Source organism: Pseudophryne corroboree, chromosome 12, assembly GCF_028390025.1.
Source record: "Pseudophryne corroboree isolate aPseCor3 chromosome 12, aPseCor3.hap2, whole genome shotgun sequence".
Taxonomy (NCBI): domain Eukaryota; kingdom Metazoa; phylum Chordata; class Amphibia; order Anura; family Myobatrachidae; genus Pseudophryne; species Pseudophryne corroboree.
The window spans coordinates 13,238,446-13,372,522 of NC_086455.1; the positions used below are offsets into that span (position 1 = coordinate 13,238,446).

Genomic DNA, 134,077 nt, shown 5'->3' on the forward strand with positions numbered 1-134,077 from the left:
CTCCCCCTGGCTGGTTAAGCACAGTGCTGGTCTTTGTCAAATATGGGGTACCCCATTTTTCTATAATATTGGGAGGGGGGGGGGGGGGAGGTGCTAGTGAATCATCCAATGCCTTCCCAGCCACAGACCTCACCGCACGTCACTGGTCATTAGTGGTTACAATAATACAAAAAAGATAGTTATAACACATATTCCTTAAATAATGGAGCACACGCCAGCTCCAATATTTACTAGTGTACTATAAATATATTATTATTGAAATTACCATAGTTACCTTGGATGGAGATAAACGTCTCATCCTTTCTATCATCACCGCCTACTTTCCCTGTACATCCGTATATCCCAGTCATAGTTGTGGTTACGTTTGGAATATCTAATATATTCTGTTCAGATTTTATATCTTTACTTCCTATATGGAAAACGGCCTCTTTTTCAGCTTTGTACAAAGGCCGACTGTGACATCTCAGCGTCAGCGTGTCTCCTTCATATACATTGGGTGGCGCTTGCAGAATGAGAGAGCCTGAAAATAGAAATAATGACACATGTATTATGTTATACTGCAACATCAGAAATTCAGCCTAATCCAGCTGCTAAATCTGCCTGTCAGACACAGAAGCAGAAAGTTTTCCCACAGCACTTTAACAGTGTCAGGGGAGATATATCAAAGTTTGGAGAGTTATAAAGCAGAGCGAGATAAAGTACCAGTCAATCAGCTCCTAACTACTGTGGGGGACATGTACTAAAGCAGTGATAAAAGTAGAGAAGTTGCCCATGGCAACCAATCAGCATTGACGTAACATTTATAATTTGCATACTATAAACATATACAGTGCAGATGATTGGTTGGCATGGGCAACTTCTTCACTGGCTCGCTTCTCCACGTTTATCACTGCTCAGGGGCGGATTGGGAACAAAAAGCGGCCCTGGAAAAATTTGTACTAGTGGCCCCACATGGGCAGCACCAGAGGTGTAAGGTCTAGCCATGGGCCATGGCAGCAGCACCCTCCCCCCAAGACTTTTCCGGATAGTGGGCATGTCCAACATCAAGGGGGAAGTTAAAAAGAAATAAAATTAAAGATTATGAGCACATTATATGATACACCTTCAGAATTTAGGAAACTATATCATTCTTTAGAAAGATATATTTTCTTGCTTATTACACCAACCGTATCCTAATCACTATTCACAAAATCTTATATGTCAGCCAAGCAGGCAGACAGAGCATACACTAGATCATCTGCAATCATAGGCTAAGTGGCAAAGTAATTTTCATATATGCAAATTATTTTGCATCTTATTCATTATGTCTATCAAAAGGACCACATGTCCTCAAACAAAACAGGCCCCACTTGTGCGGCGGCCTACCGGGAATCTTCCCTGTTAGCCCTATGGCCAATCCGCCTCTGTCACTGCTTAGTAGTACATGTCCCCCTAAGTTACAGGCTGTATTTGAAAAATGACAGTTAGGAGCTGATTGATTAGGCTGCGGGTAGATAATAATGTTAAATACACACTGTCGTCATGCATAATATGGACATATTGAACATGCTGACACTATGACAGTGTCAACCTTGAAACCCTGTGGACATTCACAGTGTTGATTATGACAAGACATAAATATCGATACGATGAATGTCAATCTTATATACCACACCCATTACTAGGCCTGATAGAGATCAGCAAACATGTCATCACTCCCATATATATGACAGAATATATAGGAACCTTTTATATTCTACTGCATTAATACTGATTCTGGAAAACACAGATGTTCATTACACCTTTGTAATATATGTAACAGTGCCCCTTCTGCGGGATGTCACTGAGATTTGTGAGTGTAGTGTACCATTAAGGGGTATATTCAATTCCTGTCACATCCTTTCGGACGGAAAGGATCCAACAGGTCAGTATTCAATGCCACGGCCAAACCAGACAGGTTTGACCCGTTCCCGACAATGCCAATCCAACTTTTTTTTAAAGTCGGATGGACATTGTCGGAAATGGGGCTAAAACTTGTCGGGGATGGCCGCACTTCTGACAGAACACGTGGATTCCAACAATCCACGTGTTTTCGACAAGTCGGGAATTTGAGGGGCAGTGATATAGATGGTGGGGGTGATACAGCTGGCATTGAATAGATCGGAGCCCCTTCCGACCTAAACCTGTCAGAAACTGACGTCTTTCAGACAAGATGGCAGTTTCCGACAAGAATTGAATACCCCCCTAAGAGAGTCTTCCCCTTCCCACACTCCCTTACTTCATGTTCTACTTTTAATTCTAATAGTGTTTTGCACAATTCCTGACACGTGCACATTATTTCCACAGAATTATGTTTTTATATTTTGCTGTATTTTTAAAACTTTATGTAAAATATCAAAAATAACAAATAATATAGTTACATTAGGAATCTCTGGCAGTGGCCCGAAAAATTAATGTAAGTCTTAAATGAAAAAAAGAAGAAGAAATAATGTGGATTTTAAAAATGTATTACACAGTTTTCATCAATAGCTGTGTGTCTGTCTGTATCTGCATACAAAATAGCATGTTACAGGGTTTTCCTAGAAAACACTATAGCGTACCATTTCGTATGCAGATACAAGTGTGGTCACAGTTACACAAAGGGGGCGACCCGGCACCGGTCTGAAAATAGTTTTTGATTACAGAAAAACCAAATTTGGACAATTTTCAAGTAAAATCTTTAATATAATGTCCAGTTTGGGGGTGCGCCCAGAGCCAGTGACATATGCATAAACAAAAGGGAGAAAGAAGAAGGCTCTTGTGTGGGCGCACTCATTAATGGTAGTTAAATAACTAGAATGAATAACACTAGGTTGATTAGTCAGCAGATAAAACAAAATTTATTTGGAAATATTAAGAATATAATTGCCCCTGGTTGAGGAGATGTGAATGATCCCAGATAAAAATGTTCTGGTCCTGCCTCAGGAAATGAGATGGAGAGGGGTAGAGACACTGCAAGTCATAAACCCTTTCTCACCCGGCCAGTACAGATGATCTGTATTAATGAGATCAATTAAGTCAATTGATTTTAGATTCTGTCATAATCCTAATGAAGGAATAACAGCTGTTATGGCAATAAGTAATAATAGAAACAAATCAAAGGATATACCAGGGTAAAGAAAGAAAAGGATAGGAACAAATGGTGATGCTGCTGTTGGAGTCACATACCACACATCATATGCAATGATTGATGTTCTACAACACTGAGTATTCCCTGTGAGTCTCCACCTCAGGTACTAACTCAGCCCACACTGTTTCGCTTCCAAGATCGGACGAGATCGGGCATTAGCAGTGTGGTTTGATAGTAGAAGGATTTGGTCAGACGTCCAATGAGAGTGCACCTATATAGGGGGGGATAATTAGCTGGGTCTTATAGATATAGTGTGGATCTGCTTTTTGTGTTAGGCAGGAGACATCAAGTCCCACACCGGTGGTATTGTGTCCCTGGATCACAAATGAGAGTCCACGAAAAAGGAAGATATATAGATTTATGAAAAAAACGAAGATATATAGATTTATGAAAAAAACCCTAAAAAGGATAATGGAGATCAATTAGGCTGTAGTTATTAGGAACGGGTGATAAAAATTACCCGTCCGTATAGATACAAATGGATAAAGAAACACGGATCAAGAAATTTTTTTATATATATGTGTACATTGGTACTGGTGTAAGGAACAGAAAATATGTCAAAGATAATTGTAGATACAAATAAAAAATAGTACTGGTATATGCAATGAAATAATCACTAGTGACATGGGTGTCATTAGAAACACTTTGTGTGAATTGGAGCTGTTATAATCATTAGGATATAGGGAAATAGACATGAAATTCTCATATAACCCATGCAGCAATATGACAACAGGATCTGCAGGAGGAAAGTCAAAGAAGAATGCAGTATTTCTTTCCTAAAAATGCAGTTTTTAATCCTGATGCAATAAACTAAGATGCATAAGCCTGGAAAAAGGCATAAATGAAGCTGCACGGATATAGATACAATTTCTATGACAGCTGGGCAAAAATTAGCCCAAAATGGCAGGATGGAATGATCTGACCTGAGGCTAGGAGTGAATCACTTGCAGTTGGACAAAACAGGACCCATTGGAATGGAAAACATGTTTCACCCCTGTGGGGCTTGCTCACTTCCTGGGTAGAACATCAATCATTGCATATGATGTGTGGTATGTGACTCCAACAGCAGCATCACCATTTGTTCCTATCCTTTTCTTTCTTTACCCTGGTATATCCTTTGATTTGTTTCTATTATTACTTATTGCCATAACAGCTGTTATTCCTTCATTAGGATTATGACAGAATCTAAAATCAATTGACTTAATTGATCTCATTAATACAGATCATCTGTACTGGCCGGGTGAGAAAGGGTTTATGACTTGCAGTGTCTCTACCCCTCTCCATCTCATTTCCTGAGGCAGGACCAGAACATTTTTATCTGGGATCATTCACATCTCCTCAACCAGGGGCAATTATATTCTTAATATTTCCAAATAAATTTTGTTTTATCTGCTGACTAATCAACCTAGTGTTATTCATTCTAGTTATTTAACTACCATTAATGAGTGCGCCCACACAAGAGCCTTCTTCTTTCTCCCTTTTGTTTATACAAGTGTGGTCACACACAGAATATAGGCATGCCGCATATCATTTTAATCAGAGTCTGCTTGTGTGCCCTATATGCATAGTGATGTGAATAAGAAGCATGTATCAGCAAAAAGAAAGATTTGCTGGTCCTAATGGAGTTGCAAGAAACCTGTCAGCTCACTCACGCAAGGCATCTCCTTCTATGTGGCATATTGAGGGAAGATGTATAAGGACATTAGTTAATATATTGATGGCAGCACACCTGTGATTTCTGGTCAAACAATGTGGTCACATACCGTGTGGCACATCCAATCTAGGAATAGGAGAGTGCCATGGATTAGTGCTTTTTGTAATATATATATATATATATATATATATATATATATATATATATATATATATATATATATATATATATATATATATACACACACACACACACACACACACACACACCATCGGATTGGCACTCACCCTTCCCTGTAAATGGAGCCCCGGTGCCTTCTGGAAACTGTGGTACATGCAGCGGCACTCAGGGACAGACTCATGGATATTCCAAACAAGCGGTGTTTATTCCATAATAGTGCAAAAAAAGACCATCCAACGTTTCGGGGTGCTAACACCCCTATGTCAAGGTGAACAAGTAAGAAGTCAGCACCCCGAAACGTTGGATGGTCTTTTTTTGCACTATTATGGAATAAACACTGCTTGTTTGGAATATCCATGAGTCTGTCCCTGAGTGCCGCTGCATGCTAGGATTTGCTATATATATATATATATATATATATATATATATATATATATATATATATATATATATATATATACACAGTGGTGGGATTCAGCCGGTTCGCACCGGTTCTTCAGAACCGATACCTAATGTTAGGTATAGTTCTGAGAACCGTTTGCTAATGAGCGCTGCCAGCATAGGCGCCGATACCGTTACCCCAGTAGAGCTTGCCGCCGCTGCCCCCGTAGTAGATTGAGATGCGCTGGGGGCTGCAGAGGCGCTTCTGTACCATAGCAATAAAAAGAAGACAACCAAAAATGGACGCGCCAAGGAGGAGACAGACGCTAGAGGTCACATTTGACCTCTAGCGCCGTCTCCTCGGCGGCGGGCATTTTAAGAGGGTTGTTTTTTTACACTGCTGTGGTACAGAAGCGCTTCCGCCGCCCCCAGCCTGTCTCAATCTACTGCGGAGGCTAGCAGTAACCACTGAAGTCCGCACCCACCCTCCCTACTTTACTGATGCAGCGGCCAGGAGACACCTGACAATACACAGGAAAGCCCTGACAATGCACAGGAGACCCCCTAGCAACACGTATGAAACCCCTGGCAATGCACAGGAGACCCCCTAGCAACACGTATGAAACCCCTGGCAACGCACAGGAGACCCCTAGCAACACGAATGAAAACCCTGGCAACGCACAGGAGACCCCTAGCAATGTTAGTGGCATTATTGTGTGTGGGCATAAAATGGTGTCAGGGCCATAACTGTGTGTATCATAATATGTAATTGGCGTTACAGTGTGTGGCATAACACATAATGGGTGTTATTTGAGTATTAAATGCATGAATTATTAAACTACCTTTCGGTATACTTAAAATGGTCATTAGGACATAGAACCGGCTGTTGATTTATTTGAATCCCACCACTGTGTGTGTGTGTATATATATATATATCTCCTATATATTTGCCTTAATCTGTGACTCTGTGCCCGTAACGCTGGGCGGAGTCACAGAGCTGGGCGGAGTCAACTGCATCTGCTGCAGGGAGCTACCCCATACCCAGTGCCAGCAGCAGTCAGGTACAAGACCCTACCTTACAGTATAGGAGGTGAGGATGGCCACTAGCTGCCGGCTGCTGTGCCTGTCCTCCCCCCCCCAATCACCTGTGACAGCGGGCTGTGTGCTGTGCAGTGCGGGTCCCGAAAAGGGGGCGGAGCTACGGCGGCACGAGGGGGCGGAGCTACACGGAATAGAGGGGCGGGGCTACACGGGACCAGACAGCTGAACAGTGGTGGAATCAGCATTGCAGTGACGGCCAGCCAGACTTGGTAAGTGGAGGGTGAGAGAGAAATGTGTGCGTGTGTGTGTATGGTGGGGTGTGTGTGTTTGTATATATGTGTGAATTGTGTGTGTGTGAGGTATGTCTGTGTGTGCGCACTTTATGGACGCCACTGCTGGGGGGGCCATTACATGCAAGGATGCTACTAATATAGGGGGGGCATTACGTGTAAGGACGCTACTACTATAGGGGGGGGCATTACGTATAAGGACGCTACTACTATAGGGGGCTCATTACGTATAAGGACGCTACTACTATAGGGGGGCATTACGTATAAGGACGCTACTACTATAGGGGGGGCATTACGTATAAGGACGCTACTACTATAGGGGGGGCATTACGTATAAGGACGCTACTACTATGGGGGGCATTACGTATAAGGACGCTACTACTATGGGGGGGCATTACGTATAAGGACGCTACTACTATAGGGGGGCATTACGTATAAGGACGCTACTACTATGGGGGAGCATTACGTATAAGGACGCTACTACTATAGGGGGGCATTACGTATAAGGAGGCTACTAATACTGGGGGGCATTACATATAAGGACGCTACTACTGGGGGGGCATTATGTATAAGGACTCTATTACTTCTGGGGGGGCATTATGTATAAGGACGGTGCTACTACTACTGGGAGGGCATTACATGTAAGGATGCTACTACTACTGGGGGCACATTATGTATAAGGATGCTACTACTACAGGGGTGGCATTACGTATAAGGACGCTACTATTACTGTTGGGGGGCATTACATATAACTGCTACCTCTACTGGGGGGCATTACGTATAAGGACGCTACTACTACGGGTGGGGCATTACGTATAAGGACGCTACTACTACGGGTGGGGCATTACGTATAAGGATGCTACTATAACATTGCTGCTGGGCCGAAGCTCCCTACGTCTGCAGCCTAAGGACGCGCGCCGCACCTCTCCAGGGAAACACCATGCCTGCCCGCCCACAGGGCTCCGGACGCTTACCTATGCTCCGCGATCACAGCAGCTGACGCTGCCAGGCAGGATGGAGGAATGACGCCCGTCAGACGGGGCGGACAGTGTGCGGCGGAACGGGGCCAGGAAGGAATGCTGACCACGACCCATTGCTGCTGGGTATGAGCTCCCTCCCTCTGCAGTCACCATCTCACAGCAGCAGCCTGGAGGTTAGTGGCCACCACGACCCGCACATCCTTACCTCACACATACCTCACACATACCTCACATATACCTCACATACCTCACACATGAGAGCAAAGGTACACACACTGTGACATCACACCTGTAGCCCACCCCTATATCTGCTAAGTACTCCCCGTCACTATGCCCTGCCACCCTCATCCTGCTCTCTAACTGCCTGTCTGTGTACTGGCCTTCACCCCTCTCACACCATCACCAACCCTCACTAACTACCACAGAGACTATGTGCACTGATATCTGCCCCTCCACCACCCGCACCTGCCCCTCCACCACCCGTGGCACCCCCACCCACTGCGCCTTCGGACCCCCTACCCCACCCGCAGTGTCTTCCAAACCCCTCCCCCACCTGCAGCAGCCCATCCCCTGCACCCCCGGACCCATCCCCTGCACCCCCACCCCTCCAGCAACCGCAACACTTTCGGTCCCACTACCCCACCCACAGCACTCACCCCACCACCATCCACTCCACCTGCGGACCCCCTACACCACCTGCTCCTCCACCACCTACAGCCCCTCCCAATCCACCGCACCCTCACCCCCCTCAACCCCCACCCGCAGAGCCTCCAGGCCCCCTACCTCACCCGCAACACCTGCACCCTTCTCCACCAGCAGCGCCTCCGGAACCCCTCCCCCATTCGCAACAGCCCCTCCCCCGCCTCCCCCACCCACAGCACCCCCACCCCTCCCGCATCCCCTGACCCCCTCCCCATCCGCTGAACCCACGCACTCACCCCTCCCCCATCCGCTGCACCCACTGACCCATCCCCTACACCCCCACCTCTCCAGCAACAGCAACACCTTCGGACCCACTACCCCACCCTCAGCACCCACCCCTCCACCACCCACTGCACCTCCGGACCTCCTACACCACCCGCTCCTCCACCACCTGCAGCCCCTCCCCATCCACCGCACCCTCACCCGCAGCGCCTCCAGGCCCCCTACCTCACCCGCAACACCTGCACCCTTCCACCCTGCAGCGCTTCCGGAACCCCTCCCTCATCCGCAACAGCCCCTCACCCGCCTCTCCCCCACCCACAGCACCTCAGCTCTCCCACACTCCCGGATCACCTCCACCATCCGCTGCACCACCGCACCCTCCCCCTATCCCACCCGCACACACACCCCTCCACCACCTGCAGCACCTCCAGACCCCATCCACCGCAAATCCACACACCTGTCCCTCCACCACCCGTGGCACCCCCACCCACAGCGCCTACGGACCCCACACCTCAACACACATGGACCCTCCCTCTTCCGGACCCCTAACCCCATTCACTGCACCCCCCCCCTCTCCCACCCGCAACGCCTCCACACCTCCTACCCATCCGCCACACCCTTTCCCACCCGCAGTACCTCTGGAACCCCTCCCCTATCCAGCCCAGCATCTGCCCCTCCCCCACCTGCCCCTCCCCCACACACAACGCCCCCCCGACCCCCTTCCCCGGTACCCACCCGCGGCGCCTCCAGACCCCCTATGCCACCCGCCCCTCCACCACCTACATCACCTCCGGACCCCCTCCCCCGTCCGCCACACCCCGCATCTGGCTCTCCCCCGCCCGCTGCACCTTTGGATCCCCTACCCCACCCACGCAGCAGGCCCTTCCCAATCCGCATCGCCTACACCATTCGCAACAGCACCGAACCCGCCACTCCCCCACCCACGTTACCCCCGCATCCACCCCTCCCCCACCCACCGCGCCCCCTGGACACCTCCCCCATCCACTGCACACCCGCACCCACCCCTTCCCCATCTGCAGCGCCTTCGGAACCCCTCCTCCATCCGCAACAGCCCTGCAGCTGCCATCCCCCACCTGCGACACCCCTGCTCCTACCCCACCCACAGCGCCTTCATACCCCCTCCCCCATCCGTGGTCCCCACTCCCCAAACCCCTTCCTGTTGCAAGGGACTACGCCCCCTTCACCATCGGACGCCCTTTCATTGTGCAATATTCAAACACTAACAAAACTAGGAATGCAGGTAATACTCCATATATTGAACCCCAGAAAGGCGTGCAGGGGTTATATATATATATATATATATATATATATACACATACACATATATATATATATATATATATATATATATATATATATATATATGTATATATATATATATATATATACACACACACACACACACACATATACACACAGTATCTGAATACCCGTGCTTCACTGCGGAATGTAAAGAATAATACCTATCTGTGTCAGGCCGCACCACTGGGCTTCCCCCGGATTGATGCTGTAAAACCGCAGGTGCTGAGGAGAATGATCCGCCTCCTTCTCTGCCCCGTCCTGCCTCTGATGCTGCCCTGCTCAGTGCTGTAACTGCTGGTGCTGAGGAGAATAATCCGCCTCCTTGTCTGCCCCGTCCCGCCTCTGATGCTGCCCTGCTCAGTGCTGTAACTACTGGTGCTGAGGAGAATAATCCGCCTCCTTCTCTGCCCCGTCCCGCCTCTGATGCTGCCCTGCTCAGTACTGTAACTGCTGGTGCTGAGGAGAATAATCCGCCTCCTTCTCTGCCCCGTCCCGCCTCTGATGCTGCCCTGCTCAGTGCTGTAACTGCTGGTGCTGAGGAGAATAATCCGCCTCCTTCTCTGCCCCGTCCGCCTCTGATGCTGCCCTGCTCAGTACTGTAACTGCTGGTGCTGAGGAGAATAATCCGCCTCCTTCTCTGCCCTGTCCCGCCTCTGATGCTGCCCTGCTCAGTGCTGTACATGCTGGTGCTGAGGAGAATAATCCGCCTCCTTCTCTGCCCTGTCCCGCCTCTGATGCTGCCCTGCTCAGTGCTGTACATGCTGGTGCTGAGGAGAATAATCCGCCTCCTTCTCTGCCCCGTCCGCCTCTGATGCTGCCCTGCTCAGTGCTGTAACTGCTGGTGCTGAGGAGAATAATCCGCCTCCTTCTCTGCCCCGTCCCGCCTCTGATGCTGCCCTGCTCAGTACTGTAACTGCTGGTGCTGAGGAGAATAATCCGCCTCCTTCTCTGCCCTGTCCTGCCTCTGATGCTGCCCTGCTCAGTACTGTAACTGCTGGTGCTGAGGAGAATAATCCGCCTCCTTCTCTGCCCCGTCCTGCCTCTGATGCTGCCCTGCTCAGTGCTGTAACTGCTGGTGCTGAGGAGAATAATCCGCCTCCTTCTCTGCCCCATCCCGCCTCTGATGCTGCCCTGCTCAGTGCTGTAACTGCTGGTGCTGAGGAGAATAATCCACCTCCTTCTCTGCCCCGTCCCGCCTCTGATGCTGCCCTGCTCAGTGCTGTAACTGCTGGTGCTGAGGAGAATAATCCGCCTCCTTCTCTGCCCCGTCCCGCCTCTGATGCTGCCCTGCTCAGTGCTGTAACTGCTGGTGCTGAGAAGAATAATCCGCCTCCTACTCTGCCCCGTCCTGCCTCTGATGCTGCCCTGCTCAGTGCTGTAACTGCTGGTGCTGAGGAGAATAATCCGCCTCCTTCTCTGCCCTGTCCTGCCTCTGATGCTGCCCTGCTCAGTGCTGTAACTGCTGTTGCTGAGGAGAATAATCCGCCTCCTTGTCTGCCCCGTCCCGCCTCTGATGCTGCCCTGCTCAGTGCTGTACATGCTGGTGCTTAGGAGAATAATCCGCCTCCTTCTCTACCCTGTCCCGCCTCTGCTGCTGCCCTGCTCAGTGCTGTAACTGCTGTTGCTGAGGAGAATAATCCGCCTCCTTCTCTGCCCCGTCCCGCCTCTGATGCTGCCCTGCTCAGTGCTGTAACTGCTGGTGCTGAGGAGAATAATCTGCCTCCTTCTCTGCCCCGTCCCGCCTCTGATGCTGCCCTGCTCAGTGCTGTAACTGCTGGTGCTGAGGAGAATAATCTGCCTCCTTCTCTGCCCCGTCCCGCCTCTGATGCTGCCCTGCTCAGTGCTGTAACTGCTGGTGCTGAGGAGAATAATCCGCCTCCTTCTCTGCCCTGTCCCACCTCTGATGCTGTCCTGCTCAGTGCTGTAACTGCTGGTGCTGAGGAGAATAATCCGCCTCCTTCTCTGCCCCGTCCCGCCTCTGATGCTGCCCTGCTCAGTGCTGTAACTGCTGGTGCTGAGGAGAATAATCTGCCTCCTTCTCTGCCCCGTCCCGACTCTGATGCTGCCCTGCTCAGTGCTGTAACTGCTGGTGCTGAGGAGAATAATCCGCCTCCTTCTCTGCCCCGTCCCGCCTCTGATGCTGCCCTGCTCAGTGCTGTAACTGCTGGTGCTGAGGAGAATAATCCACCTCATTCTCTGCCCCGTCCCGCCTCTGATGCTGCCCTGCTCAGTGCTGTACATGCTGGTGCTGAGGAGAATAATCCGCCTCCTTCTCTGCCCCGTCCCGCCTCTGCTGCTGCCCTGCTCAGTGCTGTAACTGCTGGTGCTAAAGAGAATAATCCGCCTCCTTCTCTGCCCCGTCCCGCCTCTGTGCTGCCCTGCTCAGTGTTGTAACTGCTGGTGCTGAGGAGAATAATCCACCTCCTTCTCTGCCCCATCCCGCCTCTGATGCTGCCCTGCTCAGTGCTGTAACTGCTGGTGCTGAGGAGAATAATCCACCTCCTTCTCTGCCCCGTCCCACCTCTGATGCTGCCCTGCTCAGTGCTGTAACTGCTGGTGCTGAGGAGAATAATCCGCCTCCTTCTCTGCCCCATCCCACCTCTGATGCTGCCCTGCTCAGTGCTGTACATGCTGGGACGACAGGCCAAGCTCCGTCCGTGGAAATCTTAACGCAATAAGACTATTGTCATTCCGCCCACTACCCCTTCTTAAACCCCCCCCCCCCCCCCTCCCCCACCTCATGCTGATGGGGGCTGAACTTGGACTGAAACGGCAACGGGAGTGTCACTATTCATCTCAGCAACCCCGAAAACTATGGATTTTTACATGTCACCCCCACTAGGGGTGCTAGGGGTGTCTTACCCCCACAGAATTTGTTTCCAGAGTGTAAGTCATATGTGTACCAACTTTGGTCTAAATTGCTCCAGGCATTCCCCAGTTATGGTGGAACACACTCACATACATAGATCTGATTATGTATATATATATATATATATATATATATATATATATATATATATCTTTGATACATATTTTAATTTATCAAGACCACCTACATTTATTATTAGCGTAAATATTTGTCACATGGACACTGTGTATCAGCCTTATAGGCACAGGACATGTTATTTATGCAACTGCAAGACATGTATGCATAAGCCTTACTTTTAGACTTTCTGTACTGTCACAGGCCTCCATTCTCTGGAGCAGACAGCAGATACAGGAAACTAGGGAGGCCGATCCCCAGCATCAGGATAGCAAGGGGGAGAGGGTGTCAGGGAGGTGGAACAAAAGAGAGAGAGAAAGAGGGTGTCAGAGAGAGAGGGGAGCAAGAGAGCGAGAATGTGTGTCAGGTAGAGACAAAGAGTGGGAGAGAGAGAGGGAGAGAAAGAGGGTGTCTGGGAGAGAGAGGGAGTGAGCAGGAGACGGGGGTGTCAGGGAGGAATAGAGCAGGAGAAACACTACCTGTTAGGCTACATCAGTATCAGGTCACTGAAGGGGGCAGACACTTCATGGCATTAGGCCCTGTCCCCTTCCCCATACACACAATTCATGGCTTTATGTCTGGGAGGGGGTGGGGCATACTTGCCTACTCTCCCGGAATGGCCGGGAGGCTCCCGAAAATCGGGTGACCCTCCCGGCCCCCCGGAAGAGCAGGCAAGTCTCCCGGAATTAGGGGTCCCCCCTGCCCGTCCGCCCACTTAGTGTGTAAAGTGGGCGGTCCGGGCAGTTGATGACGCGATTCTTGCTGAATCGCGTCATCATAGCCACGCCCCCTGCAGTGTAATGCCGGGGATCGCGGCATTACATAGCGGAGGGCGTGGCTTAAATGACGTCACATCGTAACTCCGCCCCTGCTCCGCCTCCGTCCCGCCTCCGGTCCGCCTCCTCCCACCTCCTCCCCACGTCACAGCCCTCCCCTGCCCCCCTGCAGAGAGCAGCCAGAATGTCGGCATGTATGGGGTGGGGCTCATTGTAGTGATGGATAGAAAGCGATCTCCATCTGTTAAAATCCTTCCTATGCTGCTGGGACATACAGCCGGCCAGGAAGGGTGCAGGGTAACCGGACCAGGACAGTATTTGTAGGTGTGTGGGGGCCTTCAATGTGCCCTAATTCTGAAATACTGTATGTGCTCATTACACTATACTAACCCGGGAACTCATAAGCTATGTATATATACAGTATGTTTGGTTGGCTCAGATATTTATGACGACATAGATTCACAATTTGTTTCAACTATAAAAGTGCTCCCAGAAAAGAGTGTACATTCTCTTGCCATAACAAGTCTGAGAAAGTGTCTGGACAAAGCACCGCATTCTCAATATGCATGATAGGCAGAGCCGGACTGGGACCAAAAATAGGCCCTGGCATTTTTGAAGCACACAGGCCCACCTTGGTGTCAGCATCTGACTCCTCCTACTTCTTAGTCTATGCTCTTACAAATATAATTAATATTATAACAACATACAAGTGTACATCATTCTGTATTAAAATACAGACAACCATTGGTTGAAGTGGAAATGTTGAAGTGGGGGGTATGGAAACATAAAGGTTGTAACTAAGCGCACGCGCTCCAGAAAAGGGCGTGGACGCGCACTCGCCCCATTCACTAGAATGAGAGTGTCTGTGCACTCCCGGCGGGGCTAAGAGGTGACCAATCAGACATGGCGCGTGCAGCAAAAATATGGGTGTGGCCAATTAAAATGGGACGTGATACACAGACATATGCCCCCAATAGTGCAGTGCCAGATCCACAATTGCCCCCACAGTGCCAGGTATACAAATGCCCCCACAGTTCCAGGTACACAAATGCCCCCACAGTGCCAGGTATACAAATGCCCCCACAGTTCCAGGTACACAAATGCCCCCACAGTGCCAGGTATACAAATGCCCCCACAGTGCCAGGTATACAAATGCCCCCACAGTGCCAGATCCACAAATGCCTCCACAGTGCCAGATCCTCAAATGCTCCCACAGTGCCAGGTATACAAATGCCCCCACAGTGCCAGGTATACAAATGCCCCCACAGTGCCAGGTATACAAATGCCCCCACAGTGCCAGGTATACAAATGCCCCCACAGTGCCAGCCATTTGCCCCCACAGTGCCAGATATACAAATGCCCCCACAGTGCCAGATCCACAAATGCCCCCACAGTGCCAGGTATATAAATGCCCCCACAGTGCCAGGTATACAAATGCCCCCACAGTGCCAGGTATACAAATGCCCCCCACAGTGCCAGCCATTTGCCCCCACAGTGCCAGGTATACAATTGCCCCCACACTGCTGCAGCTGCTTGCCGCTGCTCCTACGGCTGTGATGTGAGGGTGTCAGGAGCTCAGAGCGCGCCAGCGCAGCTAATGTCTGGCGGCGTGTAGTGGACTTCAAACCAGCTCGCGGACCGGCAGCGGCGGCTCCTGATTGGCTGCCGATCCGCGAGCTCTGATTGGCTCACGAACCGGCGGCTGGTTTGAAGTCCGCTACACGCCGCCAGACATAGCCGCACTGGCGCGCTCTCCTCTCCTGACAGCTGAGACTGAGCGGCAGCGTGTCTCAGTGACACAAGTCGGCTCGGAAGCAAACTGCTGCTCGGCTGGACCGGCCCATGTGGCCATCGGCCCTTCTGGCTTTTGCCAGAAGTGCCAGATGGCCAGTCCGGCCCTGATGATAGGGGTCACAGAGGATATCAGAGGTCCGCTAGAATGCTATGGGGCTTCAATGTGCCAGTGTACCCAAACTCCTTCCCCCCCACACTTCCCCTTTTGCAAATGTAGAAACTCACCAATTGAAACCTCCAGTCTGACAGGGAGACTTACATCCCCGGATCCAGCTCTGCATTGATACTCCCCACTGTGCTTCGGTGCTGCATATGTAATTGTTATGTTACGTTGTTTCTCTTCATATAATATAACCTTGTCTTTATACCAATAGTATCGCTGGTTTCCTCGTACTGTGGATCCGGTGTCACACGTTATAGTCACTGTTTCCCAGGTAAATATCTTCCTCCAGTTAGGAGTAAAAGTCACAACAGGTCTTTCTGCAGAACCTACAAATAACACATAGAATGGCAGATGCACAGACGTTACATCATTCCCAATAGCCGGAGAAGGACATTTATGATGTGTTATAAACAGTGGCGGATTTTACCTAGGGGCTGTAGGGCTGCAGAACCCCCAATAAAATCTGCCACCCCCAGTGAGTCCATGCACAGGCAGTGACTTCCACTCAAAAGCCCTAACTGCCAATCACACACAGGACAGGCAGCTCCAGACAGAATTGGGACTGTCAGTCCGGGCCACGATTAATAGAAAGAGGGTTTTTCATCAGGAAGCCTCTCCCTACCTACCATCAAGCCTACTGGGCTTCTAGGGGCTGTGTAACACCGCAGTGATGTGTATAAGGAGTATCACAGCTGCAGCTGATGCAGTTCCTAGAAACCGCATGTGCGGTCACGGCATAATGCAAGGGGAGCAAATACATTTAGATTGTTTCTCTGCAGGGTAAATACTGTCTGCTTCTGCATGTAGCTCACAAATGTTTGACAGCTTTATTTTTACACTGCAATTTAGATTTCACTTTGGACACATCCCTCCCAATTGTGTGTCGACAATTGTCATGTCAAAATTTTGACCCTGTCTACCTTTCATACCTGTCGACCTTACCCACTGTCTATCTTTCACCTCTCAACCTTTTAACCCTGTTGACGTAATGACTGTTAATCATATGGGGTTGATCTATTGAGTGTGTAACTAGACACTGTAGATCTTCTATATCACACCCTAAATATAAGTCTCTATTCTGCAGATATTAGAGAAACATAACTCACCCTTAGTGATAACGTGCAGCCTGGCAGGGAGACTGTAATCACCACCGGCCCTGCACATATAATCCCCGCCGTCCTTCTCTTCTGCAGATGTGATTGTATACTTCTGGACATACTGCCCTATATACTCAGAGTTCTTATACCAGGAGTAGTCAGTATGTTGTGTAGCTGCTTCCACGTCACATGACATAGTCACTGTATCACCTTCATATACGATCTTCCAGTGAGGAGTAAATGTCACAACGGGTCTGACCGCGTCACCTGGAACATAGATAATACATGTACAGTACATACGTGTAACACTGCAGAGAGGGAGACATTAGATACTTATTAATAAAAATGATTTCATCATGTTTTAGCGTCATTTATTTTAGTTACTCAGTTTTCATAAACCTTTCAGCATCTTATAGAACGCAGGGTTATAGATCATAAGGAGAGATATTATTATGTATATATGAGCGACTAATGAGGCAATAGAGCGGATATGGGTGCCAGCATGGAAGTAATTTTCATATATTCTTTGATCTATCAGTGATCACCTGGGGGCCATTACTTTCAGGAAGACGTCTTTTATACTGTATATGCTGGAAGCTGCATTATTAGGCGATGCATAAAGTCATATTAAAGATTAAGGGGTATATTCAATTAAAGTCGGATCCATTACGACATGTATTTCCCGTCGACCTGCCATCCAGCCCTACCGCAGCATGCTGCATTTGGAGCCGGCAGCGGCGGGACTGCCGCACGTGTGGGCGCCCATGTGCACTCTCCTTCCGGCCAAGCGGGCTCTGCTGAACGGGACCCGCTTGGCCGCTATGTGTGGCCGTAGCCTAATACATTTTTAATTCTACCAAGCAACAGTCTACGATCTGGAAACTGTAATAGGAATCTGATGTCTATGGTTTATGTACTGTAAGTTGTTAATGGGTACATTACATTACTACAGTATTTTCTCTCTCGAGTATTTCATGTAAAGTTTTTTTTATTTTTTTTAAATATTTGTTTATTAGGCAGATGAGATACAAAAAGGAACAGTAGCGGATCTTGCCACGGGCAAGCAGTACTTTTGCCCTCCGGAGGGCACCGCACCAGGGCAAGATCCGCTGCTGCTGTGTGCCCCCCGCTGCCCCCCTGCTGCCGCTGGCCGCTGCCGCTGGGAAGGGAAACTAGACGCGTACACGTCTAGTTTCCCTTCGTGGAGAGGTCCTTCACTGTGCGGTGCGCGATGACATCATCGCGCACCGCGCAGCAAAGGTCCTCTCCACGCGTCTAGTTCCCTTCGTGGAGAGGACCTTTGCTGTGCGGTGCGCGATGATGTCATCGCGCACCGCACATCAATTCAGTCTGTACAGGGGGCGTAAATGACCACGCCCCCTGTACGAAGCCATGCCCCCTAATGCCGCCCGGGGCACCAGAAGCCCTGGAGCCGGCCTTGAACAGGAACAAGCAATAATATTGTGTCAGAATATTCTTACAGAGTCATAAAGATACATTGAACATCCCCTTGGGGGTGATCAGAAACTGGAATAGACAAAGTATTGTGAACCTAATTTCTATCTTGACAAAACTTATACTCATCAATTTTTTAAGATATTATGAGACAGTATAGGAATAGAAAGAGCGGCAGAGGGAGAAAAAGAAGAGAGGAGAGACAGGGACACAAGATCAAAAGTCAGAGGAGGGGAAGAAAAGTAGTAATGTTCTTCATATAAAGTTTTTGTTTCTTTGAGTTGATTCATTTTTTCTATCTCTTATAAAAAAAAAATAAGAACGCTTGATTGTGATTTTCTTTCATAATAAAAGCACTATTATTTTGATCCATTTTCGCAGGGGCTCCTACAAGGCGCGGGGCCCATAGGCCGGTGCCTACTCTGCCTGTTCTGTTATCTGGCACTGCGTATGTGGGTTATTTGTTTGTAGTTGAAAGAGATTAGTACAGTGAAATAATGTATATTATTTATTGTAATCTTCTTTGTTTAGATTATTTCCAAGATTCTAGATCTAGTTCCGCTCCTGATTGTGACAATAGCAGCCACCTGATTCCTGTACCCAGCACGGACATCACATTAACAAGGAGAGAGCTTTATAAATGTGGACATATAAAGGACAAGAGGCGCAAATCAGCATTAACACGTGAGGTATTGTCTACATGACTTTCTGCTAATACACAACATCAGCTCATTGCCGGGTCACTGTGATATCATGTACTTACATGGATTCTTCACAACCGATACTGAAAGAAGAAGAAACATTAATGTGTTACTATGATTGTCATACACAAAGGCAAAACTTTCATCAGCACTACGCGTCTCATAATATATAATAATAATAATAATAATAATAATGTGGGGTGCCTAATTGGGGCCCTCTGCTGTACTGTCCTATAAATATACGTTTTTTAATATAGGCATGTGGAGCGTGATCTCAGCTGTTGGATATGAGGAGGAGATGACCCTGCGGCCCTTCCTCTCTGGCATTTGGCAGATGGCCAGTCCAGCCCTAATGGGGAATGTTGGGAGGTGTATGAGGCGTGTGGTGAAGGGTAAATGGCATATGTGGGTGTAGAAGCGCCATATGTGATTATTTTAGTGACATGTGAGAGATGTGAGGGGTGAAGTCAGAGTATTTGTAGGGTCTGAGGGCATATGGGGTATTTCAGACCCTCCAACATGACCCGCCCCACTAGGTACAAAATGCTCTGTTTCTGGACATCCCATTTAATTTATGATAGCCATCACCTGTGTTGAACTAGTTAAATGATAAGAAAGCTGTTTCATCACAGGTGATGGCAATCATAAATTAAGAGGGAAGTCCAGAAACAGAGCATTTTGTACCTAGTGGGGCGGGTCATGTTGGATGGTATGGTATTTGATGGCAAGTGGGGAATCTGAATATCAGCCCCATCGAGATCTCAGTCAGGCACCATTTGAAGAAGCTGTGCAGGGAACAGGGTGCGGCTGTACCATATTATGGGTGGGTTGGCCTCTAGAAGGGTCAGTCCCTGGGTACTTTGTGCCCACCCCATCTGATGCCCCTGGTGTAAAGTGAGGAGCATTTTGGGATAAGTGATATGGGGGTGCATACGTTGTTTTGGACCTGTTTTTAGTGTTGTTATTATTACTGGAGTAAAGGGTAATGTGTGACCCCTTTGAAGGCTGGAGGACCACGCATGGAGTGTATCAGGCTGCCCATTACTGGTTTAAATAATCACATGTAACTGAATATATTTGAAATTGGAAAGTGTATACATAAGACATTGGAAATAAATACAACACTAAGGCTGAAGGAGCTGTAATGTTACACAAAGCACAGACTAGTGCCGAGGATCCAGGTGTCAGAGTTTGTGTACAGGAAAAAGGAGGCAAGGTTTTCACTTCTGCAAAACGCACATTTGTGTCTCATTAAACATATGTAAAAATCGTTCAATGTCTCAGCACACGGAGCACAACATGACTCTCTCACGCCCTCATCAGTTTATGTGTAGTGTGGTACATAGGCATAATTACATAGATTTATATCCAGTAGGATAAAGACCACTATATGCTACCTGACACCATGGAGGACTATAAACGTGTCTGAAAATATATACTGTTAATTATGAACATGTGGAAGACATTGGGGGAGATGTATCAAAGCTTGGGGAGAGATAAAGTATTAACCATTCAGGTCATAACTGTCATTTTTCAAACACAGCCTGTAACATGGCAGTTAGGAGATGATTGGTTGCTACTTTATCTCTCCATGGCATAGTACATCTCTTTATCACTCTCTCTCTCCAGACTTTGATAACTCTCCCCCTGTATTCCTGTATACTGCGCTTTCATTACATGTTGAATCACATACACTGCAAATCCACACTGATATCTAACAATCTGTAACTGTATCACTGAGCCCCTGATTGTCACCTACTGTGTGTGTGTATATATATATATATATATATATATATATATATCTATCTGGTCCCTTAGAGAGAGTAAGAGAAAGTTTCTGCACTTACAGATGATGATGATGATGATGGATGCCAGGACGGACATGGTGACTCCTCCGTGTGCCACACACCAGCCTCAGCTCTGTATGCAGACACTGATCACTTCCTCTTCTCTATTCACATTTCCAGCTATGATTATAAAGAAACAAAGAACAGGAAATCGTGCGACACCCAATGTTACTGCCCCGCGCTGACACCCAATGTTACTGCCCCGCGCTGACACCCAATGTTACTGCCCCGCGCTGACACCCAATGTTACTGCCCCGCGCTGACACCCAATGTTACTGCCCCGCGCTGACACCCAATGTTACTGCCCCGCGCTGACACCCAATGTTACTGCCCCGCGCTGACACCCAATGTTACTGCCCCGCGCTGACACCCAATGTTACTGCCCCGCGCTGACACCCAATGTTACTGCCCCGCGCTGACACCCAATGTTACTGCCCCGCGCTGACACCCAATGTTACTGCCCCGCGCTGACACCCAATGTTACTGCCCCGCGCTGACACCCAATGTTACTGCTCCGCGCTGACACCCAATGTTACTGCCCCGCGCTGACACCCAATGTTACTGCCCCGCGCTGACACCCAATGTTACTGCCCCGCGCTGACACCCAGTGTTACTGCCCCGCGCTGACACCCAATGTTACTGCCCCGCGCTGACACCCAATGTTACTGCCCCGCGCTGACACCCAATGTTACTGCCCCGCGCTGACACCCAATGTTACTGCCCCGCGCTGACACCCAATGTTACTGCTCCGCGCTGACACCCAATGTTACTGCCCCGCGCTGACACCCAATGTTACTGCCCCGCGCTGACACCCAATGTTACTGCCCCGCGCTGACACCCAATGTTACTGCCCCGCGCTGACACCCAATGTTACTGCCCCGCGCTGACACCCAATGTTACTGCCCCGCGCTGACACCCAATGTTACTGCCCCGCGCTGACACCCAATGTTACTGCTCCGCGCTGACACCCAATGTTACTGCCCCGCGCTGACACCCAATGTTACTGCCCCGCGCTGACACCCAATGTTACTGCCCCGCGCTGACACCCAATGTTACTGCCCCGCGCTGACACCCAATGTTACTGCCCCGCGCTGATAAGTGCAGATCTTGCCCAGGGCTGTGGTGCAGGGTTTGGGGCAGATCACATCATCCCATACCCTCCAACTGTACCTTTTTAATAGGTACAGTACCTTTTTTTCATGGTCTGTACCGATTTTTGGCTCTCCAAACTTCCATTGAAAGTATAGGAAAAGGGGCGTGATCACGCCCCCTTTACACGCGACCACGCCCCTTTTTGGCTTTGTACCATACTTGCCTCCCTGACCCTCTCCATGAGGGAGAAAATACTCTGTTCCTGGCCTTTCCTGGTAATATATGATTGCCATCACCTGTGGTGAGCTAGGTAATTGATAAGAAAGGTGTTTCACCACAGGTGATGGCAATCATACATTACCAGGAAAGTCCAGGAACAGAACATTTTCTCCCTCATGCAGAGGGTCAGGTAGGCAAGTATGTTCCAGGTGCGCTCATCAGCTGCAGGACACAGACTGCAGCACAACCTGACCAGCAAAAACACCCAGCAGAGCAGCCACTAGTAAACCATTGGTGGGGCGATCAGTACAGACTGTGACAGGGGGAAGCATTAGCATACTTCCCAACATTCTGCAGGAGGGACAGAATGCTCTGCTCCTGGACTTCCCTCTTAATGTATGATTGCCATCACCTGTGGTGAAACAACTTTCTTATGCATTACCCTGTTCAGCACAGGTGCCGGCAATCATAAATTAAGAGAAAAGTCCAGAAGCAGAGCATTGTGTCCCTCCTGGAGAGGGCCATGTTGGGGGGATGATCATACCCTCCAACATTTTACACTGAAAAATCGGTACAAAGCATACTTGCCTACCTGCCCCTCTCCATGAGGGAGAAAATGCTCTGTTCCTGGACTTTCCTGGTAATGTATGATTGCCATCACCTGTGGTGAGCCAGGTAATTGATAAGAAAGGTGTTTCACCACAGGTGATGGCAATCATACATTACCAGGAAAGTCCAGGAACAGAGCATTTTCTCCCTCATGGAGAGGGTCAGGTAGGCAAGTATGACCTGGAACATCCTGATGAGCTGCACCTGTCTGGCATCAGTGTATTCCTGCTTTCCCAGCAATCCTGGACTGGTCATTGCTGTCTGAATTTGAGCTCTGTATACCCCTTTCACATCACAAACCCGGGTCCGACCCAGATCAGACCCTTTCACACTGCACCAGGCATTCCCAACCACGGTCCTTAAAGCACACCAAGAGTGCAGGTTTTAGTGATATCCAGGATGCAGTACAGGTGACTAATACCCCTTTTACACTCGCAAAAATATCCCAGGATATTGCACATGAACACGCATCATCCTGGGATTTTGCTCAGTGTGAAAGGGTACAGGGACAATTTCCCGGGACAAGCATCCCGGGATTTCATCCCAGGTCTCGACCTGAGTTGAATCCAGGACCATCCCGGGAAGCTGTGTAGTGTGAAAGGGCCCATCCCGGGATTCACTACCCGGGACTATTATAAGGCCTGGGATTGGAGCTTTCTTGGGCTCAGAGAAGATGATGTCATCTTTCAGAGCCCAGGGGAGCGTCCTGGAAGCGTGGGAGCAAGGCAGCATGGCTACTTGGACAGACAAGGAGGTAAGAGAGCTGCTCAGCATTAGGGGAGAGGAGAGAAAAGAATCAAGAGCTCCGGCATACACACTGGTACTCCGTCGGCCATGACTGCAGCAATGCTGTGAGCAGGCACCACCCCTCCCTTTGTTGAGTATTGTGTCCTCATCTATGTGAGCCAGAAAAAGGCCATTTCTAATGACATACATATGCATTTGCAGGGATATCCCGGGATCAGTGTAAATGGGGCTGTCCCAGGTCAATCCCAGGTCTTAGTGCAGTGTGAAAGGGGTCAGTCCCGGGAAGCATCCTGGGAGTGACCCGGCTGTGTGAGTGTAAAAGGGGTATTAATTATTACCTCAGTTATTTTGATTTAACCATCTGTGCTGCAGCCTGGGATATCACAAACCTGCCCTGTTGGTGTGCCTTGAGGACCGCGGTTGGGAATGGGTGGTCTTCAGGTTGCTAATGGCTGGGATCTCGGCGACCACCATACCTGCGCTGGGATCCCGACCGCCGGCATACCGACATCTTTTCTCCCGCTTGGGGGTCCACGACCCCATTGGAGGGAGAATAGATAACGTGGCACCGACCCCTGGCAAACCATACTACACCCATTGGGAATGCCTGCTCTAATTGTTAATGCTGTCTGTTGCTCTCTGTCTTAATGCTCTCCTGTGTAGCAGGGCTCAGGCTGCTGACATCAAGGCACACAAAGAACAGCCAATCAGCACTTTTACACAAAATCTTGTGTGTACCCGCTATGTCGCTTACAGTGCGCACTCACGCGGGTCATCAGCAACATCCTCCGTCGGCTCTGCAATCACTATCACTGCCTCTTTAACATGTAATCGGTAGCAGCAAAAGATTACACTGGGTTCACACATACTCCCCCACAGGAAGTAGCAGGGTTCCGCGGCTACCTGGCATCAGTTCCTGCAGTCAATCTCCTAGAACTTTAAGTTTTCGAGCTTTACAAACTTCCTGTAGGTCCCCATACATCTAAGTAGCGCCCAACGCCTCACATCATATGACTCAAAAATGCTACATGGATGAGGACACATCTGCATGTAATGAATGAGTCATTTTACAAAAGTAGGTGAAATATAATCTCTTCACCTGAAATCATGACTGATGACTAGACCCCAGGGGCCGGATGTAATGCCGCCCGAACTTGGACATTTTTTTAAAGGGGCAATCACTTACAAGCCATGGTTTTGCCTTGTAAGTAATTGCCCCTTTAAAAAATAAAGGTCAGCGTTCAGCCGGCATCCCGCACAGCCGTCTGACTCGGGCGGCATTACATTCATCCTCAGGTGTTAAAATGACAGGTTTGCAGTACTTCTGACGTTCTCAACAAAGTAATCATATTGCTGTAATACTCTGTACTGTATGTGAATCTGCATTTCTGTGTTGTGCAATGTATATTGTATGTGATACAAATGATCCCAGTAAGCCCTGCATTCATACACTGCTTCCCAATGCTGTATAATTAGAATTACCAGCATAACAATGGCTGCCAGGGCATGTTTATGCTTGTAGGACTACAAGTGCAAGCATGGTCTGGCATCCAGGTAGGGGTACCATCAGAAATTGTGGGCTGCGGGACTGGCAAAATAGGCACCCACCCTCCAAAAAATATTATTAATATAAAAAATATAAACACACACACACACACACACACACATATTATATATATATATATATACACATATATATATATACACACACACACACACACACACACATTTCTTAGATGAAAATCCAAATACAGGTGGTCATTCCGAGTTGTTCGCTCGCAAGGCGATTTTAGCAGAGTTGCTCACGCTAAGCCGCCGCCTACTGGGAGTGAATCTTAGCATCTTAAAATTGCGAACGATGTATTCGCAATATTGCGATTACAAACTTCTTAGCAGTTTCAGAGTAGCTTCAGACTTACTCGGCATCTGCGATCAGTTCAGTGCTTGTCGTTCCTGGTTTGACGTCACAAACACACCCAGCGTTCGCCCAGACACTCCCCCGTTTCTCCAGCCACTCCCGCGTTTTTTCCAGAAACGGTAGCGTTTTTTCCCACACGCCCATAAAACGGCCAGTTTCCGCCCAGAAACACCCATTTCCTGTCAATCACACTACGATCGCCTGAGCGATGAAAAAGCCGTGAGTAAAAATCCTAACTTCATAGCAACTTTACTTGGCACAGTCGCAGTGCGGACATTGCGCATGCGCATTAAGCGAAAAATCGCTGCGATGCGATGAAATTTACCGAGCGAACAACTCGGAATGACCACCACAGTGTATATTAAAAAAAACAACAACTAAAATTCCTATGCTCGTACAGAGCAACACCATATTGTCTCCCTTACACCATATTAAATCCCCACATTAATGCCCTTGTCACCATATTATGCCCACACAGTATTTATGCAAGTACCTGCTCGTTGTCATGGGATTTTCCCCCACCGGTCACCACTGTGGGTATGCTGTCCCAGCGGGGGCCTCTGCCTTCGCTGCTGCCTGCTTCAAACTATTGAAAAATGTCCCTCCTAAAATGTCCGCCGCCTCAGTGGAGACAGTTTTTAAAGATACGAGAGTCTCCTGTAGTATCTTTAATAACTCTCTCCTCTGAGGCAGTGGCCATTTTGAGAGGGAGATTTTCAATAGAGTGCTGTGGGGGCGGACAGCAGCAGACGGATGGGGAGGCGGCATGAGCGGACCAGGTCCTCCCCTCTCTGGCAGAGATGCCTAGTCTGGGACAGCTGTTCCCTCAGTACTCCCCTGATGGCTGCCCTGTTGGGACATGTAGGAACCAAGAAAACAAAAGGCTGTTTGTAGGATTTAGCTAATATGAACTACAGTATATTAATGCAAAGTAGTTCACAAGTAACATGTATCAATATCATTTTTTCCAATGAACCAAATGCTTACTCGTCCTTATGCTTATAGTTACTAAGTGCTTTGCATTATAATATCTTGCAAAAAAAAAAAATGACCTGATTTGAATGAAGATTGCTCACCTTATCTTTCCCTTCCCATTCCGCCTCTCTGAGTATACATGTGGGATGCGTCCATATCTGCATATAGACATATGCATGTACAATATGGAAATGGTTATGTTGAACTAAACAAATGGACTTCCCCATGTGTGGGTATCAGTAAAGGTTAGACCCTTCTCTATAAGGCTGCTGCATAATCCTGCAGCACTGCTTCTTTTTTAATTTGACTTTCCCTTTTTTTTAAAAAAAAAAGCAACACTCAGTTACAAAAGCAGAAGTGCAAGTAGCTGGGAGTCCCCATGATACAGTTACTGGTGCACTTGTTTTAGGAAGGAATTAAGGGCAGTAGAACACTGACCACATTGTCAGAGAAATAACCAAACTGACTCCTACAGTAAATAAGAGACATCTGCTGGTATCTAATAAACTCAGTATTTCTACAAAGGAGGTAAACTGATATTTATTTGTAATCAATATAAAAAACTAATCCTCTCTGCAGGAAATATAGATTTGTTTTTAAAATATTCAGGTCCTCCAAATATATATTGAAACTTATATTAATGCATAATTAAATTAGCATAGGATGGGGCCATATTTGACCCCATTGCAGTACCTTAGAGTTGCAAACAAAAAGGTATGTTCATACAACAGGTTTTTGGGGGGTCATTCCGAGTTGATCGCTCGTTGATTTTTTTTTGCAACGGAGCGATCAAACGCTAACGCGCATGCGCAATGTCCGCAGTGCAACTGCGCCAAGTAAATTTGCTATGCAGTTAGGTATTTTACTCACGGCATTACAAGGTTTTTTCTTGGTTCTGGCGATCGTATTGTGATTGACAGGAAGTGAGTGTTTCTGGGCGGAAACTGACCGTTTTATGGGTGTTTGTGAAAAAACGCTGACGTAATTTGGAAAAACGCGGGAGTGGCTGGAGAAACGGGGGAGTGCCTGAGCGAACGCTGGGCGTATTTGTGACGTCAAACAGGAACGATACTGACTGATCTGATCGCAATGGCAGAGTAAGTCTCGAGCTACTCAGAAACTGCTAAGAAGTGTGCTAATCGCAATATTGCGAATCCGTCGTTCGCAATTCTAAGAAGCTAAGATTCACTCCCAGTAGGCGGCAGCTTAGTGTGTGCAATGCTGCTAAAAGCAGCTTGCGAGCGATCAACTCGGAATGACCCCCTTGGGTTTTTTTTCAACTGCATAAATCACGAGCATCAGTTTTACAGGAAAAAAAAAAAAGAGTAGTACGGAGGGGGATGAAAGGGCTTTTACCCACACTAATACCACCATTGTGTAAAATGTTAGTATACATACAAAAACAACCAAAGTTACTAAAGAGCAATGTCTACGGACAGTTAATAGCCAAACAATAAAAAAAAATCTATAGTATTAAACGGATCAAAGATAAAATCGACATATTGTAAATTAAAGCAGAGTAAGAGATTTAAACAAAGTTTTTTTTAATGTATTTTAGGCAATATATATATACACACACATATATATATATATATATATATATATATATATATATATATATATACACACAGACACTGTAAATTCAGACTCCTAGAAGAATCTTGTGTCAAACATTAGGAGTAGTATCTCATATCAAATCATTGACCAAGCATCAGCTTCCTGTTTGTAAGACAAATGTCTATCAAATGACAGCATTATATAAAAAAGAGGTTTCACCCACAGCGCTATTTAGAACAGAAAATTACTGAGTATTTTACGATAGCAGTTCTCAGTATTTAATTATGTAAGATTAAAACATATAAAATATAATATAAAACGCAGTAAACAATAAAAACACAATTACTTTTTCTCTGTTTTTAAACACCTCACAATATTTTGGTGCCTGCTGGAAACTTTCAAAGACCTTTTGCTGCACAAGAAACTTTAAAGACACAATGGGCCAGATTCAAATAAATGTGTTCTTTCCCCTCCGGGCCGCGATCGTGCACGCCGGCAGTATTCTAATGTTACTGCCGATGGGCGCGACAAGTTCATTTTAACTCTCTCACACACTACACAAAATATAATGGATGCTGGGTGCAACCTACAATTCAGACCAATATTACTAAAGTAAACTAAGGGGTTTATTTACTAAAGGTCGATTTTCATTGATATCTCTCAATTTTAAATCGATGTAAAGCGATCTCATTTGAAGTTAGGTTTCAGGGGCTGAAACACAAATTTACTAACAGATGATGTTTAATATAAATTTTAAAATGTTAGTAAAAGTGTGTTCATGGGATCACGCTGAATGCGTTGTTAGTAGGCAGCACCCACCGCGTAGAAACCGGGAAACCGGCATGCCCTGCTGGAATGGAAATGACCACTACCAAACAGTGGGTAAAAAGAGTCCACACAGCGCCAACGAAGTATAAGTTGCTAGTTGGTATTCTTGTGCGGGTCCAGCCGATAGACAGAAGCGCATATCGTATGTTGCTTTATAAAGAATAAATAGTTTAGAGGTACAGCGATACCTTTGGTGCCACACTAGGTGGCAGTGCTGCACATAATATATTTCATGTCACTCAACCAACAGACTGTCTCCAGTGCCCCGGGGACTGTGGTTGCTCTGCTGTGGGTACTTTCAGCTATGCCTAGTGGTGCTGGAGTGCAGAGAAGTGCTGGGTGGTTGTGTGAAAAGGATAATATGGGATCCGGTCAGGATCCTGATGGTCAAGATACCGGCTGTTGAAAAACTGATGCCGGTATCCTAAAAACAGCTAAGAATGCCGGCGCCAGAATCTTGAATGGGATCACAATTCCGTTGCCGGCATACCAACACCAGGGATCCCAAACGGCACACTACAGGGCCACCTGAGACGTAAGCCACGGGTGGTGGTGGTGGAGATTAGGTTTAGGCTGCAGGGAGGGGAGGGCGGGCTAGGCTTAGGCACCCCCAGAGAGGGTTAGGCGGCAGGAAGAGGGGTTAGGGATAGGCACCCCCTGGGAGGGTCAGTTGTCAATTCCGATGCGTTTCTCTACCCAACCTCCTACAAAATGGATTCATCATACACACACACACACACACACACACACAATATCCTGTGTCTACCTCTGAATAGTCTGGCTGGACAGGCATTTATTAGCATTATAGTATTAGCAAATACAAAATATACAATGGGGGAGATTCAAATGTTTGAAAAGTCGGTTGGGTGTCTGTTTTTTCCTGTGTATTAGATAGGAAACAACAGACTCCCAACTGACTTTTCAAACATTTGAATCTCCACCTTTGTGTCAAGAGATTTAGGGGTATATGCAATTGCGGTCGAATTCCCGAAATTGTCGAATTTCGGGTCATTTTCGACCAAAAAAAAAAATCGCCTATGCAATTCAGTGCTTTCCGACCAAAAAACTGACTTTCAAAATTCGACTTTTTGAAATTCGAATTTTTGCAAATTCGACTTTTCTGCAATGATACAAGTGCTGCAATTCGACCAAAGCATATTCAATTCAAGTTTGGAAATTCGACAGCAGGGCTTTTAGACAGCAAATTCGTCATTTTCAATCCGCCACACTTTGGAGGGTGAAAACAAATAAAAAAATTTTAAACATGTTTTTTTTTGTGTTTTTTTTGGGGGGGAATAGCAGATCTATTTATATTAGAAGGGATTTTTTTTTGGAGGCACAAATATTATTTATATATTTTTTAAAATATTATTTTAAAAAAATTTTTTTTTTAATGCTGGAACGGTAAAATCATTAAAAAAAATGGCGTGGGGTCCCCCCTCCAAAGCATAACCAGCCTCGGGCTCATCGAGCTGGTCCTTGTTCTAAAAATGCGGGGGAAAAATTGACAGGGGATCCCCCGTATTTTTAAAACCAGCACCGGGCTCTGCGCCTGGTGCCAAAAATACGGGGGACAAAAAGAGTAGGGGTCCCCCGTATTTTTAACACCAGCATCGGGCTCCACTAGCTGGACAGATAATGCCACAGCCGGGGGTCACTTTTATGCCGTGCCCTGCGGCCGTGGCATCAAATATCCAACTAGTCACCCCTGGCCGGGGTACCCTGGGGGAGTGGGGACCCCTTCAATCAAGGGGTCCCCCCCCCCCAGCCACCCAAGGGCCAGGGGTGAAGCCCGAGGCTGTCCCCCCCCCATCCAATGGGCTGCGGATGGGGGGGCTGATAGCCTTTTGTGATAATAAAAAGATATTGTTTTTTCCAGTAGTACTACAAGTCCCAGCAAGCCTCCCCCGCAAGCTGGTACTTGGAGAACCACAAGTACCAGCATGCGGGAGAAAAACGGGCCCGCTGGTACCTGTAGTACTACTGGGAAAAAAATACCCAAATAAAAACAGGACACACACACCGTCGACAGTAAAACTTTATTTCATACGTCGACACACACATACTTACCTATGTTCGCACGCCGACATCGGTCCTCTTCTCCATGTAGAATCCAGGGGTACCTGAAAATAAAAGTTCAATATACTCACCTCAGCCATGGTCCAGAGATAAATCCACGTACTTGGCAAAATAACAAACCGGACACCCGCTCCATGCCGGACTGAAAGGGGTCCCATGCTGACACATGGGACACCTTTCCACGAATGAGACCTGTCAGTGACAGCTGTCACAGACAGGTCTCTAAGCCAATCAGGAAGCGCAACTTCGTTGCGCTCACCTGATTGGCTGAGCGCTGTCTGTACTGTGACAGCGCATCGCACAGCTCCCTCCATTATATTCAATGGTGGGAACTTAGCGGCTAGCGGTAAGGTCACCCGCCGGTCAGCGGCTGACCGGCGGGTGACCCCACCGCTACCCGCAAAGTTCCCACCATTGAAAGTAATGGAGCGGCTTTGCGAGGCGCTGTCACAGTACAGACAGCGCACAGCCAATCAGGTGAGCGCCACGGCAGTAGCGCTTCCTGATTGGCTGAAGGGACATCAGTGACAGGAGTCACGTGATGTCCCGGCATTCGGGGAAAGGGGTCTAATGTGAAAGCATTGGACCCCTTTCATTAGTCCGCTGGATCGGTGTTCGTTTTTTTTTTTTGCCAAGTACGTGGATTATCTCTCTGGACCTGGATGTACCTCTGGACGCTGGAAGGTGAGTATAATTTTTTTACAGGTACCTCGGATCGTCGGAGACCGTGGCAGTCGGCGTGTCAACATAGGTAAGTATGTGTGTGTCGGCGTATGAAATAAAGTTTTACTATCAAGGTGTGTGTCTCCTGTTTTTATTTGGGTATTTTTCCCCCAGTAGTACTACAGGTACCAGCGGGCCCGTTTTTCTCCCGCATGCTGGTACTTGTGGTTCTCCAAGTACCAGCTTGCGGGGGAGGCTTGCTGGGACTTGTAGTACTACTGGAAAAAACAATATCTTTTAATTTTCACAAAGGCTATCAGCCCCCCCATCCGCAGCCCATTGGATGGGGGGGGACAGCCTCGGGCTTCACCCCTGGCCCTTGGGTGGCTGGGGGGGGGGGACCCCTTGATTGAAGGGGTCCCCACTTCCCCAGGGTACCCCGGCCAGGGGTGACTAGTTGGATATTTGATGCCACGGCCGCAGGGCACGGCATAAAAGTGACCCCCGGCTGTGGCATTATCTGTCCAGCTAGTTGAGCCCGATGCTGGTGTTAAAAATACGGGGGACCCCTACTCTTTTTGTCCCCCGTATTTTTGGCACCAGCACCAGGCGCAGAGCCCGGTGCTGGTTTTAAAAATACGGGGGATCCCTGGCCAATTTTTCCCCGGATTTTTAGAACCAGGACCAGCTCGATGAGCCCGAGGCTGGTTATGCTTTGGAAAGGGGACCCCACGCCATTTTTTTTCCGGGTTTTTCACGATTTTTCCCGTTTTTTAAAATCGCGGCAAAATCCGCCAAATCGGCCGATTTTCGCCCGCGACCCTGGCGAATCCGTTTTTCATTGAATATGGTGAATTCCGGAAGCCACCTTCCGGAATTCACCTGGCGAATTTGGTCGAATTAAAAAACGGCGAAAATTGCCGCGAATTCGACCGCAATTGCATATACCCCTATATCCATGTGCAGAGCCGGCCACAGGCATAGGCAAACTAGGCAATTGCCTTGGGCATTTGATATGCCTAGGGGCATCAGCAGCTTCTGCTGATTAAAATTATATGCGGCATGCCTATATTCTGTGTGTAGCATTTCATATGCAGATACAGCCACAGTCCCACACAGTATATAGGCATGCTGAATATCATTTTAATCAGCAGAAGCTGCTTGTGCATCCTAGCCACATAGCAATGCAAATAAGATGCATTTTCATAAAAAAAAAAAAGGTGCCCAACATTAGTATTGATGCAAGATTTGTGAGGACACATCTGTATCCAAGCAGAGGCAGAGGTCACAGTGTTAGTGGCAGTGTGATTGCTGTGTGCATGTGAGTGGGTTGGTTGTGCAGTAGTGTTCAGAATATGTGTAAGGAGCATTGTGTGTCATGTAAAAATGCATTAATAATGTGCAACATATGTGTAGGTGGCACTATGTGTGTCATCATGTGTATAAGGGCATTAATAATGTGCAACATATGTGTAACAGGGTACTAATGTATGTGTGTCATTATGTGTATAGGGGCACTAATAATGTGCAGCAAATGTGTAGGGGACACTATGTGTGTCATTATGTGTATAAGGGCATTAATAATGTACGGCATATGTGTAAGGGACGTTATGTGTAAAATGGCATTAATAAAGGTTGGCATAATGTGTAAGGTGCATGATGTTTATAAGGACATTAATAATGTGTCTCATGTGTAAGGTGCATTACTGTGTGGAATTCTGTGTATAAATGCATGACTAATGTGTGTGGTTTTATGTGTGTGAGGTGCTCTACTATGTGGCATTACGTATAGAAAGGGCCCTACTGTGTCATCTAATGTGAATAAAGAGCAATATGGTGTGGTGTGGTGTAATGTGAATAAGGAGCAATTCAGTGTGATGTAATGTGAATAAGGGGCTCTACTGTGAGGTGTAACGTTTAAGGTAAAGTGATACTACTGTGGGATGTAATATGAATTATGGACACTATCACATGATCAAATGTGAATAAAGTTGTAGTATTGTGTGGCGTAATTGGAATTGGGGTTACTATTGTGTGGCCATGCCTCTTCCCAGCAAAAACACACCCCTTTTTGGTTTGGGCACCAAATGTGCGTACTGTTGCGATTTAAAATAAAGTATAGGGGGTACAAAAATGAAAATAAGGACTGCTATGGATGAGGGGTGATGGTGCTTGGAAAGAGCTGCAAGGTCAGAGGCGGAACCAGCGGTGGTGCTAGGGGGCACCAGCCAAAATCTTGCCTAGGGCATCATATTGGTTAGGGACGGCTCTGTCCATGTGATTTACATAACTATCACAGGAAGAAAAAAAAACAACAACAATGAAATAAATACTATTACAGTGGGGTGATTTTATTCATACTACATTAGAGGACATTTTATATGCTCTTTAAAGTCATTGTTTTTAATAATGTTTTACAATGCAAAAAATCTATTAAGTAAACATTTAATTAAGCTAATAAAAATAAATAAATAAAAGGTGATACATTATTATATATGGTCACAAGGTGCTAGTGACTGATGTGTCTGGTGACCTCTTGTGGTCTAAGCAGGTACTGTAGTATCATCTGTACTCATCCTCTGAATTTCCCGCTCAGGCACCGAAATGTTACGGAGTTGTTTTGCTGTTTCCATGTGGCAGAACAATATACATGAAAGAATAACAAGAACACAGGCAGACAGCGCCAGGCGGATTGTATTCCGGAGACTGTGATTTATAGATACATCTGCAGAAAACACAGAAAGTGCTTATTATGTAGTGAGGAAATCACAGTTGTATGTAGCTGTATTACACAGTGATTATGTTTCTATGTTAGTTGTACTGTACGTATACTATTTTATATTTCCATTGCAGGAGAACACAGCGTCAGGCCCATGATCCCAGAATCCCACACTCACCATCAATCTGTACAGATAACACTTCACTCCTCTTCCTCACTCCGCCGGTGGGATCTCTCACTTCACAGGTATATTTCCCAGAATGCACCGGCTGCGCTGACGGAACGCTGTATGTAGTGGACGCACTGAAGTCCTGCACAATCCGCTCATCTCTGTAGAAAGCAAACTGATGTTGTAAGGTGTATCCAGTCTTCATCACGGTGTTACATGTCAGGGTCATGCTGCCACCTTCCGTTATTATATCTGTAGGCACCAACTTTATTTCTGGATATGAGAACAGCTCTAGAAGAGAACAGGAATCAAATTAAATTTCCTTGGCTAGGGCTATGGAGGTTAAAAGTAAAACTAGAGATGTGCGGGTTTGGTTCTTAACGCCAGAAATAACGCAAGTTCGGATTTATCCGGATTTTCTTATTGGCTATCCAAAACACGTATCATCCGAGAGCCGTATGGGTTCGATATCCGGGTAAATCCAAACCCATACATCTCTAGTGAAAACACTTTCCCTGTGACATGTCCTATATCTTACAGCTGTACATAGGGGGGTGACTGAGACAGGGAATTATTGAAGACACAACTAATCAGGGGCGTTTTAAGACAGGAGGAGGCCTGTGTTCAGCCTCCTTTGTTTGGGCCCCCTCCTCTCTGCCCGGAGCACTGTAGAGTCGGAGCACTAGAGGGCTCAGACTCTACTGTGCATGTGCAGATCTCCGGGAAAATGGCGCGGCGGACATTTTCCATGAGATTTCTCTATTGCGCATGTGCAGAACTCCGGGAAAACGGCCTCTGATCCATTTTCACGGAGTTCTAATAGCGCTGCCGATGCCGGCGCTAGACTTCGGAGGGGTGAGTATTTTTCTCTGATGTCCTAGTGGATGCTGGGAACTCCGAAAGGACCATGGGGAATAGCGGGCTCCGAAGGAGGCTGGGCACTCTAGAAAGATTTATGACTACCTGGTGTGCACTGGCTCCTCCCACTATGACCCTCCTCCAAGCCTCAGTTAGATTTTGTGCCCGGCCGAGGTTGGATGCACACTAGGGGCTCTCCTGAGCTCTTAGAAGAAAGATAGACTTAGGTTTTTTATTTTCAGTGAGACCTGCTGGCAACAGGCTCACTGCAGCGAGGGACTAAGGGGAGAAGAAGCGAACCTGCCTGCTTGCAGCCGGATTGGGCTTCTTAGGCTACTGGACACCATTAGCTCCAGAGGGATCGACCGCAGGCCCAGCCATGGAGTCCGGTCCCAGAGCCGCGCCGCCGTCCCCCTTACAGAGCCAGAAGCAAGAAGAGGTCCAGGAAAATCGGCGGCATGAAGACTCTGTCTTCACCAAGGTAGCGCACAGCACTGCAGCTGTGCGCCATTGCTCCTCACACACACTTCACACTCCGGTCACTGAGGGTGCAGGGCGCTGGGGGGGCGCCCTGAGCAGCAATAAAAACACCTTGGCTGGCAAAAATACCACAATATATAGCCCCAGGGGCTATATATGTGGTAAATACCCCTGCCAGATTCCATAAAAAAGCGGGAGAATAGTCCGCAGAAAAGGGGCGGAGCTATCTCCCTCAGCACACTGGCGCCATTTTTCCCTCACAGCTCCGCTGGAAGGAAGCTCCCTGGCTCTCCCCTGCAGTCTGCAACACAGTAAGGCTAAAAAAGAGAGGGGGCATTAAATTTAGGCGCAATATATATATTAGAGTAAAAAGCAGCTATAGGGGACATAACTCAGTTAGTCCCTGCATTATATAGCGCTCTGGTGTGTGCTGGCATACTCTCACTCTGTCCCCCCAAAGGGCTTTTGTGGGTCCTGTCCTCGTTTAGAGCATTCCCTGTGTGTCTGTGGTGTGTCGGTGCGGCTGTGTCGACATGTTTGATGAGGATAATGATGTGGAGGCAGAGCAGATGCCTTTGGAAGGGATGTCACCCCCTGCGGGGCAGACACCTGAGTGGATGAGCTTATGGAAAGAAATGAGTGCACGTATAGACTCCCTACATAAAAAATTTGACAACATGCCAAATGTGGGTCAGCAGAGTTCTCAGCTCGTGCCTGTCCAGGTGTCTCAAAGGTCTTCAGGGGCTGTAAAACGCCCGTTACCACAGACAGATGTCGACACTGATACTGACACCAGTGTCGACGATGATGAGTCTAATCTAATGCCCGTTAAGGACATTCACTGCATGATTGAGGCAATGAAAGAGGTGTTAAACATTTCTGATTTACATCCAGGTACCACTAAAAAGGGTATTATGTTTGGGGAGAAAAAACTACCCGTAGTTTTTCCCCCATCAGAGGAATTAAATGAAGTGTGTGAAGAAGCGTGGCTTTCCCCTGATAAAAAAATTGGTAATTCCTAAGAAGGTACTAATGGCGTTCCCTTTCCCGCCAGAGGATAGGTCACGTTGGGAAACACCCCCTAGGGTGGATAAAGCGCTCACACGTTTATCAAAAAAGGTGGCACTACCGTCTCAGGATACGGCCGCCCTTAAGGAACCTGCGGATAGAAGGCAGGAGGCAATCCTGAAGTCTGTATATACACACTCAGGTATTATACTGAGACCAGCTATTGCGTCAGCATGGATCTGCAATGCTGCCGCTGGGTGGTCAGATAAACTGTCAGAAAATATTAACACACTAGACAGAGACACGATTCTGCTAACAATTGACCATATCAAAGACTCAGTCTTATATATGAGAGATGCACAGAGGGAGATCTGCCGGCTGGCATCTAAAGTAAGTGCATTGTCCATTTCGGCTAGGAGATGTTTATGGACTCGCCAGTGGACTGGAGATGCAGATTCCAAAAGGCACATGGAAGTTTTGCCTTATAAAGGGGAGGAATTATTTGGGGATGGTCTCTCGGACCTAGTTTCCACAGCAACGTCTGGGAAATCAGCATTTTTACCCCATGTCCCCTCACAGCCTAAGAAGGCGCCATTTTATCAGGTTCAGTCCTTTCGGACCCAGAAAAGCAAGTGTGGAAAAGGAGGGTCTTTTCTGTCTAGAGGCAGAGGTAGGGGAAAAAGGCTGCAACAAACAGCAGGTTCCCAGGAACAAAAGTCCTCCCCCGCTTCTTCATCCAAGTCCGCCGCATGACGGTGGGGCTCCACAGGTGGAGCCAGGTACGGTGGGGGCCCGCCTCAAGAATTTCAGCGATCAGTGGGCTCGCTCACAGGTGGATCCTTGGATCCTTCAAATAGTATCTCAAGGGTACAAACTGGAATTCGAGGCGGCTCCACTCCACCGGTTCCTAAAATCTGCCTTGCCGATTGCTCCCTCAGACAGGGAGGCGGTGCTAGCGGCAATTCACAAGCTGTATTCCCAGCAGGTGATAATCAAGGTACCCCTACTTCAACAAGGCCGGGGTTACTATTCCACACTATTTGTGGTGCCGAAACCGGACGGTTCGGTGAGACCCATTTTAAATTGGAAATCCTTGAACACATACATATAAAAAATTCAAGTTCAAGATGGAATCGCTCAGGGCGGTTATTGCAAGCATCCTCACCAGGAGTACCTCAGATTTGTGGTACAGGATTGCCATTACCAATTCCAGACGCTGTCGTTTGGACTCTCCACGGCACCGAGGGTATTTACCAAGGTTATGGCGGAAATGATGATACTCCTTCGAAAAAAGGGAGTTTTAATTATCCCGTACTTGGACGATCTCCTAATAAAGGCACGGTCCAAGGAACAGTTGTTGGTGGGAGTAGCACTATCTCAGGAAGTGCTGCACCAGCACGGCTGGATTCTGAATATCACAAAGTCACAGCTGGTTCCGGCGACACGTCTACTGTTCCTGGGGATGATTCTGGACACAGTCCAGAAAAAAGTGTTTCTCCCGGAGGAGAAAGCCAGGGAGTTGTCTTCTCTAGTCAGAGACCTCCTGAAACCAAAACAGGTATCGGTGCATCACTGCACGCGGGTCCTGGGAAAAATGGTGGCTTCTTACGAAGCAATTCCATTCGGCAGGTTCCATGCCAGAATTTTTCAATGGGACCTGTTGGACAAGTGGTCCGGATCGCATCTTCAGATGCATCGCTTGATAACCCTGTCTCCCAGAACCAGGGTGTCTCTTCTGTGGTGGCTGCAGAGTGCTCATCTTCTGGAGGGCCGCAGATTCGGCATACAGGACTGGGTCCTGGTGACCACGGATGCCAGCCTTCGAGGCTAGGGGCCGTCACACGGGGAAGAAACTTCCAAGGACTATGGTCAAGTCAGGAGACTTCCCTTCACATAAATATTCTGGAACTAAGGGCCATTTACAATGCCCTAAGTCAAGCAAAATCCCTGCTCCTACACCAGCCGGTGCTGATCCAGTCAGACAACATCACGGCAGTCGCCCATGTGAATCCACAGGGCGGCACAAGAAGCAGGATGGCAATGGCAGAAGCCACAAGAATTCTCCGATGGGCGGAAAATCATGTACTAGCACTGTCAGCAGTGTTTATTCCGGGAGTGGACAACTGGGAAGCAGACTTTCTCAGCAGGCACGACCTCCACCCGGGAGAGTGGGGACTTCATCCAGAAGTCTTCCAAATGATCATAAATCAGTGGTATCGTCCACAGGTGGACATGATGGCGTCCCGCCTAAACAAAAAACTGGAGAGGTATTGCGCCAGGTCAAGAGACCCTCAGGCAATAGCTGTGGACGCTCTAGTGACACCGTGGGTGTATCAGTCAGTTTATGTGTTCCCTCCTCTGCCTCTCATACCAAAAGTATTGAGAATAATAAGAAGGCGAGGAATAAACAGAATTCTCGTGGTTCCGGATTGGCCAAGACGAGCGTGGTACCCGGAACTTCAAGAGATGATCTCAGAGGACCCGTGGCCTCTGCCGCTCAGACAAGACCTGCTACAGCAGGGGCCCTGTCTGTTCCAAGACTTACCGCGGCTGCGTTTGACGGCATGGCAGTTGAACGCCGGATCCTGAAGGAAAAGGGCATTCCGGAGGAAGTCATTCCTACGCTTATTAAAGCCAGGAAAGAGGTTACAGCAAATCATTATCACCGCATATGGCGGAAATATGTTGCATGGTGTGAGGCCGAAAGGGCCCCAACAGAGGAATTTCAACTGGGTCGATTTCTGCATTTCCTGCAAGCAGGAGTGAATATGGGCCTAAAATTAGGTTCCATTAAGGTACAGATCTCGGCTCTGTCGATTTTCTTTCAAAAAGAACTAGCTTCAGTACCTGAAGTTCAGACATTTGTAAAAGGAGTGCTGCATATTCAGCCCCCGTTTGTGCCCCCTGTGGCACCTTGGGATCTCAACGTGGTGTTGAGTTTCTTAAAATCACATTGGTTTGAGCCACTAAAAACCGTGGATCTGAAATATCTCACGTGGAAAGTGGTCATGTTATTGGCCTTGGCTTCGGCCAGGCGAGTATCAGAATTGGCGGCTTTATCATGTAAAAGACCTTATCTGATTTTCCATGCGGATAGGGCAGAATTGAGGACTCGTCCCCAGTTTCTCCCTAAGGTGGTGTCAGCGTTTCACCTGAACCAGCCTATTGTGGTCCCTGCGGCTACTAAGGACTTGGAGGACTCCAAGTTGCTGGACGTTGTCAGGGCCCTGAAAATATATGTTTCCAGGACGGCTGGAGTCAGAAAATCTGACTCGCTGTTTATTCTATATGCACCCAACAAGCTGGGTGCTCCTGCTTCTAAGCAGACTATTGCTCGTTGGATTTGTAGTACAATTCAGCTTGCACATTCTGTGGCGGGCCTGCCACAGCCAAAATCTGTCAATGCCCATTCCACAAGGAAGGTGGGCTCATCTTGGGCGGCTGCCCGAGGGGTCTCGGCTCTACAACTTTGCCGAGCAGCTACTTGGTCAGGGGCAAACACGTTTGCAAAATTCTACAAATTTGATACCCTGGCTAAGGAGGACCTGGAGTTCTCTCATTCGGTGCTGCAGAGTCATCCGCACTCTCCCGCCCGTTTGGGAGCTTTGGTATAATCCCCATGGTCCTTTCGGAGTTCCCAGCATCCACTAGGACGTCAGAGAAAATAAGAATTTACTCACCGGTAATTCTATTTCTCGTAGTCCGTAGTGGATGCTGGGCGCCCATCCCAAGTGCGGTTTATCTGCAATACTTGTACATAGTTATTGTTAACTAAATCGGGTTATTGTTGAGCCATCTGTTGAGAGGCTCAGTTGTTTCATACTGTTACCTGGGTATAATATCACGAGTTATACGGTGTGATTGGTGTGGCTGGTATTAGTGATGAGCGGGTTCGGTTTCTCGGAAACCAAACCCACCCGAACTTCAGTTTTTTTTACACGGGGCCGAGCAGGCTCGGATCCTCCCGCCTTGCTCGGTTAACCCGAGCGCGCCCGAACGTCATCATCCCGCTATCGGATTCTCGCGAGGCTCGGATTCTATCGTGAGACTCGGATTCTATATAAGGAGCCGCGCGTCGCCGCCATTTTCACACGTGCATTGAGATTGATAGGGAGAGGACGTGGCTGGCGTCCTCTCCGTTTAGACTAGAGTACTAGAGAGAGACACTTGATTTACTAATTTTTGGGAGCATATTATTAGGAGGAGTACTACTTGCTGCTGATAGTGTGACCAGTGACCACCAGTTTAATTAATCCGTTCTCTGCCTGAAAAAAAACGATACACAGTGTGACACAGTCACATACACATACCATATCTGTGCTCAGCCCAGTGTGCTGCATCATATGTAATACTGTATATCATTATCTGACTGTGCTGAGTGCTCACTGCTCACACAGCTTGTGGGGGAGACTGGGGAGCAGTTATAGCAGGAGTACATATTTTAAGTACAGTGCACACTTTTGCTGCCAGAGTGCCACTGCCAGTGTGACTGACCAGTGACCACTGACCACCAGTATATTGTGATTGTCTGCTGACCACCAGTATATTGTGATTGTCTGCCTGAAAAAGTTAAACACTCGTCGTGTGGTGTTTTTATAAACGCATTCTGCTGACAGTGTCCAGCAGGTCCGTCATTATGTAATATATACCTGTCCGTCTGCAGTAGTGATATATATATATATTATATTTTATATCTCATTATCATCCAGTCTATATTAGCAGCAGACGCAGTACGGTAGTCCACGGCTGTAGCTACCTCTGTGTCGGCAGTCGCTTGTCCATCCATAATTGTATACCACCTACCCGTGTTTTTTTTTTTTCTGTCTTCTTGATACTAGTAGCTTACTTTAGGAGTCTGCAGTGCTGAGCTGACAGTGTCCAGCAGGTCCGTCATTACATAATATATACCTGTCCGGCTGCAGTACTAGCGATATATATATATATATTTTAATTTTATCTCATTATCATCCAGTCTATATTAGCAGCAGACACAGTACGGTAGTCCACGGCTGTAGCTACCTCTGTGTCGGCAGTCGCTCGTCCATCCATAATTGTATACCACCTACCCGTGGTTTTTTTTTTTTTCTATCTTCTTGATACTAGTAGCTTACTTTAGGAGTCTGCAGTGCTGAGCTGACAGTGTCCAGCAGGTCCGTCATTACATAATATATACCTGTCCGGCTGCAGTACTAGTGATATATATATATATTTTAATTTTATCTCATTATCATCCAGTCTATATTAGCAGCAGACACAGTACGGTAGTCCACGGCTGTAGCTACCTCTGTGTCGGCAGTCGCTCGTCCATCCATAATTGTATACCACCTACCCGTGTTTTTTTGTTTTTTTTCTATCTTCTTGATACTAGTAGCTTACTTTAGGAGTCTGCAGTGCTGAGCTGACAGTGTCCAGCAGGTCCGTCATTACATAATATATACCTGTCCGGCTGCAGTACTAGTGATATATATATATTTTAATTTTATCTCATTATCATCCAGTCTATATTAGCAGCAGACACAGTACGGTAGTCCACGGCTGTAGCTACCTCTGTGTCGGCAGTCGCTCGTCCATCCATAATTGTATACCACCTACCCGTGGTTTTTTTTTTTTTTCTATCTTCTTGATACTAGTAGCTTACTTTAGGAGTCTGCAGTGCTGAGCTGACAGTGTCCAGCAGGTCCGTCATTACATAATATATACCTGTCCGGCTGCAGTACTAGTGATATATATATATATATATATATATTTTAATTTTATCTCATTATCATCCAGTCTATATTAGCAGCAGACGCAGTACGGTAGTCCACGGCTGTAGCTACCTCTGTGTCTGTAGTCGCTCGTCCATCCATAAGTATACTAGTATCCATCCATCTCCATTGTTTACTTGAGGTGCCTTTTAGTTGTGCCTATTAAAATATGGAGAACAAAAATGTTGAGGTTCCAAAAATAGGGAAAGATCAAGATCCACTTCCACCTCGTGCTGAAGCTGCTGCCACTAGTCATGGCCGAGACGATGAAATGCCATCAACGTCGTCTGCCAAGGCCGATGCCCAATGTCATAGTACAGAGCATGTATAATCCAAAACACCAAATATCAGTAAAAAAAGGACTAAAAAATCTAAATTAAAATCGTCGTCGGAGAAGCGTAAACTTGCCAATATGCCATTTACCACACGGAGTGGCAAGGAACGGCTGAGGCCCTGGCCTATGTTCATGGCTAGTGGTTCAGCTTCACATGAGGATGGAAGCACTCAGCCTCTCGCTAGAAAAATGAAACGACTCAAGCTGGCAAAAGCACAGCAAAGAACTGTGCATTCTTCGAAATCCCAAATCCACAAGGAGAGTCCAATTGTGTCGGTTGCGATGCCTGACCTTCCCAACACTGGACGTGAAGAGCATGCGCCTTCCACCATTTGCACGCCCCCTGCAAGTGCTGGAAGGAGCACCCGCAGTCCAGTTCCTGATAGTCAGATTGAAGATGTCAGTGTTGAAGTACACCAGGATGAGGAGGATACGGGTGTTGCTGGCGCTGGGGAGGAAATTGACCAGGAGGATTCTGATGGTGAGGTGGTTTGTTTAAGTCAGGCACCCGGAGAGACACCTGTTGTCTGTGGGAGGAATATGGCCATTGACATGCCTGGTGAAAATACCAAAAAAATCAGCTCTTCGGTGTGGAAGTATTTCAACAGAAATGCGGACAACAGGTGTCAAGCCGTGTGTTGCCTTTGTCAAGCTGTAATAAGTAAGGGTAAGGACGTTAACCACCTCGGAACATCCTCCCTTATACATCACCTGCAGCGCATTCATCATAAGTCAGTGACAAGTTCAAAAACTTTGGGCGACAGCGGAAGCAGTCCACTGACCAGTAAATCCCTTCCTCTTGTAACCAAGCTCACACAAACCACCCCACCAACTCCCTCAGTGTCAATTTCCTCCTTCCCCAGGAATGCCAATAGTCCTGCAGGCCATGTCACTGGCAATTCTGACGAGTCCTCTCCTGCCTGGGATTCCTCCGATGCATCCTTGAGTGTAATGCCTACTGCTGCTGGCGCTGCTGTTGTTGCTGCTGGGAGTCGATCGGCATCCCAGAGGGGAAGTCGGAAGATGACTTGTACTACTTCCAGTAAGCAATTGACTGTCCAACAGTCCTTTGCGAGGAAGATGAAATATCACAGCAGTCATCCTGTTGCAAAGCGGATAACTGAGGCCTTGACAACTATGTTGGTGTTAGACGTGCGTCCGGTATCCGCCGTTAGTTCACAGGGAACTAGACAATTTCTTGAGGTAGTGTGCCCCGTTACCAAATACCATCTAGGTTCCACTTCTCTAGGCAGGCGATACCGAGAATGTACACGGACGTCAGAAAAAGACTTACCAGTGTCCTAAAAAATGCAGTTGTACCCAATGTCCACTTAACCACAGACATGTGGACAAGTGGAGCAGGGCAGACTCAGGACTACATGACTGTGACAGCCCACTGGGTAGATGTATTGCCTCCCGCTGCAAGAACAGCAGCGGCGGCACCAGTAGCAGGATCTCTCAAACGCCAGCTCGTTCCTAGGCAGGCTACGCTTTGTATCACCGCTTTCCAGAATACGCACACAGCTGAAAACCTCTTACGGCAACTGAGGAAGAATGGCTTACCCCAAATGGACTCTCCTGTGGATTTGTGGCATCGGACAACGCCAGCAATATTGTGCGTGCATTACATCTGGGCAAATTCCAGCACGTCCCATGTTTTGCACATACCTTGAATTTGGTGGTGCAGAATTATTTAAAAAACGACAGGGGCGTGCAAGAGATGCTGTCGGTGGCCAGAAGAATTGCGGGCCACTTTCGGCGTGCAGGCACCGCGTACAGAAGACTGGAGCACCACCAAAAAGACCTGAACCTGCCCTGCCATCATCTGAAGCAAGAGGTGGTAACGAGGTGGAATTCAACCCTCTATATGCTTCAGAGGATGGAGGAGCAGGAAAAGGCCATTCAAGCCTATACATAAGGCCACGATATAGGCAAAGGAGGTGGAATGCACCTGTCTCAAGCGCAGTGGAGAATGATTTCAACGTTGTGCAAGGTTCTGCTGCCCTTTGAACTTGCCACACGTGAAGTCAGTTCAGACACTGCCAGCCTGAGTCAGGTCATTCCCCTCATCAGGCTTTTGCAGAAGAAGCTGGAGGCATTGAAGGAGGAGCTAAAACAGAGCGATTCCGCTAGGCATGTGGGACTTGTGGATGGAGCCCTTCATTCGCTTAACCAGGATTCACGTGTGGTCAATCTGTTGAAATCAGAGCACTACATTTTGGCCACCATGCTCGATCCTAGATTTAAAACCTACGTTGGATCTCTCTTTCCGGCAGACACAAGTCTGCAGGGGTTCAAAGAACTGCTGGTGAGAAAATTGTCAAGTCAAGCGGAACGCGACCTGTCAACATCTCCTCCCTCACATTCTCCCGCAATTGGGGGTGCGAGGAAAAGGCTACGAATTCCGAGCCCACCCGCTGGCGGTGATGCAGGGCAGTCTGATGCTGACATCTGGTCCGGACTGAAGGATCTGCCAACGATTACTGACATGTCGTCTACTGTCACTGCATATGATTCTCTCACCATTGAAAGAATTGTGGAGGATTATATGAGTGACCGCATCCAAGTAGGCACGTCAGACAGTCCGTACGTATACTGGCAGGGAAAAGAGGCAATTTGGAGGCCCTTGCACAAACTGGCTTTATTCTACCTAAGTTGCCCTCCCTCCAGTGTGTACTCAGAAAGAGTGTTTAGTGCCGCCGCTCACCTTGTCAGCAATCGGCGTTCGAGGCTACTTCCACAAAATGTGGAGAAGATGATGTTCATTAAAATGAATTATAATCAATTACTCCTTGGAGACATTCACCAGCAGCAATTGCCTCCAGAAAGTACACGGGGATCTGAGATGGTGGATTCCAGTGGGGACGAATTAATAATCTGTGAGGAGGGGGATGTACACAGTGAAAGGGGTGATGAATCGGACGATGATGATGAGGTGGACATCTTGCCTCTGTAGAGCCAGTTTGTGCAAGGGGAGATTGATTGCTTCTTTTATGGTGGGGGCCCAAACCAACCAGTCATTTCAGTCACAGTCGTGTGGCAGACCCTGTCGCTGAAATGATGGGTTGGTTAAAGTGTGCATGTCCTGTTTATACAACATAAGGGTGGGTGGGAGGGCCCAAGGACAATTCCATCTTGCACCTCTTTTTTCTTCTTTGCGTCATGTGCTGTTTGGGGACTGGGGAGTATTTTTTTTGAAGGGCCAGCCTGCGTGACACTGCAGTGCCACTCCTAGATGGGCCAGGTGTTTGTGTCGGCCACTAGGGTCGCTTAGCTTACTCACACAGCTACCTCATTGCGCCTCTTTTTTTCTTTGCGTCATGTGCTGTTTGGGGAGTGTTTTTTGAAGGGCCATCCTGCGTGACACTGCAGTGCCACTCCTAGATGGGCCAGGTGTTTGTGTCGGCCACTAGGGTCGCTTAGCTTACTCACACAGCTATCTCATTGCGCCTCTTTTTTTCTTTGCGTCATGTGCTGTTTGGGGAGTAGTTTTTTGAAGGGCTATCCTGCGTGACACTGCAGTGCCACTCCTAGATGGGCCAGGTGTTTGTGTCGGCCACTTGGGTCGCTGAGCTTAGTCACACAGCTACCTCATTGCGCCTCTTTTTTTTCTTTGCGTCATGTGCTGTTTGGGGACTGGGGAGTAGTTTTTTGAAGGGCCAGCCTGCGTGACACTGCAGTGCCACTCCTAGATGGGCCAGGTGTTTGTGTCGGCCACTTGGGTCGCTGAGCTTAGTCATCCAGCGACCTCGGTGCAAATTTTAGGACTAAAAATAATATTGTGAGGTGTAAGGTGTTCAGAATAGACTGAAAATGAGTGTTAATTATGGTTATTGAGGTTAATAATACTATGGGATCAAAATGACCCCCAAATTCAATGTTTTAAGCTGTTTTTTTAGTTATTTTTGAAAAAAACACCCGAATCCAAAACACACCCGAATCCGACAAAAAAAATTCGGTGAGGTTTTGCCAAAACGCGTTCGAACCCAAAACACGGCCGCGGAACCGAACCCAAAACCAAAACACAAAACCCGAAAAATTTCAAGTGCACACCCCTGGTATGAGTCTTACCCGGGATTCAAAATCCTTCCTTATTGTGTACGCTCGTCCGGGCACAGTGTGCTAACTGAGGCTTGGAGGAGGGTCATAGTGGGAGGAGCCAGTGCACACCAGGTAGTCATAAATCTTTCTAGAGTGCCCAGCCTCCTTCGGAGGCCGCTATTCCCCATGGTCCTTTCTGAGTTCCCAGCATCCACTACGGACTACGAGAAATAGAATTACCGGTGAGTAAATTCTTATTTTAAAATGGGTGCGGTGGGGGCCCCCTCTGCACTCAGGGGCCCGTGTGCACCGCACACACTGCACCCATTATAGAAACGCCAGTGCAACTAATTCTGTAGGAAACCAAACTTTCCCATTCTCCTGGGATGTACGGGAGATGCCAGAATTCCAGGATTTCTTCCAGAGCGCGGGCTCCCACATCCCACCCACTTCCCCCACTCAAATCCTATTATTTTAGTCCTCAAACCCCCTGCACTTCCTCCTGCACCAGTCGTAGGAGGTCAGCTAATCAATTTTACAGCAAATCAGTGTTTTATAGAAATAAGAACCCTAAAAATGGCTGCAATAGGGGTGTGGTCATGTTGCAGTAGGGGCATGACCATATCAGGAGGAGCCATGGCCACTGCTTGGGGGCAGGTCTAGCACTTTATGTGTTAGGCTGAGTCTTGCCCTCCTGACCGTCTCCACCCTACCATGCAGTACAGCGCGGTGCAGTGTCCTGTACTACACCTAGAAATGTACCTATATGTATTACTGACTACCATATTAGCAGAGGTTATGTGGTGCAGTCAGGCAGCTATAAAGACATGGTAATACATATACTGTACTGTACATAATAATATACATGGCTCACAGCAGGTAAAGGGCTGTAATGGTATTTATTTTAATCTCATTTGGAATAAATGGCATTGTGGGAAGTGACAGTGTACATTCAGGGCCGGATTAAGGGGGAGATGTATGAAACCTTGGAGAGAAATAAAGTACCAACCAATCAGCTCTTAACTGTCATAATACAGAATGCGTTTGAAAAATGACAGTTAGGAGCTGATTGGTCAGTACTTTATCGCGCTCTATATTATCTCTCTCTCATTAGCATATATTTGCACATCTGCTGCGTACGGGATCACAGCTGCAATACATCAGCGTATACATCTCTGAATCTAACCCTCTGTCATCTAGGACATGAGGTCTGGAGTGAATGTGGATCAGGATGACTGTGTAATTGCTACACACCTCCAGCCATGAATTTCCCATCATAGGGGGGAAGGGGGGGTATGGAAGGTAGATAGTAACTAGGTCAACAGTGTCTAGGTTGACAGGTCAAAAGGTCGACATGAGTTTTTTATGGTTTTTCTGTGTCCTTTTCTTCGTACAGTGACTGAGAACCCCAATTAGTGCACCGTGTCCCCTCACTTCGCTCGCCGTGCTTCGGGCAAGGTTACTATTCCCAATCGTAGTCCACGTGGATCGTTAAATATGAAAAGGTTCAAAAAAGAAAAAAAATTGTGGAAAACTCATGTCGACCTTTTGACCTAGAACATGTCGACCTAAAGACCCTGTCAACCTAGAAACCCTGTCGACCCAGTTACTGTCGACCAATAGTGGTCGACCTAGAGACCTGATCCCCATAGGGGTGTGTGTGTCATAGCCACGCACCAAACCAGCCACACCCCAACTTGGCCTACTAACCTCCTCCTGAGGGCTGACTGAAGACTTGGCGGTGTTGGATCATAGTGACCATTGACGTCTCTGCCCAGTCCTAAGTACACGGCCAGGATAGGTGTCTGCCGATCCTGGTCTATTCATTGATTATTTGTGTTGGCACTGTGTGAGGGGTATGCGGAGGTAGATCTTACACACCTATGATTCCTTTCCCTGTGGTGACAGACTCTCCTCTCACTGTCACATGGAGCTCCAATCACTGACATCTAGAGAACATGTGGAGGAGAGTGGGGCGCTGGTGTCTGAGGGGCTATTGGCCAGTGCTCTTGACCGGCCTGTGTCAGTCCCTCCCACTGAAGGAATGATGTCATGCTGAAGGGGCGTTGCATGTAGGGAGCTGCTGGAGGTGCAGGTACTCCAGAACTCTAATAGGAAGGATAGGGCCACTGAAGATGGCGTCCGTTATCACAGGAAGACTCTCCTGATAATGAATGGGCCAGTTACTTAAACCACTCAATATAACCAAAAGCATTGAGTAGAACAGAAGGTAGACAGGTCCAGTATAGACACCCACCTTGTATCTGTATATATAATGCGTCACTCCTCTTCCTCACAACGCCGCTGGGATCACTCACATCACAGGTATAATTCCCAGAATGCACCAGCTGTGCTGCCAGAACGCTGTATGTAGCGGACGCACTGAAGTGCTGCACTTTCCACTCATCTCTGTAGAAAGCAAAGTGCAGTTCTGTAGCAGACCTGGCCGGGTTACGTCTTGTGTCACAGGTCAGGGTCATCTCATATCCCTCTGTCACTAATGACCAATAAGTTGTTATTTGTGGGGTATCAAACAGAGCTGGAAGAGATAATAATATAAATACTGGGTACGGTGTGACATGTGGGTCATTTACAGCCAGCATGTGCCAGACAAAGCTGCGGATCTTATTGTTGTACTATTGTGCTTGGGATATAGATGTAACCTGCAGAGTGTATAATGTCCCCCATCATGCAGACAGTGTGAGATGAGGGTGCAGCCGCTGTGTGACCCCCCCTGATGTACAGGACCCCCCACACTCAGGGTACAACGCTAACCACTGCCTGCGCTCCCGGGTAACTTACCTGCCTGCTCCCACCTCATGTTATTCAATTTGATCATTTTGTTAAATGTAAAATGTTGTCCTATATATGAAAAAAACTACTATACACAGGTAATGACTATCTGAAACAAACCTACTTATAAACGTGACATTTATTTATTTATTTTATAACATTTGCTAATATAGCAAGTGTAAGCTTGCGAGCAGGGACTTCCTACCTCTATGACTGTTTGTTATTACCCAGTTTTATCATTGTGTCCAATTGTAAAGTGCAACAGAACTTGCTGCGCTACATAAAAAACTGTTAAATAAATAAATAAAATAATAACTCCAGCATATTCTGTTGTGCTTTACAGTTGGGATTGTGTCATTTGTCTCATTTATGACACAATAAAGATCATAAGAATTTATAATTCATCTCAGACATATCTGATGGCCTGTCGGCAGTGTTCCTTTTGATGCACACGCCGGCGTGTATCAAATCAGGCGCTGGTTCATGAGCAAAACAGAGCTTGCGGACTGGCAGCCAATCAGGAGCCACCGCTGCCAGACCACGAGCTCTGATTGGCTCACAAACCGGTGCCTGATTTGAGAAACACGCCGCCGGAGTCTGGACTGAGGGCAGGAGAGGTGCGTGTTGTGCTCTCCTCTCCTCGGACACAGTGAAAGCAGAGCTGGCCCCAGGCAGCAGCAGTAGTAAGTTGCACTGCCTGGGGCATATGTGTATCTGGCACTGTGGGGGGAGGCATGTGTGTATCTGGCACTGTGGGGGAGGCATACGTGTATCTGGCACTGTGGGGGGAGGCATGTGTGTATCTGGCACTGTGGGGGAGGCATACGTGTATCTGGCACTGTGGGGGGAGGCATACGTGTATCTGGCACTGTGGGGGGAGGCATAAGTGTATCTGGCACTGTGGGGGGAGGCATATGTGTATCTGGCACTGTGGGGGGAGGCGTGTGTCTATCTGGCAATGTGGGGGGAGGCATATGTGTATCTGGCACTGTGGGGGGGAGGCATGTGTGTATCTGGCTCTGTGGGGGGAGGCATGTGTGCATCTGGCACTGTGGGGGGAGGCATGTGTGTATCTGGCACTGAGGGGGGAGGCATGTGTGTATCGCACTGTGGGGGGAGGCATGTGTGCATCTGGCACTGTGGGGGGGCATGTGTGCATCTGGCACTGTGGGGGCATGTGTGCATCTGGCACTCTGGGGGCATGTGTGCATCTGGCACTGTGGGGGCATGTGTGCATCTGGCACTGTGGGGGCATGTGTGCATCTGGCACTGTGGGGGCATGTGTGCATCTGGCGCTGTGGGGTCATATGTGTATCTGGCCCCCATATGCGTATCACGCTCCCATTTTCATTGGCAACGCCCCATGTGGCCACACCCATTTTATGGCACACAGAACCACCAAGACATTTTTTTCTGCTTGCACCACTGGTTAGCACCCATTATTCCAGATAAGCCAGAAATTAGTTAAGCATCTCGCACAAGGGAAAATGCAGGAATTCTAGAGGGGGGTTTCCAAATGCAGGACATACACCAGAGAAGGGCCTGTAGCAGTTTTTGCATAAAGTCACAGAAGATGTCTGACTCAGAATCAGGCTCTTTGTGTGGCGTTGGGTATGTTGGAAAATGGAAATAGTACTCATACTCCACATTTAAGAACATGTGAGAAAAATGAAGAAATATTAAGAAGTGAAGTGAGACCCAGCCTGTGTAGAGACATTGTAAGGAAGACCATAATTCTGATCCCTCATCCCTAAATTTTAAGGGCATAGAACATGTACGACTTGAGGACAGAGTAGGAGATTTTCAGTTAGAGTGTTAGGAGATGTACTGAATTTTTAAATCAGACACAAGCAAGCCTAAGCATAGGCTCTGAAATAGCACCAGTTATTGACTGACGGCCTATTTCCATCTTTTAATGAAGTATAGTAAATTCCTATCTCCTATATAATAGCCCTATTCTGTGACCTTGTGATTCATTTGCTAACGCTGGGCGGAGTCACAACAGTGGGCGGAGTTAGTCAAATGAGTCACAGAGATCTGGCCAAATCTACAGGAGACTAGGAGCAGAAGCAGATAGCATGGGCATTGGGCATGGCACAGGCAGGGGTGCAGACCTCCCAGCTTTCTGCAGGAGCTTTATCCAGGCAGAAGGAGGGACACACACTAGGCGAAAAGGGGCGTGGCTTCACGGGAGGGCCCCGTTTTCGTCAGTGAGGGGGCATGCCCAGCGCTCTGTGAGCTGCTGGCATGCTCCCAGGGACTCATTATGAGTCCGGGGGTCCCAGGGCACTTGTGACAGGGGAGCCCTATCTCATTGCTGTGCCAGCTGTGGGTTGGGGGCGTGGCCTAATCGCGGACCGCGCGGCCACGCCCCCTTATGCAAATTTCGATTTTTATTTTTTTGATGGGATTTTGGCCCCTCAGCTAGGGGTAAATCCAGAGGGGGTGGTCGCTCCCCCCTACACACCCGCACAGGCAGAAGAAAGCAGGGAGGCTGCTGCCTCCCTGCAACACCACAGACCTGCCAATACGCAGCAGCGTGTGCTGACTGTAGCACAATGCTGCCGCTGTTGCTGGCAGGACGGGGGGGGGAGCTTCTGAGCTGGAACAGAGCTACTCCAGCCGGGGGGCCCCCTAAAACTGTGGGGCCAACGGTACGTATCCCCTGCCCCCACCTTAATCCGGCTCTGCTGCTGGAACCCCCCATTAATCCGGACCCCCTGATGCCCCCTCTCCCTCTGTCTCCACTATTCACCGCTGCTCTGCTAAGCAGAACAGCGAGTACAGGAGCTTTCCAACTGCCCCCCCCACCGCCGGACACTGCGACCCGCGGGTAGGACAGCGGGACAGACCCCAAAAAATGGGACTGTCCCGCGAAAATCGGGACATTTGGGAGGTATGGGGGTGTGTGAGGGGTATGTCATACAGACAGACGGGCACCGGCTCACTGTGTGCTTGACCCCCCACATCGGCATACTCAGCAGGGTCTCTCTGATGCGGAGGAGCGTCACTTAGTTTCTGGCACACTCCACGCTTCTTAGCTGCAGTTTTGTGGGGCACCTGCCGCTGTGCAGGTTCCGTACTGCCTCTGTTATCTCCAGCCCCGGCAACCCCACCGCTAGCTGCAGCACTGCCACCCGCAGTGAGGTGCACCCAGCTCCTTCACACACTTTAGCTGGCGGGTAGCGCTGCAGAAATCCGAGCTGCTTGCAGGCTCTGACCCACTCTTCCCTCCAGCCGCAGCGTCTCCTGGGAGCTAACCAGTCACTCCCAGTCTTCCCTTACCACAGTGCCCGAAAGCCGTGAGGTCCGCGCCACGTGCATGCTATGACCTCCTCCTCCCTCCAGCCGCAGCATCTCCTGGGGGCTCATTTCCAGTCTCACCTTACCACAGTGCCCGGCAGCTGCGCGAGGTCTGCGGTGTGTGACTGAGGAGGGGGGGAGGGAGGCGGATGGGCAGAGGAAGCAGGAATCCAGCCTGAGAGAGTCAGCCATGCCAAGTCTCCAGCAGCAGCAGCAGATCCCAACAGGTTGGAGTGGAACAGCAGCAGCCAGCAGCAGTGACTCCGGTAAGACACATCTGTCTGTCACCACTGTTTTGTCCCTATTACCAATCTCTCCCGTGCCCTGTGTTCTGTCATGTCCCTGTCACCCCTGGCCTTGCCCTGCCACCCTTATCCTGGCCCTTTCACCCTTATCCTGGCCCTGTCACCCTTATCCTGTCCCTATCATTTCTGTCCTGGCCCCGTCACCCCTGTCCTGGCCCCGTCACCCCTGTTCTGACCCTGTCACCACTGTCCTGGCCCCGTCAACCCTGTACTGACCCTGTCACCCCTGTCCTGGCCCTGTTACTGCATACCCTCCAACTACCTTTTATGGCATATACAGTACCCGCAGCACCTCCAGACCTCTCCCCAATGCACCACACCTCCACACCTTCCCCTCCACCACATGCGGCACTCCACCCCTCCCCCACATGCTGTGCCTCCAGCCCCCCTACACCACCCGTGGCTCCCACTCCTCCACCCCTTCACCACCCACAGCACCTCCAGGTCCCTTCCACCATTCACCCCCCTTATATGTCTCCCCCCACACCTGCCCCCCTCCACCCGCAGCATCTGCAGACACCCTCCTCCATCAGCGGTCCCCCCCTCACCCACCCTCCCCCACCAATGGCACCCCCGCACCTGCCCCTCCACCACCTGCAGCACCTCCGGACCTCCTTTCCCATCCGCCGCAACACCTGTACCTGCCCCTACCCTACCCATGGTGCCTGCGGTCCCCTACCCCACCCCCGGCACTCCCGTCCCTTCCCATCCCACAGCACCTTCGGAACCCTTCATCCATCCACAACATCCCCACACCTGCCCCTCTCCCACCCGTGGCAGCCCTGCCCCTCCCCCACCTTCAGTGCCTCCGGACCCCTCCCCCATCTGCATCCCCCACTCCTCTGCCCCTCCCCCACGCGCAGCACCTCCCGAACCTTCCCCATCCGGGCCCCACCCCCACTTCTGCCTCCCCTCCACCCGCAGCATCTACAGACACCATCCGCAGTCTCCCCCGCACCCGCTACATTCTGTACATCGTGCCCTGCAGGTGCTGTTCACGCCGTCGCAAGGGGCTGCGCCTCCTTCACCATCGCACGCCCTTTCATTGTGCAATATTTAACCACTAACAAAGGAATGCAGGTAATACTCCATATAATACAAATATTAAACCTCAGAAAGGCATGCAAGGGTTAAGGGGGCGTAGCCCCTTGCGACGGTGTGAAGAGCGCCCGTAGGGCGCGATGAAGCACCTAGTTATATATATATATATATATATATATATATATGTGTATAGACACACACACACACACACACACACACATACACATAAATAGCATACGTAAATATATTAGGTTTCGTGATTTATTTATTTGTACCTTACAGATGTGTGCAAACACCCGTGTTTTGGTTTTGGCAAAACCATCCTCCAGTTTTTTTGGTTTGGATTCGTGTTTCAGTTTAAAATTGCTAAAAGATGATCATTAATAATAAATAAATAAATAAAAAAACCAGTAAAAACCAGGTAAAATAATGTGGTTTTGGTATTCACAACCCGAAATTCGGATATAAAACCTGAATCTCAAACCACGGGGAGATTCGGACTGGGACTTTGTTCAGATCAGATCTATTCGGAGATCCAGACCAGGTTTTGATTCAGTTCAGATTTAAAAAATTTGGGTGGATTCAGATTTCTGGACAACTGAACCGCACATCTCTAATTTCTATACTCGCATGCGGCGTCAGACTGGGGCTTGAAGGGCAGAGTCCCCTTTTCACATTACAGCAGGTAGAGTCCCCTTTTTACACATTATGGCATGTAGAGTCCCCTTTTTACACATTACAGCAGGTAGAGTCCCCTTTTTACACATTACAGCAGGTAGAGTCCCCTTTTTACACATTACAGCAGGTATATGCACTGTGTGCCACCCAGTTATGGCCCTGGATAAATTGATAGATAGACATACAGTAGGTAAATAGTTACTTACTGGCTCTCTCTCCGCTGGCTCAGGCTCTTTAATGCAGCTGCTGGCAGCTCCCGTCTGTCCCTCCCTCCTCCCAGCATTCACAGCGGCGGCGGCCAGCCAACATCGAACTAGAGAGACAGCTGCAGTGGCACCAACCCCCATTACAGTGCACTGCTGCAGCGCCAGAGTCCTCCTCCCTTCCTCTTCCTCCCCTGTCCCCGGAGCTGCGTCTCTGCTCCTTTCCCCGCTGCAGCGGCAGCACACAGCACAAGCGGCTTGTAATGAGTCAGTCTGACTCATTATAATGCCGCAGACTTTGGGCCCCTTAATAGCGCAGAGTTCAGCCACTGGCTCAGCAGCTAGTGGTGGCACTACGGAGATGCAGGCAGTTGCACATTGAGACTGAACTGTGTGCCAGGCACGGCTGGCACTAGGTATGTATAGTAAATACTACTAGTGCATGCATGACAATGTACCAGATTAGTAACTGTAGAAAATACACCATAGATCTGTGCAGTATAATGTAACACATGCCTGGAATCTGGTCCCTAGAGGAGGAGGTGGGCCCACCGGTGGTTTCCTCTGTTCCCCTGTGGGCCAGTCCAAGCCTGCTAAAATGTTATAATGATATTCATTTATTTTTATCACAATGGCTGAGATTGCTCTCTGTGCAATCCGGGAAGCATAGATATATGGGGGTATTGCAGCCAAACAGGCCTAGTGCTAGGGCGGGAACAAGAGGATCTGCTGAGGGAGCAGGGCAGTACAGGTGAGCCGGCATATGCTAGGTCCATTACTTACTAATCTCCTATATATTAGGCCAGATCTGTGACTTTGTGCCTCATTTATTAATGCTGGGCGGAGTCACATAGCTGGGCGGAGTCACATAGCTGGGTGGACTGGCCTATATAGTCTGGCCTAATATATAAGAGACAATCTATAACTCTGCAATACCTGACACTGTACTCTGGCCGCGATTGTGCAGAGACAATTGCACCACATCAAGCCTCCGTTGCGGCTCCGCCCCTCCACACCAGCCATTGGTGGCCACTCCTATGCAGCCCACCCCCCCCCCCCCTCGCCAGCCATTGGTAACTACAAACTACACTCCGCCCCCATGCAGCCCGCCCCCCTCGACAGACATTGCCACAAACTCCGCTCCGGCACCCCTTCCCCTCCGCAATCCCTGACACTGTACTCTGGCTGCGATTGTGCAGATCAAGCCTCCGTCACGGCTCCGCCCCCCCACGCCAGCCATTGGTGCACACTCCGCTCCAGCCCCCCCCCTCCGCAGATTGTGCAGACACAACTGCACCAGCTTCAGTCTCCCTTTGCGGCTCCGCCCCCCTCGCCAGCCATTGGTGACCACTAATATGCAGCCCGCCCTCCCTTGCAAAGACATTGGTGCACACTCCGAAGCGACTCGCCCCCTCGCCAGCCATTGGTGTACCCCTCCGCTCTGGCCGCCCCCCTCCATCGCAAATAATGGACACTGTCAGAGTGCCCGCGATTGCTTCAGTCTCCCTCGCGGCTCCGCCCTTCCCCCGCAATCCATTACTGCCCACTCCTAGGCAGCCCTCGCCCCCCTCGCCAGCCATTCGTACAAACTCCGCTCCGCCCCCATGCAGCCCGCCCCTCCTCTACAGGCATTGGTACAAACTCCGCTCCAGCACACACCCCCCTCCACAATCCCTAATCTATATACCCGACACTGTATGCTGGCCACGATTGTGCAGAGACAACTGCACTACACTAAGCCTATGTCGCGGCTCCGCCCCCCCTCGACAGCCATTGGTGACAACTAATATGCAGCCCGCCCCCCCCTCGCAAGACATTGGTGCACACTCCGAAGTGACCCGCCCCCTCGCCAGCCAGTGGTACAAACTCCGCTCCGCCCCCATGCAGACCGCCCCCCCCCCCACTCCAGCCATTGGTGTCCACTCCTATGCAGCCTGCCCCCCCCTCGCCAGCCATTGGTGCACACTTCGAAGCGACCCCACCCCCTCGCCAGCCATTGGTGCACACTCCGGAAATAAGAGACTGTCAGAGTGGCCGCGATTGTGCAGAGACAACTGCACCAGCTTCAGTCTCCCTCGTGGCTCCGTCTCCCCTCCACAATCCATTGGTGACGACTCCCCCCGTTGAGACCCCCAGCACACTCCGCACGCCATCGGCCAGCCGCGCCAGGACACCCTCTAATTGGCAGCCTGTCCAGCTGCCACTGGAATGCCAGTCTCCAGAAAAAGAACGCCAGGGACAGCCCGTACGCGCCGTCAAGCCTCCCACTGAGCCACACCAGGTAAGCGGCCTCATCCCTGCACCAGCATGTTACCGCCCCATCTTGGCCCCGGCCCCCTCCATTGCTTACGCCTCCATCCACAGACCGACCCATTCAGCTGACACTTTAGTTATTGCCTCCTACCAGACACTAAAATAAGTTGCCCGTGCCCTCCCTACCCTGCTACTGCGCCCCCCCAGGTAGCCACCCTCATCCCCCAAACCCGCTATATGGAGGGAGCTGGGGACACAGGGAAATGCTGCCGCTAACGGGACAGCGAGGGACACGCGGAACAGCCCGTATGCTCCGTCACCTGCCGCTGAACCCCCCCAGGTAATCGTCCACATTCCCCTGACCTGCTATATGTAGGGAGCTAGGGACCCACGGAGACACTACCGCAAAATGGGACAGCGAGGGACACGCGGGACAGCCCCCATGCTCCAGCCACTGTGCCCCCCCCCCCCCCCCCCCCAGGTAGCCGACCCTACTATATGGAGGGAGCTGGGGACACAGAGAGACGCTCCCAACAACGGGACAGCCTATATGCTCCGTCCCCTGCCACTGAGCCCACCCAGGTAGCCGCCCACATTCCCGCGCCCTTACGCCAACGTCCCTATCCACAACCTATTGCTTAAGGCTCCATCGAGGGGCCGCCCCCCGGCGCAAGCCATTACACACATAGCGGCAGCCAGTACGGTCACTGGCAGCCCATCCAGCTGCCACTATATTACTTGCCTCATGCTGGGTGCCCACTCACCCAAGGAGATGCTGTCGGAGACTGTATTACATATATACTATACCTACCTCCGTCCCTACACCACCCGCAGCCCCTCAGGACCCCCTCTCCCATCCACCCCAACTCCGCCACAACCCATGTATCCCCACCCCCTGATACCCACCGGACCCCAACACTGGCCGCAACACACCTGACCCTTTTCCACCCACAACACCACCGGAACCCCTCCCACATGTGCAAATGCCCTGCACCTGTTCATCCCCCACCCCCAGCACCTACAACGCTACCCAAAACCCAACACCACCACATCCACTCCCCCAGCCCCCCGACCCACCCACACAAACTCCCAACCCCCTCTCACTTCCACACAGGACCACACATCTGCCCCCCTACACCTGCAACATGCACAGACACCCTCCCCCATATGCGGACACCCCTGCACCTGCTACATTCTATACATCCTGCCCTGCAGATGCTGTTCACCCTCACAAAAGGGACTACGCCCCCTTCACCATCAAATACACTTTCAATATCCAATATTTACACACTCACAAAACTAGATATGCAACTAAAACTCTATATTTTATATATTTACACCAATCTGGGACTTTCTGCCCCCAGTCACAGATCTAACGTGTCTTCCCCACCCACTGCTGCTGTGATCTCTGTGCGCTCTCCCTCACGCTCCTGTTCTCGGTGCTACTCCGTGCGTCCCACCCGCATATGTGACAACTGCAGCCGCACAGTTTGGTAGTACTGTTGTGCTCTCCCCACCTCCCTCTTCCTCGCGTGCCCCGGCACCCAGCCAAAAGAGGCAGCCAAGACATTCCTGTTTTTCCCCTAGATCACAGATAAATCCATATTATATAGGGGCCAGTGCCTAGCAAGTACTTTGTTAGCAAACGGGCAAAACTTTCTGCACTGCAGATGGGGCAGATGTAACATCTGCAGGGCCAGTTACATTTCGGTGGGGTGTATTCAACATTAAATCTACATTGCAGTGTCAATAGACAGCAGACAGTATCTAGCCTGCATACAAAAAATATTACCCAACCAAATCTAACTCCTTCTGCACATGTTACATCTACCTCCCCCCCCCACCCCTCCGCGGTGCACATGGTTTAGTCCATCTACTAACAAAGTTGCTGCTACGATCAACTATAAATTAGCCCCTAAGTTTTCTCCCCACCCAAATGCTTGGACTCTCTTCACACTAATGTACACACTTTACATATAACATCTCAAATGGCCTACCGCTCTCTACTCCTTACCGCCCTGCCTTTCTATAGACTATCCCTACCATCAACAGTGTCCGTCGCAACACACCCAGTGTCCGTCCCTTCTCCCTACCACACTGCAAATCCACATTCTTTGCCTACCACCCTGCTTTTCTCTGCATTCCCTCTTTTGTCCCTTCCTATCTTTACATTCACTTCCAACCACAAGCATTTTTCTTTTTCCGCTCTAACGTACGCCATCTGTCTATCCCCTCCATATCTCTCTCTGGGTATTTCTATAGCATCCCTACCACCCTATGTTTCACTATTTCCATACTACAAACCTGTGTATCTCTATCCTCGCTCAACCACCCTGACCCTGTCTACCGCCTTCCATCTTCCAAACTTCTGTAGACCAGCCGACATCTATTTATATTCACTTTAAACACACTACATCTCTAGCATGAAAACCTGACCACTCACTAGCCTTTTCCCATGCACTAACATCAGGTCACAACTGCGCATGCATAAGCACCACAATGCACAACAGCATCGCACGGGTACAAAGCACATCGCTGCTCTGCCATGGGTTTGCACAGCCAGTCGCAAGGAAACTGTACCAAAATAAAACTTTGTGTGTGGCAACACACCCTTTTCTCAGGGTTTCAAAAAACTCACGCGTTCACAAGCGTTGCCAGGGCAAAAGTCTGACGTCCATTCTGGTCCCGGACAGGCTGAAGTGATCGCAGCGGCTAACTAAGTCCTTGCCTACTCAGAAACTGCACCACTTCCAAACCACAAATACAATCCCCTGTAGTCGACAATTAACCAAACGCAGGACTGCAAACACCAGCTAGCGATCAATCAACTGTGACCCCCACAGTTAATCAACATAACTTACCTCCATTTGTGTACGTTCCCTACAAATTCGTCAAACAAAAGCAATATATCACAAATAAATTTGCCCTTTCAAAATAAACAGATCACAATGGATTTAGACGACGATCCCGCAGTCAGAAAACGGTGAAAAAACAAAGAACGGCAGGCAAGATGGTTAGCTAAGCAAAGCCAAGGGTCGCTAGACAGAATGCAAGCTGCAAATGCTGAATCTCTGCTACGTAGACGCCAACAAAAAACAGCGGAGCAAGCTAAAGTGCATCGCTCTGCAAATGCTAAATCTCAGCAAGGCCGACTACAACATCAAACACTGGAGAACGCAACACTACAAAGAGCTGCCCATGCACAGTGTCAGCAACGACAAAGTCGTAACGAAACATCTTCTGAAGCTCAAGCACGTCGCACTAAACAAGTACTAACTCACCAACATAGACTCCAACAAGAAACTTTTCAACAATCCAAAGCGCGTCGAGCTGCACATGCCAAGTCTCAACAACGCAGACTCAATCGAGAAACATCACAGCAAACTACAGCCAGACGTTTGGCAGATGCAGAACACCATCACATAGTTCAAAAGCAAAAAACTCACATGCTCACGGATGTGGTCATCCATTTACAGGAACAGCAAGTCAAGCCACACAGTTGTGGTCCTTTTAACATCATGTGCCAGTTCTGTGGGTCCAGAAATTTTATTGATGAACGTCCTTCCGATAGTAAATTTACCAGCTGTTGCCGAAAGGGCAACGTTAAGTTACCAAAGCCACATTACATCAATGGACAAGAGTTGAACTATCCCAAATTTCTACGCAAGTTGCTCTCGGACACCACTCACCCCAACCGCATTCATTTCCGTGACAACATAAGATCTTACAACAGTGCTCTTTCATTTGCTACAATGGGAGCTAGCATTGTTACAATGCCGGGAAGAGGTCCATACATTTTCAAAGTTCACGGACAAACATATCATCGCACTTCAAACCTACAGCCTATAAATAATGACCCACCACAGTTTGCTCAGCTGTACGTTCTTGACAGCACACAAGCGGCCACCATTCATGAAGATAATGCGGCCAACTCTGAATGTCGTTGAGAAATCATGGACAAAATCGACCGATTCTTTCATCAGCACAATCGACTTGCACATAGCTATCAGCTTATTTGCGAAATTGAAAGACGAGAAGTTCACCTGGCAGCTCAAAAAGGAGAACAAGTTCCACAAATTAGCATGACGCTAAGACGTGATCGACAATCAGATCAACGACGGTACAACAAAGCCACCTCCAACGAAGTCGCAATGGTCTTCGTGAATGAAGATGGTGAGCCACCGTTCCAACGAGACATCAGAATCTACCCCAAAAATCCACATGATCCAAAACAGACATTTATCAATATTCACATTCTAAGCCCAAACATGGATCCAATGACATATGCACTTCTTTTCCCATATGGCGAAGCTAGCTGGCAAAGCAATTGGCAATGTGATTCTTACAATGGAGCCAAGCTAAATCGCGTTCGCAACTATGTGACCATGTTGCAGTACAAGGCCGCCTTAACAGCCATTCGAGATGATTTCAGTCCCATCATGGCCGCAGGCAAGTTGACTCAACAGTGGTTAGTAGATTAATATCTTCAAGTCGAGGCTAATAGATTAAACTACATTCGCCAAAATCAGCAACGCCTACGAGCAGAACAGTATCAGGGACTTGCTGACCACGTCGCAAACATGGCAGATAATTTGAACATGCCAGCTGGTGTGTCCGTTATTCTACCTTCAAGCTTCGAAGGATCACCAAGACAGATGCGCGAACGTTGCTGTGATGAAATGTCAATATTTGCTAAGTGGGGAGTGCCAGATGTTTTCATTACATTCACCGCTAATACAACTTGGCCTGAAATCAATGAGAACTTAAGGCCTGGCGAATAAAATTCTGATCGACCAGATTTAGTTGCACGCATTTTCAAACTAAAGCTTAATTCTCTGATGGATGATCTCACCAAACATGGCTTATTTGGTCAGGCCAAAGCTTTTGTCTATACCATAGAGTTCCACAAAAGAGGACTACCACATGCTCACATACTGGTCTCACTGCGAACATTAGACAAGTTTAACACTGTCGAACAAATCAATAAATTTGTGTCAGCCAAAGATAACTCTCGGTTGCGCAACATCATCTGACGATGTATGATGCATGGTCCATGCGGTGCTAACAATCCACACACACCTTGCATGCAAGACGGAAAATGTACTAAGCAATTTCCTAAACCATTTAATGAGAAACCATTCTAAACATTAATGCATATCCTGTGTACCGTCGTCGCCCCCGAGAACAAGTACACGTTAGAGGCGTACTTATGTCCAACCAAAATGTCGTCCCATACAATCCATACTTGGCACTCAAGTACAACGCTCACATAAACGTGGAAGTCTGCACATCACTTGCAGCTATTAAGTACATCTACAAGTACATTTTTTCAAAGGATTTGATTGCGCAAACGTTGCCATCACAACAAACGGACAGCCAGAGCTACGCTACAACAAAATCTCACAATTCATTGACTGCCGGTATGTCAGCCCACCAGAGGCAATTTGCCGTTTAAGAGAATCGCTAATGCACGATCGTTCACACACCGTAATAAGACTTCCTGTACATCTACCTAACCAGCAGACCATCATCTTTGAACAAGGGAATGAAAACGAAGCACTCCTTGCAGTACAAACTGATCGCGCTAAACTAGAATCATGGTTTGACCTCAACTCTAATAATCCACAAGCACAACAAAGGCTGTACTCTGATATTCCACAACACTACGTTTATACGCATTGCAATTGGCAGGAACGACAGCAAGGGGTTGAAAACATTGTGGCGCGCCGGTATACAGTCTCAAAAATGAAGAATGCTTCTACCTACGGATTTTGCTTCTACATGTTCACGGTGCCATCAGTTTCCAGTCATTGAGAACTGTAAATGGTGTCCTGTATGACACCTTTAAAGCAGCGGCTTTCGCTCATGGACTTCTCGAATAAGACGATGAATGGGATCACTGTCTAACAGATGCAGCCACTTACCTCATGGGCAAACAGTTACACAAAATGTTTGCATACATCTGTTGCTTTTGTCAGCCAGCTGAACCACTTACATTATGGGAAAATCACGTCACCAATTTAACTCTTGACTTTATGCAACACAATCCAGAACACATTGCACAAAATAAATCCCTCCACGAAGTTAACACAATTCTAAAACAACACGGTTTATCCTGTGCAGTGCTTGGGTTACCAATTCCAACAGGAAATGCCCCAAAAGAAGAGCAATATAATCACATTGAAGAGGCACAAGAAGCTAATAAACGCATTTCAATGCTTAATGAACGCCACGACAGTTATATGCTTTCAACAGGATTGTCATGCCAGTGAAAAAATAAGAATTTACTTACCGATAATTCTATTTCTCGTAGTCCGTAGTGGATGCTGGGGACTCCGTCAGGACCATGGGGAATAGCGGGCTCCGCAGGAGACAGGGCACATCTAAAAAAGCTTTTAGGTCACATGGTGCGTACTGGCTCCTCCCCCTATGACCCTCCTCCAAGCCTCAGTTAGGTACTGTGCCCGGACGAGCGTACACAATAAGGAAGGATCTTGAATCCCGGGTAAGACTCATACCAGCCACACCAATCACACCGTACAACTTGTGATCTGAACCCAGTTAACAGTATGATAACAAAACGAAGTAGCCTCTGAAAAGATGGCTCACAACAAGAATAACCCGATTTTTGTAACAATAACTATGTACAAGCATTGCAGACAATCCGCACTTGGGATGGGCGCCCAGCATCCACTACGGACTACGAGAAATAGAATTATCGGTAAGTAAATTCTTATTTTCTCTAACGTCCTAGTGGATGCTGGGGACTCCGTCAGGACCATGGGGATTATACCAAAGCTCCCAAACGGGCGGGAGAGTGCGGATGACTCTGCAGCACCGAATGAGAGAACTCCAGGTCCTCCTTCGCCAGAGTATCAAATTTGTAAAATTTTACAAACGTGTTCTCCCCTGACCACGTAGCTGCTCGGCAAAGTTGTAATGCCGAGACCCCTCGGGCAGCCGCCCAAGATGCGCCCACTTTCCTAGTGGAGTGGGCCTTTACAGATTTAGGCTGTGGCACGCCTGCCACAGAATGCGCAAGTTGAATCGCGCTACAGATCCAACGTGCAATCGTCTGTTTAGACGCAGGAGCACCCATCTTGTTGGGTGCATACAATATAAACAACGAGTCAGATTTTCTGACCCCAGATGTCCTTGAAATATATATTTTTAATGCTCTGACAACGTCCAGTAACTTGGAGTCCTCCAAGTCGCTAGTCGCCGCAGGCACTACAATAGGCTGGTTCAAGTGAAAAGCCGAAACCACCTTAGGGAGAAATTGAGGACGTGTCCGCAACTCTGCCCTATCCGAATGGAAAATCAGATATGGGCTTTTGTGTGATAAAGCCGCCAATTCTGAAACTCTCCTGGCTGAAGCCAGGGCCAGTAGCATGGTTACCTTCCATGTAAGGTATTTTAAATCTACCGATTTTAAGGGCTCAAACCAATGAGATTTGAGAAAATTTAGAACCACGTTCAAATCCCACGGTGCCACTGGAGGCACTATTGGGGGTTGTATATGTAGTACTCCTTTAACAAAAGTTTGTACTTCAGGCACTGACGCCAATTCTTTCTGGAAGAAAATTGATAAGGCCGAAATTTGAACTTTAATGGACCCCAATTTTAGGCCCATAGATAACCCTGCTTGCAGGAAATGTAAGAATCGACCCAATTGAAATTCTTCCGTTGGGGCCTTCTTGGCCTCACACCACGCAACATATTTTCTCCAAATACGGTGATAATGTTGTGCGGTCACATCTTTCCTGGCTTTAATTAAAGTAGGAATAACTTCCTCAGGAATGCCCTTTTCTTTTAGAATGCGGCGTTCAACCGCCATGCCATCAAACGCAGTCGCGGTAAGTCTTGGAACATACAAGGTCCCTGCTGAAGCAGATCCCTTCTTAGAGGTAGAGGCCACGGATCCTCCGTGAGCATCTCTTGAAGTTCCGGATACCAAGTTCTTCTTGGCCAGTCTGGAGCTACCAGTATTGTTCTTACTCCTTTTTTCCGTATAATTCTCAGTACCTTTGGTATGAGCGGCAGAGGAGGGAACACATACACTGACTGGTACACCCACGGTGTTACCAGAGCGTCCACAGCTATTGCCTGTGGGTCTCTTGACCTGGCGCAATACCTGTCCAGTTTTTTGTTGAGGCGAGACGCCATCATGTCCACCTTTGGTTTTTTCCAACGGTTCACAATCATGTGGAAGACTTCTGGATGAAGTCCCCACTCTCCCGGGTGAAGATCGTGTCTGCTGAGGAAGTCTGCTTCCCAGTTGTCCACTCCCGGGATGAACACTGCTGACAGTGCTATGACATGATTCTCCGCCCAGCGGAGAATCCTTGCAGTTTCTGTCATTGCACTCCTGCTTCTCGTGCCGCCTTGTCGGTTGACGTGGGCGACTGCCGTGATGTTGTCGGACTGGATCAGCACCGGCTGATCCTGAAGCAGAAGTCTTGCTTGGCTTAGAGCATTGTATATCGCTCTTAGCTCCAGTATATTTATGTGAAGAGACTTTTCCAGGGTTGACCACACGCCCTGGAAGTTTCTTCCCTTTGTGACTGCTCCCCAACCTCGTAGGCTGGCATCCGTAGTCACCAGGACCCAGTCCTGTATGCCGAATCTGCGGCCCACTAACAGATGGGCCGTCTGCAACCACCACAGGAGAGACAATCTTGTTCTCGGTGACAATGTTATCCTCTGATGCATGTGCAGATGCGATCCGGACCATTTGTCCAGCAGATCCCACTGGAATGTCCGTGCATGGAATCTGCCGAAAGGAATCGCTTCGTACGAAGCCACCATCTTTCCCAGGACTCTCGTGCATTGATGTACTGACACAGTTCCTGGTTTTAGGAGGTTCCTGACAAGTTCGGATAGCTCCCTTGCTTTCTCCTCCGGGAGAAATACCTTTTTCTGAACCGTGTCCAGAATCATGCCCAAAAACAACAGATGTGTTGTCGGAGTCAATTGAGATTTTGGAAGATTTAGAATCCACCCGTGTTGCCGAAGCACTACTTGTGTTAGTGCCACACTGGCTTCCAGCTGTTCTCTGGACTTTGCCCTTATCAGGAGATCGTCCAAGTACGGGATAATTAATACGCCTTTTCTTCGTAGAAGAACCATCATTTCGGTCATTACCTTGGTAAAGATCCGAGGAGCCGTGGACAAACCAAACGGCAGCGTTTGAAACTGATAATGACAGTCTTGTATCACGAACCTGAGATACCCTTGGTGTGAAGGGTAAATTGGGACATGTAGATAAGCATCTTTTATGTCCAAGGACACCATGAAGTCTCCTTCTTCCAGATTCGCTATCACTGCTCTGAGTGACTCCATCTTGAACTTGAATTTCTGTATGTACAGGTTCAAGGATTTCAGATTTAGAATAGGTCTTACCGAACCGTCCGGTTTCGGTACCACAAATAGTGTGGAATAATACCCCTTTCCCTGTTGTAGGAGGGGTACCTTGACTATCACCTGCTGAGAATACAGCTTGTGAATGGCTTCCAAAACCAACGTCCTTTCTGAGGGAGACGTTGGTAAAGCAGACTTTAGGAACCGGCGAGGAGGAGACCTTTCGAACTCCAGCATGTACCCCTGAGATATTATCTGCAGGACCCACGGGTCTACTTGTGAGTGAGCCCATTGATTGCTGAAAATTTTGAGCCGACCCCCCACCGTTCCTAAGTCCGCTTGTAAAGCCCCAGCGTCATGCTGATGGCTTTGTAGAAGCCGGGGCGGGCTTCTGTTCCTGGGCAGGGGCTGCTTGCTGCCCTTTCTTACCCTTTCCTCTGCCTCGCGGCAGATAAGACTGTCCTTTTGGTCGCTTTTTATAGGAGCGAAAGGACTGCGGCTGAAAAGACGGTGTCTTTTTCTGTTGGGAAGGAGTCTGAGGTAAAAAGGTGGATTTGCCGGCAGTTGCCGTGGCCACCAAGTCCGAAAGACCGACCCCAAACAATTCCTCTCCTTTGTATGGCAATACTTCCATATGCCTCTTGGAATCCGCATCACCTGACCACTGTCGCGTCCATAAACTTCTTCTGGCAGATATGGACATTGCGCTTACTCTTGATGCTAGAGTACAAACATCCCTCTGAGCATCTCGCATATAAAGAAAAGCATCCTTTAATTGCTCTAGAGTCAATAAAATACTGTCCCTATCCAGGGTATCAATATTTTCAGTCAGAGAGTCTAACCACACTACCCCAGCACTGCACATCCAGGCTGAGGCTATTGCCGGTCGCAGTATAACACCAGTATGTGTGTATATACTTTTCAGTGTAGTTTCCAGCCTCCTATCTGCTGGATCCTTGAGGGCGGCCGTATCAGGAGACGGCAACGCCACCTGCTTTGATAAACGTGTGAGCGCCTTATCCACCCTAGGGGGTGTTTCCCAGCGCGCCCTAACCTCTGGCGGGAAAGGGTATAATGCCAATAACTTCTTTGAAATTGGCAGTTTTCTATCGGGCGTAACCCACGCTTCATCACACACATCATTCAATTCCTCTGATTCTGGGAAAAATACAGGCAGTTTTTTCACCCCCCACATAATACCCCTTTTTGAGGTACCAGCAGCATCAGAGATCTGCAAAGCCTCCTTCATTGCCGTGATCATATAACGTGTGGCCCTATTGGAAAATACGTTTGTTTCTTCACCGTCGACACTAGAATCATCTGTGTCGGTACCCGTGTCGACAGACTGAGGTAAAGGGCGTTTTACAGCCCCTGACGGTGTCTGAGACGCCTGGACCGGTACTAACTGGTTTGCCGGCCGTCTTATTTCGTCAACTGACTTTTGTAATGTGCTGACATTATCACGTAATTCCATAACTAACGCCATCCATTCAGGTGTCGACTCCCTAGGGGGTGACATTACCATCATCGGCAATTGCTCTGCCTCCACACCAACATCGTCCTCAAACATGTCGACACACACGTACCGACACACAGCAGCCACACAGGGAATGCTCTATTGAAGACAGGACCCCCTAGCCCTTTGGGGAGACAGAGGGAGAGTTTGCCAGCACACACCAAACAGCGCTATAAATGTATATAAACAACCCTAGAAGGTGTTGTTTATTATATATGCGCTCTTATATAATATATATATAGCCAATTTATGCCCCCCTTCTCTCTGTTTTACCCTGTTTCTGTAGTGCAGTGCAGGGGAGAGTCCTGGGAGCCTTCCTCACCAGCGGAGCTGTGCAGGAAAATGGCGCCGTGTGCTGAGGAGAATAAGCTCCGCCCCTTTTTCGGCGGGCTTTTCCTCCCGGTTTTTTAAGAACTGGCCTGGGTTAAAATACATACATATAGCCTTAATGGCTATATGTGATGTATTTATTTTGCCAAATAGGTACTTATATTGCTGCCCAGGGCGCCCCCAGCAGCGCCCTGCACCCTCCGTGACCATGTCAGTGAGCCGTGTGACAACAATGGCGCACAGCTGCAGTGCTGTGCGCTACCTTTATGAAGACTGTGAAGTCTTCTGCCGCCTGTTTCCGGACCTCCGTTCTGCCGTCATTCTTCAGCTTCTGTAAGGGGGATCGGCGGCGCGGCTCCGGGACGAACCCCAGGCTGACCTGTGTTCCGACTCCCTCTGGAGCTCAGTGTCCAGTAGCCTAAGATCCCAATCCATCCTGCACGCAGGTGAGTTGGAGATCTCTCCCCTAAGTCCCTCGTTGCAGTGATCCTGTTGCCAGCAGGAATCACTGAGTGAAAACCTAAAAAAAACTTTTCTAAACAGCTCTTTAAGAGAGCCATCCAGATTGCACCCTTCTCGGACGGGCACAAAAACCTAACTGAGGCTTGGAGGAGGGTCATAGGGGGAGGAGCCAGTACGCACCATGTGACCTAAAAGCTTTTTTAGATGTGCCCTGTCTCCTGCGGAGCCCGCTATTCCCCATGGTCCTGACGGAGTCCCCAGCATCCACTAGGACGTTAGAGAAAAAAAAATTTGCACAGCCAATGCTTTTATCTTGACGGACCCGGTAGATCCGGAAAAACATTCCTGTACACCACACTCATTGCGTACATCCGAGGACAATCAAAAATCGTACTCCCATTTGCAACAACCGGAATTGCTGCCACATTGCTGAAAGGAGGACGCACTGTTCACAGCGGATTTAAGCTTCCTGTGCCACTACTTGATACATCTGTTTCTTCCATGAGACTCACGTCACCAGAGGCAGAAGTATTACGGCAAGCTGCCCTCATCATTATTGATGAGATTACAATGCTTCCAAAACATGGACTTCGATGCATCGACAAGCTACTTCGTGAGGTCATTAACATAGACATACCATTTGGAAACAAGACTGTGGTAGTAGGAGGTAATTTTATGCAAACACTTCCAGTTGTCACAAGTAATTTTATGCAAACTGATATTCTCGAATGCTGCTTCAAGGCAAGTCCACTGTGGAAAATTTCACTCATCTCACTCTTACTACCAACATGCGCAGTGAAGGACAAGACCAACACAACGAATGGCTTTTACAAGTTGGAATGGGCAACGTGCCAACAATTTCAGACATCTCCAAAAATAACATCATTCAAATTCCCCAAAATATGGTAACCATGGACGATCTTATTACAACTATTTTTAACAATGTCCAACACGTCAGTGGATGACCTTTCAACACGAGTCATTGTTGCGCCCACAAACGCACACACACTCGATATGAACCGCAAAATTATAGCATTAATGGCTACAAATCCAACTATTTATTACAGCGCAGACTCTGTTGTCAGCGAAGATCCCAACGACACTTTAAACTTCCCCCTTGAATTTCTTCACGATCAAACACAATCAGGAATGCCTCCACATGTCCTGCTCTTAAAAATTGGCGTCATCATCATGCATCTCCGCAACCTTAACCCAAAAAAGGGCTTGTGTAACGGGACACGATTAGTTGTAGAAAACCTGGCACGTCACTTCATAAAGAGCAGAATTATATCAGAGTGCAACCAAGGCGACACTGTGTTTATTCCCTGAATTGATTTTGCTCCAAATGATACCACATTGTCATTTATCCTGCGGCGTAGACAGTTTCCAGTTATTCCAGAGTACGCAATAAAAAATCACAAATCCCAGGGACAAACTTTCGATCACGTTGGAATTCATCTGCCAACATCGGTGTTCTCACATGGCTAATTTTACGTTGCTTTATCTAGATCACAAAAAAAAGATCAAGTCAAAGTGTGTATTACACCAAACGAACACCAAGGGCAGCTGCTTTGTGACGAACAACACTTCACTAGAAATGTTGTTTTCAAAGAAGTTTTTGATATGTAAAAAATTTAGTTTCTTGCTTTGACCCAAAATAAAGTGTAACCAAAGTGGATTTTCCTCCAAAATTCTGTTCGCATAACATATTATTAACACACTATTTCATTCATCCTCCCCTGCATCCGCTCTTTACGCTGTCACAAAGGCCTACGCCCTCTTAACCATCGCACACCCTTTCCACCTAAAGTATGTAACCACTAACAACATTAGGCTTAAAGGTAATACTCCATACCGTACAAATATTTGCCAGCTAAAGGATGTACAGAGGTTGCAGGGGCGTAGCCCCTTCCGATGGTGTGAAGCGCGCCAGTAGGGCGTGATGAATCACCTAGTGTACTATAAATATATAGTTGAAATTACCATAGTTACCTTGGATGGAGATAAACGTCTCATCCGTTCTATTATCACCGCCTACTTTCCTTGTACATCCGTACATCCCAGTCATAGTCGTGTTTACGTTTGGAATATCTAACATAGGCTGTTGAGATTGCAGATCTGTACTTCCTATATGGAAAACAGTCTTTTTTTCATTGTAGTACGGAGACCGACAGCGACATCTCAGCGTCAGCGTGTTACCTTCATATACATTGGGTGGCGCTTGCAGAATGATAGAGCCTGAAAACAGAAATAATGACACATGTATTATGTTATTCTGCAAGTTATACTTTGTATCTCATAAATCCAGCTGCTGATTCTGCCTGTCAGACACAGAAGAAGATTTAATTTTATTGCTAATACAGAAAGTTTTCCCAGAGCACTTTAACAGTGTGAGGGAGAGATGTATCAAAGTTTGGAGAGTCATAAAATGGAGCAAGATAAAGAACCAGCCAATCGGCTACTAACTGTTATGTTACAGGCTGTGTTTGAAAAATGACAGGTAGGAGCTGATTGGTTAGGCTGCAGTTTAATCAGCATAAGCTGCTTCTGCGTCCTAGTCACATCTTTCTGCAAATAAAATGTATCTTAATGGAAAATGTTGCTCGTAAAGATGTTCAGCGCTACAGAGTCACACCACGGATTGCTAAAAGGGCCGTTTAATGTGCAGGGAGGCTAGATTTAGATGGACATATCTGTAATATATATATATATATATATACACACACACACATACACACACATACATATGACACAGCCATATAAGATATAATCTAGGTATCTTTATTTTACGTATTTAACGCAGTATAAGAATATTGAGAAGAGTCTCCTTTCTTATAGACTAGATAAGTTATATAAGGCATGTACCAGACTGCACTGAATGCCCCATATTAGCCACTAAATATAATACTTGGAGACTTTAAAGCTGCTCAGTTGGATTACAGGTATGGGGGTAATGATTCCCTTGGTCAGACACTGTCTCACTACCTGTGCACCAGAGAGTAGTGAGGAAAGGGTAATGATAGATGAGAGATACCTTATGCTGAAATGCAATGGCTGGAAATCTAACACAGGCATTGAGCCCAAAAACTCTCACTGGTTATTCACTGCCGACAGGCACATAATCAAAAGCAGACTTTTTTACTCTGTTACATGCAGGTGCTTATCTAATCTCTTCTATACTATACTCCTGGTAACAAACACATATTCAAGATCAATGGATTATATACATGCACTACATAATTGCTATACCTTATGCCCAGTACACAGATGATCACTATGGCTGGTGGTGAGGTAATTGCCATCCAGTCAGGTGTCAGGTCTTATTATTGATACATGGGGCAATGCACAGTGTGATATGAGTAACACATTATTCTTGATATATGTTACATATAATACAGAGGTTGGACTGTGCCAAGTGATACTGCTCTGGGTGCACAGCCATGACAAGGAGAGCTGGTGGTAGTGCGGTGTTACCTACCTCTTCCAGTATACTGATGATGTATGACACAGGGGTTAGGATCTGCTATGAATTTATATTGCATATACAAAAAGACTGTTCTTTAAAAAAAAAAAAAAAACACCAGAAGTGATTCTAGCAATCTCATATGATTGTGTATTTGTTGTATATAACCCAGGTTTTTTTGAGCAAAGACAATACTACTGTTCATTATTTTCTGTACTATATCATACTATGGATCTGTTAAGCGCCTTGAGCCCTATTGGAGAAAGAGCGCTATATAAATGAAATTATTATTATTATTATTAAATAGCTAGCTATTTTCTGCTGATGATAATAAGAATTTACTTACCGATAATTCTATTTCTCATAGTCCGTAGTGGATACTGGGGACTCCGTCAGGACCATGGGGAATAGCGGCTCCGCAGGAGACAGGGCACAAAAAAGCAAGCTTTTTAGGATCACATGGTGTGTACTGGCTCCTCCCCCTATGACCCTCCTCCAAGCCTCAGTTAGGTACTGTGCCCGGACGAGCGTACACAATAAGGAAGGATCTTGAATCCCGGGTAAGACTCATACCAGCCACACCAATCACACCGTACAACTTGTGATCTGAACCCAGTTAACAGTATGATAACAACGAAGTAGCCTCTAAAAAAAGATGGCTCACAACAATAATAACCCGAATTTTTGTAACAATAACTATGTACAAGTAATGCAGACAATCCGCACTTGGGATGGGCGCCCAGTATCCACTACGGACTATGAGAAATAGAATTATCGGTAAGTAAATTCTTATTTTCTCTAACGTCCTAGTGGATACTGGGGACTCCGTCAGGACCATGGGGATTATACCAAAGCTCCCAAACGGGCGGGAGAGTGCGGATGACTCTGCAGCACCGAATGAGAGAACTCCAGGTCCTCTTTAGCCAGAGTATCAAATTTGTAAAATTTTACAAACGTGTTCTCCCCTGACCACGTAGCTGCTCGGCAAAGTTGTAATGCCGAGACCCCTCGGGCAGCCGCCCAAGATGAGCCCACCTTCCTTGTGGAGTGGGCTTTTACAGTTTTAGGCTGTGGCAGGCCTGCCACAGAATGTGCAAGTTGGATTGTGCTACAGATCCAACGAGCAATCGTCTGCTTAGACGCAGGAGCACCCATCTTGTTGGGTGCATACAAGATAAACAACGAGTCAGATTTTCTGACTCCTTGAAATATATATTTTCAATGCTCTGACAACGTCCAGTAACTTGGAGTCCTCCAAGTCGCTAGTAGCCGCAGGCACCACAATAGGCTGGTTCAAGTGAAAAGCCGAAACCACCTTAGGGAGAAAATGAGGACGTGTCCGCAGTTCTGCCCTGTCCGAATGGAAAATCAGATATGGGCTTTTGTACGATAAAGCCGCCAACTCTGATACTCTCCTGGCTGAAGCCAGGGCCAGTAGCATGGTTACTTTCCATGTAAGATACTTCAAATCTACCGATGTGAGAGGCTCAAACCAATGAGATTTGAGCAAATCCAAAACTACGTTTAGATCCCACGGTGCCACTGGAGGCACAATCGGGGGCTGTATATGTAGTACACCTTTGACAAAAGTTTGTACTTCAGGCACTGAAGCCAATTCTTTCTGGAAGAAGATTGATAAGGCCGAAATTTGAACCTTAATAGACCCCAATTTGAGGCCCATAGACAATCCTGCCTGCAGGAAATGTAGGAATCGACCCAATTGAAATTCTTCCGTTGGAGCCTTCTTGGCTTCACACCACGCAACATATTTTCTCCAAATGCGGTGATAATGTTGTGCGGTCACTTCCTTCCTAGCTTTAATCAAGGTAGGAATAACTTCCTCTGGAATGCCCTTTTCTTTTAGAATCCGGCGTTCAACCGCCATGCCGTCAAACGCAGTCGCGGTAAGTCTTGGAACATACAAGGTCCCTGCTGAAGCAGATCCCTTCTTAGAGGTAGAGGCCACGGATCTTCCGTGAGCATCTCTTGAAGTTCCGGGTACCAAGTTCTTCTTGGCCAATCCGGAGCCACTAGTATTGTTCTTACTCCCCTTTTTCGTATAATTCTCAGTACCTTTGGTATGAGAGGCAGAGAAGGGAACACATACACTGACTGGTACACCCACGGTGTTACCAGAGCGTCCACAGCTATTGCCTGAGGGTCTCTTGACCTGGCGCAATATCTGTCCAGTTTCTTGTTGAGGCGAGACGCCATCATGTCCACCTTTGGTCTTTCCCAACGGTTCACAATCATGTGGAAAACTTCTGGATGAAGTCCCCACTCTCCCGGGTGAAGGTCGTGTCTGCTGAGGAAGTCTGCTTCCCAGTTGTCCACTCCCGGGATGAACACTGCTGACAGTGCTATGACATGATTTTCCGCCCAGCGAAGAATCCTTGCAGCTTCTGTCATTGCTCTTCTGCTTCTCGTGCCGCCTTGTCTGTTTACGTGGGCGACTGCCGTGATGTTGTCCGACTGGATCAACACCGGCTGACCCTGAAGCAGCGGTTTTGCCAGGCTTAGAGCATTGTAGATCGCTCTTAGCTCCAGTATATTTATGTGAAGAGACATCTCCAGGTTTGACCATACTCCCTGGAAGTTTCTTCCCTGTGTGACTGCCAGCCTCGTAGGTTTGCATCCGTAGTCACTAGGATCCCAGTCCTGTATGCCGAATCTGCGGCCCTCTAACAGATGGGCACTCTGCAACCACCACAGAAGAGACACCCTTGTTCTTGGTGACAGTGTTATCCGCTGATGCATGTGCAGATGCGATCCGGACCATTTGTCCAGCAGATCCCACTGAAATATTCGTGCGTGGAATCTGCCGAATGGAATTGCTTCGTAAGAAGCCACCATCTTTCCCAGGACTCTTGTGCATTGATGTACTGACACATTTCCTGGTTTTAGGAGGTTCCTGACAAGATCGGATAACTCCCTTGCTTTCTCCTCCGGGAGAAACACCTTTTTCTGAACAGTGTCCAGAATCATTCCCAGGAACAGCAGACGTGTCGTCGGGGTCAATTGAGATTTTGGAAGATTCAGAATCCACCCGTGTTGTTGAAGCACTACTTGGGTTAGTGCTACTCCGACTTCCAGCTGTTCTCTGGACTTTGCCCTTATCAGGAGATCGTCCAAGTAAGGGATAATTAATACGCCTTTTCTTCGTAGAAGAACCATCATTTCGGCCATTACCTTGGTAAAGACCCGAGGTGCCGTGGACAAACCAAACGGCAGCGTTTGAAACTGATAATGACAGTTTTGTATCACGAACCTGAGATACCCTTGGTGTGAGGGGTAAATTGGGACATGTAGATAAGCATCTTTTATGTCCAGGGACACCATGAAGTCCCCTTCTTCCAGATTCGCTATCACTGCTCTTAGTGACTCCATCTTGAACTTGAATTTCTGTATGTACAGGTTCAAGGATTTCAGATTTAGAATAGGTCTTACCGAACCGTCCGGCTTCGGTACCACAAATAGTGTGGAATAATACCCCGTTCCCTGTTGTAGGAGGGGTACCTTGACTATCACCTGCTGAGAATACAGCTTGTGAATGGCTTCCAATACCGTCGCCCTTTCTGAGGGAGACGTTGGTAAAGCAGACTTTAGGAACCGGCGAGGGGGAGACTTTTCGAATTCCAACCTGTAACCCTGAGATACCACCTGCAGAATCCACGGGTCCACCTGTGAGCGAGCCCACTGAGTGCTGAAAATCTTTAGTCGACCCCCCACCGCTCCTGAGTCCGCTTGTAAAGCCCCAGCGTCATGCTGAGGGCTTTGCAGAACCCGGGGCGGGCTTCTGTTCCTGGGCAGGGGCTGCTTGCTGCCCTCTCTTACCCTTTCCTCTGCCTCGGGGCAGATATGACTGTCCTTTTGCCCGCTTGTTTTTATAGGAGCGAAAGGACTGCGGCTGAAAAGACGGTGTCTTTTTCTGTTGGGAAGGAGTCTGAGGTAAAAAGGTGGATTTGCCGGCAGTTGCCGTGGCCACCAGATCCGATAGACCGACCCCAAATAATTCCTCTCCTTTATATGGCAATACTTCCATATGCCTTTTGGAATCCGCATCACCTGACCACTGTCGCGTCCATAAACTTCTTCTGGCAGATATGGACATCGCACTTACTCTCGATGCCAGAGTGCAAATATCCCTCTGAGCATCCCGCATATAAAGAAATGCATCCTTTAATTGCTCTAGAGTCAATAAAATACTGTCCCTATCCAGGGTATCAATATTTTCAGTCAGAGAATCCAACCACACTACCCCAGCACTGCACATCCAGGCTGAGGCTATTGCTGGTCGCAGTATAACACCAGTATGTGTGTATATACTCTTCAGGGTAGTTTCCAGCCTTCTATCTGCTGGATCCTTGAGGGCGGCCGTATCAGGAGACGGCAACGCCACTTGTTTTGATAAACGTGTGAGCGCTTTATCCACCCTAGGGGGTGTTTCCCAGCGCGCCCTAACCTCTGGCGGGAAAGGGTATAATGCCAATAACTTCTTAGAAATTAGCAGTTTTCTATCTGGGTTAACCCACGCTTCATCACACACGTCATTCAATTCCTCTGATTCTGGAAAAGCTACAGGTAGTTTTTTCACACCCCACATAATACCCCTCTTTGAGGTACCTGCAGTATCAGAGATTTGTAAAGCCTCCTTCATTGCCGTGATCATATAACGTGTGGCCCTATTGGAAAATACGTTTGTTTCTTCACCGTCGACACTAGATTCATCTGTGTCGGTACCTGTGTCGACTGACTGAGGTAAGGGACGTTTTACAGCCCCTGACGGTGTCTGAGACGCCTGAGCAGATACTAACTGGTTCTCTGGCCGTCTCATTTCGTCCACTGACTTTTGTAATGTACTAACATTATCACGTAATTCCATAATTACAGCCATCCATTCCGGTGTCGACTCCCTAGGGGGTGACATCACCAATACCGGCAATTGCTCTGCCTCCACACCAACATCGTCCTCATACATGTCGACACACACGTACCGACACACAGCAGACACACAGGGAATGCTCTTATCGAAGACAGGACCCCTTTAGCCCTTTGGGGAGACAGAGGGGGAGTTTGCCAGCACACACCAAAAGCGCTATAAAAATATATAACAACCCTAAAAGGTGTTGTTTTGTTATATGCGCTTAAATATATATAAATATCGCCAATTTATGCCCCCCCCCCTCTCTTTGTTACCCTGTTTCTGTAGTGCAGTGCAGGGGAGAGTCCTGGGAGCCTTCCTCACAGCGGAGCTGAGCAGGAAAATGGCGCCGTGTGCTGAGGAGAATAAGCTCCGCCCCTTTTTCGGCTGGCTTTTCTCCCGGGTTCTGAGATATCTGGCCTGGGTTAAATACATACATATAGCCTTAATGGCTATATGTGATGTATTCTATGCCATTAAAGGTATTAAACATTGCTGCCCAGGGCGCCCCCAGCAGCGCCCTGCACCCTCCGTGACTGGTCAGTGTGAAGTGTGTAGCAACAATGGCGCACAGCTGCAGTGCTGTGCGCTACCTTCAGGAAGACTGAAGAGCCTTCTGCCGCCTGTTTCCGGACCCTCGATCTTCAGCATCTGTAAGGGGGATCGGCGGCGCGGCTCCGGGACGAACCCCAGGCTGACCTGTGTTCCGACTCCCTCTGAAGCTATGTCCAGTAGCCTAAGACTCCAATCCATCCTGCACGCAGGTGAGTTGAAAATCTCTCCCCTAAGTCCCTCGATGCAGTGAGCCTGTTGCCAGCAGGACTCACTGAAAATAAAAACCTAAAAAACTTTTCTAAGCAGCTCTTTAGGAGAGCCACCTAGATTTCACCCTGCTCGGACGGGCACAAAAACCTAACTGAGGCTTGGAGGAGGGTCATAGGGGGAGGAGCCAGTACACACCATGTGATCCTAAAAAGCTTGCTTTTTTGTGCCCTGTCTCCTGCGGAGCCGCTATTCCCCATGGTCCTGACGGAGTCCCCAGTATCCACTAGGACGTTAGAGAAATATACAATAATAACTGCACATGCTGTATAAATGTTATTTCACAGGGATTAACATATAAACTCTTGCCCTAATATCTTCTGAAACATGTCCTCATTACACCATACTAACCCGTGTATTTACAGGCTGTCACAGTCATTCTGAATTATATTTAATACCTGTTTTACCATTTCTCTAATGTGTGCTAGGTTTTCAGATAGTCTGAGAAGGTTTAGGGATTGGATAAAAACCGGGGTATCCAGTCTCTAGGTCGACAGTAACTAGGTCGACAGATCAAAAGGTCGATATGAGTTTTTCACGATTTTTTTTCTTTTCTTGAACCTTTTCATACTTAACAATCCACGTGGACTACGATTGGGAACGGTAACCTGTGCCGAGCGCAGCGGTAGAGGAGCGAGGCACCTTGCCCATGCATGGCGAGGGAAGCGAGCAAAGCGAGGGGACACGGTGCACTAACTGGGGTTCCCCGTCACTCTACAAAGAAAACGACACAAAACCCCCATAAAGAACTCGTGTCAACCTAGACCATGTCGACCTAGTTACTATCTACCTTCCATACCACACCCAAAAACCAGAACGGTCCGGGCCAGCTCCCTGCAACAAACTCTGCTTGTAGTGCATGTCCATGGGGTGTCCTATCCAGAGAGATGTTGCTGACAGCTGTCAACACAGAGGTGGGGAGGGAGAGATTACAGCCTTCCCGAATGGTCCGGGGGTGGTGTAATAACCGGAATAGTCCAGCTCATACAGGGAGGCTGTAATCTGTCCCTCCGTGTCTCACTGGAGACACCCTTCCCCCCATACAGATCCCCCCCGGATGGGGATAAGCACTACAAGGTCCGGTCCGGCATTTCGGGGTCCAGACCATTCCGGTTTTTACCCAATCCCAAAAGTGTCTGGACAAAGCTCTGCATTCTCAATATACATGAAAGGGGTCTGCAGAGGAAATCAGAGGTTGCCAGAATGCTATGGGGCTTCGATGTGCCTGTATACACAAACTCCTTTCCCCTTCTCTTTCCCCTTTTGCAAATGTAGAAACTCACCAGATGAAACCTCCAGTCTGACAGGGAAACTTACATCCCCGGATCCAGCTCTGCACCGATACTCCCCACTGTGCTCCAGTGCTGCAGATGTAATTGTTATGTCACGTTGTTTCTCTTCATATAATATAACCTTGTATTTATACCAATAGTATCGCTGGTTTCCTCGTGCTGTGGATCCGGTGTCACACGTTATAGTCACTCTTTCCCCAACAAATATCTTCCTCCAGTTAGGATTAACAGTCACAAAAGGTCTCTCTGCAGAACCTACATATAACACATAGAAAAGAAATGAGGGCTGTTTAGGCACAAAACCATATAAGGAGTCTTTGGATTATGATGAGTTAAAGAAAAGTGAGCTGTTGCTAGGTAGATTAGCTCTCCCTTGAGGGTTTTTGGTTGTGTTTAGTTGAGCCTATCAGGGTAGTCGGGGGAGGTAACAATAGGGGGGTATTTATAGGTAGTGACATCAGCGGCACTTCCTTTTGAGTGCCTGGAAAGCCCGCCGCCCCCCCCCCATTTTTTTTTCATTTTGCTGCTCTATGATTTGACTCATACTTGGCTTTCAATTTTTATTCTCATTCGGGTGGGCGGTAAGGCGCTTTTGACCAGCGGCCACATGAGGCATAAGTGGTCTTTGAGGGGCACCTACCCTTTCCAAAGACGGCTAGTGAGTTCTGCCCGTACAGGGGAATGATGGGCATTTTCTATAGGAAATGGTCACGCTATGTCATAGTGAGGGGTGTGTTGCCTTCTCAATGCAGGTTATGCTTTTGGCCGGATGAGGCGTTTTAGTCACCTCATATTATAGAAGTTGGGGCGCGTCAGTCGCCACCATTTTAAGTTGGGGCATTTAAGTCGCCGCCATTATTATTATAACATCAATTGGCTAAAGCATAGAGGGAGAGTCTAGGATTAGGAAGCTACCGGGGAGGGTTAGGTTTAGGCAGCAGGTAAGGGAGGGTTAGGGTTAGGCACCAGCCGGGAGGGTTAGGGTAGAGGAAAGATGAGGGTTAGGGGGCTTATTGGGGGGCTGTTGGGATTTTGATGGATGGGGTGCTGCTCTCAGTATACTGAACGCTGACATCCCGTCCATCGGGAAATCATACTGATCCTCCATATGGGGTTGATCTAATGAGTGTGTAACTAGACACTGTAGATCTTCTATATCACACCCTAAATATAAGTCTCTATTCTGCTGATATTAGAGAAACATAACTCACCCTCAGAGATAACGTGCAGCCTGGCAGGGAGACTGTAATCACCACCACCAACGGCCCTGCACCTATAATCCCCGCCGTCCGTCTCCTCTGCAGATGTGATTGTATAGTTCTGGAAATACTTCCCTATATACTCAGAGTTCTTATACCAGAGGTAGTAGATATATTGTGTAGCAGCTTCCACGTCACATGACATAGTCACTGTATCACCTTCATATATGATCTTCCAGTGAGGAGTAAATGTCACAACGGGTCTGACCGCGTCACCTGGAACATAGATAATAATACATGTACAGTACATACGTGTAACGCTGCAGAGAGGGAGACATTAGATACTTAATAAAGAATGATTTCATCATGTTTTATCATCACTTCTTTTAGTTACTCCGAATTCATAAACCTTTCAGCATCTTACAGAACGCAGGGTTATAGATCATAAGGAGAGATATTATTATGTATATATGAGCCAAATACCTCTGCGACTAATGAGGCAATAGAGCTGATCTGGGTGCAAACATGGAAGTCATTTTCATATATCCTTTGATTTATAAGAGAATGGTGGCCATTACTTTCAAACAAACACAGTGGTAGCAGCTCAGTCACTCTGGAGATACCTATCAGTATACAAACAGAAAGGGCAGCGCATTTTCCACCCTGGTACCCAGATATATCCAGATAGGTTAAAGTATTGTTGCAGGTGTTAGTCAGTGTGCTGGGGGAATACCAGGTGGGAAAAAGCACCTCCCACCCCCCCCCCCCCCCCCCCCCCCCCCCTTCCCCCCTTTCTGTTGGCCATTACTGTCAGCAAGACGTCTTTTGTACTATTTATACTGGAAGCTGCGTTTATATACAATGCATAAAGTCATATTAAAGAATAAAATGACATATTACATAAAGACAGTCCCAAAGCCCCCTCACTCTAATGATGTACTTATCCCCATTCCTGCGGAGGATGAGTGGGGTTCTCTCTCTCCATATACCGTAAAGCTGTAGAGAAATAGCCCCACTCATTCTCCTCATCACTGGGGGCTATATAAATAAAAAGTAAATAGCTCTCTCCACCCCAGATCTGGAGACCATCGGGGAGTGTGGGCAGCCGGGAAGATGGATCAGGAAGTGACATTGGGGTCTATGTAGTACAGTGAGCCTTGGAGAGAGATAAAGTACCAGCCAATCAGCTCTTAGCTGCCCTGTTACAGGCTGTCTTTGAAACAATGACAGGAGCTGATTGGCTGTTCTTTATCTCTGTCCACTTTTATGTCTCTCCAAAGCTTAGTTCATAGACCCCATTGTCACACATATAAACGATGTTGCTTCAGTTATTACAAAAAATGTTTGTTAAAGACCAGGGGATTTACTATCACTTTAATGTCACAATTTCTGCACTCCCCAGGAGGCGTAGAAATTGTGACAGTAATTAAACTCTGGAATAGCATCCTGAGATGGCGAACAGCTTCCAAATCTCAGCACAAGCTGCCATTTACACGGCAGCTAGTGCAGCAGGGGTAGGGTGCGGCTGTAATCTCCGCAGCCAAGCACTGCGGGCAGCCATGGCAGCAGAGGACAGGGGGGGGGGGGGGGGAGGGGGATTGTCACACTGTGCATGTAATTTCAAGGACCGGGATCATGGTATAATGATGTTAAACAAGCACAGAATACATAGCTGCTTCCAAAATAATGTATACTCTGTACAGTCAGAAAATGCAGTAAGCGCTTAGGTGAGTGAGACTGCAATATGATCGTCAGCCGCCTCTTGTATAAGGGGATTGCCAATCCCTTAATCCACAAAAGTACCAAAAAAAACCAAGTGGCGCTTAACAATCATATAGTATAAAATATTTAATAAGAATACACATTAAATACAATGCAACAACCTCCCGGGGGTGTAAAAACAATTATTAAAACATCACAATAATGTTGTGCAGCAATGTGATAGATCAAAACACCTGATATTTGGTTAGAATACAGGTTGCAAACATGAAAAATAGCCACTGTTGACACAAGAGTCTCAGGATTACACAAAAAGCAATATGTACACACTTGAAGGTGCAGCTGCAGAATAATTTCCAACTGTGTGACTCACAGTGGCATGCCCACAGGGTGGTACCCGTGACCCGGGTTGGAGTAGATTTGGAGTAGATTTGTTTTAGATTTGATGTTTTAATAATTGTTTTACACCCCCGGGAGGTTGTTGCATTGTATTTAATGTGTATTCTTATTAAATATTTTATACTCTGTACAGTGTTTGGGAAATAAATAAATAAATAAATAAAGCCCCAGCCAGAAGGCCTATGGGGGGGGGGATAAAAAAATTATCCATTACATAGCCAGGGCAAAGGAAAGTGGGTGCAGCTCCTGACCTCTCAGCCAGAGCAAGCTTCATACCCACTCTGTGCCAGGGTCAACCCCCAGTTCGAGAGCTGATACTAGACCAGGCCGTTCCCGCTCTACGTAAGGGGTCCTATTTCAACCCCTAAGAAGGTAGCAGATAGTAAGCCCAGTTTTTCTCCACTCTCGACCAGACGCCTTGCCATACCCCGGCATGGTACTCCACAAGGTGTTTCTCCATTCCACATCTAGGAACCTCTCACGCTCCTAGTGTAAGAACAGGTACTCCACCAAGTGTTTCCCTCCAGCAGGTACTACACTTGATCTTAGCCAAAAGGCCGAGACGCACATTATGCCTGATGCACATTGCCTGTCTGTCCCCACCACCACTGCTGTGACATCTGCCTAGCCCCAGACTCACAGGAAAACTGATTGTAAGCCAGGGGGAGCAGACTGAGTTTTTTTCCGGAGTTTGAGAATGTAGAAATTGATACATTCATCATACTATAGTATGGGGAGTGTAGAAATGATCAAAGCAGACTGTAACAAAGCTGATATTAGTCATATCTCCTTTGTAATAGCTATGATGAATGAGGATTTGAATTTGAATAAATTATGAAAATTAAAGGATAATGAATATGCCCCTTTGAGTTGATTACATGTTTCTATCTCTTGGAAACAATTTACGAAAGCTTGATTGTAATTTTCTTTCAAAATAAAATCAATGTTACTTGCCCACTATGTCTACTTGGTGTGTGTGTGTGTGTGTGTGTATATCTCCTATATAATAGCCCTATTCTGTGACCTTGTGATTCATTTGCTAACGCTGAGCGGAGTCACAACAGTGGGCGGAGTTAGTCAAATGAGTCACAGAGATCTGGCCAAATCTACAGGAGACTAGGAGCAGAAGCAGATAGCATGGGCATTGGGCATGGCACAGACAGGGCTGCACACCTCCCAGCTTTCTGCAGGAGCTTTCTTCAGGCAGAAGGAGGGACACACACTAGGCGAAAAGGGGCGTGGCTTCACGGGAGGGCCCCGTTTTCGTCAGTGAGGGGGCATGCCCAGCGCTCTGTGAGCTGCTGGCATGCTCCCAGGGGCTCATTATGAGTCCGGGGGTCCCAGGGCACTTGTGACAGGGGAGCCCTATCTCATTGCTGTGCCAGCTGTGGGTTGGGGGCGTGGCCTAATCGCGGCCCGCGCGGCCACGCCCCCTTATGCAAATTTCGATTTTTATTTTTTTGATGGGATTTTGGCCCCTCAGCTAGGGGTAAATCCAGAGGGGGTGGTCGCTCCCCCCTACACACCCGCACAGGGAGAAGAAAGCAGGGAGGCTGCTGCCTCCCTGCAACACCACAGACCTGCCAATACGCAGCAGCGTGTGCTGACTGTAGCACAATGCTGCCGCTGTTGCTGGCAGGACGGGGGGGGGAGCTTCTGAGCTGGAACAGAGCTACTCCAGCCGGGGGGCCCCCTAAAACTGTGGGGCCAACGGTACGTATCCCCTGCCCCCACCTTAATCCGACTCTGCTGCTGGAACCCCCCATTAATCCGGACCCCCTGATGCCCCCTCTCCCTCTGTCTCCACTATTCACCGCTGCTCTGCTAAGCAGAACAGCGAGTACAGGAGCTTTCCAACTGCCCCCCCCACCGCCGGACACTGCGACCCGCGGGTGGGACAGCGGGACAGACCCCAAAAAATGGGACTGTCCCGCGAAAATCGGGACATTTGGGAGGTATGGGGGTGTGTGAGGGGTATGTCATACAGACAGACGGGCACCGGCTCACTGTGTGCTTGACCCCCCACATCGGCATACTCAGCATGGTCTCTTTGGTGCGGAGGAGCGTCACTTTCTGGCACACTCCACGCTTCTTAGCTGCAGTTTAGTGGGGCACCTGCCGCTGTGCAGGTTCCGTACTGCCTCTGTTATCTCCAGCCCCGGCAACCCCACCGCTAGCTGCAGCACTGCCACCCGCAGTGAGGTGCACCCAGCTCCTTCACACACTTTAGCTGGCGGGTAGCGCTGCAGAAATCCGAGCTGCTTGCAGGCTCTGACCCACTCTTCCCTCCAGCCGCAGCGTCTCCTGGGAGCTAACCAGTCACTCCCAGTCTTCCCTTACCACAGTGCCCGAAAGCCGTGAGGTCCGCGCCACGTGCATGCTATGACCTCCTCCTCCCTCCAGCCGCAGCATCTCCTGGGGGCTCATTTCCAGTCTCACCTTACCACAGTGCCCGGCAGCTGCGCGAGGTCTGCGGTGTGTGACTGAGGAGGGGGGGAGGGAGGCGGATGGGCAGAGGAAGCAGGAATCCAGCCTGAGAGAGTCAGCCATGCCAAGTCTCCAGCAGCAGCAGCAGATCCCAACAGGTTGGAGTGGAACAGCAGCAGCCAGCAGCAGTGACTCCGGTAAGACACATCTGTCTGTCACCACTGTTTTGTCCCTATTACCAATCTCTCCCGTGCCCTGTGTTCTGTCATGTCCCTGTCACCCCTGGCCTTGCCCTGCCACCCTTATCCTGGCCCTTTCACCCTTATCCTGGCCCTGTCACCCTTATCCTGTCCCTATCATTTCTGTCCTGGCCCCGTCACCCCTGTCCTGGCCCCGTCACCCCTGTTCTGACCCTGTCACCACTGTCCTGGCCCCGTCAACCCTGTACTGACCCTGTCACCCCTGTCCTGGCCCTGTTACTGCATACCCTCCAACTACCTTTTATGGCATATACAGTACCCGCAGCACCTCCAGACCTCTCCTCAATGCACCACACCTCCACACCTTCCCCTCCACCACATGCGGCACTCCACCCCTCCCCCACATGCTGTGCCTCCAGCCCCCCTACACCACCCGTGGCTCCCACTCCTCCACCCACAGCACCTCCAGGTCCCTTCCACCATTCACCCCCCTTATATGTCTCCCTCCACCACCTGCAGCACCTCCGGACCTCCTTTCCCATCCGCCGCAACACCTGTACCTGCCCCTACCCTACCCATGGTGCCTGCGGTCCCCTACCCCACCCCCGGCACTCCCGTCCCTTCCCATCCCACAGCACCTTCGGAACCCTTCATCCATCCACAACATCCCCACACCTGCCCCTCTCCCACCCGTGGCAGCCCCGCCCCTCCCCCCACCTTCAGTGCCTCCGGACCCCTCCCCCATCTGCATCCCCCACTCCTCTGCCCCTCCCCCACGCGCAGCACCTCCCGAACCTTCCCCATCCGGGCCCCACCCCCACTTCTGCCTCCCCTCCACCCGCAGCATCTACAGACACCATCCGCAGTCTCCCCCGCACCCGCTACATTCTGTACATCGTGCCCTGCAGGTGCTGTTCACGCCGTCGCAAGGGGCTGCGCCTCCTTCACCATCGCACGCCCTTTCATTGTGCAATATTTAACCACTAACAAAGGAATGCAGGTAATACTCCATATAATACAAATATTAAACCTCAGAAAGGCATGCAAGGGTTAAGGGGGCGTAGCCCCTTGCGACGGTGTGAAGAGCGCCCGTAGGGCGCGATGAAGCACCTAGTATATATATATGTATATACATACATACATACATACATACATACATATACATACACACACACACTAGGCGCTTCATCGCGCCCTACGGGCGCTCTTCACACCGTCGAAAGGGGCTACGCCCCCTTAACCCCTGCACGCCTTGCTGGGGATCAATATTTGTATGAGTATTACCTGCATTCCTAGGTTTGTTACTGGTTAAATATTGCACGATGAAAGGGCTTCCGATGGTGAAGGGGGCATAGCCCCTTGCGACGGCGTGAACAGCGCCTGCAGGGCACGATGTACAGAATGTAGCGGGTGCGGGGGGGACCGCGGATGAGGCACGGAGTATGTAGATGCTGCGGGTGGAGGGGTGGTGTGGGACCTATAACTATGTGATTGTATACGGCCATGTGCTTGGTGCTGTGCTTGCGCCCTGCGCTTGCTGAGTGAGGGATAGGGAGGAGGCAGCAGAGCGGAGCATCACCGAAATACCGGTAACTACGGGGGGCACCGCAGGGGGTTATGGCTCCTGTCCTCCTGGTGAGGGTTTGTCAGGGAGGTATCAAGGAGCCAGTGGTATGGACCCTGTATGGGACGCAGGGTGGTAGGGAGAGGATAGAGAGACGCGGGGCGGTAGGGAGGAGATAGAGAGACGCGGGGCGGTAGGGAGGGGATAGAGAGATGCAGGGCGGTAGAGAGGGGATACAGAGACGCGGGGAGGTAGGAAGGGGATACAGAGACGCAGAGCGGTAGGGAGGGGATACAGAGACGCAGAGCGGTAGGGAGGGGATAGAGAGACGCAGAGCGGAAGGGAGGGGATAGAGAGACGCAGAGCGGTAGGGAGGGGATAGAGAGACGCAGAGCGGTAGGGAGGGGATAGAGAGACGCAGAGCGGTAGGGAGGGGATAGAGAGACGCAGAGCGGTAGGGAGGGGATAGAGAGACGCAGAGCGGTAGGGAGGGGATAGAGAGACGCAGAGCGGTAGGGAGGGGATAGAGAGACGCAGAGCGGTAGGGAGGGGATAGAGAGACGCAGAGCAGTAGGGAGGGGATACAGAGACGCAGGGCGGTAGGGAGGGGATAGAGAGACGCAGGGCGGTAGGGAGGGGATAGAGAGACGCAGAGCGGTAGGGAGGGGATAGAGAGACGCAGGGCGGTAGGGAGGGGATACAGAGACGCAGAGCGGTAGGGAGGGGATACAGAGACGCAGAGCGGTAGGGAGGGGATAGAGAGACGCAGAGCGGTAGGGAGGGGATAGAGAGACGCAGGGCGGTAGGGAGGGGATAGAGAGACGCAGGGCGGTAGGGAGGGGATACAGAGACGCAGGGCTGTAGGGAGGGGATACAGAGACGCAGGGCGGTAGGGAGGGGATACAGAGACGCAGGGCGGTAGGGAGGGGATACAGAGACGCAGAGCGGTAGGGAGGGGATAGAGAGATGCGGGGCGGTAGAGAGGGGATACAGAGATGCGGGGAGGTAGGAAGGGGATACAGAGATGCGGGGAGGTAGGAAGGGGATAGAGAGATGCAGGGCGGTAGGAGGGGATAGAGAGAGGCGGGGCGGTAGGGAGGGGATAGAGAGAGGCGGGGCGGTAGGGAGGGGATAGAGAGAGGCGGGGCGGTAGGGAGGGGGATAGAGAGAGGCGGGGCGGTAGGGAGGGGGATAGAGAGAGGCGGGGCGGTAGGGAGGGGGATAGAGAGAGGCGGGGCGGTAGGGAGGGGGATAGAGAGAGGCGGGGCGGTAGGGAGGGGGATAGAGAGGCGGGGCGGTAGGGAGGGGATAGAGAGACGCGGGCGGTAGGGAGGGGACAGGGAGACGTGGGGCGGTAGGGAGGGGACAGAGATGCGGGCGGTTGGGAGGGGATAGAGAGGCGGGCGGTTGGGAGGGGATAGAGAGGCGGTAGGGAGGGGATAGAGAGACGCGGGCGGTAGGGAGGGTACAGAGAGACGCAGGGCGGTTGGGAGGGGGATAGAGAGACACGGGGCAGTTGGGAGGGGATAGAGAGACGCGGGCGGTAGGGAGGGGATAGAGAGACGCGGGGCGGTAGGGAGGGGATAGAGAGACGCGGGGCGGTAGGGAGGGGATAGAGAGACGCGGGGCGGTAGGGAGGGGATAGAGAGACGCGGGGCGGTAGGGAGGGTCCCCAGTGAGGAAGCTGATGAAGAAAGGGGGGGGGGGGGGGAAGTAGTGGAGGGGGTGGACTTGTGTAAAGTGGTGACCAGACATAGATACAGTGGGCTAGGATGGACGGAGGGACTCACCGTTGGGGCTGTGGTAGATGTGGGCGGCTGCTGCAGGCTGTGAAATAGTCCAGTATCCAGAGGCGTCACCAGGTGTGGGAGAGCAGTCTGTACTATGACATTTCCCCCCCCCTCGCATGGCGAAATGGGGGCATGGCCTAGAGTAAAAGGGGCGTGGCCTCGCGGGTCTTTTCTCTCTGGAGTGTGTGTGCCGGCTGTGTGACAGGAGGAGAGTGCGGCAGGAGATGACGTCACTGCAGCACTCGGCTCCTGACAGCTAGATGTGTGTGGAGGAGGTGGCGGGTGTGTGTACGCGGGGCAGGGAGGGGTATGAGAGCCTTCTCCTGCGCCACCCGTCCCTCCTAATGTGTATGCCGGGGGCAGCAGCAGCTGCTGTTATTGTTCGGCCGGCGCCGTGGCCGGGGAGTCAGAGTTGCTGGGAGGGGGGTGACATGGACAGGCAGCAGGAGCAGAGACTTGCTGCACATGTGGTGGGCGGGCTCTGTAACTCCACCCACCGCTGTGACTCCGCCCAGCGTTACGGCCAGGCACAGAATCACAGACTTGGGCAAATATATAGGAGATATATATATTTTTTTTTTAAAGATTATTTTCATTGTGTCTGTATTACTCCTGTACTTGGATATGTGTTACTGTTTTGCACTACTTGAGTCTGATACAGTGGTGTATTTCTATTGTACTATAGTATAAAATCTATCACTATTTTTAAAACAAAAGAGATTTATTTATTTTCTCCTAAATCCCTATTTTCTACTCTCAAAGCAAAAGAAGGGACGGTCCGTAAACTCCCCATCATACATGCCAACATTCTGGCTGCCCCATACGGGCAAGTATGAGGGGCTTGGAAGAGACCCTTAGCTTACAGTACTAGGGGGCAGATTTAACAACAAATGATATTCTTGTCAGGGCCGAAACTAGGATTTTCATCACCCGGGGCAAGGCCGTAATTTGCCACCACCCCCCACCCTAAAAAAAAACAAAAAAAAAAAAAACATGCAAACACTGAGACTAAAATAATTATATAATAAAAAAAATGTAAAAAAAGGGGATACTATTGGACAATATTCCCCTATGTGCCCCAAATGCCCTAAGCATTACATGCCCCCCCAGCAGCATGTTCCACTACATGCCCCCCTGTGTGTCTCCATACATTGCACTTTATCACTGCACTACATTCCCATATCCACTGCATTACATCACTCATACAACATCCCCTACATACTGAACTACATCACTACACTACAGCGTGTCTTCTCAATGGTGTGTAGGCGGCAGCTTGTTATCGGTTGGTGCTGGCCAGGCAGCATGGATCATACCCTGCTGAAAAACACAGCACCAACAGCTCACCTCTATAGCTTGCACAGTTCACTGCATGCTAGTCGCAGCACTGCATGGCAAAGAGAGTTTAAGACAGTAGCCAGCATAGGAAAAATCCTAGGTACTTGAGCTCATCCGCACAGCGTCAGAGCCAACTGTGGGCAGACAGGTAGGTCAGAGACATTGCCCCGGGAGCAGTCTGCTGTCTCACTGGAGCAGGACAGCACTGCTGGTAAAAAGAAAAACCCTGTTCCTCTGTAACTCCATGGCATCCCCCTCAATTCCTGCACCCGGGGCACATGCCCCCTTAGCCCCCCCCCCCCGCCTAGTTACGGCCCTGTTCTTGTTATCACTCGTTAGAAATGATAAATGGTGCTCCAGCCAATCGCCTCCTATCGTGTGTTTGAAAAATTAGTTAGGAGTTGACTGGCTGGAGAACCATTTATCATTTGTAACGAGGGATAACAAGAATATCACTGGTTGTTAAATCTGCGCCTAGGTTAGAGGATATCTGACTTTGTTAAAAGCAAATGGTTCAGCACTGAGCAGATAAACATAATTGGGCAGACCCAATGTTGCAAAGATGGAAAGAGCTGTTAATAGTTGCATGGGACCCAGTGGCAAACGCAGGATTTGCATGGGGGGGGTTTCCAGAACTGGGTGGAGCCAATCACGGGGGTGGGGACTGAGGTGAAACTAGTATGTCTGTGTGTGTATTATATATATATATATATATATATATATATATATATATATATATATATATATATATATCCTATATATTTGCCTTAGTCTGTGACTCTGTGCCCATAATGCTGGGCGGAGTCACAGAGCTGGGCGGAGTCAACTGCATCTGCTGCAGGGAGCAACCCCATACCCAGTGCCAGCAGCAGTCAGGTGCAAGACCCTACCTTACAGTATAGGAGGTGAGGCTGCCGGCTGCTGTGCCTGTCCTTCCCCCCCCCCACCCCCAATCACCTGTGACAGCGGGCTGTGTGCTGTGCAGTGCGGGTCCTGAAAAGGGAGCGGAGCTACGGCGTCACGAGGGGGAGGAGCTACACAGGATAGAGGGGCTACACGGGACCAGACAGCTGAACAGTGGTGGAATCAGCATTGCAGTGACGGCCAGCCAGACTTGGTAAGTGGACGGTGAGAGAGAAATGTGTGTGTGTGTGTGTGTGTGTGTGTGTGTGTGTGTGTGTGTGTGTGTGTGTGTGTGTGTGTGTATATATATATATATATATATATATATATATAGTGGGGGGGGGTGTGCGTGTGTGTATATAGTGGGTGTGTGTGTGTGTGTATGTGTGTGTGTGTGTGTATATATGGTGGGGTGTGTGTGTTTGTATATATGTGTGAATTGCGTGTGTGTGAGGTATGTCTGTGTGTGCGCACTTTATGGACGCCACTGCTGGGGGGGCCATTACATGCAAGGACACTACTAATATAGGGGGGGCATTACGTATAAGGACGCTACTACTATAGGGGGGCATTACGTATAAGGATGCTACTACTATAGGGGGGGCAATACGTATAAGGACGCTACTACTATAGGGGGGGCATTACGTATAAGGACGCTACTACTATAGGGGAGCATTACGTATAAGGACGCTACTACTATGGGGGGGCATTACGTACAAGGACGCTACTACTATAGGGGGGCATTACGTATAAGGAGGCTACTAATACTGGGGGGCATTACATATAAGGACGCTACTACTGGGGGGGCATTATGTATAAGGACTCTATTACTTCTGGGGGGCATTATGTATAAGGACGCTACTACTACTGGGAGGGCATTACATGTAAGGATGCTACTACTACTGGGGGGGCATTATGTATAAGGACGGTACTACTACAGGGGTGGCATTACGTATAAGGACGCTACTATTACTGTTGGGGGGCATTACATATAACTGCTACTACTACTGGGGGGCATTACGTAAAAGGACGCTACTACTACGGGTGGGGCATTACGTATAAGGATGCTACTATTACTGTTGTGGGGCATTACATATAACTGCTACTACTACTGGGGGGGCATTATGTATAAGGACGCTACTACTACTGGGGGGGCATTATGTATAAGGATGCTACTACTACTTGAGGGGCATTATGTATAAGGATGCTACTATTACTGTTGGGGACCATTACATATAACTGCTACTACTACTGGGGGGGCATTATGTATAAGGACACTACTACTATTGGGGGTGCATTACGTATATGGACGCTACTAGTACGGGTGGGGCATTACGTATAAGGACGCTACTACTACGGGTGGGGCATTACGTATAAGATGAATAAGATTGTGCTACATTGTGGCGTAATTTTAAATGGGGGTACTATTGTGTGGCCATGCCCCTTAGTTGTGAGACCACACCACTTTTCCCGATGCACAACAAAGGAATATGGGAGGGCGCAAAATTCATAGTTTGCAGGGGGGCGCCGAACACCCTAGCAACGGCCCTGGCCACCAGTAGCAAAAGTACACCACGGCCACTGACACTATCTGCAGGGAGGGGAACAGCGCTGATATGGAGGGTACTTGCAGGCAGCGAGTCGCCGCCCGCAGCTCCTCTCCCACCTACACACCATACCTGCCCCAGGGAGAGGGCGCTAGCTCAGGCACCGCTAGATCAGCATCTGCAGCATACAGACAAGGGCTGCCATGCTCAGCGGCAAGCGGTGCGGAGCATGTGCAGCGGGACAGCGCCAGGACGGGACACGCACTAATCAACATTGCTGCTGGGCCGGAGCTCCCTCCGTCTGCAGCCTAAGGACACGCGCCGCACCTCTCCAGGGAAACACCATGCCTGCCCGCCCACAGGGCTCTGGACGCTTACCTATGCTCCGCGATCACAGCAGCTGACGCTGCCAGGCAGGATGGAGGAATGACGCCCGTCAGACGGGGCAGACAGTGTGCGGCGGAACGGGGCCAGGAAGGAATGCTGACCACGACCCATTGCTGCTGGGTCTGAGCTCCCTCCCTCTGCAGTCACCATCTCACAGCAGCAGCCAGGAGGTTAGTGGCCACCATGACCCGCACATCCTTACCTCACACATACCTCACACATGAGAGCAAAGGTACACACACTGTGACATCACACCTGTAGCCCACCCCTATATCTGCTAAGTACTCCCCGTCACTATGCCCTGTCACCCTCATCCTGCTCTCTAACTGCCTGTCTGTGTACTGGCCTTCACCCCTCTTACACCATCACCAACCCTCACTAACTACCACAGAGACTATGTGCACTGATATCTGCCCCTCCACCACCTGCATCGCCCCTGGACCCCTCCCCATCCCCCGCAAACCCCCGCACCTGCCCCTCCACCACCCGTGTCACCCCCACCCACTGCGCCTTCGGACCCCCTACCCCACCCGCAGTGTCTTCCAAACCCCTCCCCCATCTGCAGCAGCCCCTCCCCCCATCCGCTGCACCCCCGGACCCATCCCCTGCACCCCCAGCAACCGCAACACCTTCGGTCCCACTACCCCACCCGCAGCACTCACCCCACCACCAACTACTCCACCTGCTCCTCCACCACCTACAGCCCCTCCCGATCCACCGCACCCTCACCCCCCCCCCTCCCTCCCCCACCTGCAGCGCCTCCAGGCCCCCTACCTCACCCGCAACACCTGCACCCTTCTCCACCAGTAGCGCCTCCGGAACCCCTCCCCCATCTGCAACAGCCCCTCACCCGCCTCCCCCACCCACAGCACCCCCACCCCTCCCGCATCCCCTGACCCCATCCCCATCCGCTGAACCCCCGCACTCACCCCTCCCCCATCCGCTGCACCCACTGACCCATCCCCTACACCCCCTCCTCTCCAGCAACCGCAACACCTTCGGACCCACTACCCCACCCTCAGCACCCACCCCTCCACCACCCACTGCACCTCCGGACCTCCTACACCACCCGCTCCTCCACCACCTGCAGCCCCTCCCCATCCACCGCACCCCCACCCGCAGCGCCTCCAGGCCCCCTACCTCACCCGCAACACCTGCACCCTTCCACCCTGCAGCGCCTCCGGAACCCCTCCCTCATCCGCAACAGCCCCTCACTCGCCTCTCCCACACTCCCGGACCACCTCCACCATCCGCTGCACCCACCCCCTATCCCACCCGCGCACACACCCCTCCACCACCTGCAGCACCTCCAGACCCCCTCCCCCATCCACTGCAAATCCACACACCTGTCCCTCCACCACCCTTGGCACCCCCACCCACAGCGCCTACGAACCCCACACCTCCACACACATGGACCCTGCCTCCTCCAGACCCCTAACCTCATTCACTGCACCCCTCCCTCTCCCACCCGCAACGCCTCCACACCTCCTACCCACCCGCCACACCCTTTCCCACCCGCAGTACCTCTGAAACCCCTCCCCCATCCAGCCCAGCATCTGCCCCTCCCCCACCTGCCCCTCCCCCACACACAACGCCCCCCGGCCCTCTCCCCCGGTACCCACCCGCGGCGCCTCCAGACCCCCTATGCCACCCACCCCTCCACCACCTACATCACCTCCGGACCCCCTCCCCCATCCGCCACACCCCGCATCTGGCTCTCCCCCGCCCGCTGCACCTTTGGATCCCCTACCCCACCCACGCAGCAGGCCCTTCCCAATCCGCATTGCCTACACCATTCGCAACAGCACCGCACCCGCCACTCCCCCACCCACGTTACCCCCGCATCCACCCCTCCCCCACCCACCGCGCCCCCTGGACACCTCCCCCATCCACTGCACACCCGCACCCACCCCTTCCCCATCTGCAGCGCCTTCGGAACCCCTCCTCCATCCGCAACAGCCCTGCAGCTGCCATCCCCCACCTGCGACACCCCTGCTCCTACCCCACCCACAGCGCCTTCATACCCCCGCCCCCATCCGCGGTCCCCACTCCCCAAACCCCTTCCTGTTGCAAGGGACTACGCCCCATTCACCATCGGACACCCTTTCATTGTGCAATATTCAAACACTAACAAAACTAGGAATGCAGGTAATACTCCATATATTGACATATATTGAACCCCAGAAAGGCGTGCAGGGGTTAAGGGGGCGTAGCCCCTTCCGACTGTGTGAAGAGCGCCTGTAGGGCGCGATGAAGCACCTAGTATATATATATATATATATATATATATATAAAACCACAATGAAGCGGCACTCCAGGACTTAATTCAAATAAACTTTTATTAAGCAATTACAAGTACCATCAGGAAGACAGCAGGCTGCAGAGAACGCTAGACAGCCATTAATAATACTCATGCCTCTCGGCAGAAAGGATGCTCCTCTGACCCGCTTGCCTTTCTGAGGCCGAAAGGACTGTACCTGATAATACGGTGCTTTCTTCGGCTGTGGGGGAATCTGAGTTATAAAAAAGTCGACTTCCCAGCTGTTGCTGTGGATACGAGGTCCGAGAGACCATCCACAAACAATTCCTCACCCTTATAAGGCAAAACCTCCATGTGCCTTTTAGAATCAGCATCACCTGTCCACTGCCGAGTCCATAATACTCTTCTTGCAGAAATGGACATTGTATTAATTCTAGATGCCAGCCGGCAAATATCCCTCTCAGAGCCGGCGCTAACCGCTCAGCGAAGTCTGTAAAGCAGGTAGGCGCCGGACACAAGAGGCGCTCTCCCTGCTCTGCTACTACAGCTTGGTAATGTGCACTTTCAAGTGTTGCTGCCGCAGCCTATGCCTGTCACTCTGTATGACAGCCAGCAGTGGTGCCGGCAGCATGAGAAGCTCCTCGGTTTAGTCTGACACGTTTCCGGGTCCTCCCCTGTTCCCTTTCCTCCCAGCTCCTCCCCGCAGGATGACAGTATTGGACGGACTGCAGCGTTGCACGGCTCCACCTCCTTCCCTTATCACAAAAGACACAGTTTGTATCACCCGCAAGATGTCCCATACCCCTTACCATCAGGGGCGCATTCAGATAGGGATTCTCTGTCATTTTCGGAGTCCATTTTCATCTGCAGCAGTGTGCTCATAGCAGATGCCGGGCAACCAGTCCCGATGCTCTGCTGAGCTACATTACTTTGTGATTAGAAGCAAGAACAGGAAGTCACATGACGCACATGTGACTGCACTGGAGGTGGAGGAGCCTCAGATAAGAACACAAACAGCCCAACAGGTAAAGCAGCCAGTTCATACCATTACCATACGGTTGGTTGGTTGGTTGGTTGGTTGGTTGGTTGGGGTAATAGTATAAATGTGTGCTGTGGGGTATATAAGTGTGAGGGGGTATATTAATGTGTGCTGGGGATAGTATAAATGTGTGCTGGACCCTGGGGGGTATATAAATGTGTGCTGGGGGGGGGGGGGTATATTATTAATGTGTGCTGGGGGGGTATTAATGTGTGCTGGAGGTAGTATAAACGTGTGCTGGAGAGGGGGGTATATTAATGTATGCTGTGGAGGGGGTATATTAATGTGTGCTGGAGGTAGTATAAATGTATGCTGGAGAGGGGGGTATATTAATGTATGCTGTGGAGGGGGTATATTAATGTGTGCTGGAGGTAGTATAAATGTATGCTGGGGAGGGGGGTATATTAATGTATGCTGGGGAGGGGGTATATTAATGTGTGCTGGAGGTAGTATAAATGTATGCTGGGGAGGGGGGTATATTAATGTATGCTGGGGAGGGGGTATATTAATGTGTGCTGGAGGTAGTATAAATGTATGCTGGGGAGGGGGGTATATTAATGTGTGCTGGAGGTAGTATAAATGTATGCTGGGGAGGGGGGTATATTAATGTATGCTGGGGAGGGGGTATATTAATGTGTGCTGGAGGTAGTATAAATGTATGCTGGGGAGGGGGGTATATTAATGTTTTTTTTTTAAATATATTATTGATGCAGTTTCCCACTACTTGTCAGCCACTGCCTCTCCCCGTTCGCCTTTCTCCTGTCACCCACGTAATCTCTCCCTGTCACTCACTGACACTCGTCCTCTCCCCATAATCTCTTTCTCCTTACACCATCTCCCTGTCACTCACTAACTCTAACCATCTACCTGTCACCCACTAACTCTCACACTCTTCCTGTCACCCACTAGCTCTCATCCTCTCCCTGTCACCTCTCTCTCCTGTTACACTCTGCCTGTCGCCAACTGATTCTCACCCTTTGCCTGTCACCTCTCTTAACTGTCACCCAATGACTCAGCGTCACCCTCTGTTTTCACCCTCTACCTCTCATTGTCACGCACAGGCCACTGCTCTAATTGTGGCAAATGCAACTCATTTGCCACAATAAGTGTGCCGTGGGTTTGCATGCACCCGCGATCCATAGGATCAAATGGTGAGTATGCTACCGTGAATGGGACGCAGCTTACCATGGCTAGACACAAGCGTGATGTTGCTGCTTGTGAGTAGGATGAGAGTGGCCACATCTGTCTTTGTAGGAGGGCGGAAAATTTATAGTTTGCAGGAGGGCGCCGAACACCCTAGCACCGGCCCTGATCCCTCTGTGCATCCCTCTTATATAAGACGACGTCTTTTATATGCTCTATGGTTAGCAAAATGGTGTCTCTGTCGAGGGAATCAATGTTATCTGACAGGGTATCGGACCAAGCTGCAGCAGCACTGCACATCCATGCTGAAGCAATAGCTGGTCTCAGTATAGTACCGGAGTGTGTATATACAGACTTCAGGATAGCCTCCTGCTTTCTATCTGCAGGCTCCTTTAAGGCGGCCGTATCCGGAGACGGTAGTGCCACCTTCTTTGATAAGTGTGTGAGCGCTTTGTCCACCCTAGGGGATGTTTCCCAACGTAACCTGTCCGTTGGCGGGAAACGGTACGCTATCACTAACCTCTTAGAGATTACCAATTTCTTACCTGGGGAACACCACGCTTCTTCACGCAATTCATTTAACTCATCAGATGGGGGAAAAGTCACTGGCTGCTTTTTCTCCCCAAACATAAAACCCTTTTTAGTGGTAACCGGGTTAATATCAGAAATGTGCAACACATTTTTCATTGCCGTAATAATGTATCGGATGGCCCTTGTGGACTGTATATTTGTCTCATCCTCGTCTACACTGGAGTCAGACTCCGTGTCAACATCTGTGTCTGCCATCTGAGGTAGCGGGCATTTTTTTGAGCCCCTGATGGCCTCTGAGACGCCTGGGCAGGCGCGGGCTGAGAAGCCGGCTGTCCCACAGCTGTTACGTCATCCACCCTTTTATGTAAGGAGTTGACACTGTCGGTTAATACCTTCCACATATCCACCCACTCTGGTGTCGGCCCCGCAGGGGGCGACATCACACTTATCGGCTCCTGCTCCGCCTCCACGTAAGCCTCTTCAACAAACATGTCGACACAGCCGTACCGACACACTGCACACACACAGGGAATGCTCTGATAGAGGACAGGACCCCACAAAGTCCTTTGGGGAGACAGAGAGAGTATGCCAGCACACACCACAGCGCTTTATAATACAGGGATGTACACTATACTGAGCGATTTTTCCCCTATAGCTGCTTATTACACAGAGTTTTCGCCTAAATTTATGTGCCCCCCCCCCCTCTCTTTTTTACCCTTGAAGTCTGGAAACTGCAGGGGAGAATCTGGGGAGCGTCCTTCCAGCGGAGCTGTGAAGAGAAAATGGCGCTGGTGTGCTGAGGAAGATAGCCCCGCCCCCTCCACGGCGGGCTTCTCCCGCATTTTTAAATAGTTAATGGCGGGGGTTATTGCACATATATAGTTTATTAGACTGTATTATGTGCCTTTTTGCCAATAAGGTAATCAAATGGCTGCCCAGGGCGCCCCCTTCCCCCAGCGCCCTGCACCCATCAGTGACCGGAGTGTGTGGTGTGCTAAGGGAGCAATGGCGCACAGCTGCAGTGCTGTGCGCTACCTTCATGAAGACAGGAGTCTTCAGCCGCCGGTTTTCAGCTTTCTCTTCAGTCTTCTGGCTCTGCGAGGGGGACGGCGGCGCGGCTCCGGGAATGGACGATCGAGGTCGGGCCCTGTGTTCGATCCCTCTGGTGCTGATGGTGTCCAGTAGCCTTAGAAGCACAAGCTAGCTGCAAGCAGGTAGGTTTGCTTCTCTCCTCTCAGTCCCATGTAGCAGTGAGTCTGTTGCCAGCAGATCTCACTGAAAATAAAAAACCTAACAAATACTTTCTTTTCTAGGAAGCTCAGGAGAGCCCCTAGTGTGCAACCAGCTCAGGCCGGGCACAGATACTAACTGAGGTCTGGAGGAGGGTTATAGAGGGAGGAGCCAGTGCACACCAGATGTAGTACCTAATCTTTCTTTTAAGAGTGCCCAGTCTCCTGCGGAGCCCGTCTATTCCCCATGGTCCTTACGAAGTACCCAGCATCCACTAGGACGTCAGAGAAAACCCCATTGGAAAGCGGACCCCCATCCAAGCCGTGCATGGTGATACGTCTATCTAAGGGTATCTGTGGAACGCCTAAAGCCTTAGCCCAAGCTAAATCCATAAAATTTCCTGCAGCTCCACTGTCGACGAAGGCCGACACCAACGAACTGAGGCTGCCAAAGGAAATCTTTACCGGAACTAATAGAGAATTATTAGAGGTGATTAACTGCAGACCCAAGTGAACCCCCTCACAATTCACTTGGTCAGAGCGTTTCCCGGCTTGTTCAGGCAGTTACGTGCGATATGTCCCTTACCACCACAATACAAACAAAGACCAGAACTTAACCTTCTGGTTCTTTCCTCTGGGGACAGCCGGGAGAGACCCATTTGCATGGGCTCCTCGACGTCCTCAGGAAAAGTATATACACAAGGATTAGGCCTAAAAGTTGTTCCTCTTTCAGCCCTCCGCTCTCGGAGACGACGATCAATTTTAATAGCGAGCTCCATAAGTTTGTCTAGAGTCTGAGGAGCGGGGTACTGAAGGAGACTGTCTTTAATAACTTCCGACAAACCGAGGCGAAACTGACTGCGCAGGGCCGGGTCATTCCAGCCACAGTCGTTTGACCAACGGCGAAATTCGGTACAATACACCTCTGCTGGATTTTTGCCTTGCTTAAGGGCACGCAGGTGACTCTCAGCTGATGCTACTCTATCTGGGTCGTCATATAAGAGGCCTAAGGATTTAAAAAAGGTGTCTACTGATAACAAAGCAGCATCATCCGCTCTTAGCCCAAACGCCCAGGTCTGTGGATCACCCTGAAGTAGAGACATCACAATCCCGACCCGCTGAGACTCAGTACCAGAGGAACGGGGCCTTAAACGAAAATAAAGCTTACAAGCTTCCTTAAAATTAAAAAAATCCTTTCGGTTACCCGAAAAACGGTCAGGTAAATGCATCTTTGGTTCTGGAACCATACTCGGGGAGGCTCGCAAAAGATCTTCCTGCGATCTCACTCGAAGAGTAAGGTCCTGAACCATCTGAGTTAGTTCCTGTATTTGGTTAACTAAAAGCTGACTGGGGTTTGGCCCTAAACCTGCCGGATTCATGAGGCCGAATTTCTAGGCCCACCAATACAACTGAAAAAATTAAACCCCCCCCTTTTTTTTTTTTGTTGGCCTGTGATAATATTACGATCCTGATGCTCAGGGCAGGAAGTCTTATGTAGCGAGTCCTGAGCACCTAGACGGAATGCTGGGATTGGGAAATGGGAAGGAAATAGCCCCTAGCACCCTACCTCCGTTGTCTTAACCGTGTTATCAATTCACGCCTGAACGACTATGGTTTCTTGGCCCCATGGCAGCTGCGTTTGAAGGGCGGATTAGGTCTGCCCAACTCCGATGCCCCCTCAGGTCTTAAAGAGAGACAAGGCGTGAACTGAGACAGGGTAATAACAAGGGGACCTCAAACTGAAACAACCACGCTAGGGGCTATAAACTACCTAAAAACTAAACGTATGTGCGGCGCACCGCCAAAGGAAAAGAACTACAAAGAAACCACTGTCCACTCCCCCACACGGCACCGCCGAGTTCCGGGGAGGACAGTGAAAGCGGAAACCTCCGCAAATGCACCAATTCACAGTGAAGTAAACACTAAGCGGCATAGGCCGCAACACGCGGCAGAAGCCGCTACTCACAAAACCGGGCGAGAACCCCAGATGACAGAAACAGGTTCGCAAGGACTAGAAGGATTCCCAGGACCGGCTTCGGACCTCCAAAGTACCAGAGGGCAGGGAGCAAGATCCACCAAACACGGCTGACAGGAACAGAGTTCTGCAAGGCAGGAACAGCATACAAGAAGCTATCACCGGCGGGGCTGCAGTGTGCTGGCTCACATAAAAAGGCCCTGCTGGCCAATAACAGGAGGGCCAGCAGGACCAGCCCCCAGACCCTAATTACTAGTTGCCGTGCAGCTGCCCTGCTGCACGAGCAACCTAATTAACTATTCTTAGCAACGGGGAACGCGGTCCACCTGTGGCGTCCCCGTTGCTATGCACCCAGCGGCCCTGCGTTGCCAGGGACCCTGCGGCTATCGTGCGCACGGCGTACTGGCGTTGCTAGGCGCCGTGCGGGGAACAGGGAAGGAGAGAGGCGCGGCGGCCGTGACCGCTGCTCAGTCAGGGCACGGCCAAAGAACAGTGAGCTTAGTAGCTGAGCTCCCTAAGAGGTAACACTATTACCTTAGTGCCTGTAAAACTCTGCTCTTTTGCTACCCAGTCTGGATTACAGTTGTGTTACCAGTAACATCCAGTATTCTTCAGTCTCGTCTTACACAGCCGTAGTATTCTTCAGTCTTGTCTTAAAGTCACAGCCACAGTCATTGTTCTACATACATTTGCGTTTCCAGTTATATCCGGTACCAGTCCAGTTCACAGTGCAGTTCTCAGTCTCACCGGTAACCAGTCCGGATCAACGTCTTCAGCTCTCCTCCCAGTTCTGTGCAACTCCAGAGAACCTATTTCATAATAACCTTGAGTACACAAAACACCTTCTCCTGGGACAGTATATCCAGTTCGTACTCACCAATACATTCCCCATCCTGCTATCAACACCAAGTCCCTGGTGATCCAGTGGTCAGGATACGGCTCCCTCTGCCGAGGCCCGGGTTCGACCCCCGGTCAGGGATTGCTCCTTACTACTTCATCTCACTGTTTCCCACAAACCAGCCACATATACACATAGTCCTCCAGTTACCAGCAGGGCCGTAACTACGTGTGTGCCAAGGGGGCTTGGCACACAGCGCAGTTGCCCTGGGGGCGCAACGGCCAGCGGCATGTAATGAGTCAAATTGACTCATTACATGCCGCCTCTGTGACTGCGCCGTGCGCGGCTGGAGGGAGAGGAGAGCAGCGCCGGGTTCAAGGAGGAGGAGGGAGGGGGAGCAGAGAGCTGCAGCAGCGCTATTTGATTGGTAGTAAGCGCCGCTGCAGCATCCCCCTCTCCTTCTGTATTGGCTGCCCGGCGCTGCTGTGGATGCTGGGATGGAGGAACCGCATCCCAGCATCCATAGCAGCGCCAGGCAGCCAATACAGAAGGAGAGGGGGAAGCTGCAGCGGCGCTTACTACCAATCAAATAGCGCTGCTGCAGCTCTCTGCTCCCCCCTCCCTCCTTCTCATCTCACTGCCTGCACCAAGGGAGATCCAAGCACGAGGAGCCTGTCAGCGGGGAGAAGGTAAGTATGTCTCTCTCTCTTTCTTTCTTTCTCTCTCTTTCTCAGGGGGACACCGTCTGCCGCAATGTGTAAAATGGGGACCTGGCTGCCCCAATGTATAAAAAGGGGGCATGGCTGCCGCAATGTGTAAAATGGGGTCCTGGCTGCCGCAATGTGTAAAAAGGGGGCCTGGCTGCCGCAATGTGTAAAATGGGGTCCTGGCTGCCGCAATGTGTAAAAACGGGGGGTCCTGGCTGCCGCAATGTGTAAAGAGGAGTCCTGGCTGCCACAATGTGTAAAATGGGGTCCTGGCTGCCGCAATGTGTAAAGAGGAGTCCTGGCTGCCGCAATGTGTAAAGAGGAGTCCTGGCTGCCGCAATGTGTAAAGAGGAGTCCTGGCTGCCGCAATGTGTAAAGAGGAGTCCTGGCTGCCGCAATGTGTAAAGAGGAGTCCTGGCTGCCACAATGTGTAAAATGGGGTCCTGGCTGCCGCAATGTGTAAAATGGGGTCCTGGCTGCCGCAATGTGTAAAGAGGAGTCCTGGCTGCCGCAATGTGTAAAGAGGAGTCCTGGCTGCCGCAATGTGTAAAGAGGAGTCCTGGCTGCCACAATGTGTAAAAAGGGGTCCTGGCTGCCGCAATGTGTAAAGAGGGGTCCTAGCTGCCGCAATGTGTAAAAAGGAGTCCTGGCTGCCGCAATGTGTAAAATGGGGTCCTGGCTGCCGCAATGTGTAAAATGGGGTCCTGGCTGCCGCAATGTGTAAAAAAGGGTCCTGGCTGTCGCAATGTGTAAAATGGGGTCCTGGCTGCCGCAATGTGTAAAAAGGGGGACTGGCTGCCGTAATGTGTAAAAAGGGGTCCTGGCTGCCGCAATGTGTAAAAAAGGGTCCTGGCTGCCGCAATGTGTAAAATGGGGTCCTGGCTGCCGCAATGTGTAAAATGGGGTCCTGGCTGCCGCAATGTGTAAAAAAGGGTCCTGGCTGCCGCAATGTGTAAAATGGGGTCCTGGCTGCCGCAATGTGTAAAAAGGGGGACTGGCTGCCGTAATGTGTAAAAAGGGGGACTGGCTGCCGCAATGTGTAAAAAGGGGTCCTGGCTGCCGCAATGTGTAAAGAGGGGTCCTGGCTGCCGCAATGTGTAAAAAGGGGTCATGGCTGCCGCAATGTATTAAAAGGAGTCCTGGCTGCCTCAATGTGTAAAATGGGGTCCTGGCTGCCGCAATGTGTAAAAACGGGGGGTCCTGGCTGCCGCAATGTGTAAAAAGGGGGACGCTGTCTGCTGTAATGTATAAAAGGGGCTCTACCTGGTGTAGTGGCGCTACTGTGCAGACTACTGTGCACCGTAGTATGAATTGCTGTTATTTTGTGGCCACGCCCCTTCCCCGTGAAGCCACGCTCCTATAAATTTTTTGCGCGCCTGCGGCGCGCACTGCCCCTGTCTTACATGGGGAGGGGGCGCCACTGTCGTTTCTTGCACACAGCGCTAAAATGGCTAGTTACAGCACTGGTTACCAGCACGGACTTCGCATATACGCCGGGTTCACAAAATCAGCAGTCATGACACTGACAAGATAAAGTGAGAGAAGCTTCCACTTACCTTCTCACACAGCCAGGGAAATGGCGATGACACGAGTGCATATGCACAGCAGGACGTGTGCGTGCCACAGCTAAAAGGCTAAGCCCCTCCCTCTGTGTTCAGATTTTACCTCAGCGCTGAGATGGAGGTCACTGTGTCAGTGTCTCCTACAGACACTTTAGCTCTGCCCCATCTTCGCTCCAAACATGGGCTGTATGATACGGACATAAATTTCTCATCAGATGAGGAAATACTGTTTAAAAGAAGAAAGCTGTTTACCCTGTACAGTTGGAAGACAACAGGGACACGTCTGAAAAGGGAGAGGTCAGTCAGGCTGCAGAGCCACCCTCCCCTCCAGCATATACAGCCCTGTATTCTCAGAGAGTGGAGAGAAAACACCATTTTCGACTGTCCACGGCCAGCACACCTTTCCTGCCTCCGACAGGAATTATAAACCACAGCGCTCTTCTCACTCATAAAAAGACGACACTTACACCTCTGTGGACTGTGGGCCTAAGTCAGACCTGATTGCTGTGCTGCAAATTACACTGTCCTGCAATCAGATAGTTGGCGCTCAGGGGGAGTGAAAATTTGCCCCGTGCAAGTGTGCGAATGCATGTGTACGCTGTGCGAAAGTTCCCCTCACTCAGTGGACAGCTGCAAATCCAGTCGCATCACACTCACCATCGAATGTTTTTCCAATTCTGTGCAGTGTGTGCAGTGTGTGTGTAGCTCAATACTTACTCCTCCAGCGTGAAGAAATCAGGCTGATCTGGGCCGGAGCTGACATCACACACCCTCCTAGAAAACGTTTGGGAATGCCTGCGTTTTTTTACAGACACACCCAGTAATCGGCCAGTTGACACCCACAAATTGCCTCTTCCTGTTTATCACCTTGCGAACGCTCATGCAAATGAAATTTTTACCCAGATCCATTGCTGCTGTCCGCCACACATGCGCATTGCTGTGCATACGCAGGAGTTCGATAATCGCCGAAAACGCACAGCAGCGATCAGGTCTGAATCGGGACCTGGGAGTCAGAGGAAGTTACTTAAACCAGTGCGTCTTATCGCAGAGGCGACTGCCCTAGCTCTGTTAATTCCAGGCCTTGCAGAGAACAAACTTTACCTTAGGCAACTTAAAGGTATTTTCCTGTCTGGGCCTTCGTGCCCACGTTACTCTTCTACTAGGGATAGTAATCATTTTTTACATTAGCTACTATTCCTTCTGATGGCAACATTTTCTGTCATTCGAAAAAGCTAGCTTCGTTGAGTTAGGGAGGCCAATCCTGGGCCATTTTTTCAATCCCGGGTATCGGGATTGAAAAATGGTCAATCCCGTGATACCCAGAATTGGCTTTCTTCCTGTGTGTGTGTGTCCGCCTACCCTACACTGCACCTCCCCTCCCCACCCACCCTGCACATAAATCAACTCACCAAACTGCTTGGGCTGGTGGGATGGGATCTTTCTTCAGCCACGGAGACTGCACGGTAATCTGGGAGGAGATGGCAGGTGACGGCCGCCTTACCAGTAGCAGGTCACTGCGCAGCGTGACCTCACAGTCAGAGGTTGCACTGCGCCGGGAGGAGGGAGCCGGGCAGCGTCTGAGCGTCGTGAGGACGCTCAATGCTGATCCCGCAATCCCCGGGATTGGACCCCGGCCCATTTTTAGACTAAATCCCGGGATCCCGCCACTCCAGATCCCGTGATTGGCCACACTAGTTGCTGTCTCTTGCCTTTGCAGACAGGGGTGCCGAGCTTTCATTGATACACAGATCCGAACCCTGGATGACCTACACCCCAGTGGGTTTCCAATCCATATGGTGTCTCAGAGGACACACAAAAACCATCTACTTTCGGAACCCACTAGTACTGTAGAATTTGACCTGATCACAGACCAATGTCTGCATAGTTTCCTGCTCATCTTACTCTCACAGCACCCCAGGAAAGACAGAAAGAAGAAAAAAATGATCTGTTTCTGGTGCACTGAAAGTTTAAAACTTAACTTTTAATTTTTTGTATAAAATAATTAGTATCTATTAATTATTACAATACTTGAGGATAAACTTTATGCAAAATATTAAAAAAACTTGTATAAAATACAACACTGAATAGTACAGAAAAAGGGAGAACAATAAATGTTTAAAACAACTTGGCGTCTTCTGTGTATGCTTTGTTTACTGTATTCAAATGAATAATTGATACTTAATGTTTAATTTCAAACAGTGGGGCAGATGTATTAACCTGGAGAAGGCATTAGGAAGTGATAAATCAGTGATAAATGCACCAGCTAATCAGCTCCAATATGCAAATGACAGTTAGGATCTGATTGGCTGGTGCGTTTATCACCTTGCACTTATCACTGGTTTATCACTTCCTTATGCCTTCTCCAGGTTAAGGCATCTGCTCAATCTAGTCAAAATTGTTGCCTTTTGGCTCATCAAAGATACTTGGCAGATTGCCTAGAATAGTAACTAATTTATAAATATGATGTACTGTGATGGTTACAATCCTGTATGTCATAAGATGACTTTGATTATAATAGGAATATACCTGACATAAGTGTGAGGTTAATTATACACAGACCTGACACACTATAAGTGAGAGGAATTCTGGTGTATTTGGAGTATATACTCTTCAAAATAAGAAATTGTGGGAAACACATTCCCTAATGTGACCATACCTGACACTTTATGTGAGAGGTAAATCATTTCTCATATACATCGTATACCATGAACGACAAGTAACTGAAAGCACCCGATCAAACCTTTCTTCCATGATAGTGAATACCTCTAACATAATAATTGTCAACACTTTAGCTCTACAAATATAGCGCATAGATGCTTCTAATGATAATGTCTCTGACACATCACACTAGAGCTATTGAGATACACATCTTATGATATACAAGATTGTAACCATAACAGTACATCATATTTATAAAAATAGTTACTATTCTAGGCAATCTGCCAAGTATCTTTGATGAGCCAAAAGGCAACATTTTGACTAGATTGAGCAGATGCCTTAACCTGGAGAAGGCATAAGGAAGTGATAAACCAGTGATAAGTGCAAGGTGATAAACGCACCAGCCAATCAGCTCCTAACTGTCATTTTTCATATCCGGAATGATTGGTTGGTGCGTTATCACTTCTTTATCTCTTCTCCAGGTTAATACATCTGCCCCAGTGTTCCTTCTGCATCTAATGGTTTCGACTCCTTTCTTTGTATGCTCTAAGGAATTATGGGGATCTCTCTTGTTCTACTTCGGATTGTCATCTGTAAGCTTCTGTAAAATCTGAACACAGAGGGCGGGGCATAGCCTTTTAGCTGTGGTGTGTGCGCGTGATCAGCATGCGAGTAACCTGCCGTGCACGTGCGGCTTCTTTCACTTTACCTTCTCAGTGGAATTTGGGTGGCTTGCACCTAATCCACCAGCTGTTGCTAGGTGCCAATCCTATTCACTAGAACAAAGTTTGCAAATCATAGGTTCCTGCAAACTCTCCTGGGTCCACAGTTCGGCTTGGTGTCCCTCTGTGTACAGTATATGCACAAGAAGATGGAGTTATACATATACAAAAGAAATTAAGTCATGACTCCTCCAGACTTAAACACAGGTGTGTTAGGTTTGGGGAGTGAGGTGATCTCGGGCCAAGCACAGTAGCAGCCGTTTACCTCACTTCTTAGTTTTTTACAAATGTGCATAAAGCATGGCCACTTCCTGTATGTAGCCAGCCCCATGCTCTCTGGGGGAGGCAGTCAATTGACCCCTGGACGGGATCATGGTGGCCAATATACCAACGTCGAAATCCCGACACCATCTGCAGTACCGGTGGTCGGAGTCCTGACCACTGGCTGTTTTCCCCACTTAGTTGTGGTACACGCCACCACCTGAGGAGGAATAGATCCCTGTGGTGACCAAACATCGCCATGGTGCTCGATGCGTGTCGAGCGCACACACCGCACTTGCCGCCGGGATCCTGGTGTCGGCCTCCTAACCGCCGGGATCTCATACTGATACCCTCTCACAAGACTATGTAAGCCTCACAGCCCACTGAGCAAGCTGCATTTTGCATTGTGCCTTACACCAGCAATCCTACGACTGCTGTCTGCTTCAGTTCTTCTGCGCTGATTTTGGCTGCATATGATAAATACCCCTGCCGCTGGCTCCCTGGCACATCTGACTTCTTAGTCTGTCTCTGACTTCTCAGCTGCATCTCTGGTTTTGCTGTTGGGTGGCCTTTCTTCCCCCAACTACTGTGATCCGTTTCTAGTTACTATCAGCTTTGTAACCAGTGGCGTAGCTACCGTCAGTGCAAGTGGGGCCCAGGCTATGCTACCTGCAGCCAGTAACGCATGATTAGACCACTGGGAACAAGAGACATGCAGGGCTGACTTACATGTGCCTCGCCACGATGGCTGTACTAGGGAAGGCCCATAGAGAGGGGATCACGGCTATTGCTTTAGACCACCCACCGTGTTCAGTTGTTGACCAGGCAGTGCTGAGCATTTCCAGGTGGCCCAGACACTGCCCTAGCATGACCCTACTGACAGCAGCATCATAGGTCACATGACTGCACTCTGTCCGCCCATAGTGATCTAATGACTGATGCCACACCATATTGGGGCCAACGTGTGCATTTTTTTTTTAACCTCTCTGTGCCAATGAAGGTGGGGACTTTCAAAATCTTCCTATGGGCCCAACAAAGTTCTAGTTACGCCCGATTGTGACAACAGCAGCCACCTCCTGAAGGGCTCCCTGACTCCTGTACCCAGTGCGGACATCACATTAACAAGGAGAGAGTTTTATAAATGTGGACATATAAAGAACAAAAGCCGCAAATCAGCATTACCACGTGATGTATTGTCTACATGACTTTCTGCTAATACACAACATCAGCTCATTGCCGGGTCACTGTGATATAATGTACTTACATGGATTCTTCACAACCGATACTGAAAGAAGAAACATTAATGTGTTACTATGATTGTCATACACAAAGGCAAAACTTCCATCAGCACTACACATTCATAATATATAATAATAATAATAATAATAATAATGTGGGGTGCCTAATTGGGGCCCTCTGCTGTACTGCCCTTTAAATATAAGAACGTTTTTGATCTAGACACGTGGAACGTGGTCTCAGCTGTTGGACATGTGGGCCCCATCCTCTCTGGCATTTGGCCCTAATAGGGAATGTTGAGAGGTGTATGAGGCGTGTGGTGAAGGGGAAATGGCATATGTGGAGGTAGAAGCGCTATATGTGATTGTTGTAGTGATATCGGGGCATGTGCTGAAGTCAGAGTATTTGTGGGGCCTGAGGGCATGTGGGGGTATTTGGGGCAAGTGGGGAATCTGAATATCAGCCCCATCGAGATCTCAGTCATGCTCCAATGCTGGGGATTGTGGCAACTCCCGGTCAGGCGCCATTTGATGAAGCCGTGTCTTATGCAGGTAATAGGGTGCAGTTGTACCATATTATGGGTGTGCTGGCCTCTAGAAGAGTCCGTCCCTGGGTACATTGTACCCACTCCATCTGATGCCCCTGCTGGTGGTATATGGTGTAAAGTGAGGAGCATATGGGGGGCATTTTGTGATAGGTGCTATGGGGGTGCAAACTAAAGGTTGTCTAGAACCTGTTTTTTTTATTATTTCTGAAGTAAAGTGTAATGTGTGAAATATTTGTGAAATTGGAAAGTGTATAAAAAATATATTGGAAATAAGCACAACACTAAGGCTAAAGGAGCTGTAATGTTTAGTACAAAGTGCAGACAAGTAAGGGGTGATCAGGCAGTGGCGTCACTAGGGGGTGTGGACCACACTCAGGTGTCACCCTCCGCTGGGGTAACACAAAGTGCTGCACTCATATCCACACTATCCTCCTCAGCTGACACTGAAGAACTGCCCCATGCTACAGACAACTAAAGATACATTAAAAAGAAGTGTGTGGCAGTGTGGGATAGACAAGGGGTAGATGGGCATACATTATATTAGGGGATGGTGGGGGGCTGATATGCTAAAACTATATAAATAACTGGTGGGGGGTGATGGGCATAAAATATATTAGGGGCGGGTTAAGGTGTTGATGGGCAAAAATTAGGAGGGATGGGTGATGGATATAAAATATATAAAGGGCTTGGGTAATAATGAACATAACAAAAAATATAAAAATATAAGTGGGGAGTCAAAATTATTAGAAAATATAAGGGAAGGGGAATACGGGCACAAAATCGCTATATATATATATATATATATATATATATATATATATATATATATAGAGAGAGAGAGAGAGAGAGAGAAAGGGGTGGGAGGGCCTTCAAGCACAAAATCATAGTATAGATATATCAGGGAAGGGGTGGTGCTTTAAAATCATAAAATAAATAAATATACATATGGGGCACTACTATTGTGGGCATTATGTGTGACACTACTACTGTTGGCGTTATGGAAGTGTTGGGATCAATCACCAGTGGTAACAAACTGCTGCCACAGGGACCATCGCATCATGGGAGAAGGGGCAGTGTTGGAGGAGGGGATATACTCAGTTTCCATAAGGAAGTGGCGATTCGTTTTATAAATAACTTTTAGCAGAGAAGGGGGCGCAGGTTGCTTCCACTACTGAGCCAGGTTGGCGCAAGCTGCAATTAAGATGTGACCTAAAACATACCTGCTAGAGGGGGGGGGGGGGGGGGGCAATATGTAGTAATGCTAGGGATGGGTCTGGGGTGAGACGAGTGGTTAGAACTTTATTGATCAAGTCAAACACTTCAGAACAGTATTTGGTAATTACTGGCCAGGACCAAAATATGTGGTAAATGTGACCTACAGATCCGCATAGGCATAGCCTCCAACACTTATTACTACAGGAGGGCCAAAACCTGTGCAGTCGGTCGGGGGTCAAATATAATCTGTGAATTAGTTTTATGTGCATTTCAGTGTGATTCAAGCATTGGGACATGGAATAGGAAGCTTAAAAAATAATTCGCCATTCAGTCGGTGACAATGATCTGCCCAAATCCAGTTCCCATTTTAATTGTGCGTTAGATTTGGAAGGGGAAGTAGGAGTAATCAAATGTTTATACCAGAATGCGATATCACCTTCAGATTTAATTAAGGATAGGCGAGAGAAAAGCAAATGTGGGGTAGTGTTTGTTGACGGCGGGGTAATAGGAATCGATCTCCACCAGTGTGCAACTTGCAGATAGTGGAAGAGTTCAGAGGCGGGTAGGGAGAACTTTAATTGGAGAGTTTGGAAGGGAGATAGAAAAACTCCGTCGAGTAGGTCACTAATGCTAATGCTTGTCTCCATTTAGAAAGATTTAGATGGGGTATCATCATTGTGAGTGTAGTGATGGAGATGCACAAGCAAGGCTGCGATCGCTTGTGCAGCGCTGCTATGCTAAAAAAGTTGTGTGTAAAAAAGACAAGCCCTGCAGTTACTTACCATGTGCGACGGATCCAGCGATGAAGGTCCCAGAATTGACGTCAGAGAACCGCCCTCCAAACGCCTGGACACACCTGCGTTCCTATCTCCACGCCTGGAAAATGGTGAGTTGGCGCCCCGTAACGCCTTCCTCCTGTCAATCTTCTTGCAGTCGCCACTGTAACCGCTTTCTTCGCATGCAACTGCGTATGCCCGGCCGCCGCGCATGCGCAGTTCTGACCCGTTCGCACCGTTGCAATGAACCACAGCATGCGAGAATGACCCCCCAGAACACCCGCCAAAGCCACGCCAGACAGTACTGGAGACGAACACGTCCGTCCAGTACACTCTCCAATGCCGTAGTGAAGATGGCGCCGATCACCGGGGACTTACAGCATATAGAATCCAAAGCCTGCGAGAATCCGACAGCGAGATGATGACGTTTTGCCTCATTTTGGGATCTTAGTAAGGCAGGAAGTCCCGAGCTAGACTTGTATCCTGGCTAGGATTGCAAAATTCGGAGGAAGGGGGGCACCAATGCTGATTATTTATAACGTGTTTGAAAATGTATCCTGTTAATTATGAACATGTGGGAAACATTGGGGGAGATGTATCAAAGCTTGGGGAGTGATAAAGTGGAGAGAGTTACCGTAATAACCATTCAGCTCCTAACTGTCATTTTTCAAACATAGCCTGTAACATGGCAGTTAGGAGCCGATTGGCTGCTACTTTATCTCTCTCCACCAGTGAGGTCATAGGCTGGGGGGGGGGGGGGGGAGGGGGCACTGATTTTTATATATATGCAATACCCAGCCCAGTGGCCCCCCCTCTCTCACCTGGGTGTCCGGGACAGTGCAGGCACGGGGGGGGGGGGGGAGAGAGGGAGAGAGAGGGGGGGGGAAGAGAGAGAGGGGGGGAAGAGAGAGGGGGGGGAAGAGAGAGGGGGGTGAGGAGAGAGAGGGGGGAGAGGTGAGGAGAGAGAGGGGGGGTGAGAGCTGAGGAGAGAGAGAGAGAGGGGGGGGAGAGGTGAGGAGAGAGAGAGAGGGGGGGGAGGTGAGGAGAGAGAGAGAGAGGGGGGGAGAGGTGAGGAGAGAGAGAGAGAGGGGGGGAGAGGTGAGGAGAGAGAGAGAGAGGGGGGGAGAGGTGAGGAGAGAGAGAGAGAGGGGGGGGAGAGGTGAGGAGAGAGAGAGAGGGGAGAGGTGAGGAGAGAAAGAGAGGGGAGAGGTGAGGAGAGAGAGGGGGGGGGGGGGGTGAGGAGAGAGAGAGAGAGAGGGGGGGGAGGTGAGGAGGGAGAGAGAGGGGGGGGGAGGTGAGGAGGGAGAGAGAGGGGGGGGGGTGAGGAGAGAGAGAGAGAGAGAGAGGGGGGGGAGGTGAGGAGGGAGAGAGAGAGAGAGGGGGGGGAGGTGAGGAGGGAGAGAGAGAGAGGGGGGGGGAGGAGAGAGAGAGGGGGGGGGGAGAGAGAGAGAGAGAGGGGTGGAGAGAGAGAGGGGTGGAGAGAGAGAGGGAGCGAGGCTGGCCTGCGTCCCACGCACCCCAACTCTGGGCTTCCCATCACCTTCAGGGCCACCGCTGCTGTAGCCGGGACAGCTCCAACGCCAGTCACCGCCGGCTCCTGCCGCCGCTTTCGCCCACCGCTTATGGATAACTGAACAGTGGATCCAGCACTGGATCCGCTGTCCAATCACAGCTGCCTCGCTGACATGGGCGTGGTGTCGCTGTCAACGAGGCACTTGTAGAAGTGCCGCTTTCGCCATTTTTTTCATGGGCTTTTACAGACCAAGTTCTTGGCCCCGCCCCCCCCCCCGCTTAATCCCATTCCAATTACCAACGGGGGGAGTACTGCTATTGCTGCCTCCCAAACCAATTTAAAGTATTAAAATTAAATGCTTAATATAAATATGATAGTTCTGACACGTTTAGTGTTCTAAGTATCTTCTTTGTATTATTTTAATCATTAACCTCCCCTGACTGCAAGTCCCTTCTCTCCACGGGGGTGTAGTATGTTATGCCGGCGGCCGGGATCCCGGTGGCCAGCATACCGACACCGGAATCCCGACCGCCGGCATACCGACAGCTTGGCGAGCGCAAATTAGCCCATAGTGGGCTCGCTGCACTCGCCACGCTACGGGTACAGTGACGCGCTATCTATTCTCCCTCCAGGGGGGTTGTGGACCCCAAGAGGCAGAAAAGGTGTCGGTATGTCAGTTGTCGGGATTCCGGCGCCGGCAAACTGAAGACCACCCTTCACGGCATAGCATAGTACATCTCTTTACCATTCTCTCTCCAGGCTTTGATAAATCTCCCCCTGTATTCCTGTACACTGCGCTTTCATTACATGTTGAATCACATACACTGCAAATCCACACTGACATCTAACAATCTGTAACTGCATCACTGAGCCCCTGATATATATATATATATATATATATATATATATATATATATATATATATATCTCCACACACACGCAGGTTGCATATCCCTTATCCAAAGTTAAAATCCCACCATTTTTGGGTCCCCTACTGAGATAATGACATACATATATTATATGTATATATAGAGAGATTATATAGATACAAGTTTCATTATCTCAGTAGGGGAACAAAAAAATATAGGATTTTGAATACGGGAATATCTATCTATCTGGTCCCTTAGAGAGAGTAAGAGAAAGTTTCTGCACTTACAGATGAGGATGATGATGATGATGATGGATGCCAGGACGGACATGATGACTCCTCCGTGTGCCGCACATCAGCCTCAGCTCTGTATGCAGACACTGATCACTTCCTCTTCTCTATTCACATTTCCAGCTATTTTTATAAATAAACCAAAGGACAGGAAACAATGCGACACCCAATGTTACTGCCCCGTGCTGACACACACAGATCATGCCCAGGGCTGTGGTGCAGGGTTGGAGGGAGATCATGCCCAGGGCTGTGGTGCAGGGTTGGAGGGAGATCGTGCCCAGGGCTGTGGTGCAGGGTTGGAGGGAGATCATGCCCAGGGCTGTGGTGCAGGGTTGGAGGGAGATCATGCCCAGGGCTGTGGTGCAGGGTTGGAGGGAGATCGTGCCCAGGGCTGTGGTGCAGGGTTGGAGGGAGATCATGCCCAGGGCTGTGGTGCAGGGTTGGAGGGAGATCATGCCCAGGGCTGTGGTGCAGGGTTGGAGGGAGATCATGCCCAGGGCTGTGGTGCAGGGTTGGAGGGAGATTATGCCCAGGGCTGTGGTGCAGGGTTGGAGGGAGATCGTGCCCAGGGCTGTGGTGCAGGGTTGGAGGGAGATCGTGCCCAGGGCTGTGGTGCAGGGTTGGAGGTAGATCGTGCCCAGGGCTGTGGTGCAGGGTTGGAGGTAGATCGTGCCCAGGGCTGTGGTGCAGGGTTGGAGGTAGATCGTGCCCAGGGCTGTGGTGCAGGGTTGGAGGTAGATCGTGCCCAGGGCTGTGGTGCAGGGTTGGAGGTAGATCGTGCCCAGGGCTGTGGTGCAGGGTTTGGAGGTAGATCCGTTGACCCATTTGGGCACATCATGTGGCTCGTCGTATAATCTATGGTCCGCTGAAGCCCCTTCTTAGGCTCCCCCATTCCCCCCAGAAGCTGCTCAGCCTAATGCGTCCCCTGTCACAGTCTGTACTGGCCCCTCCACCACTGGTTTACTAGTGTCTGCTCTGCTGGGTGTTTTCCTGGTCAGGTTGTGCTGCAGTCTGTGTCCTGCAGCTGATGAAAGCACCTGGAACATCCTGATGACCTGCACCTGTCTGGCATCAGTGTATTCCTGCTCTCCCAGCAATCCTGGCCTGGTCATTGTGTGTATCTGATCTCCTGTGCACCTGTACTCTGTGCTGTGACTAGCAGGCATTCTTCTAATCGAGTGGCTCACAACCTCCGAAGCTCCGTCCTCAAGTACCCCCAACAGTTCATGTTTTCCAGGTCTTCTATCAGTTGAACAGGTGTATTCATTACTCACTGACACATTATAAAAGACCCACAGGTGGAGCAAATTATTTCACTTGCAATCCTGTGAGGAGACCTGGAACTGTTGGGGTACTTGAAGACAGAGGTTGGGAACCACGCTCTAAACTCATTTGAGTGTATGCTGCATGTGGGTAATCCTGAAGCCCTGTAGCTCAGTACCCTGCATCTGGGTAATCCTGATACCCTGCTATATTGTGTGTGTGTGGCAATCTGAATAAATCTTACCTTGTTTCAACTGCTGCAAATGCTTAACCCTCCTTCAGGCGCTCCTCTGGGACTCCCGGGTTCAGGCGCCTGTTAGAAAATCGTCATTAGCACCTAATTAACTCAATTCTAATGCTCTTAAAGTGATCAGTGACCTTCATTAGGACGTACAAAGTGAGAAATCGTAGGTTTTACGGGCCATTTCAGCAAAAAATCTGAAGCAAAAAAAGAGAAAACACGAACATGAGTATAAATTTGGGTGCAGTGCGCCTGAGAGGCCACCCCAGACAAACCTACATATTTCCGCAAAATATCCACAGCCTTTGTAATTTTCATTCATAAAATGAGCAAAATAAACAATTAATAGATGAAAATAAAAGGAAAAACAAACCTTCAAAAGTGGGAGGAGTTTGGGTGCAGTGTGCCTGAGAGGCCAGGAGGGTCACTACTGCACTCCACGCAGGCGGCGGGAAAACTGACTAGGGGGGTTTCAATACACAAAGTGGAAAGCTGCTCAATCAGATTGTAATGTCACTCAGGTGCTAAAAGGGGAGGGGTAATTCTGTGTAGGAAAAAAACTGTGTTCCCTAATGCACACCGAGTGAATAATATTTCTACATAATAATAGTCAGATAATACGGAGATCTTAGTTGCGTATATCTGCAGATATAGGGTTAAGGGGGGTTTCAAACAGCACCTACAGATAGGAAGGTACTAGGAGGGACAGGCCCCTTCGCCTCCTTTGGTGCGGAGAGGGGAGCGAGCTCAGCCTTGTGGCGCCTGTCAGGCCAGCTGCGCCTGACAGAGGATTAAAAGCACTATATATTGCAGAGTAAACTTATTGGGAATCATGAAACCCCCAATATATTGTACTTCACCTCTTTTCCTCTCTCATAATCGCCTCTCCCTCCATCCCCAGGACTTCTCTTGTGCTGTTTCCCCACCTATGGTCCTATGCTGCCCTACCTGACACCCCCTGCAACCAGCAATAGGGGTATATGCAATAGCGGGCGAATTGGCAAAATAGGCGAATTCCGGGCCGTTTTCGCCTCCAAAAATCAATTCGCCTATGCAGTGCAGTCATTTTTCGCAAAAAAACGGCCCGTCAAAATTCGCCTTTTCTCAATTCGCCTTTTTCCGAATTCGCCTTTTCTGCAATGGTACAGATGCTGCAATTCGCCTCCAGCATATTCAATTCAAGTTTGGAAATTCGCCTGCAGTGCTTTTAGACAGCAAATTCGCGATTTTCACTCCGCCACACTTTGGAGGGTGAAAACAAATGAAAAATTTTTAAACATGTTTTTTTTTGTGTTTTTTTTTTTAGGAATAGCAGATCTATTTATATTAGAAGGGATTAGGTTTTTTTTTTTTTTTTGGGGGAGGCACAAATATTATTTATATATTTTTTAAAATAATATTTTTATTTTTTTATTTTTTTTATTGCTGGAACGGTAAAATCCGGGAAAAAAATGGCGTGGGGTCCCCCCTCCAAAGCATAACCAGCCTCGGGCTCATTGAGCTGGTCCTGGTTCTAAAAATGCGGGGAAAAAATTGACAGGGGATCCCCCGTATTTTTAAAACCAGCACCGGGCTCTGCGCCTGATGCTGGTGCCAAAAATACGGGGGACAAAACGAGTAGGGGTCCCCCGTATTTTAAACACCAGCATCGGGCTCCACTAGCTGGACAGATAATGCCACAGCCGGGGGTCACTTTTATACAGTGCCCTGCGGCCGTGGCATCAAATATCCAACTAGTCACCCCTGGCCGGGGAACCCTGGGGGAATGGGGACCCCTTCAATCAAGGGGTCCCCCCCCCCCAGCCACCCAAGGGCCAGGGGTGAAGCCCGAGGCTGTCCCCCCCCATCCAATGGGCTGCGGATGGGGGGGCTGATAGCCTTTGTGTTCAAAAAAAAAGATATTGTTTTTTCCATTAGTACTACAAGTCCCAGCAAGCCTCCCCTGCAAGCTGGTACTTGGAGAACCACAAGTACCAGCATGCGGGAGAAAAACGGGCCCGCTGGTACCTGTAGTTCTAATGGAAAAAAAATACCCAAATAAAAACAGGACACAGACACCGTCGACAGTAAAACTTTATTACACACTGCCGACACACACATACTTACCTATGTTCACACGCCGACATCGGTCCTCTTCTCCATGTAGAATCCCGGGGTACCTGAAAATAAAAGATCAATTATACTCACCTCAACAGGCTCCAGAGATAAATCCACGGACTTGGCAAAAAAAGAAAGCGCATTTACCCGCACCAAAAACGGACTGAAAGGTGTCCCATGCCGACACATGGGACACCTATCCACGATTAAGATCTGTCAGTGACAGTTGTCACTGACAGGTCTCTAAGCCAATCAGGAAGCGCAACTTCGTTGCGCTAACCTGATTGGCTGATCGCTGTGACAGCGCTTCGCACAGCTCCCTCCATTATATTCAATGGTGGGAACTTAGCGGCTAGCGGTGAGGTCACCCGCCGGTCAGCGGTGACCGGCGGGTGACCCCACCGCTAGCCGCTAAGTTCCCACCATTGAAAGTAATGGAGGGAGCTGTGCGAGGCGCTGTCAGAGTACAGACGGCGTCCAGCCAATCAGATGAGCGCCACGGCAGTAGCGCTTCCTGATTGGCTGAAGGGACATCAGTGACAGGAGTCACGTGATGTCCCGGCATTCGGGGAGAGGGGTCCCATGTGTCAGCATGGGACCCCTTTCGGTCCGCAGGTCCGGTTGTTCGTTTTCTTTTTTTGCCAAGTCCGTGGATTTATCTCTGGAGCCTGTTGAGGTGAGTATAATTGATCTTTTATTTTCAGGTACCCCGGGATTCTACATGGAGAAGAGGACCGATGTCGGCGTGTGAACATAGGTAAGTATGTGTGTGTCGGCAGTGTGTAATAAAGTTTTACTGTCGACGGTGTCTGTGTCCTGTTTTTATTTGGGTATTTTTTTTCCATTAGAACTACAGGTACCAGCGGGCCCGTTTTTCTCCCGCATGCTGGTACTTGTGGTTCTCCAAGTACCAGCTTGCAGGGGAGGCTTGCTGGGACTTGTAGTACTAATGGAAAAAACAATATCTTTTTTTTTGAACACAAAGGCTATCAGCCCCCCCATCCGCAGCCCATTGGATGGGGGGGGACAGCCTCGGGCTTCACCCCTGGCCCTTGGGTGGCTGGGGGGGGGGGACCCCTTGATTGAAGGGGTCCCCATTCCCCCAGGGTACCCCGGCCAGGGGTGACTAGTTGGATATTTGATGCCACGGCCGCAGGGCACTGTATAAAAGTGACCCCCGGCTGTGGCATTATCTGTCCAGCTAGTGGAGCCCGATGCTGGTGTTAAAAATACGGGGGACCCCTACTCTTTTTGTCCCCCGTATTTTTGGCACCAGCATCAGGCGCAGAGCCCGGTGCTGGTTTTAAAAATACGGGGGATCCCCTGTCAATTTTTTCCCCGCATTTTTAGAACCAGGACCAGCTCAATGAGCCCGAGGCTGGTTATGCTTTGGAGGGGGGACCCCACGCCATTTTTTTTTCGGGTTTTTCCCCGTTTTTTCCCGTTTTTTAAAATCGCGGTAAAATCCGCAAAATCGGCCGATTTTCGCCCGCGACTCTGGCGAATCCGTTTTTCATTGCATATGGTGAATTCCGGAAGCCACCTTCCGGAATTCACCTGGCGAATTTGGTCGAATTGAAAAAACGGCGATAATTGCCGCGATTTCGCCCGCTATTGCATATACCCCATAGTCATTTAAACACTATCTAAACCCAGCTGTTTAGGCTTGCCTACCCTAACTCCTCCAGGACCCGCATGCCCCCTCCCTCTTCTTTACCTGGGGCATACAGTATGTATCATACACTCTGGAGAAAGATAAAGTACCAGCCAATCAGCTTCTAACTAACATTTTTCAAACCCAGCCTGCAAAGTGATAGAAGATGATTGGCTGCTACTTTCCCTCTCCAATGTTTGGTACAGCTTTATGTTTCATCAGCCATACTAAGGGCTGTGTCTAGACAATTTGGCTCCCATTGTAAACAGTAAAAATGCACCCCCCCCCCCCCCCCCCCGGCATATTTAGAAAAAAATAACCTTTGTGCCTGCTCCCAGTGAGGGGTGTGGCCTCTTTAAAATGGGTGTGGCCACACAAAAATGGTCGTGGACTCACAGGAAAAGACTACCTTACACCCCAGTTTTTGACTCTGCACCAACAGTCCTCAGCCACCACAGGAAAGAAAAAAATTCCACCATATTAAGTCCCACACAGCAATGCCTCTTGCACCATGTTATGCCAAACACCGTACTGCCCATGATATATTATGGCCTACAGTAAGGCTTTTAACTACTTTTAAATGACCTGCTTGTTGCCAGGGGTTTCATGCACTGGGTGTCATGCTCATTGATAAGGATGTTTAATGCTCTTTGCCAGGGGTTTCGTGCTCTGGGTGTCATGCTTGTTGCCAGGGGTGTTTATTGCTCTTTGCCAGGGGTGTATAAAGGTTGTTGCCAGGGGTGATGCTCGTTGGCACCAAAGGCCAGTGCCAGCGGCTGTTACTGGCTCTCCCTCCTCCCAGCTATAGTACTCCGCTTGCTGGGTGGAGTTTCAAGAAATGACACAGTTGCGTCATGACATAATGGCGCAACAGCGTCATTCCTCGAACCTCCACCCAGTGAGCGAAGTTCTATGGCTGGGAGGCTAGTGGGACAGTAACAGTAGTATTCAAGTGACAGGGAAGACGCTCCATGTGACCGGACGGCTCGCCCACCACTAGAAACAGCACTGGCCATACTGAACAATGTGAAGTTTTCAGTGGGTAATTGTGAATGTAACTTACATGAGGAATGTGGGTTCATGGCTCTGACATGGGCTCATTATAGTTTGAATCCACCAATTCAGATTAATCTACTGTATATGAGGCAGAGAAGCCCCATTCCTTCAATGACCCTGGATAAAACAAAGGGGGTCATTCCGAGTTGATCACTTGCTGCCGTTTTTCGCAGTGCAGCGACCAGTTAAAAAAAACGCAAATCTGTGCATGCATATGCACGGCAATGCGCATGTGTGACGTACAGGTACATCGAGCATCGTGGTTTTACATAGGTTCTAGCGACGCTTTCAGTCGCACTGGCGGTCACAAGAAGATTGACAGGAAGAGGGCGTTTCTGGGTGTCAACTGACCGTTTTCTGGGAGTGTTTGGAAAAACGCAGGTGTGGCCGGGCGTTTGCTGGGCGGGTATCTGACGTCATTACCGTGTCACTTGTCGCAGCAATCATCGCACAGAATAAGTAACTACAGGGCTGGTCTTGTTTTGCACAAAATGTGTCTGCTGCCACTTGGCTGCACAGGCGTTCGCACTCCTGTAAAGCGAAAATACACTCCCCCGTGGACGGCGACTATGCGTTTGCGCGGCTGCTAAAAGTAGCTAGCGAGCGATCAACTCGGAATGACCCCCATAGTCAGAGGCATATTTATGCTATGACACGGGGTCCTTGCTTTCAGTAGCAGAGGTCAAGGAGTCATTGGGTTGTACTAGTGGGGCGATTATATAATCATAGACAAATGGCATGTTACACACATCTCAAACTATTTTCAATAAAACAAAACCTTAAAAGAACCAGCTCCTATCATTTTTCAAACACAGCCTGTAACATGACAGGTGCTGACTGGCTGCTACTTTATCTCCATCCACTTTCACTATTCCCAACGCTTAGTACATAGACCCCATAATGTTTTTATAAAAATAAATGTTCCCCACAGGGGAACTTTTCATTGATCAATAAAACAATTGTGTAAACTTCTTAAAAGTCTGTCTGCTCTGGTAAGAAAGGAATGAGGCAACGGGGCCTGTTTATTAAAGTATATTTGTTTCATATCCTCCAAAAACACTTGTTAAATATTAAGTATCCCTAAGATGTAACAAATTATGGCCACAGCAGATATTTGTCCCTCCATTTCTGACAGCAGATGCAGCCCCCATAGAAGAGCCCTAAGGTGTCTGTGCTGAAACCCTGTCTAGGTCAACCACTGAAGGTCGACACATGACTATGTCGACAGGTATGGAAGGTCGACATGGTCATTAGGTCAACATGGACAAGGTCGACACACAAAAGGTCAACAGTTTTTCGGGGGTTTCAGGACCTTTTCATACCTCCTATATCCAAGTGGGTATATAGTTGGTTATAAACCTTGCGGCGAGCGCAGTGAGCCACCATGCCTGAAGTGTGGCGAGTGAACGCGTTTCAACTGTTGGTAGTCCTAGATGGAAATTCGGGTCAAGACCCCCCAAAACCATATCGACTTTTTGTGTGTCAACCTTGCCCATGTTGATATACTGACCATGTAGACCTTTCATACCTGTCGACCCTGAGTCAGTGTCGACCTACTTACTGTCGACCTTCAGTGGTCAACCTAGTGACTGTCGACCTAGACAGGGTTGACCCAATGATCCACACCCCTCAGATGGAGCCTATAGCAGCCGATGGCCTACCAGTCAGTAATCTTTATTTTGGGGGTCAGACCACAAGCAATAATAAATACTGTACACCCAATAACATGGATTGACCTAAAATATTATGTAACTCACAGATGACTAAGAATGGTCAAACTTAAATGCCTCTGACCAAATGATAAACAGACCAGTGAAAAAGGACAAAAGTGGGAAGTCAAAAATCATATGATCTAATGATACCTGTCTGAAATAATGTGAAGTTCTGTCCACGACATTGGGGGGGAAATTATTTTTCAAAACTCCAAAAGGAAGTGGATATCTGGAGTAAAATCACAATATATCAGAGAGGGTGGGAGAGGACAATAAATCAGGATCAGAAGGAGGAATCACCCAGGAAAAAATGTGTTTTTTATCCCATATTAGGAAACCTAAAGAGGACAACTGCAGTTCTGTATATGTATACCTTACAAGTGTAGTTAATAGGGAAGAGGACAGCTGCAATATAGCTATACCCTACAAGTGTACCTAATGGAGAAGATGAAAGATGGAGAAGAGAAGGGAAAAGTTATAAAAATACTGATTTGTTTTCTTTCTCTTCCCCGTACTGATTTCAGGAGGCTGCCCAGTCTGAGATGATATCTCTGACAGATGGCAGAATGGATCCTAAGATGTTTGGAAGAACAGAGAATGGCAGGACCTGGACACAGATGATGGAAGACCTGAACCAGATGCCAAATATGACTTTCCCTTATAGAAGAAGATTGCATCATAAAGTCACACCAAGAAAACCTCTAGGGCTGAAGGATGAAGTGTCGATGGCAATTAGGAATTGGCTGGCCCCACTTTGTGGTTTTTATCTCTACATGGTGATACATAATAGAATAAGAGAACTCTTATAGACCAACATCTATAATTGTCACTGCCCTTAATACAGGAGATCCCAACCACGGTCCTCGAGGCACACTAACAGTCCAGGTTTTAAGGATCATCATAATTGACACCAGATGTCTTAATAAGTACCTCAGTTATTTTTAACCATCTGTGCTCAAGCATGGATATCGCTAAAACCTGGACTGTTGGTGTGCCTTGATGACCAAGGTTGGGAAACACTGCCTTAGTAGCTTGTTAAATGTATCTTTGCTTTGTTTAGATCTGTCACATGGTAGGAAGAGCCATCTTGGACACATTTGTAAATCAATTCCCTGTACTGAGGCCACATAACCAAACCTCGGCATGAGGCTGCAGGAATTTCAGATATCAATAGGTTGATGACTTCTTCCTGTCCAGAGACCTAAGTGTCACCACCAAGACATTCAGTCCATTTTTTCCATGAGGATTTCAAAGATTTAATGCCAACTCTCTTTCTTGTTGCCCCTCTTTTTCCTCTTCTCCCACCTGGCATTATGGATTACCATTGCACTCCAGTACGTTCTAGAAGAATGACTGAGTATATTCATTTAAGTTTAAATGGAGTGTGGTGATTCAGTGTAAAGTACACACTAGATGATATGTTGTCCGATCTGGAGAATCCAGCCGACATATCAAGCACAAAATCTAGTGTGTACCCGCTATGTTGCTGACAGTGCGCGCTCACGTGGGTCATCAGCAACATCCTCCATCGGCACTGCAATCACTTTCACTGCCTCTTTAACATGTAATTGGAATTGGTAGCAGCAAAAGATTACACTGGGTTCACACATACTCCCCCACAGGAAGTAGCAGGGTTCCGCGGCTACCTGGCATCAGTTTCTGCAGTCAATCTCCCAGAACTTTCAGTTTTCGAGTTTTACAAACTTCCTGTAGGTCCCCATACATCTAAGTAGCGCCCAGCGCCTCACATCATATGACTCAAAATGCTACATGGATGAGGGCACATCTGCATGTAATGAATGAGTCATTTTACAAAAGTAGGTGAAATATAATCTCTTCACCTGAAATCACGACTGATGACTGAATTTCCATGATTACTTAGAAAGGTATCAGGATTCCGGCAGTCAGATTACCAACAGCGGCATCCAGCTCAGGATCCTGACACCTACTTGGTAAGTATAATACCCCTTATTCCTAATCTCCCTTACCCTAACCCTCCTTTCCCACAGCCTGGCCCTAACCATCCCTCCCAGAGCCTAACCCTAACCCTTCCCCGAGGTGCCCATCTCTAACCTCACCTCCCTGCAGCCTGAACCTAACCCCCCACATAGCCTAACCTTAACCCTCCCCCCACCACAGCCTAACCCTACCCCAAGGTGTCTATCTCTAACCTCACCTCCCTGCAGCCTGAACCTAACCCCCCACATAGCCTAACCTTAACCCTCCCCCCACCACAGCCTACCCCTACCCCAAGTTGTCTATCTCTAACTTCACCTCCCTGCAGCCTGAACCTAACCCCTCACATAGCCTAACCTTAACCCTCCCCCCACCACAGCCTAACCCTACCCCTACCCTGAGGTGCCTATCTCTAACCTCACATCCCTGCAGCCTGAACCTAACCCTCCCTCTACCACAGCCTAACCTTAACCCACCCTCACAGCCTAAACCTAACCCTACCCCGTGGTGCCTATCTCTAACTCACCTCCCAGCAGCCTGAACCTAACCCCCCCATAGCCTAACCTTAACCCTCCCCCCACAGCCTAACCCTACCCCGAGGTGCCTATCTCTAACCTCACCGCCCTGGAGCCTGAACCTATCCCCCCCATAGACTAAACTTAACCCTCCCCCCACAGCCTAAACCTAACCTTCCCCCATCCATGGTTTATCAGTCTTGAGTCCCAGCAGACCTTTGTTTGGGATTTTGGCGCTCGGGCAACCAGCGACGGCATTTCAAGCAGTACCAGGATACAGTATGCCGGTATACTGACCAGATCCCGATTGCTACAGCCAGAGTGTACTACATGGTTGTGTTCCTTTTTATAGGCATCATGATGAGGTTTTAGCCAATTGCACCTGGTTTAGAAGGTAAACAGATCTTTTTCAGATGTGTCTATTAAGTTTAGAGATCGAGTCGATTCTGAGTTAATTTTCAAATTTAATCGTAGTAAACAAGCATTTTGCATGGATCTCTGTGTTAAAATATACCAATGTTTTGGTTAATATTCTATTTCAGTATAAAGTCTATTTTCTGGTGAGCATGTGCTCAGACCACATACAACAGGATCTCTTTCCGGCAGACAAACTCCACAGCTATATTTAAATTCAACACTAAACACACTGATTTCAGCCTATGATTACAGCAATGATAACTTCCTGCACCATACAGGCTTCACAATACTGTAATAATGCCACAATCCTATGTCTCCATGGTACAAGCACATGGCGTCCTTTGTTAGGCCATAATAGGCCATTCTCTGTTACCAACCAACCTCAAATATACACATCCCACAACTTTGTAACATATCTCAGAAAGACTCCGCTATACAGTATCCACATTGTATAAACTACAATACAGTGTATAATACATATGCGCTGATTTCACTATTCCATCCCTATCAAATGTATCCACAGTTGAGCATCAATACCGTACCTCAATAAACAGAACATATTGTATGCTGTCTATGCTATATAAACTAGTGCAGTCCTTATCATAATATAGCCAGTGATGCACAATCCTAGTCTGTACCACTGGGTCAAACAAATGGCAAAACTACTTCATTATATCAACTTATTAAGTATATTTCATGGTCCTAGCCATCTAAGGCAGAGGTGGGTAATAACCGTCCCTCCAGCCATGACTTGTCTGCATGTTTGCACACACTCACTGCTAATACCATGTTAACACCCCCAAACTGTCACTTCCTGTCAATCACTCTGTGATGGCATCTACAGTGGCACCTTGATGTATGCACAATGTGAACACAGCACATGCACAGTCTGCCAATATTTGCTCAGTTCTGTGGAACATCAGCTTTGTGTCCATCTCTGAAGCAGACCCTAAGTCTTTCCACAAATGAAGTAAATTGATAATCATCTGGATTCCATAGCAAAATCTAATCCTCTCTGTAGGATGGAACTACAGAGTTATCTTTAGTTTTTAGAAACATTCAGGTCCTCCAAATATATATTAAAACTCATATTTGATGCCTAATGAAATTAGCACAGGATGGGGCCGTATTAGATCCCATTGCTGTACCTTACAGTTGCAAATAAAAAATACAGTTTTTCATGAAGAAGTACATCAATCATAAATCTCAAAAGGTTTACAGGAGAAAAAGAGTAGTGTGGAGAGGGTAAATTGGCTTTTACTCACACTAAGGCCCAGATGTATGTAGCCTTGGAAAGTGATAAATTGCACAGTGATAAAATACCAATCAACCAGCTCCTAATTGCCATGTTACAGTTTGTGTTTGAAAAATGACAGTTGGGAGCTGGTTGGTTGGTTGGTTGGTTGGTTGGTTGGTTGGTTGGTTGGTTGGTACTTTATCACCATGTCATTTATCACTCTCCAAGTCTTGATAAATCACTATCATTTTATAATATATTAGTATACAAACTAAAAACATCTACATTTATTAAATAACAATGTCTAGGAACAGTCGGTAAAAAGCCAAACAATTTTAAAAAATCCATAGTATTAAACAGATTGTAGATAAAAATCTACATAATTGAATAAAGCATAAGGCAAAATGAACCACAAGAGGAAATGATGGGTCTAGCGTAGAACATTTAACCAAAGGTTTATGTATTTCCTGCTATATACTATATATACTGTAAATTAAGACTCCTAGAAAAATCTTGTGTCAAACATAAGGACTAGTATCTCATTATCCAATCACTGACCAAGCATCAATATTATTTTCCAATGTATTTATTTATACATTTTACCTGGGGCGTTTTAACAGAGGACGGGGCCCCTGTGCAGACTCTGGGTGGGCCCCCTCCTCTGGACGGTGCAGTAGTTTCCAGCATCATTCCGTAGTCTACTGCGCATGCGCAGGTATCCGTAAACATGGCACCCGCCATGTTCCGGAGACCAAATTCACTACTGCACATGCACTGTGGCCATTTTGGAGGAGATTTTCATTGCCACTGCAGCACCCTGGTCTCCAGAGAGGTAAGTATTAAAATATGGGTGCAATGTGGGGGCCCATGTGAATCGCACTTTACCTATGCATTTATTTTCTTTTTAATACTTTTTTTATTGATTCATAATTACTTTTCATACTCCTATTTCACACTACTGATTCAGAGATGAGAGCTGCTGTGCCCACTCTTGTGCCTATTGGCGAAGCCGTGACTGTGTTAACATGTAGATACCCGTATCAGCCCTTTCACTGGTGTAGAAGCCCGTGTCTGATTGTTCCGAAACCGATATGCTCACTGTCAGCATCTCTGCATGCTGTGATACCATTGGCGATTCCTTAGACGCCACCATTGGCGCACCATCACTCATACCATGGCAGATGCGGTTTCTCCGTCTGAATTCTCGCATGTGCCGTAGGTATTTCAGAAATTCTCATGCATGCGTGGTTGCTAAAACTATGAGCAAATCGTCATTGCATGTGGATTGCCTGCGGCTCAGAATCAGGCAATAAGTCTCATAGCTGCAGCAGCCTACGTCAACTCCGGTCTCTTAATTATCTTCCATGGTTCAAAAGGGTTTGTTACAAGAGATGTGCACCAACCCCTGTGTTTTGGTTTTGGATCTGTATCTCCTTTGTGTTTTGGATCTGTATTTGGTTTTGCCAAAACTACCCCTTTTTTATCATAAACACAGCAAAAATCACATAATGTGGGCCTGTTTTGTTCCTACATTATTATTAACCTCAATAATATTAATTTCCAATAATTTCCAGACAATTTTGACCACCTCACAGCTCACAATAATGTTTTCATCCAGTTTAGGCCAAATACTGCAGTGAGCTGGCTGGTTACTAAGCGGTAGAGCAGTGGCACAAACACACGGCAGTTTATAGCACATCTATAAAACAGTGACACACAGCAGTGGAGAAAAGAAAAGTGGTGCAAGATGGAATTGTCCTTGGGCTCTCCCATCACCCTTACGCGGGATATTAAAAAGTACATGCACAGTTTAACAAACCAAGCTCTTCAGCGACAGGAACTGATACTTTTGTGGCTGAAGTGCTTGATTTGTTTGGATCCCCACAAAACTATTTTTTTGGAAGGATTACCTCCAGTCACTAATAAGGAGGTTGATGATGAGGGTGTTAATTAAATTATAATATTGTAAAATAAATTTCATGAACTCGCTGCAAATTCCGTAACACGGAGAGGGTGCCTATATGGTTAACGTTTGTACCTCTACTAACTCTGGCCTCACAAATGGAGCAGATGCCTTCACAAACAATCCCACACCCCAGAGATGGCTTTTTTGGTCTTATGCTCAGGCATCACAATGGCATTTTTTTTTTCATGGGCAAGAACTGCAGGCACTGGTAGCTGACTTACACAAACAACACCAACATCCTCAGTGTCAGACAGTAGTAGTACACATATTTCCACCTCATCCTGTTCCACTTCCACACAAGAATCCTCAATTTATAGTATACCCTCATCACCATCTTTACTTGTACTGCTCCACACATGTGCAGATGGTGCAGAAAAGGTGGAAGGAGGCAAAAGAGGCTGATCTATGAAGACAGTGTGAGAAATATCAGACTTACATATACAGATGGAGCCACACTAGTCAACAGAGTCTCCGCCAGCCGGGCGCGCGCGCCTGTGACGGAGACACGCCCCATTCACTAGAATGGGAGAGCATCTCAGTCGCGCTCCCGGATGGAGATGCTCAGAATGGAAGCATCTCCGTGCACTCCCGGCGTGACTAGGTGGACGGGTCACCTATTCACGCCGGGAGTGCATGCCTGCGATGGCGCCTCCTCAGATGAGTGCGGCGACATCTGTAGCTAACGTGGACACTCCTAGACTCTCCTCAGGAATGTGTGAAGGTTCTGAATGCACAGTTTGTTCAACTGCCTTAGTGGTTTTCATTGTTTTGACAACTCTTCTAGACTCTGGACCCTGATGATCCCCGGCATTTGCAGCTAGGCTCATTTGCCAAACTCGTTTGCCAAACAGCGATCCAACCTGAATGAGGGCCTCTGAGTGAAATGTTCTTGCATTGTCATGAGAGGCGGAATATACCTTACTGACAGTTGCAAAACTACCACTTATAAATAAGGGACAAGATCTAAGCATTCATTGCCACTGCGTGTGATGAATAGCATGTTAGCAATTTTATGTTTTTCTGCACCAAACTTTCCCTCTATTAGAGGTGTTTTTTTCTTTATGATTGTATATTGTTTTTTTTGGATTTTAGATGCCCTGACTTATACCCCCTATGCCCATGGTCACTGGCTTCAGTAGATGACGTTGAAGGACTAGTATTGTAACGACAGGTGGCTGCGGTAGCAGTAGCACTAGTATGTGGTTCCTGCTCTTCTCTCAACTGATCGTTATCCATATTGACAAACATGAAGTAGTACAATCTTTTAGATTGTAAGCTCACAAGAGCAGGGCCTTCTTTCCTCATGTGCCTTTCCTTTTCTTACTTACACTATCTTATACTCCATACTCCCTTTGATGGCACCTAACCTCCCCTGGGGCCTTCTTTCCTCATGTGCCTTTCCTTTTCCTACTTACACTATTTTATACTCCATACTTCCTTTGATGGCACCTAACCCCTGGTTTTCCATACCTGTCCTATATTGTCTTGAACTATACGTGCTGTGTTCTTGTTTGCTCATTTGATTATGTACTGTGTAATGGGCTCTGCGGATCCCTTGATAATAATAATCATAATAGTACAAACAATAGAACAATATATATGTTTATACTATATTTTTTGCGCAAATGACCGCTCACACTGTGAAGTATGCGAAGCTAACTTTTTAAAACTTTTTGTTAACTTTTTAAAAAATTGAGGTGTCACAGTACTTGCGTTATGGATACACACTGAGGTACGGCCTGAAACATCACAGTACTTGCGTTATGGATACACACTGAGGTACGGCCTGAAACATCACAGTACTTGCGTTATGGATACACACTGAGGTACGGCCTGAAACATCACAGTACTTGCGTTATGGATACACACTGAGGTACGGCCTGAGGTGTCACAGTACTTGCGTTATGGATATAAACTGAGGTACGGCCTGAGGTATGGTCTGAAGCGCCACAGTACTTGCGTTATGGATACACACCGAGGTAACGCCTGAGTTGTCATGGTACTTGTGTTATGGATACACACGGAGGTATGGCCTGAGGTGTCACAGTACTTGTGTTATGGATGCACACTGAGGTATGGCCTGAGGTGTCACAGTACTTGCGTTATGGATACACACTGAGGAATGGCCTGAGGTGTCACAGTACTTGCGTTATGGATACACACTGAGGTACGGCCTGAGGTGTCACAGTACTTGTGTTATGGATACACACTGAGGTACGGCCTGAGGTGTCACAGTACTTGTGTTATGGATACACACTGAGGTACGGCCTGAGGTGTCACAGTACTTGCGTTATGGATACACACTGAGGTACGGCCTGAGGTGTCACAGTACTTGTGTTATGGATACACACTGAGGTACGGCCTGAGGTGTCACAGTACTTGTGTTATGGATACACACTGAGGTACGGCCTGAGTTGTCATGGTACTTGTGTTATGGATACACACTGAGGTACGGCCTGAGGTATCACAGTACTTGTGTTATGGATACACACTGAGGTACGGCCTGAGGTGTCACAGTACTTGCGTTATGGATACACACTGAGGTACGGCCTGAGGTGTCACAGTGCTTGTGTTAGGCATACACTGGGATACAGCACAAAAAATAAATACATTTTAAACCTTTTTTATTTAACTTTTTTCTTTTAAACTTTTCTTGACTTTAAGTTTTTTTATTTTTAACACTGGTGCAGATGACACCGGACAGGTGCGTCGGCAGCACTGGAGTCGATGGACACTGAAAAGGAGCGTTGGCAGCATAGAAAATCTATCAAGTAACCATTAAATTAAGCCAATAAAAAATAAAGGCTACTGTAATATGAGTAGTATTATATATGGTCACACTGTGCTACTGATTGCGGTGTCTGGTGACCTCTTCTGGCCCAAGCAGGTAACATCATCTTTAATTATTCATTCTCTGAATTTACAGCTCAGGTACCGGAATGTCACTTAAGATGCATACACACGGACTTATGTGCGATTTTCACTATGCGATTCTGACTGTGATATTGTCTATGTGTGCTTGCAATTGTGGCTATGGCGGATTTTGGCTATGTGCGATTTTGACTATACTTTGTACTAGATAGTCAAAATTGCCTCGCCTGCACGGTCTATTTTTTCTTGCGATACCGACCGCGCGGGAGTGTGCATCGGTATCACACGCTGTGCACACATGGTGCAATATGCACTAACTTTCCTTGCAATTTTTTCACTATATAGTAAAAATTGGAAAGATACATTGCACCATGTGTATGCACCTTTTCTGTACTTGTTTTGCTGTTTCCATGTGGCAGAACAATATACAGGAAGAATAACAAGAACACAGGCAGACAGCGTCAGGTGAATTGCATTCCGGAGACTGATTTATAGATACATCTGCAGCAGGGCCGGTTCCGGGCTTCTTGCGCCCCGGGCGGCATTGAGGGGTGTGGCTTCATACAGGGGGCGTGGTCAGTTACGCCACCTGTACTGTAGTAGGATGTGCGGTGCGCGATGACGTCAACACGCACCGCACATCATTACAGTTAAGGTCCTCTCCAGGAAGGGAAACTAGACGCGTAGCGTCTAGTTTCCCTTCACAGCGGGAAGCTCACAAAGGGAAACTAGACGCGTAGCATCTAGTTTCCCTTCACAGCGGGCAGCGGCAGCGAGAGGCACAGCAGCAGCGGATCTTGCCATGGTGCGGCGCCCTCCGGATGGCGCCGGCGCCCTCCGGAAGGCGGGGCTCCGGGCAAAAGTTCTGCTTGCCCGTGGCAAGATCCGCTACTGATCTGCAGAAAACTCAAAAAGTGCTTAATATGTAGTCAGGAAAATCACAGTTATATGTAGCTGTATTACACCGTGATTACGTCTCTATGTTAGTTGTACTGTACTGTCCATATCAGTGTTACTGCAATTTTGAAACTATTGTATATTTCCTTTGCAGAAGAACAAAGCAGACTATTTAAAATGAACTGTAAAATTCAGTGGCGTAAGTTCGTCACAGTTGCCTGGAGGCAAGATAAATATGGGTGCCCCCCTATTTCCTATATTAAGATAAATGTATGTATGTATGTGTGTGTGTGTGTGTGTGTGTGTGTGTGTGTGTAGTGTTCTGAACATTTTTTATATACTGTATTTATACATTTAATTGTCTTTTATTTTAAATCACACATTTCTTAGCAGTCATACCCAGGATTAGAACCCATGACCTGTTACACTAACAGCAGACACTTTACTGATGGAGTTATTTGCTCCTGTAGAGAAACATGAGAATTCTAACTATATGAAGTTACGTGTAATTGTCAGAGAAGTGTCTTCATATAGTTAAAATTCTCGTATTTCCTATACAGGAGCAAACAGCTTTATCAGTAAGGTGTCTGCTTCCAGTGTAATAGGTTGTGGTTTCTAATCCTGGGTGGGATACTTGTAAAATGTGTGTATTTAGTATAATAAAAGAGGGTGTGACTTGTAAGGTACAGGGACCAGTGAGGAAGTCGGCCACTGAAAAGACAGCGACAGCTATCAATTAACTTAATTCAATGGTGTCACAGAATGGGAGGAGAGGAGCCCCCCTTCAGAACAGGAGCCCGGCGGCAGATGACTCCATTGCCTCCCAGAGTTCTGCCTCTGGTAAAATTCATTACCAGTAACTCTACAGATGTAACATTATCCCTTAATAGTTGGGAATTTCTGATGGGTTTTAGGTTTCTCTTGAGAGGACGAGTAAGTACAAGAAATACTTTTGTTACAACCAATAATAAACTTTTATACTGTTATCCGATGTTAGTGCAGCTTTTTTTGTGGGTACAAGAAGATTTACCAATTTTTCACTTTCGGCGACAATTTGCAATTGAATAGGTGAATCGCAGGAATACGCATACCTGCAAAAAGACGGTTTTTGCAGCAAAAAAGCGGCAAAAGCCACAAAAGCGGCAATCACTGTAAATTACTGCGGTTTTGCAGCTAATTGAATTCAGCCTATGTACTCTTATGCACAATATACAACTTAGAGCAGCGGTTCTCAAACGCGGTCCTAAAGAAACCCCAACGGTCAATGATTTAGATTTATCCATGCTTGGCCACAGGTGACTTAAATAGTACCTCGATCAATTTGATTTAACCATCTGTGCAAACCCATGGATATACCTAAAACCTGGACCGTTGGGGTGCCTTGGGGTCAGCGTTTGAGAACCTCTGACTTAGAGGATTATTGTTTATCACTCAGAGAAAGTGTAGCCCATAATATATAAAATACTGTAGTGCAAAACAGCAAAAGCTCAGTGCAAGATCAGGATAGTCCGCCTGTGCGCCTCTTCTCCTGCAAGTGCCCTGAGCTTTCTACTAGAGTGCGCAGTTTATCCAGGCAAGATGGCAGCATTTACATTACGCTGGGGTGGAAAGTGCCGCACCTAGGGAGGAGTTGGGTGGGGTACGGGTGCCCCTAGCAGAGTATTGAGCAGGTACCTCTCTGCGCCTAGTTTTGTGCAGCAATGGACACATAAGACCTACAGTAGTTCTGTGCGGTTAGGTTACTGAAATGAGGTGAAATGTTGTCTCATTATTAGATGGGTTCCTGACTGTGCCGAGGGCCGCACAGTCATGTTTACTAGTAAAAGTGG

General features: G+C 48.7%; 2 protein-coding genes across 7 annotated transcripts in view; both read right to left on the reverse strand.

The window, feature by feature from the left end:
• Window positions 1–20,855, reverse strand: part of LOC134980275 (Fc receptor-like protein 5) — a 58,145-nt gene extending 37,290 nt beyond the window's left edge. Inside the window, exons 1-5 of the mRNA XM_063947018.1 lie at window positions 20,738–20,855; window positions 18,953–18,973; window positions 16,744–17,001; window positions 15,700–15,963; window positions 275–520 (exon numbers count right to left, since the gene is read on the reverse strand). Of these exons, the coding sequence (XP_063803088.1) occupies window positions 275–520; window positions 15,700–15,963; window positions 16,744–17,001; window positions 18,953–18,973; window positions 20,738–20,774 (826 nt within the window). The 5' untranslated portion in view covers window positions 20,775–20,855. The remainder of the gene's footprint in view (window positions 1–274; window positions 521–15,699; window positions 15,964–16,743; window positions 17,002–18,952; window positions 18,974–20,737) is intronic.
• Window positions 20,856–33,770: 12,915 nt separating this feature from the next.
• LOC134980276 (Fc receptor-like protein 4) lies at window positions 33,771–116,310 on the reverse strand. Of its 6 annotated transcripts, XM_063947020.1 has the most exons (10): window positions 116,244–116,310; window positions 115,874–115,942; window positions 114,364–114,489; window positions 109,185–109,205; window positions 80,734–80,997; window positions 79,514–79,777; window positions 71,017–71,262; window positions 49,038–49,319; window positions 34,322–34,603; window positions 33,771–34,149 (listed from the first exon to the last, which is right to left on the reverse strand). In XM_063947020.1, the coding sequence occupies exons 3-10, from the start codon at window positions 114,404–114,406 to the stop codon at window positions 33,968–33,970; spliced, it is 1,584 nt and encodes a 527-aa protein (XP_063803090.1). In that variant the 5' UTR covers window positions 114,407–114,489; window positions 115,874–115,942; window positions 116,244–116,310; the 3' UTR covers window positions 33,771–33,967. The 6 variants fall into 6 exon arrangements, with proteins under 6 accessions (XP_063803090.1, XP_063803092.1, XP_063803091.1 ...); XM_063947022.1 differs by lacking the exon at window positions 109,185–109,205; XM_063947021.1 differs by lacking the exons at window positions 115,874–115,942; window positions 116,244–116,310 and having other exon boundaries at window positions 114,364–115,376.
• Window positions 116,311–134,077: the final 17,767 nt, after the last annotated feature.

Bases quoted from the DNA above. Each gene is read 5' to 3' on its own strand.
- LOC134980276 (XM_063947019.1), bottom strand. From the start codon at position 96,137: ATGAGCACACTGCTGCAGATGAAAATGGACTCCGAAAATGACAGAGAA. The intron at 80,998-96,064 runs GTAAGGGGTATG...TCTATGTTCCAG, and splicing joins ATCTGAATGCGCCCCTGATG to GTGACGCGGTCAGACCCGTT. The intron at 79,778-80,733 runs GTGAGTTATGTT...TGTTATATGTAG, and splicing joins GCTGCACGTTATCTCTGAGG to GTTCTGCAGAGAGACCTTTT.